At 36.7% G+C, this 116,887-nt stretch overlaps 18 protein-coding genes across 24 annotated transcripts; 8 read left to right on the forward strand and 10 right to left on the reverse strand.

The window, feature by feature from the left end:
* On the forward strand, window positions 10,101-13,941 carry LOC109729037. Its single transcript, XM_020259652.1, has 3 exons — window positions 10,101-12,228; window positions 12,665-12,755; window positions 13,311-13,941. Exons 1-3 carry the CDS (start codon window positions 10,213-10,215, stop codon window positions 13,505-13,507), a joined length of 2,304 nt encoding a protein of 767 aa, XP_020115241.1. The 5' UTR covers window positions 10,101-10,212; the 3' UTR covers window positions 13,508-13,941.
* LOC109729038 (GPN-loop GTPase 3) lies at window positions 14,001-17,642 on the reverse strand. 2 transcript variants are annotated; one of them, XM_020259653.1, is made up of 9 exons: window positions 17,299-17,637; window positions 16,685-16,793; window positions 16,509-16,590; window positions 16,285-16,370; window positions 15,697-15,800; window positions 15,468-15,598; window positions 15,296-15,389; window positions 14,874-14,929; window positions 14,001-14,345 (listed from the first exon to the last, which is right to left on the reverse strand). In XM_020259653.1, exons 1-9 carry the CDS (start codon window positions 17,341-17,343, stop codon window positions 14,252-14,254), a joined length of 801 nt encoding a protein of 266 aa, XP_020115242.1. In that variant the 5' UTR covers window positions 17,344-17,637; the 3' UTR covers window positions 14,001-14,251. The 2 variants fall into 2 exon arrangements, with proteins under 2 accessions (XP_020115242.1, XP_020115244.1); XM_020259655.1 differs by lacking the exon at window positions 14,001-14,345 and adding an exon at window positions 14,356-14,765 and having other exon boundaries at window positions 17,299-17,642.
* Window positions 18,947-21,553, reverse strand: LOC109703630 (tetraspanin-19-like). Its single transcript, XM_020224326.1, has 6 exons — window positions 21,226-21,553; window positions 20,621-20,720; window positions 20,017-20,097; window positions 19,817-19,921; window positions 19,511-19,699; window positions 18,947-19,411 (listed from the first exon to the last, which is right to left on the reverse strand). Exons 1-6 carry the CDS (start codon window positions 21,384-21,386, stop codon window positions 19,400-19,402), a joined length of 648 nt encoding a protein of 215 aa, XP_020079915.1. The 5' UTR covers window positions 21,387-21,553; the 3' UTR covers window positions 18,947-19,399.
* On the forward strand, window positions 29,232-41,081 carry LOC109703725 (endonuclease MutS2-like; the record flags this gene model as incomplete). Its single annotated transcript, XM_020224449.1, is given in 20 exon segments — window positions 29,232-29,321; window positions 29,514-29,607; window positions 29,744-29,864; window positions 30,038-30,111; window positions 30,495-30,571; window positions 30,652-30,688; window positions 30,936-31,021; window positions 31,157-31,216; window positions 31,566-31,717; window positions 32,073-32,199; window positions 32,796-32,951; window positions 33,039-33,149; window positions 33,655-33,765; window positions 34,239-34,337; window positions 34,511-34,636; window positions 35,722-36,395; window positions 36,675-37,566; window positions 37,648-38,172; window positions 38,626-39,090; window positions 39,518-41,081. Coding segments are annotated over 20 exon segments (4,392 nt in total), but the record flags the coding sequence as incomplete, so codon positions are not given.
* On the reverse strand, window positions 42,487-48,368 carry LOC109703648 (choline transporter-like protein 2). Its single transcript, XM_020224350.1, has 10 exons — window positions 48,175-48,368; window positions 46,751-47,109; window positions 46,028-46,173; window positions 45,625-45,808; window positions 45,388-45,461; window positions 45,129-45,242; window positions 44,636-44,992; window positions 43,790-44,050; window positions 43,392-43,619; window positions 42,487-42,952 (listed from the first exon to the last, which is right to left on the reverse strand). Exons 1-10 carry the CDS (start codon window positions 48,366-48,368, stop codon window positions 42,761-42,763), a joined length of 2,109 nt encoding a protein of 702 aa, XP_020079939.1. The 3' UTR covers window positions 42,487-42,760.
* Window positions 53,237-56,810, reverse strand: LOC109728922 (E3 ubiquitin-protein ligase RMA2-like). The gene is made up of 2 exons (XM_020259469.1): window positions 56,681-56,810; window positions 53,237-54,191 (listed from the first exon to the last, which is right to left on the reverse strand). Exon 2 carries the CDS (start codon window positions 54,150-54,152, stop codon window positions 53,421-53,423), a length of 732 nt encoding a protein of 243 aa, XP_020115058.1. The 5' UTR covers window positions 54,153-54,191; window positions 56,681-56,810; the 3' UTR covers window positions 53,237-53,420.
* Window positions 61,571-63,735, forward strand: LOC109703651 (reticulocalbin-2-like). The gene is made up of 6 exons (XM_020224353.1): window positions 61,571-62,053; window positions 62,247-62,349; window positions 62,460-62,525; window positions 62,914-63,084; window positions 63,227-63,323; window positions 63,405-63,735. The coding sequence occupies exons 1-6, from the start codon at window positions 61,627-61,629 to the stop codon at window positions 63,540-63,542; spliced, it is 1,002 nt and encodes a 333-aa protein (XP_020079942.1). The 5' UTR covers window positions 61,571-61,626; the 3' UTR covers window positions 63,543-63,735.
* Window positions 63,855-67,353, reverse strand: LOC109703650 (acyl-CoA-binding domain-containing protein 1-like). Its single transcript, XM_020224352.1, has 6 exons — window positions 66,729-67,353; window positions 65,396-65,501; window positions 65,188-65,291; window positions 64,768-64,859; window positions 64,471-64,568; window positions 63,855-64,291 (listed from the first exon to the last, which is right to left on the reverse strand). The coding sequence occupies exons 1-6, from the start codon at window positions 67,178-67,180 to the stop codon at window positions 64,124-64,126; spliced, it is 1,020 nt and encodes a 339-aa protein (XP_020079941.1). The 5' UTR covers window positions 67,181-67,353; the 3' UTR covers window positions 63,855-64,123.
* On the reverse strand, window positions 68,378-71,031 carry LOC109728953 (glucan endo-1,3-beta-glucosidase-like). The gene is made up of 4 exons (XM_020259522.1): window positions 70,882-71,031; window positions 69,503-70,449; window positions 68,825-69,119; window positions 68,378-68,644 (listed from the first exon to the last, which is right to left on the reverse strand). Exons 1-4 carry the CDS (start codon window positions 70,949-70,951, stop codon window positions 68,616-68,618), a joined length of 1,341 nt encoding a protein of 446 aa, XP_020115111.1. The 5' UTR covers window positions 70,952-71,031; the 3' UTR covers window positions 68,378-68,615.
* Window positions 71,517-76,427, reverse strand: LOC109703592 (cysteine protease ATG4B-like). 3 transcript variants are annotated; one of them, XM_020224263.1, is made up of 9 exons: window positions 76,274-76,427; window positions 75,166-75,631; window positions 74,980-75,065; window positions 74,601-74,651; window positions 74,067-74,452; window positions 73,250-73,388; window positions 72,234-72,289; window positions 72,088-72,158; window positions 71,517-71,970 (listed from the first exon to the last, which is right to left on the reverse strand). In XM_020224263.1, exons 2-9 carry the CDS (start codon window positions 75,623-75,625, stop codon window positions 71,756-71,758), a joined length of 1,464 nt encoding a protein of 487 aa, XP_020079852.1. In that variant the 5' UTR covers window positions 75,626-75,631; window positions 76,274-76,427; the 3' UTR covers window positions 71,517-71,755. The 3 variants fall into 3 exon arrangements, with proteins under 3 accessions (XP_020079852.1, XP_020079853.1, XP_020079851.1); XM_020224264.1 differs by having other exon boundaries at window positions 75,166-75,627; window positions 76,274-76,426; XM_020224262.1 differs by lacking the exon at window positions 76,274-76,427 and adding an exon at window positions 75,830-76,181.
* On the forward strand, window positions 81,335-83,671 carry LOC109729022 (molybdate transporter 1-like). The gene is made up of 3 exons (XM_020259631.1): window positions 81,335-81,963; window positions 82,097-82,466; window positions 82,654-83,671. Exons 1-3 carry the CDS (start codon window positions 81,505-81,507, stop codon window positions 83,208-83,210), a joined length of 1,386 nt encoding a protein of 461 aa, XP_020115220.1. The 5' UTR covers window positions 81,335-81,504; the 3' UTR covers window positions 83,211-83,671.
* On the forward strand, window positions 84,082-84,732 carry LOC109729024. Its single transcript, XM_020259633.1, has one exon. It carries the CDS (start codon window positions 84,097-84,099, stop codon window positions 84,487-84,489), a length of 393 nt encoding a protein of 130 aa, XP_020115222.1. The 5' UTR covers window positions 84,082-84,096; the 3' UTR covers window positions 84,490-84,732.
* LOC109703727 (putative protein TPRXL) lies at window positions 86,969-87,547 on the forward strand. The gene has a single exon (XM_020224450.1). It carries the CDS (start codon window positions 86,969-86,971, stop codon window positions 87,545-87,547), a length of 579 nt encoding a protein of 192 aa, XP_020080039.1.
* On the forward strand, window positions 88,742-90,846 carry LOC109729023 (elicitor-responsive protein 3-like). The gene is made up of 5 exons (XM_020259632.1): window positions 88,742-88,999; window positions 89,441-89,506; window positions 90,033-90,159; window positions 90,268-90,382; window positions 90,565-90,846. The coding sequence occupies exons 1-5, from the start codon at window positions 88,933-88,935 to the stop codon at window positions 90,628-90,630; spliced, it is 441 nt and encodes a 146-aa protein (XP_020115221.1). The 5' UTR covers window positions 88,742-88,932; the 3' UTR covers window positions 90,631-90,846.
* Window positions 92,290-97,653, reverse strand: LOC109729021 (flap endonuclease GEN-like 2). Of its 2 annotated transcripts, none has more exons than XM_020259630.1 (14): window positions 97,216-97,653; window positions 96,958-97,115; window positions 96,668-96,729; window positions 96,412-96,551; window positions 96,006-96,057; window positions 95,862-95,934; window positions 95,614-95,684; window positions 95,228-95,287; window positions 94,542-94,713; window positions 94,353-94,452; window positions 93,720-93,802; window positions 93,456-93,556; window positions 93,232-93,362; window positions 92,290-92,761 (listed from the first exon to the last, which is right to left on the reverse strand). In XM_020259630.1, exons 1-14 carry the CDS (start codon window positions 97,281-97,283, stop codon window positions 92,350-92,352), a joined length of 1,683 nt encoding a protein of 560 aa, XP_020115219.1. In that variant the 5' UTR covers window positions 97,284-97,653; the 3' UTR covers window positions 92,290-92,349. The 2 variants fall into 2 exon arrangements, with proteins under 2 accessions (XP_020115219.1, XP_020115218.1); XM_020259629.1 differs by having other exon boundaries at window positions 95,614-95,687.
* Window positions 99,229-103,109, forward strand: LOC109703686 (phosphomannomutase). The gene is made up of 12 exons (XM_020224401.1): window positions 99,229-99,355; window positions 99,453-99,525; window positions 99,672-99,716; window positions 99,822-99,888; window positions 100,353-100,429; window positions 101,137-101,172; window positions 101,248-101,303; window positions 101,373-101,472; window positions 101,559-101,654; window positions 101,734-101,823; window positions 102,259-102,310; window positions 102,762-103,109. Exons 2-12 carry the CDS (start codon window positions 99,457-99,459, stop codon window positions 102,815-102,817), a joined length of 744 nt encoding a protein of 247 aa, XP_020079990.1. The 5' UTR covers window positions 99,229-99,355; window positions 99,453-99,456; the 3' UTR covers window positions 102,818-103,109.
* On the reverse strand, window positions 103,448-105,992 carry LOC109728894 (V-type proton ATPase subunit F-like). Its single transcript, XM_020259429.1, has 5 exons — window positions 105,837-105,992; window positions 105,607-105,684; window positions 104,481-104,562; window positions 103,947-104,029; window positions 103,448-103,848 (listed from the first exon to the last, which is right to left on the reverse strand). The coding sequence occupies exons 2-5, from the start codon at window positions 105,667-105,669 to the stop codon at window positions 103,684-103,686; spliced, it is 393 nt and encodes a 130-aa protein (XP_020115018.1). The 5' UTR covers window positions 105,670-105,684; window positions 105,837-105,992; the 3' UTR covers window positions 103,448-103,683.
* On the reverse strand, window positions 106,896-113,891 carry LOC109703503 (DNA mismatch repair protein MSH3). 3 transcript variants are annotated; one of them, XM_020224123.1, is made up of 12 exons: window positions 112,940-113,891; window positions 112,046-112,237; window positions 111,650-111,814; window positions 110,921-111,019; window positions 110,472-110,723; window positions 109,915-110,166; window positions 109,710-109,841; window positions 109,256-109,516; window positions 109,091-109,162; window positions 108,832-108,906; window positions 107,852-108,346; window positions 106,896-107,489 (listed from the first exon to the last, which is right to left on the reverse strand). In XM_020224123.1, the coding sequence occupies exons 1-12, from the start codon at window positions 113,879-113,881 to the stop codon at window positions 107,193-107,195; spliced, it is 3,234 nt and encodes a 1,077-aa protein (XP_020079712.1). In that variant the 5' UTR covers window positions 113,882-113,891; the 3' UTR covers window positions 106,896-107,192. The 3 variants fall into 3 exon arrangements, with proteins under 3 accessions (XP_020079712.1, XP_020079711.1, XP_020079713.1); XM_020224122.1 differs by having other exon boundaries at window positions 108,832-108,981; XM_020224124.1 differs by lacking the exon at window positions 110,921-111,019 and having other exon boundaries at window positions 108,832-108,981.

A 116,887-nucleotide genomic window follows, 5' to 3' on the forward strand; every position in this document is an offset into this window, starting at 1 on the left:
AAAATTTGATAACAAAAAAAACGTTTTACTATTAATAGTATTCCAGCATAATTATATATATATATATATATATATATATATTTACTCTGTATATTATTTATATTATATATTTATATAAGCGCGTGGGGTGGGCGAGCGTCGCACGTTGTGAAACGGAGAAAAAGGCGCGAAAAGCAGCCACCTGTGGGACCCACCAAACCCAAAGCCACCAATGGAAATGCTTAGAATTTCTTTGACCAGAATAGTCAAATATGAAGTCAATCTACTATTTAATGAGGCACCTGTCACTTACACACTGATAATTTTTTTTTTAATTCTTATTGTATTTTTGCCATAAAATATTGATATTTATAATGCTATTTTTGGAGGATTAAATTTGATTCTATAAATTTAATTAAATTAAGTTAATAAATAATGATTAGATGCAATGAATTTATTAGTTAGTGTCAAAATCAGTCGCCGATATGTTTATAGCTAGATCGTTGATAAAAAATTTTGATTTATCTTATGCAAAAATATAGAAGTGTCGAATAAGTATCAAATGTGATAATAAGGCATGTATACTATTCTTTTACTTGCAAGTGAAGCCACGAATCAGCTTTACCTTTGAAAGTTTGAAAAGTTGAAAAAAAACTGTAAGAAAATACTTGCGGTGTTCATCCATTGAGATTTCGCCCATCAGAAAAAAAAAAAAAAAAGAAGAAAAGAAAATGATAAGCATGTGTTATATGACCATATGAGAAGGGTTTATTATATTATTACCTTAATCAATATTTTCAATTCAACTATCCAGTACATTGTATACAATATAATTTCTAACTAAAAAAAGTGGTGTAATGTATTTATATAATATTTTTGATAACTTAATTTCTATCAATCAAATTTTACTTTTACCTATAGTCAAATTACTATTTAAACTCATGAACTCAAAATGTCTCTTTCTAGGTAACAAAATAGTAATAAAAAAAGTATTTTACATTTCACGTGCTTTTTTTTTTTGAGTAAACAGGGATTTATCCTATTTGTGTTACAAGTTGAGGGGTGTACAGATGCGACCAAGTTGTCGTGAGGCTTTAAGCCGACAGATACAACGATAAACATGCGACATTTCACGTGCTTTAAAGACGAGTATTTTCTCTCTCTTCCCCATGTGATCATCTAAGAGACACCTCCGCTTTAATTTGAAATATTTGTCAGAGTTTTGAACCATTAATACTGAGAATCTCGAACTACACTGTATGGATGTTATACGAAAAAATCCAAATAGTGCAAGAGTGTGTGACACTCTATAAACAAACATAGCAATATAACAAATTGCTTATCATTCTAATAATAAATCCAAAACGACCTTTGTAGCTCGGCAACCTACCTTAGCAATTATGTCTTGTGAGGTCCCAACATCTTGTGGACGTGAGCGTTTACAGATCCGAAACTCTCGCTAAAGAAAAAGAGATAGAGACCGACCGTCTCCGGAGCAAGTGACAAAAGACTTGGTAATTAATATCCGAGACCCAAATTTGAATCCTCGTTGATTCATATTTTCAGCTAAATTTATTTCTAAATGAAATAAATGAAACGAATAGCGTGCTATCTATCTCTCAAAAAAGAAAAAGAAAAAAAAAAAAGATAGAGGAGACAAAGGGGCGCAAATTTTTTACAGTCTCATGTAAAAGGACTATTTTACTGCTCATTAAAATGTGGAGTGGATCTCAATCAATATATCTACTTTTATGCCAGCTACCGATCTTTATTATTGGTTGAGATCAGAGGGTCGAATTATTTTGTACATAAAAATTTTGTGCACATAAAGATGGGTAAAATTTATGAATAATTACCTATATATCTCTCCAAACTTTACAAATATCTATCATATCTACCACAGTTAAAAAAAATTAAAATATCAATTTTGCCCTTTATTTAAGGGTAAATAAAAAATATTGGTGACGGCAGAGGGGTCTATTTGAAATGACCAAAAGTCAAAATACTATTTGTGCCCCTGACTTAAGGGCAAATAAAAAAAGCCGGTGATTATGGAAGGATATATTTAAAAAGGACAAAATAGTAATTTTATACAGATAACAGAATTTATTAACAGATTTTAACTCTAGAAATATATTTGAAATAGGTTGGAATGTAAAAAAAATATTTTCAATATTAGCCTTATAATAGGAATAAATCAGAAAGTCGAAAATTTTTCAGAAATATATAAGCAATTGCCCCTAAAATTTATGTACCCTATGTATCCTTGCACACTTTTATATACACACAGAAAGAGAGAGAGAAAAATCAACACTACCAAATGAGCTCATCTCTGAGGTGGACAATGAGAATCAGCATATACGTAAATTTTTTATACACGAAATTATAGTAAACTTTTACTGTGTTTTATTTATTTATTTTTTCCCTTTATCAATTGTGGGCCATTCATTTTTTGACTCAGTCACTTAAAGGTGTGCAATATTGTATTCCACAAATTGTCGTGTATACGTTTAGGTAAGATGTTTGATGTGCCATGACTCACAAGAGTTAAAAAAATAGAAAAGCCCTTATGATAATGCCAAACTGTTTGGTATAGACATAAATGAAGCTAGTTAATAATCCAAATTGATTAAGTAGAAAATATGCACAGTGTTCTGAGTTGGCATAAACTGCTCCAGTTGTAGAAAAAGCTTGGAGTGTGTGTGGGAAATTAATTAATGTACATGTTTAAAACAATTAGTTGTTGTTTTCCTATTTATGCATCAGAGGTTACACAAGAAGTTGCTAATTAACCCTGCCTAACTACATATTAAAATAAGTATTTGATGATAATCGTGTGGAGACGAAATTTTGTTGCTGTGATCGTCACGGCCTAAAGCATTTGGTCCTTAATTTTCTCACTAGGCAATGAGATTTGTATTTGAAACCATTCAGTGTCAGATAAGCGAAACAAAACAGTGATGAACGATAGATTGATGATTTTACTATGACACAAGAATGACCCCCGTGATATTTTGTTTCCACTTAGACGATAAATTTTTGGAGACTATTTCAAGATACGATCGTCAAATTCATCGTTCATTTTGTGCAACACAATGTTTCAAAAGCAGTGATGAATGTTGAACCTTGGATGTAGAACTTCATGAAATTTTTATCTCTCTCTCTCCCACCCCCAAGTTGAAGACAATGGTTTCATAATGTTCTTAATTACATACAAGTCAAATTGCCCTATAAAAGGGCCAAACTAAAATGAGCTGGTGACAGTTCTATTTTGTCATGGAGCAATTTAGGCTCTAATGAAAAGACAACCCTCAAACTCTAGCAGGGGTTTGACAACATATATAATACAACTAAAACAATTGACATCATGCATGTGGGGGGCTAAATAATCTCAATGTAGCATAGTTATTCTTAATGTGGGACTAATTGAGGATTGGTATAATTAATCTCCAAAAATAGGAGTGTACCAAATTGTATACTATTATATATGCAGTAGATTAACTAGAGTGAGACTGATATGTTTCTGAAAGTACGGAGTCTTCCGCTTCCAAGTCATTTTCGATGTTGGGATTTTCGAATCGACGATCGACTCCGTTAGATTTGATCTAGAATATTTGAAGTATCTAGAAAATAAATTTTGTGATTTTTCGATATCATTTGCATAGAGATCGAAGGGGCTCAAAATCAATCATTTTAATGATCGTGGTGAGCAGCCGTTTGCAAATTTAATAGTATAGAAATATCTAAATTACGTGAAATTTTGATAGAAATTTTTTTATACTATATAAAACAAGATCTATATCTTTGATCTAAAATTTTAATGCCATATCATCATATTTTGTAAGATTTATATTTTCAGCCGTTGATTTTGAGTCATTTCGATCACTAGGCAAATAATGTCAAAAAATTATGAAATTTATTTTTTAGGTACTTTAAATACTCTAAATTAAGTTTAATAGAGCTGATCATTGATTCGAAAGTCCCAACATTCAAAATGATTTGAAAGCACGGAAGACTCTGTGCTTCTAGAAACATACCAGCGATCACTCGATTAACTAACTATAACCTACTCTCTTGACCATTATCACCAACAGAATCCTAATTAATATTATTAATAAACCAGCAAAAAATGAGCTAATTATGTATGTTACACTAAGAAAGCTTTAGCAAGCACATTTCACTTCGAGTCGAACTCAAGATCATTAAAAATCATAAGGAAATAATGATAATAGCCATCTAAACAAATTGTGTAGTTCTCTTCTGAGCTAAAATGTTTTTTTTTTTTTTTTTTGAGAAATGAACTAAAATGTTTATAAGCTTCTTTTTTTTGGGGTCCATTCCACCTTCAATTTTGGGACCATCATCTTTATCCTTTCCTACTTTATAACGTTCAAATATTTTGTTACTGCGGTCCCCTGTTTAATCTCTAATTGGGAACTGTACACTAATAATTTTTTATCTTTTTCAAAATTATATATCAACAATATCTGAAATAGAAAAAATGAACGCGGTGAAAAAAAATTCTGACCCATATATTATCAATCTCTCATCACCCTCATTAATTCCTCTAACAAAACAGAGCATGGTCTCATTAAGGGGTTGTTTGGTTGCACGTATTTGTAATTGTACTGCAATTACAAATGCATGCAATTTTAATTTCTGTGATTGGTTTAATGCAGTTAAGTCCAATTACTGCAGTTGAGTCTAATTGCTGTTGCAACTACACAAGAAGGTCCAAATGTTGTAGTTGGAACTACATCTAAATTGGCTGCAGTTCCAACTGCAGCAGTTGGTGAGGAATAGCATCACCCACAAATTAAAATAATAAATAATATATACATATATATATATATATGAATAAATAAAAATACTTGTAAATAAACTCATACTAATAAAATTTTTTAGGTGTTTTGTGAAAAACTTTAATTTTTTTTAAATTTATTTTATTCAAAATATAAAAAATAATTTTTTTTCGTAAATTTTTATAGAATATAATTGTGTATGTCAACTTACTAAGTTTTAATTAATTGTAATTATTAAATATGATAAAAAAAAAGAGAGAATCGTTTAAATTTTTAAAGTTTGATTTACATATTAAAATTAAATAAATTTAAATTTTAAATGTGTCGATTAATAAGTTGAAGAATATTATATATATATACTTATTTATTTATAGATAGTAAATTTAAATAATTAATAAAATTATACAATTATTTTATGTATAGTGAAGGTATATAATCTTACCACTCTATCTAAAGTGATGATAAGATTCACAAATACAACTATCAGCTTCAAATTTCCAAACAGAAGAAAAGTAATTGTAATAGTTGCATCTGCACAAAACCAAACAAACTATAGATAATTACAACTGCTGTATTTTCAACCGCATGTTTTTTTTTTTAGAGAGATAAGTAGCACGCTACCTGCTTCGTTTATTTCATTTAGAAATAAACTTAGCTGGAAATGTGAATCAACTAGGATTCGAACTTGGGTCTCGGATACCAACCACCAAGCCTTTCGCCACTTGCTCTATGAACGGTCAGTCGTATATATTTTTAACTACACTGTATTTATAATTACATCCAACCAAACTGCTCCTAAAAGTCGTTAAGAAAGACAGTACATAACACTCACAACATGCAAATGATAATGCGTTTGGTGTGGTAGTTGGGCAACAAGATGTGGCAAAAGAGAGCTAGTGATCCCATGCCACTCTTGTCCTCTTGTCCCTACATTAAACAAATGATATTCATAAAAGTTTAGGAAAAACTAATATGATAATTCTAAATTAAAATTATATAATAACAAAATATTTTATTTTTGTACTTCTAAATGTGACAGGAATATTTCATTAGTTACTTCTTTTTTTAATTATAAGATATCTATCATAGAAATACTTTTTTTAGGATAAAGAGACCCATGGCCACGAGCCCACGAGGAGTGTAACCTAAAAAAAAGAAGCTGGTACAGGGATCTCTCCCATGTGATATTTTCTCAGAGCTGGTACGAATACGATCGCACAGTTGTGCCATTTAAAAGCATGGAGTAAAGATTTAAAAAATAATAAAAATTAAGAAAAAACTTTAAAAAATCTTCTTGTGATTTTATTTTTTTTACTTTAGTATACTGTGATTTAAAATTAGTATCCTGTAGTTTAAAATATATCAAGTTAGTACCCAGTGATTTTGCACTTTATCACTTTAGTACCCTATGATTTTAATTTTGTCTCAAATTAGTATCCTAAAGTTTTTTAAACCATAGGGTACTAAAGTGATAAAGTATGAAACCACAGGGTACTAAAGTAATAAAGTGCAAAACCACAGGGTACTAGCTAACTTGATACAATTTAAACCATAGGGTACTAAAGTGATAAAGTGAGAAACCACAGGGTACTAACTTGATACATTTTAAACCACATGGTACTAAAATAAAAAAGTGTGAAACCAGAGGGGTTTTTGAGGTTTTCCCAAAAATTAATAAAAATAACATGGGGTAATTTTTGGCTGAAATAATGCCAGTAACAAATTTTTGCCTTACGACCTACGCATAATAACAGTAATATTAGGTTAAATATAATTTTTATATTTAAAATATTTGTTATATATATATATATATATTTTCAGAATAGAGTGCCCCACCACCACAAGGTGTGGAACCTCAAATACAACAGATACAGGATCTGCGCCATGAAAAAATATTTAGAATGTACCGGATATATTACTGACGTAGTATTTCTAATCAATAAAATTGTGCTCTTAGATTGATACATCCCATCATAATTAATAGAAAAATATTTTTATTATATTTTTTAAAAAAAATTAGAAAGAAATAATTAACTTATTACTGATGATGTGATATGTAAGTGTAATACAGTAGACTCTCTCTTGCACCATGTGGCTAGTTTCGACGTCCCAATACTACAGTACAGTAGTGCATATATGATCAGCATGGTGCATGGATACGTTTATGCACCAGCAATATATATACGGGGTGCCCACAACAGAAAGGTTTTTGCCTGGACCCGGTCCACCACATTAGTCAGACAAAATCCGGCTTGCGAAATTCAAATTCAACGCCACGGGTCCCACCTCCAGCAGCAAAAGGTCGTGAGTTTGAATCCGAATTTCAAAAGTTCGGCAAAGAATCTAGATTTTGATTCTTACAAAAACATTTCTATATATACATGCATGTGATTGTGCGTCGTGCTTATCTAAAAGGTAGAAATATTAAAAGTGGTATGTTATGGAAATCTATTAATCACCTCCATTTAGATATCAAACTGTTTCCAAAGTCAGTGATATTAAATGGGCAATGGGTTAGATGAGAAATATGTTTTTTAAAACTTATGATTTAAGATCTAAATGAGAGATATTTTTTTTTAAAACTTATGATATATTTAAGATCAAGCATGTAGATGGACTACGATTATTTAAATTTGACAGTTCGTCGAGTCCACCCATGTAGAGGAAATAATTTCTCCGACAACACTGCGTGGGGTGCACGGGACTACACAATCACAAAGATATATATGTACTGCTACCTAATAATTTGTCGCTCTTGTGTCTCTAATGGCATGATTTTGTGTTTGGCTCTTTATACTATTCAATACTTCTAAAATTTGTTCAGGTGACCATATTTAGTATTAACGAGCCAGAAGTTCGATTTCTGTGATAGGAGGTCAGGTTGAATCAAGTCATGTTCGAAATGGTTGGAAGACGGGTTGAGTCGAATCATGTTCGACGTGAGTTAGACTGGTTGAGTCGAGTCACAATCGAGATCTGTAGCCGTTGTGTCTATATGCTATAACTGAATCGGTTGCGTATTTCTAATAACTCGAGCTTTCGAAATTAATGGTTAGCGCCAACGTCCGATATAATGTCGAACTAATTAAATTGTTCAAGGGCTCACTAGGACCAATCCAAAATTTTAAAGTTTGTTAAACAGTGGATAATGAAATTGTGATCAAAACTATACAAAGTCAAGTAATTAAGCTCTTAATTCCCTACAGGAGGTGACCATTTTCCACAACTCTCAAAAAAAAAGATATTTAAGTAGCCACTTTTGACCATTTTACCATCTTTGAATGGATATACCTTTGTTCCCACTCCACTAGCTGGTAAGTAGAAAGCAAATTGAAATTGTTTTCTGAAACCTTTCAAATGCACTTTTTCCACACAGGCAGTTCATTGCTTTCATTTATTTGCTTTTCCAAAGTTTCTACAATCTGACTGAAAGCTACAGCTCTTCCCACCTCCATCAACTAAATATCTAAGAACTGTATTATGTTGTTCAGATGCCATTTCCATCATTATATTTATGCTCTTCTAGGATCTACATGATGCTTTGTTTCACCCACAAAGATAACCATTGTTATCTTTTTGTCAAGTGGCCTCTATTCACTTCTAATTCCCCCGAAAGCGGATTCAGTCGAGACCATGATGACTAATAAAACATCAGAACCTTTCATAATAATGCATCTCTAACATCAGTAAGTTCAGAAGAGCGCGTAATTCAGTAAGGGGCTAAAGAAACATGCATGCTTCCATAACATTACAATTTATTTTGGTACTAACACAACATGTTAAGGATCAGAACATAAGTTATCATTAGTGCCTTTCTTTAGCTTGATACCTGAGACCAATATAGCCGATCATAGAATAGAATCTCCGATATTCGATAAGTAGGTAGTGTGTCAGTTTCCAAGTAGGGATTACTTGCTTTTGCATTTGGAGAAGAGGCAAGGGATGATGCGTAACGAAGTTAACGTAATATAAACATATGAAGAAACACTGTCATTGTCTTTCTTAATCTCTGTAAGACCTCAAAAGAGTGTAGAAAACTAATATTATCCTTAATAATGAGCAGGTCATTTTATACGCCTTTAACACGAATCCTAATCTTATCTTATACCAGTTAGTGAACAAAGAGAGTGCTCTTTTCTTTTTTTAATAAAAAAATAATAGTAAAGAAAGTGAGTGTGCTGATCAGCAATGCCAGTTTTTAGGAACAATAAGGTTAAATGTAACTTCACTCTCCACTTTTGACGACTCTCGGCTTTTTGCCTGTCAATTTCATTAGACATCATAATAAGCTCTGAAGTTGATTGGTATCTGTAATAACGACAGTTTGCAGAAACAGGAACTGCTTCTATCTTTCACTAGATTCATCACCTACTTCTCTTTTCCTCTTTTTTTTTCCTTTTACTATTAATCTCAAGAAGATACTGCAAAAATTATCTTTATCAAGCAAGAACAACAAATGGAAAAGCCAAAAGTTTAGAAGCATATTGATTAGCTCTATGTTACAGAAATTATACATCATATCAAAGACGCATCTGGCGTGAATAATGAATATAACCGTTTCGTTCATTCTGTCAAATAGGAGGACGCGTGTTTATGCCCCAAAAATTTATTTTGTGTTCGATCCATGAATTTCACTTTCCGATGTATTCGATCCAGACATGAAACTATGTGGTGGCATGAAAATAAAGCTAACATTGTCTGAAGTACAAAAAATTCATTGCAGCAAAATTCATTTCTGCATACATCTTGGTCATATTTCAAGCTGCTTTACTCAAAAAATACTTCTACATGAGTTCCACTTTTAACTGGATCTAAGATCATTTCTAGCCCTGTAAAATCCCAATATTTGTTCCTACTCAACATACTTTCAAATTAAAATGGTCAAAAGCATGTTTGAGTAGGATTAAATATAATTCTCAAAACATGAAAAATTTAGTCCCAGAGTCAGGCCAAAAAGGCTTGAATTGTAGAGTTAGACCCAAAGTCGGCCAATAAGGGGTCTCAATCCAAAGGGGAAAAAAAAAAAAAAAAAAAAACGTTGAGGGGGTCATTTCAGAATGCATAATAGTTGAAGGGTTCCCAATTCCCATACATTTTCAGCAGCAGAATAATATGGCTTTTCAGCTCATAGGAAAAGTCGGGGCCGAATGGCTTAGAGCGACTACTTCATACCAAAAGTCGGCGGCGAAAGAGATCAATTTAACGATTTCGCATACTTTGCCGACTCTATTAGCGATACACGTTGCATCGCCGTATTTGCGGCGAGCGGCTTCGTTATTGAAGTCGTCGGTGATATAGATAGCTTTGCCGAATTGTATGTAGTTACTCGCCTCAACCATGCTCCGTGCTCGATTCGGTAATAGCGGAGCAAACGAAGCTCTCCTCCCTTCCTCTTCCCCTTCCTCCGCCTCACCTCATCTCACCTTCTCTCATGGCGATTCCAATCGCAGATAAAACCCTAACCCTCCCGACCTCTCTCATCTCCCCACAACTCCCTCCTCTTCGTCTCAATCCCATCTTCCTCCGGAACCTCACCTTCTCCTCTGCTTCTTCGAGCTGGAATCGGAAGCCCATGGCCATCGCCGTCTCCTCCACAATCTCCACCTCTTCCGACGCAAACCCGTACAATTACGGTGGATGGGATGATGTGGAGCTCGTCGATGGATCTGATAGGTCGGGGAAGGTCGATTCGATTCGGAGCTTCTTGGTTTCCCTCGGCGTTCATGAAGGCAAGCACGGTTTCCTCTTCGTTTTGGGCTTTATCTCTGCTTTTGCGGTTTCTAGGGTTAGGGTTTCTCCTGTGGTGGTCGTACCTATCTCGGTCTTGGTCTTTGTTGCTGGATTCGCAGCGGGATCGACTCAGAAGAGCATTGTTAGTAGGAATGATAGTGAAATTAGGGCATATGATGAGAAACATAGGAACTTGAGAGCTATTTTGAATGAGGTGGAGGTTAAGATAAGTGATTTGAGAAATGGATTGGAAAATATTAGAAATTCAGGTCAGTTAGATTTAAGCAAGATTAAAAATTTAGTGGAGGTTGTTGAACATATAGGAATTAAAGTTGGTTATGGTAGGAAATTTGTAGAGTTTTCAAATCCAGGTGATGTTTTGGATGACAATATGGATATAGAGAGTGAAAGATGGAAGAAATCGAACCAGAAAACAGGTCAGAAGAAAACAAAATTCGAAGCAATTGCTGTTGATCTTGTTCAATATCTCGGTGGTCTTATTAAAGAAAACATAAATGAGTTTAAGCCATCTAAGAGCAAAGATGGGGGCAATAAGCAAGAACTCTCGGATCAGCCGAGCTTAATTAGGGAAAAGAATATAAATTCTGCAGATGCAATGAAAGGAAATGCTATTGCTAATGATAATTCTTCTAATCCATCACTAGTCGAAACTGTGAAAAACAAGTTAGAACAAGATGAAGTATTTTCTGGAAAAACAGAGAGAAAGGCATTGGATAAGTTGAACAGTGGCGAAGAGTTACCTTTTGATACTACTCAAGATGTAATCAACGAGATGAAGAACTCCGAATCCAGAGGTAAAAGGTACAGTAGTGATATGCTCTCATATGATGAGGAGGGTAATGACTTGAATATGAGTTTGCACTTCATGAGCAAGCAAGCGAGTTTTGAGAGAATGGTTATTAAGCATAGGTATGGCCAGATGATAAAAAGTGATATTCACGATCCTGCTGATTATGGTACAAATCCAAGAGCAAGAGAAACTACGAGAAATATGGATTTCTTCAAAAAGTCTGAAGAATTATCACAGGTAGAACAGACCCTGGAAATACGCAACAGCAATAAGTTGAAGGCTGAGCAGATAGGTGGAACCACTTTCAGAAAGGCCAAACCAAAAGCAAATTCTGAGTATCGACTTGAACAAGCACCAAATGCTGATGTTACAGAGAAAGAGGTTGTTTCTTCTTCCCCAACAGTATCAAGTGATGAAGAATTCAATCAAAATGTAAAGAAGGCCACAGAGCTTCTAAAAAGGGCAAGAGGATGCATGGCAAGTAAAGCGGATGAAGAGACAGCTGATGCACTACTATACAAAACTGCAAGACTGCTTTCCACAGCTGTAGCTCTTAAGCCGACAAGCTTACTAGCTGTGGGGCAGTTGGGAAATACTTTTCTCCTCCATGGAGAGCTCAAGTTGAAGGTAAGTCGGGAACTGAGAACTCTTTTATCACGTAGTGATGTCTATCTAAGAAGAGAAAGGCCTAGTATATTGCTCAAGAAGCTGGATAGAAACATTCTAAGCAGAGAGAGTGTTGCGTCTGTTTTGGTTGATGTGTGTGAAGAATGTGAGGGACTCCTTGTTGAGGCAGGAAGAAAGTATAGAATAGCTCTGTCGATTGATGGGACTGATGTCAAAGCGCTCTATAACTGGGGCCTTGCGCTCTCCTTCCGTGCTCAGTTAATTGCAGATATTGGGCCGGTAAGGGTTAACATTTCTTGGATTGACTTTAGTTGTTAGTACTAAATTTTTAAAATTTTCAATTGAAGCATAAGTTGAATAGACCTTTCTCACACCAAAAGAAAACGGAGCAAGAATTGTATCAATTTTAGGGACGTGACATATTTCAACTTTAATTATTACAATTTCGGCCAGGATGCATTCCAAGCTAACCAAGCATAACAACCGAAAAAAAATCACCTGCTAGCTTATCCAATCATATAACCATAGTGCTGTACTGCACTACTGGTAATATTACTTTAAATTTGCATAATGAGATTCTAGCGGACATTATTCACACTCATTGCACATAATTGGTTTAGATTGTTAAAATATTAGATTTATATACGTGTTTTGGAAGTTGGTTATATGGTGATTTTGATGTTGTATTCGTCCCGTTTGCTGAAACTAAATGCAGGAAGCAGCCCTTGATGCTGACAAGGTGTACCTGGCAGCAATTGATAAATTTGATGCTATGTTGTCCAGAGAAAATGCTTATGCACCAGCAGGTATGCCTTGATGATTCAAATTCTCCTAATCTTCTGTTGAATTAATGTAATTATCATTCAGGAACAACATCTTTGTACATAATATGGAAAAGAAATTATGGAAAACCGATAATGTTCTATTTTTGATGAAAACGTTGAAGGAACATCTATCATTGTGTATAGCCAAACATTTAGCAAACTGAAAGGAGCTTCTGCCACAGCAGAAGCCGAAATGAACTTTATGACTGCAAAGTAGAGGCTCCATTTTGAAGCCTGTACTTCCGGTGCAGCAGGAAGCTATTGAGGTGATTTCGGTAAAAGTTGTTTGCGCTTCTTCAAGCTACTTAAATAGCATTTATGTAGAAGCTTCAGTGGAGGCAAGCAGGCCGTAATTGAACCGATCAAGTATTGAAACACTGAAATCCTTTTTTCATGGCTTTTATATTCCTTTCTATGCAACTTATAGATGGTATGAATAATTTAGTGTTCTTTCAGTGCACTACATTGCTTATTTAAGTTACATATCGATAGATGACTTGTTAGCTATTTACTGACCAGAAGTACAAAAATGTGCAGCTCTGTATAGATGGGGCGTAGCACTGCAGCAGAGATCACATTTGAGACACCGCAGTAACAGGGAGAAGGCGAAACTGCTGCAGCAGGCGAAAAGCCTCTTTGAAGATGTGCTGTGTGTAGAAGCCGATAATCGGCTAGTAAGAGAAGCTCTTTCTTCGTGCATATCAGAGCTCAACTACAATGGACAATGGCCGTGAACCAAGTATTGCCAAAATACTAATATTAGATGCGCTCGAGGAAGTTCATATGCACAAATTTTTATCTCCAGAAATAAGCAATTTCGGCTTAGACGGACAATTTATGATCCATAGAGCAATAATAAAGTAAAAGCAGAAGCATGAAATAGGCTTTTCGTACCCATTTGTAAGTGGTCATAGGGATGCCAGAAGCTGGAGGGCAAATTGCACATACTACATTCTGCAGCTATGTAACTCGCTGTAGAAGTTTATTCTTTACCTGAATCCTGACTAATGCAGGACGAAGCTTCATTACGCTTATTGGTCCAGTTCTTTTTTTGGGGTGGGAAGAGCTTGTCGATCCTAAGTTTGTATCCTTGAAATAACTACACTTGTACAAACTTTTATTGATTTGTGACCATGCATTAGTTAATTTGAAAAGTGAGATATATGAATCTAATCTATCAAAATTCCTGAAAATGACTACAGATTTCCATACAATTCTATGCACTCGAGATTAAAATCATTCAGCACTTCATTGGATTGAGCCTCAAATTCCAATACAAAAGAAGCTGTTTACCTCGAAACAATTTAGTTTGATGACAAGCGTTTTGAGTTTACAGGCAAACAGTGTCTGAACTGGAACACATTTCCAAATTACAGAGTTTCTGCTCTTGGTCACTTGCTAGATGAAGTAATTGCAGGTGCAACTCAAAGATTCTTGCACAAAACACTTTCATGGATGAGATTATCCACACAAAATGACTAGTCATCCTCTGGATCGAAATCCTTGATTTTCACATCAGCATCTTCTCCGTACTGGATGCAGTTGTCGATATATGACAGTACGTATTGTATGCTGAAAAAGAATGACGATAATAAGAGGCAATACAATGATCAAATTTTGCACACAATATCAGAAAAATTAGTAGGAAAGTATAAAAGCCACAAGAGTAATATTTCACATTTGTCCTGTTGATGCTGTCACAATTAGCGCAGCTGCATAATCAAACCGATTTAGAAGTTTTTGGTTAATTGCCAGAAATTACTAGCCACATCTTAGAAGCCAACATGCTTTTAGCTAAAAAAAAAGGGCTCCCATTTTATAGGTGTAGGTTTCGAATCTTTCATGTAAGCACATGTGGTATTTAATACATATAACTAAGATTGAGTACTATGAAATGAACATTTGGACGTATATAGAGCTCGTACAGCTGGGAGCAGTTGATAAGGTCGTTTAGGAACAGACACTGGCAGGATGCCATTTTAAGCACTAGCACTGAATGGAACAGCAGATCAAACAATGAATTGAAACTAATCGAATTGGAATCAAATTCACTGAAAAATTCAACTAACAAATGATAGATTTTTACTATATCACACGTACCTGCTCTCTTTTCTCAGGTCAAGAGGAATAAAACTCACCATGCTGTAGTCATCAACCTAAAAAATATAAACCGCAACATAAGATAACAAATAGTACAAAAGAGACATTACGGAACAAAAAAAAGGTTAAAAGTTTATGTGGCAGAGACAATAACTTCGACTAATAAGAAGAATAAAGTTCTAACCGGTGGGTCTATGACTCTGTGACATGTAACACAGCATACCCACACAACTTCAACATACATATACAATATATACATGCTTGAGCTCGTGTGCTTCTAATGAGTAATGCGGTAAGCAGCCAATTATAATGAAAATTACTAACCTGAGAACGAACTCTTAAAACAAAACAGAAAGAAAGACAAAGAACAACAATAATGATTCACTGATTTCTCGCAGCCAACTCCCTCCATTAAAACATACCAGTTCAGCCAAAGCTTTATTTAACTTTGCAAACTGAGGTGCCATATGCTGATTCAACGCTGAGAGTAAAACCCGTGCCTCTGGATTGAGATACCTAACAACAAATAATGGAAGAAACTTAACAAGCAAATATACAAAGAAACCAACTTTAACACAAGGAAACAGAGCCTACTCTTCAACATCCTTTTTGTTAGCAACCAAGTCCATTTTCGAAAGGATGTTAACATGAGGAAGTTCAAGCTGAATCATCGCAGAGAGAGATGCCATGCAACCACTGATGTACTTGGTTACATCAGTCATGAACTGCACAAGAAAGAACAAAATGAGGATCTGATAATTGCAATGATGTTATATGATTTTTAAGGGTTTCGCACATTATACAAAGAAATTGTACAACGAACCTGTGAGTCAAGCAAGTAGACAGCACAAACGTTGAAGTTCTTGCGCTTTAGATGTTCGACAAAATTCCGCAGAACGGGGACATGTGTAAATAGTTCTATCTGACCTGTCCAACAATGACCAAATTATAACTTTCAGTGTACACTTATCAAGTAAAATATCCCAAGTAACAGGTGTCCAATACTTTAAGTCACACCAAATTCTGAGCATCTTACCTTCAAAAAGAGAAATTCATTAAAAAAAATGTAAACATGCTGCAAGAGGAGTACGACAAAGTCCGGGATCCAGAGTCATTTGATGATAAATAACAAAGTATGTCTAATAAAACTGGAAATGATATTAGCCAATGATTGCCAACTCAACGACCAATTAACAAAAAAAAACAGAAATTTGAGTATGACCATAAATCACCTCTATCCAAAAAAAAAGATGCAAAACTACTTGGACTTCCTATAAAATAAAGGGAGAGGGGAGAAGCGAACAAAACAAGAAAGCATCAGTTTAAGAAAGCTCAAGTAGAGGTACTACTAAGTACTGGAATATGCTTAAAAACAAAAATGATAAGATAAATTAGCATAGCAATGCCTTACCTGGACAATCGAAGACAAGGTAGTCGTCATCCAAATAGTTTTCTAGTTCTTCTTCCAACCAGTCATCCAAATTTTCTTCAAGGTGCCTACAACTTGCTTAAGGAAATGCCGCTCAAACACAAGAAAGAAACATTAACAACAACCAACATACGAGAATGAAAAGGTTTTCCGATATCAGATACTTCAATAAAAACAAGCGAGATATAATTCGAATTTCAGGATACTCCATGCAATACATAAGTCCTCCGTTTGGCCCTAACCCAAGCTCCTCCATAACATCATCCAACGATATGAGTTCTCTAATATCTGCAGCGAGGAATAATAATCTTAATCATTCGATTTTGCAACCGTTTAAAAAGTTCAGTAGAATAAGAGATCTTGAAAACGTTACAAAGATTACCCATTGCCACAGGGTAGTCAAAATTCTCGGCAGCAGGATCGAGGTTTACTACATGAATAGTCCGCCTCGTGGTCTCGCAGTGCTGATATAAGCTGGAGCAATAGGTCGACTACACCACAACAAGCAAAAGAATAACTCACCAGCAAACAGCAAATGGGAAAAAACAAAGTATTAATCTACATACTCTTTAAGCTAACAGTTTAAGAAGTAGTAAAAAGCGATCATGTGCTGCTTCAACATTTTGATACGAGTAATTTCCGTTTAGATGAATTAGGGAATCCGCGAAGATTAACAACTCAGTAGGCTAAAAAAGCAGGAACAGCTTTAAATTTTAATAAAACTCACCCCTCATTAACAATAATAATAATAACACCACAATTCATCTGACAAAACAACTTAGATCAAAATAAACAAAAGTTGCGGGAGTGTCTTAGGGATCTGCTTCAACGTGGCCTATAGTTTTGAAGTTTCCACGATATTTTACCGAGATCAGGAACTAACGATATCAAAGAATCGCTCATACACGAGACACGAATATAAATTTTACGGACAATACAAAAACAAAGACGGAAAAAAGGGGGGACAAAGGAGTAAACAACGGATTAAACGCTCACCTTGCCGCTCCCCGCGGGGCCGATGACGAGTTGCGCGTAGCCCATAGGGGATGCCCAAAGAAGAAGAAGAAGAAGAAGAAGAAGAAGAAGAAGCCCCTTTCGCTACTCCTACAGCGGCGCGAGAGCGTGGGATTTAGAGGAAGGTGAGAAGAGCGGTGGTGGCGTACGCTGTGCACCACACGATCGCGGCGAAGAGGATGATGAGGATCGTGTAGTACTCCATTTCTAGGGTTTTGCTTCTGATTGAGAGGAAGAGGAAGAGGAAGAAGAAGAGGAAGGAGGAAGGGGGATCGCAAAGGAAGAGGAGTGCAGAGAGATGAATCACCGTAGACGGAGAGAAACAGGGTCTATAAAGGGTTTCGGTGTCGAGTGGAAACACTTTTAATTTTTATAAATACTTTTTAAGACACTATTTAAATTTTTTAAATTAGTCTAAAAAGAAATTTTGATGAGTAAATGATTACGTACACTTTGTAAAATTAATATTAAAAGAATTAAAAATTAAAATTTAAAACATTTAAGAACCTACAAAAATAAACCCGCCCGGATCATGTGATCCAAACGTGGCCAAAGTTGTCGGGTCAAACCCAACCCAATATGGCTGATCGGGTTGGCTTGAACCCCAGTACAAATTACGATCCTACTTGTGTGTAGCATTCAATTTAAGCCGATTTACATTGTGCTCAGGGGCGTAATCACAATTCTACTTGGCGCATTCAACTTAACAAATAGAAACCATCTCCAACAGGTTCAAAGCTTAATTTTGGCCACAAACCACAGCAACAACTTTAAGGGGCCGTTTAGTTGAATATAGTTATAAAAATAATATAGTTGAAAGTACATATAGTTGTAAATACTACAATTGTAAATGCTCAGTAATAATTGCACCTAATCTGTTTGGTTTTATACCTTTGCAACTACTGTAGTTATATTTTTTTGTTTGGTAGGTTACAGTTGAAATTTCTATTTATAAATTCTATAAATTTTTAGATAAAAAGATAAGATTATCTCTTCTAAACATAGCATAATCATGAGATATTTTAAATATTAATTAAGACTTTTATATATATATATATATATAAAAAATAAAATTATGTATAAATTTAATGAATTTTAAATGCACACATACTATAAGTTTGGTCAAAACAAAAATTAACGCATTATTAAATTAGCAAACTAGAAAAAAAATAAAGTGTATGAAAAAAAATTATTGAATCTTAACACACATTATTAAACCTAGAAGGTTTCATGAATAGGTATTCTTAAAAAATATATATTAAAAAAAAAAGTATAAAAAATTTTTATTAAATCCCAAAAAATATTATTAAAATTCTAGCAAATTTCATGAATAGATACTCTTGGGAAACAAAAAGTTAAAAAAAATATACGAAAAAAAAACCACACTTTATTTATTTTTTTAATTGGTGAGCTCACTCCAGCCTATTGCAAATTGGCTACAGTACCAACTACAGCAGTTGGGCAATTGCAGCAGTTGAATCTAACTACATCAAACCAAACAAAAATTTAACAAAAATTTAATAGATGCATGTATTTCTAGCTGCACTGCAGTTGGACATGCATGCAACCAAACAGCCCCTAAAATATGCAGTTGCCAGTAAGTGGAGAAGCGAATTTAGACGCCTCTATGTTAACACAAAAGGCCAATATAGAATTCATAATGGCGGAATATATAAATATACAAAGTGTGAGGGGCTTGAACCTTCAAGAAAAGGGCCACCGACCTCAAACCTGCCTCATTCATGAAGCTTTCAAATCTTTGAAGATAAATAAAATAAATTCCGCGCAGCACTTCCGATCCAAAACAAGACCAAAGCAACAAAAGAAATTACTGTTTGTCAGAGGCATCATGCTGATACAACGATTTAAGAATCATATAACATGTTAACAGCGAGTATTGCAACTTGATACATGCTACGCTAATATTTGTGCATGCTTTGGCAATTTAAGTGCCATTTACAGTTTGGTATGTTATCCACCATGACTTCTGTGTACCTAAAATAGTTGTAACACAATTATAATCAGGCCCCCTCTTAAAAAACCACATATCCTGAAGAGGGTCTGCTCTAGCGAAGCACCCATTTTACTTGCTAACCTGAGCACAAGAAATATAAATAAATAAGACATTAACTGGGCCACCAAAAAGCCAAACCAACAAAGGAGAAAAAAACCCATTAATACGCAAATGTTTTACCCTGTCGTGAATTCGCACACTCCAATCATTATTGAGAGGTAAATTAGATTCAATAGGTGAGGGCGCACGAAGGGACTGGCTTCTCAGGAGAGGTAGCCTTGCAGGTTCATTATCATCATCACTGTCGTAATAACTTTCGTGATCTGGTCCGAGAGCCCTGAGTACCATGGCCAAGAACATGGACAAAGCCTGAAAATTAAAGGTTAAGGACCGGGTCATAAACATCAAGTATCTAGATGGCATAGAAGTAGGAGAATCAAGTATCTGCTAAGCAGCGGATGCAGCTATCTTCTAAAAGATACTTACCTGTGCAGCCACGACAGATAAGCCTATCCATTTGCACATTTCAAAATTCAACCTCACAAAATTTTTAAATTCATCGAATTTCCCACTTGGATCCTCTGGAAAATCCTATAATGAAAGAGAAAAAAAGGGAGAAAAACAGTTCAGATCATATCTGGAGAGAGAGAGAAAGAGAAAAATCAGATGCCTCGTATAGATGATACCTCTTCCCAGTTTCTGTTCAGAAAAATATCGGCAGTAATTGCAGCCTCCAGTAACACAAGCAAAAACACAAAGGCCATGTACTATAGAACAGTTAAGGCAAACAAAAGAATAAAGAGTATATCACAATGAAACAATAATTAAGACGAGAAAACAAGGCTATCATTACAAAAAGTGAATATACTAGAACCATTACTTGTTGAAGTGACTTAAGAAGATCAAAAACGGGTAATGAAATTTAGTTTCCTGGCCTCAAAATTATTATCTTCAATATGCAGGATATTGCAATCAACCTATTCAGGACGGTACCACCTGTGTTATGAATATAGTTTATGCTCATGTAACAAACTTAAAAGCTGTAAATGAAGCTCTCCTTCGTATCTCACGTCAAGTAAAAGGACTTCGATTTCATCATCTTAAAACTTTCTAGTTTACAGTAGTTAGACTTTTCAAGTTAGCCATTGCCTACAGCAGGATAAAGCTGGCACAAAACCTTTTATCATCTCTGGAAGCACCCATCGCATCTTCAGTACCCGTCAGATTCCAATAAAGCGGAAAATAAATTCAACAAAAGCCTACTAAATTTGATATCTTTAGAAAGGATACACAAGAAAGGCAATGGCCATTTGCAGTCTCGGCAGCGATGTGCCCCGAACAAGTTAGCAAGCACAAGAAGACACCTAGACCGAGAAATGTGTAAATGAACCTGCATCAAAAAGTTAACTGTCTCAGGAACATCTCCATTAAACAAACATAGTTTTTCCAGCACAGTGAAAAACAATCTCAAGTACAAATGTAAAAACAGTTGTTCTTTGAAATAAGCATCGAAGTTGACAACATCTGGGAACAATCTACAACAAAGTTCTTCTCATAGATAGGATTGTATCCCCGATCTAATTCTTGAGTCCCATAATAATCCTCAAAAAGTAATAAAACAACTAAAATACTAGTAAATATTGGTGATCAAAGCAATAAAATAAACGCTAAACTGAAGCCAGAGATTTGTCTTTTAAGCGAGTTTCTTATACGACCCCTTTTTTTTTTGTACTTTCTAAACAAACATCACAGCATCAGTTTCCAAATTCCAAGTCGTCGTAAACCCTAGAATAACTTGCGAATAAGAGATCCATAGAACCGTAACGGAGAAATTAGAGCAAATAACTATGAAAAAAATGGGGAAAATTAGAAAAAGGGGGGAGATCGAAGCGAACCACGGAGGAGAGGAATCGAAACCCCCGCCTCCCCCGATCTGCTTGAACCAAGCCCTAAGCATCCAGAGCGCGTAGAGAATCATCCCCATCCCCGTCAACCCGATCACCGAGTTCACCAGCTTCAGCAGCGATTGCAAGCAACTCCTCAGCATCCTCGCCATGGATTCCTCCGAGCGGAGCGAGCGCGACGAACCCTAGATCACAGAACCGGATCGAGGGAGACGAGATCGAAGAGGAGAGGAGGTGGGAGGGATCGGATCGAAATGCGTACGGGGAGGTTTTGGATTTATCGCGTACTTTGGATTCCTTGCGAATGGGGGCGATAATTAGATTCATAGAGTGGAGAGGTTTTCGAGAGGAAAAGGATGGGGTATCTGATGGGGGTATGTTTATGATTTCTATGACGAGAGTTTGGCTCATTCCACTTTCGATGGTGTGATAACATGGTTAAGTTGAGTATCGCGTACCCCAGAAACTACCACAATAAGTACCCAATAAATAAAGAGATAGCTTATAATTTTTTTATATATTGCTGGTTTGGTTACTAGCAATATTATGAAGTTTTATTTAGTTCACCAATTTTAATTCTAGTTTAATCGTATTAATTAGTAAAATCTTTTATTTTTCTTATTAGAATAAAAATGATAATTGATTTAGTTATATTCTGAAAAATAGCATAGTAGGGACATTATAATTTATTTTTATTGCAAAATTATATTATAATACAAATATCACATTATTTTTAGAATACACCATTATAGTTAAATTAGCAAAACAAAATAAATACTAAATTAGAAAAAAAAAAGATTTTACTAAAAATATCTACTTTTATTCTGAAAAATAGCATAGTAGGGACATTATAATTTATTTTTATTGCAAAATTATATTATAATACAAATATCACATTATTTTTAGAATACACCATTATAGTTAAATTAGCAAAACAAAATAAATACTAAATTAGAAAAAAAAAAAACTCCCTTGTAAATATCTACTTTTTAATTTTTCATCTCCAACTCTCAAAAATTTAAATTCTGCTCCATTAAAATTTCAGAAATATTTTCAGAAGGTTATGGCGTTAATGGAGAGAACAAAATGACCAAATTATCTTTCTTTCTTATATAAAAAAAAACAATTTTTTAATATATTTTTGTAATTGTGAAGAATATTTTTGGTATACATTATAAAAAATGGATAGATGAAACATTGACGAATAACGACTAAATGCAACAATTTAAAATATTGAGGGGATAAAAAATATAGATTAAAGAATATTTATAAAAAAAAATTCTGTAATTTAGCCAAAAATAAAATAAAATTCAACTACTTTTGCATCAAATTATAATCCAATGACTTAAATATAATTTTGGTTAATGATGTAATTTATTTGAAAAAAAAAATGTTATCCGCCGTTGGTGACTGGGGAAGTTGCTTGGTAGGCGTAGCCGAGCAAGTTGAGTAATTACGGTGTAGTCAAAAAACGGGTGGTAGATGAAGAAAATGGGTAGAGAGGAAGACTTTGGATCCTGCGATGGCTGGTCAGATAAAAATTTTGGACTTTTCTCGACCCCTGCATTCGTTTTGTTGTTGTCTTTGGTGGCTGATCCGAAATTTAAATTTAAATTTAAATTTAAACTTGGGAGTTTAGATTTAATTGGAGTTTGGATTTCGGGGTTATCTCCTTCAAATTGGAAATGACTGGAAACTTTGTTATATGCAGCTTACGTGGTTTATTCAAAGTGATCTCTAAAATACAGTCGATTCAACGATTGGAATATATCTGGGCATAGGGGTGGCAATTCAGTTCGCTGTTCGTGAGCCAGCTCGTGTTCGGATGGAAATGAGCTCGAGATCGAATCACTCATTTAGTAAACGAGTCGAACATGAGCTAAATTTTTTAGCTCGTTTAATTAAAGAGGCGAACACTAGCTGGGGTCATCTAGTTCATGTTCGGCTCGATAACAGCTCGAATACATATATTTTATATTTATATAATTTATTTAATTTATATTTTTTATATATAAATATATAATTATATATAATATATATTTTTATTATTTAATTTTTAGCAAAAGAAAATTATAAATGCGAGCTTAATTATAAAAAGACTCATTTGTATGTAAAGTTTCAACTATTAGATTAAAGTCTAATGAATAAAATTTTATAAATTTAATTTTTTTATATATATTCAATCTAATTCTTTTTAACTTATTGTTTGTTGGTCAGCTCGTGAGCCAGTTCGTATTCGGCTCGTTTATTAACGAGTGGAACACGAGCTGAATTTTTGGCTCGATCCTTTAACGAGCCAACTCGTGTTCGGCTCGTTTATTAAACGAGCTGAATATGAGCCGGCCCTAGCTCGCTCGTGTTCGGCTCTTTTACACCCCTACTCCATGCAGGAATACTGGTTTCAGCTCTGCCTTTTCATTATTTTTGGGTCATGCATGTNATAATATAACGAGAGTTTTAGTTTAACTTTAATTCAATTTTTTCGTGACTGCTCGATTCTCGAAGATAAAAGATTGAAAATATTCTGCTTTTTTGCAGATCATGAGAAAGAATCACAAGAAAAAATTGTTGTCTTTAATATTTAGAAAATAAAAAATTATGTCAAAGATACAATTTTAATATTAAATTTAGATTTTCTTGGGTTTATAGTTGAAGTAAATTTCTTCTATTTGTTGTTAGTTATTTATTCAACTCTCTATAATGAATAAAAGAGTGGAATTTTTTTCTCTTTTAGTGGAGGTTTCTTTCATTTTTTGTGAATCTTTATCGGATGGAACAAAATGTTAGAAATAATCGCAGGAACGAATTTTGATCATTATAGAGAGTTGAATAAATAACTAACAACAAATAGAAGAAATTTACTTCAACTATAAACCAACAAAATGTTAGAAATAATCGCAGGAACGAATTTTGATCATTAATTATTAATTTTTTTTAAAAAAAATTGGAGCGAAGTTTTTTTTTTTTTTATCCAACGGTATGCAAGTGCACTGTCGCATTCAAATATTAAAAGGAATTGCGGAATTAAAGTTGAGAGCTACTGTTGGTGTACTTTTTATGGTTCCTTATTTAATATATAATAATTAAAATAATATTTATGTTGTTGGTCACATGTGAATGAGACAAGAAGCAAGGCCCTAATATTGCCTATGGCTATGGATAAGGTATTTATTTTTATAATGAGATAATATTATGTTAAAATAAAATAGGAGTTAGTAAATTTAAAATAAGATATTCATTTTGTCATCCTCTAAAAACTGCAAGCCGTGTTTATTGATGTATACGAAGTATTTGTGGAAGATCCAGGAAAACCAATTAGGCAAAAGATGAAGCATAATAGTATAGTAGCATAATTTTATATATATATATATATATATATAGGTATAGTATTATTATATATAATTGAGCTTTTATGCTTTAAAACTACAAGTTATTGGTGCTTGTAGATTTTTAGCCATTGGATTAAAGATATGCGGTTAGGATGATATGGGCCCCTAGGTTGAATGGGTAGTTGGTTGAATAGTATAATTTAATGGTTGAAAATGATCCGAGAAGTAGATTCTAACGGTAACAACTTACAAACACCAAAGTGCTTGTGCTTTTACAAATACCATAGCTGGACTATATATATATATATATATATATATATATATATATATATAGAGTTGAGCTAGAATACTCTCGATAGTAAACGAGCATTTTACTATGAGTTGTTTTCGATGATAGAGCTTCCAAATTGACGATCGGCTCTGTTAAATATGATTTAAACCATTTAAACTACCTAGAAATCAAATTTCACGCACTTTCGATATTGTTCTTTTATCCATCTAGTGAAACAGAAAAATGAATGGTTGAAAAATAAATTCTTTAAAAAATGATGATAGGAGTCTTGTAATCAAGATCAAAAGTATAGATCTTGTTTTAAATATTAAAGAATTTTCTAACAAAAATCAATTGATTTGGATATCTTTACACCGTTAAACGAGAAAACGTCTCTTATTCTCCATTAAAATTACAAATTTTGAAACCCTTTGATCATTGCAATGATGTCGAAAAAATTTGAAATTTGATTTCTAAACACTTTAAGTGGTATAGATCATGTTCAACGGAGCCGATCGTCAATTTGGAAGCTCTTATCATCGAAACAACTCGATATAAAATGCCCCGTTTACTATCGAAGTATTCTAGCTCAACTCTATATATATATATATTATATATATATATATATATATATAATATATATATAATTATAGTATTCTCCTATACTTTCGAAAGTACGGAGACCTCCGTGCTTGTAAGTTGTTTTCGATGATAGGACATCCGATTCAACGATCGCTCCGTTAAGTCTAATCTACACATATTGAACATCTAGAAACCAATTTTATAATTTTTTGACATCATTTATCAAGCGATCAAAAGGTCTAAAAAATACCTATTTTAACAGCTGATGTGGCATGTTTTTAAGTTCAACAGTGTAAAGTATCCAAATTAATATAAAATTTAATATAAAATCTACTTAATATCAATACAAGATCAATACTTTCGATTTAAATTAAATTTGAGTCATTTACCACTGTTTTTTATGAGATTTTATTTTCGACCGTTCATTTTGAGGCTACTCGTTCAATAGACAAATGAAGTCAAAAATTATGAAATTTGGTTTCTAGATAGGTCCAATACGTAGATCAAGTTTAACAGAATCGCACGCCGATACGGATGTCCATCATCGAAAATAACTTACAAGCACGAAGGCCCTCCGTACTTTCAAAGCATAGGAGAATATATATATATATATATATATATATATATATATATATTAATATATATATATATATATATATGGCCGGGGCTACTATACTCTTATGAGTATAAACCTCTTGTACTTATAATTTTTAACGACGTTGATTGATGGATGTATGATTAGGATGATGGTGGTCCCCATTTAAAATGATAGTGATTTTCTAGAATTGAGTGATAGTTGGTTGAATAATATGATCTAACAGATGAATGATCAGTGGAATAAATCATTTTTTTTTTCACTTGTGACATTCGGAGGAAAAATAAAACATGTTTTATTAAGAGATACTGTAAAAGGTTATATTAATTGATAAGTATTCAAGAATATAAAGTAAATTATTGATAAAAAAGTAAATAGTAATAGTAAAAAATAATATTTTATTTTTTTTGAGAAATAAATAGCACGCTACCCGTTTCATTTATTTTATTTAAAAATAAATTTATTTAAAAATATAAAATAATTAGGTTTTAAATTTAAAATTTTAAATACCAATCATCAAATATTTTACTACTTAAAAAATTAGAGACGTGCAGATGCACCGACGAATCAATAAAAGAACCGTCCTACATTAAACAATTTTAGAGACGCGCAGGTTCGGAGCATCACGTTTCATAACCGAACAAAAATTAGTAAATAGTAAGTGGCTGAGGTGTGGAATGTGGAATCTAATGCATTTCGTGCTTCTTTGTACGTGGCATTGGCCCACACCATGTAATCCCCACTAACTCTCCTGTTTTACTATTATTATTATTTTCTTTCTTTATTTTTTTTTTCCATATCTATATTTGATATTGTGTTGTACGATTAAAAAAAAAAAGTACATACATATGGAATTTTAGCCTAATATTGTAAATAAACTGCTGCATAAAGTACTATAGCTTCGTTTAAGATTGCAGTAAGATTACGTTACGTGTGGTGAAAAAGTTCGATGAAAAAATATCTTATTTGTTTCCGTACGTAATATTATATTTCGTATATCATCATGATGAGCCGATTATGATATGTTTTCTGTGGTCTCGCCGCAGAATGTAAAAGCATATCTCTATATATTTTTATTCCAACTTTATTTTATCTAATAGCGCCGGATAGCCTCAATACCAAATTAAGCCTAAAAAAAAATTGTCATTTAGGTTTAATAGCAAAGTAAATCGCTAGTTTTAATATTCTAAGCCAAATTTTATTTTATCAGTTAAAAATGTAACATTTAAAATTTTTAACTTTTAAAATCATCTAATTTGTAGCCTATAATATTTTGAAAAAATTTACACGCATCTCATTTACACCACTGTTGACTCTTCATGCTTCCAAAAAATCATCTTATTTCATACACAAATAAAAGAAAATCAAATGAAAAGTTTCCAAGTGGTGTTGGCTTGAGCTAGAAAAAATATTTATATTGTATAAAAAAAAAGTTGAGCTGAAATGTTATCAGTAGCACTTAAACGGACTTCGTTGCCATCTATTTATTTTCGATAATGGAGTATCCAAATCGACAATCGGTACTGTTGAACATAATCTATATCATTTGAAGTATTTAGGAACTAAATTTCAAATCTTTTCGACATCATTAGTCTAATAATCAAAGAATTTCAAAAATTATAATTTTAATAGTCTATATAAGACGTTTTCACGTTTTATGGTATAAAGATATTCAAATCAATTGAATTTTGATTAGAAAATTTTTTAAACTATTTAGAACAACATTTATAATCATCACTTTTTAAAGAATATTCATTTCAGCCGTTCATTTTTGTACCCACTTGATAAATAAGAGAATAATATTGAAAAAAAAAATGAAATTCACTTGATGGACAAAAAAATAATATCCAAAAAAACATAAAATTTGGTTTTTAGATATGTCGAGTGGTATAGATCATATTTAACGGTATCGATCGTTAATTTAGAGGCTCTATCATTAAAAAAAAATGAATGATAATGGAGTCTGTCTATTATAGATAGACGAACTTCGTCTATCTATCTATTACTGTATACCAAAGTTTGTGAACTAACGTTACTATACTGTCACGTGTTCCCTGGCCGCCTTCGGTGCACTTGGTGCACTATAGACCACCCTCCCCTCCGCTCTCTCACTATGTGTGTGTAGGGTTTTAAAATTGTATATTATAAAGAAATTTTAAATTCCAAATTTGAAATTTCACAATATTTCTAAATTTTTAATTTCAAAAATTAAAATTTTAAATTCTTATTGTATTTTTTCTCTTGCTTAATTTTTATTTAATTTCATATTCATACATTTTCTCATTTCTTTTCATTTATCATCAAGAAATATATATGCCGCTTTTCTCTTTCTCTTAATTTAATTTTAATTTAATGCTTTTTTTCTCCAAACAAAATATATGAATATTTAAAATAATTTTAAACTTGAATTTAATAATTATATATTTTTAAAAATCTTTAATTTTTATTTTTTTACAGTATAAGTAAAATATACTATATTTTGAAGTACTCTCTCTTTGACTTTAATTTTTCATTTAATATCCTCTTCTCTCTTAAATAATAAATATAAAAAATTAATATTTTTATTTTTATTCTATTAAATAACTTTATCAAATATAATAATAATATAATAATTATGAACTTAGCAGCGGTAACACCTATCCCACAACCTCTCCACAGATGGGCCCACACCCAACCCCAACCTCTCCCTGCTTCCCCTCCCGGCCACGTGGATCCCAACTCGGGATTCGTTATATGTAATATTGTAATGTAATGTAATAGAAGATATTGTAATGTAATGTAATACTAGCGTAGGAACCTGCGCGATGCGACAGGTAGAAATATTTTAGTAAAATTTACAGTTTACAAACTTAACAAACAAATAAAAATATTAAAAATAAAAAAATATTTAAAATATTATGAAGGGTAATAAATAATAAAAGAAAAACTAAAGAAGCTCAAATTCATATTTAATTAATCATATAAAAATATTTATCTATCCTATTATTTTTTTAATTCAAAATAGATTTATCTTAAAATCAATTATTATTGTTTTATCTATAAAATATTCAATTGTCATGTCATCAAAAAATTAATACGAAATGTAAAAAAAAAAAAAAAAAAAAAAAAAAAAAAAAAAAAAAAAAAAAGCTTGCCATGTCATCATTTTTATTGGAGATTCATATAGAGTTCTATAGATATTGTAATGCAATTTAATGATACGGAGAGAGAAGAAGCGAAGAAGAGCATGGACCCCCTCAAATGGCGCCTCCTCCCGATTCTCGTCCTGCTCGTCTCCTTCCTCGTCCTCCTCCTCCAAAACCCTTCCGAGGTGATCACCACCCCTCTCCTCCTTCTCCTCCTCCTCCTCTTACTCCCATTTCCATGGCGACGAGATCTTAATCGTTTGTAAATTTGGACTTCGCAGTCTTATTTGAGATCTTAGATGAGATCATAATCACCCGAACTAGTGTTTATTCGAATCGGATACATGATTTGAATCGAATTGTTGATTCATTTGTAGAGATTGGATAGCGCTTGTAGCCTCCTCCCCTACGATCATTACTGGATTACTAGCAAGCGCATCGTTACCCCTCGAGGTGTTACTCCGGGCGCAGGTATAAATCCGAAAAATATTGAGAGGTAGAAGGATTTTGTGGTAGTGTGGCATTTTGCGTCTTATTTTTGGTTTATGTAGTTCTTAATTTGAAGAATTTCCTATTATTTTATTAAAACCCTTGCTATCGAGGTTAGTGGAGGTGAAAGGAGGGCGGATTAGTGCCGTGACCGAAGGGGATTATCAGCATTGGGTGCTCTCCAGTAACCGTGTCGTCGATTACGGCGAAGCGGTTGTCATGCCCGGTTTGATTGATGTGTAAGATGACTTGTGATTTTCTTTTTTTCCCTTTTTTTCTTACCAATCCATGCTTATCTTGTTATGCAAATAATCATTGAGTATGTCGCGAACTCGCACCATCAGTCACCAGTGAAATAAGAGAGAGAAATCGATTCTTATTTAAGAGAGAATTTTTTTTTTTTTGTTTTCAGGCATGCACATCTCGATGAGCCCGGAAGGGTTGAGTGGGAAGGATTCTCTACTGGCACTAAGGCAGCAGCAGCAGGTATAATGCAATCCTTCTCTGATTGCTAATTTCTCGTTGTCTAACCAGAAAATACAGAAAATACATCATTAGGGATGCTAACTGCTTAATTTGTCTGCCTTCATAATGTGTTCGTCTATTTATACTGTTGTTCTACAATCTTTATAAAGTAGCTTTAAGATATTCAGAAAAATTCGCTATGATAGCTTGTTAAGATTCAAAAATACGTACAGGAAGCTACAATAGCTGCTTCTATGCAGAATGTCTAATGATGGGTATCACGAGAAAAGATTTGTATATACTAGTAAGATAATAAAATTTATAAATCCAAGTTAAAATTATAATGAAGGCAAGCTATATCCTTCATTTCTAGTTCTGTGAATATAATTATTCTTCTATTTCAGGTGGCATAACCACGTTGATCGACATGCCCCTTAATAGTTTTCCTTCGACTGTGTCAGAAGAAACACTCGAGTTAAAGGTCAAGTTGCTTGATGAAATAACTCTATATTTGTTTACTTGTTTCTTTATTGGCTGCTAACAGTTAATCGTCAATAACAGGTCAAGGCAGCTGAGAAGAAAATTTATGTTGATGTGGGTATGATCCTGAACTTGCTGACCTTAAATAGATAATAGTAATAATATCTTTTCAATATCTATCTATGTGGTCATGATTTTTAACTTATTTTTCTCGATCATCGCCTAACTGGCTTCAAATGTATTTTGCCATTTCTTTAGCAGTACCGTACAATTGAAGCCTTTTTATTGCTTTATCCTTTACTAAAATCAGCAGTTCGATGTTTCATTCTCAATAATGCTAGCATCAGAATATTAATTGCACGCAGGATTCTGGGGTGGCCTGGTACCAGACAACGCGTTTGACACAATTGCTTTGGACCGTCTTCTTAGGGCTGGTGCACTTGGTCTAAAGGTATTTAGCTAAATAAACTCTTTGTGAATTCTAGATATGGCATCTTGCCATCTACTGCTAAATTAACTTTATTCTGATGTTTTCCAGTTTGCATTCTAGAATAGAATTTTACTGATTCTATTGTGTGTTTTGAAGTCTTTTATGTGCCCATCAGGTATTAATGATTTTCCGATGACAAATTCAACCCATATAAAGGTGAGTTTACTGTTATCTTCTGAAGTATGTTTTAATCTCAGCCATTTTAGTCTAATTTATAAACGCAGGGTTGCAATGATATTCCTATACTAAGTAGGTGATAAACCATACTAATTAGATGATAAGACACTTCAGTTTATGATGCAGAAAACTTAATTCTAACTCATAGATTATACCAAATTGCTTGGGCTCCAAGAGCGTTGCAGCTCTTAAATAGATGATGATCTGAGAACAAAATATCCTTGCTGTAGTATTTACTCATCGTCACAGAATCTGAAGTTTCTAAGTGAAACCTTCACATGCATTTGTTGATTCAGATTGTATTGTGGAACCTTTGTTTTGTTTGTAGGAGGGGTTGAACGTCTTGGCAAAGTACAAGAGGCCCTTGCTTGTCCATGCTGAGGTTGTCTTGGATTCTGAGAGCAACACTGAACTTACTTCTGTTGATAGTTTGGACCCACGATCCTATGCCACGTATCTTAAGACTAGGCCACCGTCATGGTAATTTACGACAACTACATGTCTACTTGACTTAGGTTATGGAAAGTTATTTTAATTTCATACTTCATAGCTAGTAGCCACTGCTTTTCAATTGATTCCCATTGTTTCTAAGACCTCTAGAGCTGATTTATAAGTCAAAATGCAACTAGAGGAGATATAGAACATGAACAGAGAGCTTTCAAGCAGCAGGCTGTGATCATAGGCAACTTCAGCTCATGTTCACACAATCATACAGCACGAAGAGTTTTTTTTTCCCTTATAGTGAATGATAGAACAATTAGTATACCCCCTATATTTTCCTTTTCTTGTCTAATTTTAATTCCTAGAAACATATAACTCATTAGTTTCTTATCAGGGAGGAAGCAGCCATTAAAGAGTTGCAAGCTGCAATGAAGGAGACAGAGATTGGCGGTCGTGCTGAAGGAGCTCATATCCATATTGTCCACTTGTCAGATGCCGAAACATCTCTAGATCTTATTAAGGTATTAACTTTAAACTTCTTGCACTGAACAATGTTTTTCTGGAACATGGTGTTTCCAAGTTAGTCAACAAAATCTGCTAGATTGCCACTACAAGAAAAGGATAATATGTACTTTGAGAGCAGAGTATACCAACTTATTATGATGAATATATAATTCTGGCATCTAACAGTCGTATTGATCACTTTTTTAAATAGGGATTGTGCTTTTACATATCTCCTTTAGAATAATCATGCAACGGTTGTTTCTGCTTGATACGTGCACAGAACTGTAAATAGTGGATGCAAACTCTCGAATGGTGAAAGTTCTGTTCCCTCTGCTGTATATCTTTTTCAGACAGCTAAAATAGTGGATGCAAACTCTAATGGGAGTCGGTTCTCTAAGTACGAGAAAACTAATCGTAAGGATCACTAGGATTCAGCAAGTTGGTTTCTTATATTATTAATTCCTACATGTTTCTTTACCTTTTCCCTTATACGTGCTACTATGGGCATATTGCATATTTTTAACTACTTAACAATATTCATTCTTTTTGTTTTATTATGATCCTTCTAGTGCAATTCATAACTTACACCGTGATATACTTTTGCAACCTAAAGGATGCAAAAAGCAGAGGTGCTAGTGTAACCGTGGAGACCTGTCCCCATTACCTGGCTTTTGCAGCTGAAGAAATTCCAGATGGGGATACTCGTTTTAAATGTGCTCCACCTATACGCGATGCAGCTAATAGGCAGCAATTATGGGAAGCTTTGCTGGTATTGCTGCTTTTCTAGTGCACTTTTTGTCATTACTCTTTTTTTTTTTTTTTTAAATCCTGTGATATGATGTGTTATATTATTCAGGAGGGGCATATTGATATGTTGAGTTCCGATCATTCACCGTCGGTACCAGATCTAAAACTCTTTGATGAAGGCGACTTTCTGAGAGCGTGGGGTGGCATATCATCTTTGCAGGTGTAGTGTACTGAATTTCAGTATACTTTGCCGAATTTTGGCCAAATTGGGCAAAGTACGGATAAAATGGTGTTTTACGCCTTGGGCGGATAGAAAAAACTCTATCCGTTCGGCGGGTTTGTGCACGCACCCGCAAGGGCTTCTGCTATGGGATAAGGCGGGGCGTGACAGCAGGTCTGTGTGCATATGAAGGGTATGAGAATGGGAATAATACTTTTGCTTGGACAGACTGAAAGTCTTGTCACTTTGAATTCAACTGGCCAGCATTTTCCAAAGATAGATGCCTGAACGTATAGGAGAGTTCGAATTGGATGTCATAATTTACATTTTACAAGTCAAATAAATCCTCCTTGATGCTTATCTTCTGCTCATCTTTTTCCAAGTTACATAGACTAACTGCTATGAGTGATTACATGGCATTCTTACTATCACTGCTGTTGATTATTATTATACACTTTGTTAAGTTTGTATTGAAGGCTTATGGGCTTGAGCTGGATGTTTGCAGTTTGTTCTCCCTGTAACATGGTCTTATGGACAGAAATTTGGAATTACTTTGAGTCAATTAGTTTTGTGGTGGAGCGAAAGGCCAGCTAAACTTGCAGGCCAACAACACAAGGTAGAGTATCCAGAATTAGGATCTCCATTTACACAAATTAGTGCCTTTTTCCATGGACTCAAAACTGTAACTTAAAGTTGCAATCGACTAATAGAGGATTTCTTCGACAATAAGAATGCATCTCGTGGAGCACTTCATTCGCAAAATCTTCAGATACAAATACAGTGCATTGTTGTGTACATACACGACTGTGCTCATACTGTGCTCACATGTGAGAGAGTCCGAAGTATAAAAGATACATTCTTCATATCCATGGCATATTTGAACATTTATCGTTTCTCTATGGAGTGATATGCATTGATATGATTACTGGATGGAAAAGATATGCACGGCAAAATAGGTTGTGGGCATGATATTCTTTAATTTTCTTCTTTCATGCCCTATGGAGTCAAAATATGACCAACCAATGAGAGGTTGGCTACCGTATATTATCTTGCCATCTCTTTCTAATGCCGACTCTCATTCTTTGACAGGGAGCCATCATACCAGGGAACGATGCTGATTTTGTTGTGTGGAAACCTGATGTGGAGTTTGACCTCAACGAAAACCATACTATATACCATAAACATCCAGTTTGTTTTTCATTATTTACATATTTCTCGAAATATGCTCCAAAAAAAGAAAATTGCTTTAAAGTAATCCTTGAAAAGGAAACAGAGTTATGTGGACAATTTATTTGAAAAATTCGTCAGCTTAAATAGTTTACTTTCACATATGCATGAACTCACTCCTGTTCTTGGTACAGAATATTTCTGCATACGTTGGCAAAAGGTTATCTGGAAAGGTGTTGGCAACTTTTGTAAGAGGGAATCTTGTATATACCGAAGGAAAGCATGCCCCAGCAGCATGTGGTGTTCCGATCCTTGCTAAGTGAAAAAACAGATTGGTAAGCCATGCCAATTATTATCTGCATCTATACACTGCAATTCTAAATCTAATAAAAAAAAAAGCGTCAATATCGTCTTTCTTTTCTGATGAGTGCCTGCAGTCACGGTTTTGAATTTGCTGTTTGTAGGTGGTCAGCTCTTGTAAATGAAGCATCCTTTGTCGGCGGGGAACTCTGAACCTATAAATCATTGTGCCGCTTTTCATGGCAGTTTAGTCGCTTGTATTATTCAACTTGCATTCTACCATTTTTCAGTAATATTGTGTGGATTACACTCAGAAAACCTTCAAATAGCCACTAATCTCATGCAAGCATTGCCAAAACATGAAGAAAAGTTTGATAAATATCTATTGTTATTGCCAAAATTATTGATCGATTGATTTGTATCGCAGCGAAGATTCCATGTTTCCAAAAGAATAACGTCTATGTAGTGTTGAAACATGGGATTTTCAAAGGATGCTTTTGCTGTTGTTGACGACACTCTGCAAAGAGAAATGCTGCTGTTACTGCTAATCTTTCTTTCCGTCTCACCTTTTATTTATTTATTTATTTATTTTTTTTGAGAGATAGGTAATATGCTATCCTCTTCGTTTATTTCATTTATAAATAAACTTAGCTGGAAATGTGAATCAATCAGGATTCGAACTTGGGTCTTGGATACCAACTACCAAGCCCAAGCCCAAGCCCTTTGCCGCTTCGTTTATTTTATTTATTTATTATTTTTTCCGACAATGTTTGGAGGACTCTTACGTATTGCAGCTATAGTTTTTTAATCACAAATACTTAAAAGAGGAGCCACCAAATCAAACAAGATCCTTCGAAATCGCCCTGCGAGAGCCGGACCTTGAACATCTCTCTGTGTACCTCATTTACATCCTCCAAAAGAATAATATATCAAATTGCTTTGAAAAAACTACATCCCCATTCCCATTATCGTAACTCACCTTAAAAACCTCTTATTTAATAGTTTTAATTTCTGAACTTTTTAATTTATTTCAATTTTATTCCTAGCTATTAAGTGTAGTAATTTTTTTTTAATATAAATTAATATTTTTTTAGAATTGTGCTAGTCCTACGATACAAGTGGGATATTCGTCTTTCCCTCCAAACGAACGGATAAGGCAACGGTAGCTATTTGTATGTATACAGCAGGAAAAGAGTCCTTCCTCATGGGAGCCTCTCACTGCTTCCTCCTCCCAAGAGGAAAAACCCCGACTCTCCTCTCCTCCATCGACGCCATACCCATCTCCACCTCCCCCGAACCTGGGGTTTCAACCCGCATCGTCCTCTCTAGGGTTAGCTTTTCAAAGCTCTTTCGGGAGAAACCCCGCGCCCTCCGCCTTAAAGCTAGGGCTACTGTGACACGAATCCCGGAGACCGCCGACTCTAGGGTTTCCGAGGAGCTCAGGAGGGAGACGGAGGAGTCCCTGCAATGGCGCTCCGTGTGCTCCCAGGTCGCCGCGTTCGCCTCCACCAGCGCGGGGCGCGCCATGTGCGAGAGCGGGGAGCTCCCGGTCGGAGCAGACCGGGAGGAGAGTGAGAGGCTCTTGGACCAGACGGCTGCCGCCGTGCTGCTTCCGGAGCCGTTGGATTTCTCCGGTGTTGATGATGTGTCGGAGATCGTGAGGTCGGCGGTGGCTGGGGAGTTGCTCACCGTCCGGGAGCTTTGCGCCGTCGAGCGGAGCCTTCGGGCCGCAGGAAGGGTTTTTGAGCAGCTGAAGCAAGTTTCCGGCGATTCCGACAGGTGATGTGCTCGTAATTTGGTTCTTAAAACTCCTTGATTTGAAGCTGCAGTTTGTTTTTTTATGTGAATATATTGAACTGTAACATTTGTAGGCCATAATTTAACTGTATTAGTAGAGACAGAGAAAAAATTATGAGTTTTTTTTTTTCTCTCTCTAAAGGTATCTTAAAAATTGCAAAAAGATTCTCTTTTGATTTGCTTTTATTGTCATACTTTTAGGTTTTGAATACAAGATTGAACCAATTTTATACAAACTTTTGTTAATTCTCATTCTAGCAGGCACTCTCCTCTTCTTTGCATATTTCAAGATTGTTATTTTCTGACAGAACAGGCTCAGAATATAGAATTTTGTGTTGATTGTACTCTCTCTATAGTTCTCGATCGGGCCAGTAAGAAGTTGGCGTCAATAAGGATGGATAGGAAGCTAAACATGGAGAAACTGGATTCTCTATTGAAAGAGGTGTCGATTAGGGTTTTCCAGGCCGGCGGTATCGATAGCCCATTGATCACTAAGCGCCGGTCTAGAATGTGTGTTGGTGTTAAAGCTTCGCACAAATCTCTTCTTCCTGAGGGAATTGTTTTGAGTTCCAGCAGCTCGGGCATGACGTACTTCATGGAGCCAAGAGATGCGGTTGACCTGAACAACATGGAAGTGAAGCTCTTGAGTGATGAGAAAGCTGAGGAGATTGCTATTTTGGGCTTTCTAACCTCACAAATAGCTGGCTCGGAAGGAGAGATTAAGCATTTGATGAACAAGATTGTAGAGTTGGACCTTGCTTCTGCTAGAGGTGCATATTCTTTGTGGATTCATGGTGTGCGGCCGACTTTTACGAGGGAAAATGAGAATTTGTCAGTTGATATTGAAGGTATTCAGCATCCTGTGCTCCTTGAACCTTCCCTCAAAAGGCTGAAAATGGTAAAATCAAGTGAAACAGTGGAAGATTCTTCAGAATTTCCCATTGGGGAACCTCCTGTTCCCCTGGATATAAAAATAGGGCATGCCACAAAGGTGGTCGTCATCTCTGGACCTAATACTGGAGGGAAAACTGCTACTATGAAAACCTTGGGCTTGGCCTCTCTTATGTCAAAGGCTGGACTTTTTTTGCCTGCTAAGTCTACGCCCTCACTTCCATGGTTTGGTCAGGTTCTTGCTGATATTGGTGATCACCAGGTAGTTGTTGCTGATATTCTTTTGTATTTTGGTGATCAAATTTGATTTGTTGATGAAATTCTTCTTTTTTCTTGATTCAAGTCCTTGGAGCATAGCCTCTCTACCTTTAGTGGGCACATTTCACGACTCCGCAAAATAATCAACGTTGTTTCGAAAGAATCGCTTGTTCTGGTTGATGAGATTGGCAGCGGCACAGACCCTTCAGAAGGTGTGGCTCTTTCCACCAGCATTTTGCAGTATCTTTGTGATCGCGTTGGTCTAGCCATTGTGACTACTCATTATGCTGATTTGAGTCGTCTTAAAGCTGTTGATTCTCGGTTTGAGAATGCTGCAATGGAGTTTTGTACGGAAACCTTGCAGCCTACGTATAGAATATTGTGGGGGAGTACTGGTAGTTCTAATGCTCTGAGTGTTGCTAAGTCAATTGGGTTTGATCAGAAAGTGCTTGACCGCGCACAAGAATGGGTTGAGATGCTAATGCCTGATAAACAAAAGGAACGGCAGGGTTTGCTGTATCAGTCTCTGTTGGAAGAAAGGAGCCGCCTAGAATATCAAGCAAAAAAAGCTGCTTCTGTTCTTTCAGATGTTAAGAAACTTTATTTCGAGGTATTCTTTTCAGCACGACGGATCACTGTGTTCGTCACAGCATGCATGTTCATTTCATTGACGTCTCAAGGTCATGTGGTGCTTTCTACATCTGCATTCTCTAAAAATTGAATACAGAACATGATAATGGAACTAATGTCTGGTTTGCTGCATTATTTTTTTCTCTTTAATAATCTCATTATTTTTCAAGATATGTTTATGAGCTAAATACTCGTGCTAGGCATGCCTCTCTACTTAGATAACTAAGATCTGGAGAGCGGTTGCAAAATGAAAATTCCATAATTATGTGCCAGTGAAGCTAGTTATCGTTAGCCCAACTCTTTCATACTATATTTGTTCGAGTTTTGGCTCTTTATTGGCTATAGTTGCCTGTGAATTTTGATATTAATTTCCTAAATTATTTATTTATGGGAATATATTGATTTTATTATCATGCTGTTACTGCTCTGTTAGATTCATTCTGAGGCTGAGGATCTTGATAAGCGGGAGGTGGCCCTAAAGGCGAAAGAAACTCAATTAATACAACAGGAACTAAAGGTTGTGAAGTCTCAAATGGACTCCATAGTAAAGAACTTTGAGAATCGACTCCAGAATGCAACTCCTGATCAATTTAATTCAATAATGAGAGAAGCAGAAGCGGCTATTGCCTCTTTGGTTGCAGCTCGCACTCCAACAGATGATATGTTTGATGAAGGAACAGAGAATCAGAATTCCTATGTCCCTCAAATTGGAGATAAAGTATATGTTAAAGGATTAGGAGGTAAGTTGGCTACAGTCGTTGAAGAACCTGGAGAAGATGGTGTTACTATGGTTCGGTATGGAAAAATAAAGGTTCGTGTGAAGAAAAATGACATGAAATTGTTCCAAAGAACCATGAAGGATATGGCAGTGACTACATCTCGACTTATAAAAGCACAGGTTTGTATACAACAATTTTATATCCATCATCATCTGATTTATTTACCAATTTCCATGCTTCGTGAAGTCTAGTTCAATTTTCTGTGCAACATGTGCGTTATTCCACGCTACTCAACTTGTCTAGCTACCAAGCTACCTACTGCAAATAATCTTCAATAATTGATAAATGGATCTTTTCGAAATTTAGTCACCGTTGGTTTTAGTATCATCATCTGAATTTTGTAAAATTTAGCTTCATTTCAATTTCATTCCTGGAAAAGTTTCAAGTGGAAAGATTTGGTTCTGGTGTTTCCTATATTTATACTCAGCATTTATCTATGTATATGCATTTAGAAGCCAAATACATTTAAATCAGTGATACTGGTTGAGAAGTGTGCCTAATTTGAATATATTGCTTATAATTTCTTCTTACTTTTGCTTGCTTTAGGAGCAAAAGAAGTATCCGAGGAGACCATCCATGGAGGCAAAGGAAAATGAAGAGGAGGCTTCTTTCGGGCCGGCCGTGCGGACATCGAAGAACACAGTCGATCTGCGGGGCATGCGGGTCGAAGAAGCATCACATCACCTTCAAATGGCGATATCGGGGAGCAGATCTCGCCAGGTTCTCTTTGTTGTTCATGGGATGGGTAGCGGCGCCGTGAAGGCGAGTGCCCTAAACATTCTTCGAAATCATCCTCGAGTGGCCAAGTTTGAAGAGGAAAGCCCCATGAACTACGGGTGCACCATTGCTTATATCAAATGATTATTCTTTCATTTGATTTTACTTTTTTCTTTTGTTTCTCAAATCAATACCTACAATGTCAAGATGTGTATTCTAGCCATTTCGATTTTCAGGTGTAAAAAGATTGCAGCTGGAGATTTAGATTTATCTCGTTCAGCAGATCCGGGCCATCATACGATAGAGCATAAAAATTTGCATCTGTGCCTTCTAAGTAGTCCATACCATAATTGCATTTATGCCCTCCAAGTGGGATCATTTTCATAGTAAACATTCAGAGCCTGCTTGTTTCCGTGATTCGTGGTCGTCGATCATGTTCTTCCTAAACTCTCAATTTCTTAGGAAAGATCAAAGCCCCATCATTTTTAGTGCAGTACAACTTTTTTTTTTTTTTTTTCCTTTTGTAAATACAAATGGATGTGGTTTTAGGGGTATAATAGAAACAAAATCTTTCTTATTTATCTGGAAGCTCGTTTTGTTTTGTCAGTTGTAAACGTAAAACCACTTTCTATTCTATCCTATTCTTGAAATTACATTACAGCTGGCGATTATTACATTATATATGATCATAATTCGTCGCCAGTAAAAGATACGACGGTTGCTTCTTTTTCCACTCTGTTTCCACCCAATTCCACCGCGATCTCCACCGCACAAATGCAAACCAAACCCCCCAAATCGCCCGCCACGTGTCCCTTCCGTTTCCCTCTAAATCGCGCCAAAAGCGGGAGACCCCCTCTTAAAAAGGGGCGAACCCCCCCCTCTCTCTCTCTCTCATTTGAAAAGAGGAATCGATCGAAGCGAGGGGAGAGAGAGAGAGAGAGAGAGAGAGAGCGCTTTAGCCCTAACCCTAACCCTAGGGGGAGCTTGGTTAGGGAACGATGGGGGACTTGGAGAAGCAGTTGAAGGAGAAGGCGAAGGAGTTGAAGAAGCTGCTGAAGAAGGGGATGAAGGTGGTGGGCCCGCCGTGCAAGAGGGGGATGAAGGTGGTGGGGGCTTCGTGCAAGAAGGGCTGGTACAAGGTTCGCAAACACCTCAAAGCCTAAAGAGATTTATTTTTATATTTATTCTTATTTTTATTTAGGATTCTCTCTCTCTCATTTGTGTTTCTCTCTCTCTCTCTCTCTCTCTCGCACAAACTCTCAATCTCGATGTATTGATCTCTTTCTCCGATTTGATATACTGGGATTTTTTGTGATGGGTGTTTCTTTGTCGGAGATTGGATCGTGGTTCATTGCTAGTTAATTGGTTTACTAATTTTAGAATCTTATCGACATTATAACTTCTCTGTTATTATGATTTTATTTTTCGGTTAGAAACTTAGAATTAGAGATGTGATGGTTTCTATATTCAAATACAAATATGTTATCTCCTGGATTTTTTTTTTTATTATTATTACTCCATTGTTTTCATGGATTAATTATTGCATGCACCAGGTGCACCAGGTTGGTTGCCCAATACGAGCTGTATCTATAGTTATTGATGTTTGAAAATACACAATTAATACCGACCGCACCCAACTCAGTTTGCTAAGAATTTGATAGACGGTACTTAAAATTTTAAATTTAAAGTTTAATTAGTTTATATTTCTAACTAAGTTTATTTTTTAAAAAATATAAACGAAGCGAATTGATTACTACATTTCTGCAGTAATCAAAGGGTTGAAGATATTAAAAAATTCATAATTTAACATGTTTGAAGATAATGGTTTAGCATGAATCTTCCCGATCCATAAAAGAAATGATACCCAAAAGTTATAATTTTTGTGTATAAGACTATTTGAATACCGTAAATTATATAAGATGATATAAAATGGAGTAGTTTTTTTTTTTTTTATTCCGAGTACTTGAGATTGTGGTTTTAGGGATGCCGTGTATGTGGAAAATAATCTCCCACATTAGTGGCTGTTATGAGTGAGTGGTTGGTGGATTTATCATTGCAAAGGCATCACATTCCCTTCGAATCAAGTTCCCTAAGTGGGTCAAAAGGGGGGGAAAAAAGAGCCAATTATTCATCTATATCTTTTCAACAAAAGGAATCATTCATTCCCATTTCCATTCCGATTCTGGTCTACTTCGAATTCATTTTCTCCTTCTCCCCTGCGGTGAACTAAACATGCCCTAATTGGTGGTTAATTGATTCACGACTACGTGAAGAGATACTGCAAATTCGGTTTAAGACAAGTACAATTATGCAGTAAACTTTTGATCAAGAAAATAGCAAAAGAACCGACCGTCTCTAGAGCAAGTGACAAAGGACAAGGGCTTGGTGGTTGGTACTCGAGGCCCAAGTTCGAATCCTAGTTGATTCACATTTCTAGCTAAGTTTATTTCTAAATAAAATAAACAAAGCAGGTAGCATGCTATCTATCTCTTAAAAAAAAAAAAAAAAAAAAGAAAAGAAAAAAAGATAATAGCAAAGGAGAAGGGGTTCACGTGTGTCACCTCATTTGTATAATAATATTGAGGAAAAATTTTAGAATGCAACGGGTATATTAGTGATGTGGCGTAACAAACCAATCAAATATCTCCTTTTAAGAGTATATGTCCCATCATGATTATAAAAAAATATTTTTATTATACTTTTGTTTGAAAAGAAGAAATGTGATTGACTTGTTATTGATGACGTGGTGCAAGTGTGACAGCATAGAATTCCTCAATATTGAGGCACATCTATTCTCATTTCATGTGTTCATGTTGGAATAACTTATATTGCTGAAGAGCACACACTAGCAGTGTGAGAAAACCAGTGCATCATTAGCTTTTCCTTATCTAATACACAGCATATGGAAGAAAATGCATTAACATACTAAATCCCATCACAAAAAAACTGATAATACTGCTGAAAAAAAGCAAAAACTAAGGGACAAAAAAAAAAAAAAAAAAAAAAATTGAGGCCAAGCACAGGAGGGCGAATAGATTTGGATTGTGATGAGCATCAGAAAAACGAGTCGTCTCACGATCCTTGGGTTAGTCTCTGCATTTCGCCTTGGCTATCCAGTGTTTCCATGAGAAGCGGAGGTGCGTATTGGGCATTTCCTTGATGTTCTTCCGCATCTTGGCAGAAAGAGAGGATGATGGTGTCGATCGACATCTCCACAACCGCGAAGAATAGGGTTGCAACTATGTAACCGAGAGCCCACGATACCTGCACAACCATGGAAAAGAAGTTAGTTTCTGAATGTAAATGAACAACTACTCTTTCTTTTCGTTCCGAGATAATGGACTTTCGGAACTATTCTCTCTTCATATATGCATCATCCAAAATTATATATGGTTTCACTCGCTCAATTAAACGAAACAGAAAAGTCGTTATCATAATTTGAAGCATTTACGTGAAGCGCACGAAACACCAGATGATAGTGCAAAACCTAGCAATGGTTTAGAAAAATGAGTCCATTACGAGTAAACGACAAGCAACGACTAGTCCTCGAATCCAAAGAAAGGTCACCGATTTTGGAGTCCCTTTCAGCAGATGTCGTGTTCTCTTGAGAAACAGGTAGACTAATAATATCCGACAAAGGAGAAAAACAATATACTACTTCGAATATGCGAGAGATTAACTGCAACAGCGTTAAGGAACATACCAGAACAGGAAAGAGAGGAGAAGAGATCTTGTTGTGCGCAGATTTGTATTTGTGAGTGTCCAACATAAGAAACGCGAAGAGCGCACAGAAGAGGCTGACGCACAGCTTCCCAAGAAAGAGAATAACATCCCCGATGACATTCACCTTTCCGATCCGCAAAATATTATTCATTATCAATCCCGTTGCAATTGCAGAAGCTTTGCAGAAACCTTTCCCAGTGATTGCTATCTACAGCACCAAAAGTAATAGAAAAAGAAACAAATTAGCTGTGGATTGTTCAGGACTTCAAATTATCATTTATGGGAAAAATCACTGTAGTTCATTTTTGTTCAAAAGAACAAAAAAAAAAATCAGAAGTTTATGTTACATAATACCCAAAATTATATTCAGATACTTACCATAATATAAGCATTCCGATTCACGGATTTGATGGTCCAATCTATGCACCCTAGGCAACACTGAGAAGAAGAGGACATTGTTCTCCCCATGCAGCTTTCAGAAACAGTATCAACGTGCTTCAACCTGCGGCGAAGAGACTCGAGTATAAACCGCACCCACTCCACAATTGACACCACCAGTGACCCAAGAGCAACGGACCCAAGACTGTATCGCAGGAGACGCTTTACGGAAGAGAATACAGGGAGAAATGGAATCTCCTCCTGTATAGAACATAATTCAAGTCATTCTCCCACAAAGGAAAACAGAGCCTTTGAAAAGGCAAAATGGAAGAGTTGGAATTTTAAAGTTAAGCACGCAACAGCTAAACATTTTAGCAATACCTTTTTCTCTTAAATATTATCTAGAAATGCAAATCAATTAATTGCTTTTAATGTGTTTCAATAGTTGCTTCTGATAAAAAAAATCCTGTGGTTTTGGAGATATATGGATTCACATCTACATACCACTGTACAATTTATTCTCCCCGAACATTGTCAATACAAGCATGAAAAACTAATAGCATAGAATACAGGGAGAAAGACTCTCTGTTAACCTAACTATTGTTGAAACTTGAAAAAAGTAAATATGAAAAGAACAGATAATGGGCTACATCCTGCTAGTCACACACATTGACTTTTTTGTAGATATATAACATTTTGTCTATTTCAGGAAAATGATTGATTTTCATTTGACTAAGCCAAAGCAAGAGAGAGAGAGAGAGAGAGTCAAAGTGTTTTTTAGTCTAAATCTGTAGATATATGAGAATTACAAGGCTCAATTTTGACAAAGGAATTGAAACAACTTACCGATATCTCACCACGGGTCCAGTAGTAAGAAGCAACTGATCCAGCAATTACCGTAGAAGAGCAAGCAATGAAGAATTGTGTCGCCCAATAACACCCAAATAGGTGGAAAAGGATGGAAATGCCAATATGAGGGGTGTAATGAATGCTATAGCCACAGCAACTGTCGCAATTTACCTTGTTGGACTTCAGATCATACGAACAGCAATTACCGTTGCAATCATTTTTGAGTATTTGACCAGAGCTGAAAAGATGGAGTGCAGCAGAAAACCAGAACATGTAGAAGATAGCAAGGATGGCGTAGGGTAGAACCGGGAAAACAATTAGAGCCTGAACTTCCCCGATAACCTTTGCAGCAACCTGCATATACATAGGTTGTAAACAATGTCCCTTAACCCATAGTAATTCTTACAACAAAAATCTTTTTGACTTGAAATAATTCCAAATTTCTCAACTGTATAAATTAATTTTAGAATGATATGTGCTAAGTGCTAACCTTCAGAACAGATGTTGCTATAAGAATACGGCGAATAATGGCTATTGAAGAGAGAACAGCAATAATCATGACAATTGTCATCAGAACCGCTGCAGCACGAAGGTGATTCACTTCCTAAATAAAAGAGAGTATGGTAGGTCAGAAAATGGGGGAAGCAGTACCTCAATAAAGAAGTATTCGCAGATAAGCAACTGCCTTCACACACGCACACACACACAAAAAGAGGAAAGGCCAAAGGAAAAACAAGTCAGGAACTTACTCGGCCACTAATGTTCACATATGGATCACTTTCACCAATGACAACTGATAAGGCATCGTCACCGATCCAGCCAGCTAAAAACATGAAATAGTCGAGAAGTTTATAGCACAAAACATTTAACAAGATGAGATCATGAGGGCTAGCTCAGAAAGTAATGATAACTTAAAAACTTTTTACCATTAGCTAATATATGTATATAATTACTTGCGAAAGATTTTGGGACACAGTATACCCTACCTTTTGTGTAGTAGAACATAGTAACAGATATTATGAGGGCATTGAATAGAAACACAGTTATCCATGTCATGCCAGCAACAAAATGACGAATCATCAATAACCAGATTATAGACAGGAAAAGAGGCAACATTCCTCCACATACAATCAACACGGGCCAGGATTTTCCAATATCAGCAACATATCTCTGCAAACCAGACAAAATTTTAGTACCTAAGTTTGTTCTCTTCTCATAATGAGCTAACTGCATGAAAATATGCATGATTCCATGTCTATCTAGAAACATCGTGTCCAGAGACAAAGCTAAGCACCCAAAAGTTCAAAAATTCAGATTATGTAACTACGAAAGTTGTCAAAGCTCTCATTGCGATAAATATATACATTGTAGTAGATATTGTTCCCAAACCTTCAAGACGGCAGATCGGGAATTAATGGCCTTGTGAATAGTTTTATCTATTAATATGTTTTCATTGATGTTGATGCCGCCCATCTGCTGCCAATGCCTCAAAGAAACATTTGATGCACGTGCAATAAATTGACAGCTCCAAAACACTGAAGCAATAAGAAGAATGCAAAATCAGTTAGATGCCGCTCAAAATAAATATTGAAAAAATTCATACATGACTGGCAGAATTTAGGCATATACATTTGGTGCCTGAAAGGCTAATAAAGGTACAAAAATCTTCGTTAGTATTTGCATTCCTGAGGAAAACTACAATATCTCTAATAGAGGCAGATGAATGGTTACACAAATACTGCAAATGTATATGCTCTTAATATAATATAAACTGTCGCAAAAACGAGATTTTTTTTTCGTTCCAACTAGTTGCTGTAGATGTTAGCCACTTAAGGGGACACTTGTTTGTCCAATCTATTTCATTTTGAGCTGATGTATGATAATCTTGCTGACTCAAGTGGCATGTGGTAATTGGTTAATGAGGAGTATTAAAAGATGCCAACAACGGCATAACATATATGTCTCTAAACCATTGGCATGCCAATAAAGTATATATGAAAAGATGCATCCAAATATCTCGCTCTCACATCCAAACAGAACCCTCAGGAAATATCAAAAATTACTTTGTAAAGCAAGTCCTAATTACTTAACTTTTAGAGGTGCTAGACTTACCATTTACGCTCGGAAATATGACAGGATAGCACGGACCCTGTAACTGAAGAGAGCTATTCCTCATCTCTGGTGTGAGGAACTCAAAATAATCGTAGTCCCTGTCGATCCAGTCGTCAACCGATAGTCGAATATCACCCTCCGGATAGTCACACACAAAATTCACACCATCTTCAGCTGGGACAGGGCATTCCATCAAGCAGATGGTTCTAGCATCGGCAAGATTAAATTGGCTACTCTTTAGACCGCTTTGGTAGACCTGGTTCGGGTTCATCCAGTATCTAACTTCAAGTTCACGCAAATCCGGGTTACCATGCCTGTCGCCACACATATTTCCTTTGTAGTCCAATCCATATGTAAGCCTGCATGAGATCTTTTATTTTACTGATTAATAGACCGATCGTAAATAAAAAGAAAACAAGGAGAAAGGAACTAAAATAAATACATGTAAAGGAGGACAGTGTACTTAAGTGTAGAGAACGTGCATGTGAATATTCATTCTCTGGTTTTATGAGCGATTCATTGTGTAGAGAGAACAGAACAGAAAAAATCGATGGAATTTCATGTCAATTGGAGCCAACAAAATCGATCTTTTGCATAATATGTTCAACTCAAAACCGATCGACGCACTCACTCTAAACACTATAAGTTTGCATAATATGCAGGAGCCTCATTTTAATGCCGAAAACCCTAATAGGCTAAAAATGCCTGATCTCTTTTCCCAAACTAAGTAATAACCACAAAAGGTTGCATTTTTCTTCCAAACTACATGTATAGCATTGAACCACGAAATCGCTAATGTGACATCTATGACGCCCCAATTCCCAAATGGGTCACCCATCTTAGAACTACTCTATCTCTAGCACGCTTAGCCTTCTTAACTTTTTGGGCCTAACGACCACCCAAAATGCTATGGCTAAGCTAAGAAGTGTAAACCTATTCTACCTTATATATAGGATGATTCCAAATCCTGGGGTCTCACAACATCTTTAGCACAAAAAGAACAAACTGAGTACTAACTGAGTTCAAAAACTACTTTTTAAAAATGTAAATTGTGGGTCCTCAAAAGAACAACCATTCAAAACGAATTCTTCATGAACAGTGCTCAACTCATTCACCAAACCAAACTAGCCTTGAGCACATAAGCTCAACAAATCACCCAACCACCCAGAAACAAACCATTCCTTTCCAAATCTCTAACTACAGTAATTAAGCACATGAACCGCATTCAAGAGACCGCATTTCAACAAGGAAGAGGACGCGAGAGGGAATTAAAAAAAAAAAAAAATCCTAAATTGATGAATACCCCAGTTGAGGAATCACAAAGAAGGCTCCAAAAAGACCAATTTTTGCCCCAAAAAAGACCTCCTTTTTTGTTACTTTTGAAAGGAAAAACCCAAAAACAGGGCGTTGGTGGGTTTCATCACCTCAATGGGTTGCCTTGGTTGAATCCGAAGCTGGAGTTGACGATCATGGCGACCCAGAAGGCGATGAAGACGACGAGGAACACCAAATCTCGGCACTTGCGGTTGTGGCGTATGATCCCGCCGTCCATCTGGCCCTCCGGGTCGCTCCCCGCCGTCGGATACCTCCCTATGATCGCCCCCAAAGGACCCCCCATTCCCCCCCTCCCCCCCTCCTCCTCCTCTAACCCTAGTATCTCTCTCTCTCTCTCTCTCNCACACACAGAGGAGAGACAGAGTGAGAAAGAGAGAGAGAGAGAGTGAAGAAGAAGCAGTGCAAGAGAGAGAGAGAGAGAGCAGCGGAGGATTGGTGTGTCTGAATCCGCCTGAAAGGAAAGCAACTGTGTTCTGCTGCTCTCTAGTATTATTTTAAGATAAAAATGTGGAAACACCCTACACTATAATAATAATATATATAATAATAAGATTATTTTGAAGTGCACCCCCGAAACTGGGGAATTTAACAACAATTAATGTCATGATATCACCCTTTTCTGATTCATATTTTATTTAACTTTGGTAATTAATAAATTTTAAATATTGGTAAGTTCTACAATTCTATTTTTTGAAAAGTGTTTAAAACTATTAAACTTAAGAAACTTATCATTAATTTTATTCAAAACTTTTTATTTTTAATGCAAAACTTGTGCGTAAATGGCCAAAAATGGCATGAAAGTTAAGAGGGTCTCCGGCACTTTTCACCTTTTCTATTTTTTTTTTAAATAACATGATGCCTGCTTTACTCAATAAGAAATTAAATTTTGTACTAAAAGGGCGGCAGCCGAGGCTTCACAAAAAAAAAAAAGAGCAGGAATAAAAAAAGTAAAAATATGTTCATGAAAGAGATCAAGAAAGCAGGATTAGCGATAATGCTTAGACTACTGTTCTAAAAAGTGTTGAATGCCTACTGGAACCTACGACGGATTTGTAACGAATTTGTACTTCTATCTCTGAAAATGATATTATTTTTTTCCATTTAATTAGTCCACCAGATTGTTGAAAGCCTAGTAAAAATCTAGTCCACCAGAAGTTCTAGAACAGATGATTACAAGTCTCTGGGTCGCTCGCATGTAGTACACGAATGTGTGCTTTTCTTGGAGTCTCTTTAGATCTCTATTACTTGTACAGAAATTCGAAGGTGAAAAAGCATATAAAGGAGCTGCCCATAATTATTTTTTGGGTCCCCACGAACCCTTCTGATGGAGTAGGTTAGTTAAAGCTATTGAGAGGGTACAGGTAAAAGAGGCAAAAAAAAAAAAGAAAAAAAAAAAGGGGCATATGGGGCGCACAAAGAACGGTTTTGGGGTCTAAGAACAAATTAAGAAATAAGAATGGGGGGTTTTGGATGTATTTATTTAATACAATATAAATAAACATATCGCCGTTTAGATCGCTCTCGAGAATCTTGTTGTTCTTTTTCTCCGCGCTTTGACTCGGCAACTTGACTCGGACCAGTGTCCGAGTTCGAGATCTCCCTCGGCCCAGTTGGACTGGGCCCGGGTCCATTTACGTTTGTAAAATCAACTACTCTTTTAGCTAATTGAAATAGCTACATTATCAAATAAGTACGAACAAATATAATCAATCCTATGGTACCACATTTTTGAGTCAAAACACGTTTCCACTTCCTAATTTAATCACAACAATTGGGCCATTATTCATTCATTGAATTTAAGTAAAGATTAAATAAACATAATACGTTTCTCGTACCAGATATATATACGCTCATCGTCCTTACTGGGGAGCTTTAATTGTTCCTATAAGAGGAGGAGATAGATGTGGTGGTGTTGGTTGGTAAGCAACAAACTTAATTTTACCCACAATGATGATTAATTATTAAGTTGGTCTGAGATGTCAATCTCCTACGTACTTAGTACATAAAGTAGTGCACAAACTATAAATCAAAACCAACCATTCTATTTTTTAAAAAGGAAAATAGTTAACTGCCCCCTTTTCTTATTAATAGCTAAAACGACAAGAATTGAGGGATACTAATCCCTTAAACTTCTTAGATTACAAGATCCTAAAACGTTGCTTAATTATGAGGAAGAGTTATGTGTGTGTGTGTGTAGAACTATGCTAATATACTATTAATAGTATTAAGTTATTGGTGCTACCAAGTTTTTGGCCATTGAATTAAGAGATGTGCGGTTAGGATGATGTGAGCCCTTTAGGGTTGAGTGAGTGGTTGGTTGAATAGTATGATCTAACGAGTGAAAATGATCAAAAGGACAGATCTAGCGGCGGAAAACTTGGTAGCACCAAATGCTTCGTGCTATTAATAGCATAGTAGCCAGACTATATATATATATAGAGTGAGGCTGCTATGCTATCGGAAGCACGGAGCCTTCCGTGCTTCCAGCTCGTTTTTGATGTTGCGACTTTCGAATCGTCGATCGGCTCCGTTAAACTTGATCTAGAATATTTGAAGTACCTAGAAAATAAATTATATAATTTTACGATATCATTTGCCTAGTGAACGAAGGGACTCAAAATCAACGGCTGAAAATAAAAATCTTACAAAATGTAATAATATGACATTAAAATTTTAAATCAAAGATATTGATCTTGTTTTATATAGTATAAAGAATTTTCTATCAAAATTTCACGTGATTTGGATATTTCTACACCGTTAAACTTGCAAACGGCTCACTACGGCCATTGAAATTTGTTGATTTTGAGCCCATTCAATCACTAGGCAAATGATATCTAAAAATAATAAAATTTATTTTCTAGGTACTCAAAATACTCTAGATCAAGTTTAACGGAGCCGATCGACGATTCGAAAGTCGCAACATCGAAAACGAGCTGGAAGTACGAAAGGCTCCGTGCTTCCGATAGCATAGTAGCCTCACTCTATATATATATATATATATATATGATCAAAGAGGAAGCAACACGACCAATGAGAGCATCACACAGAGAGTCAATAATTAAAAAAAAACTACGGTTTAAGGTTTCAACGGTTGTTAAAGGTGGATTACCAAATGTTTGAAATGAACAGTATAGGCTCTATAATTAATGGAGTATATTTTAACTGTACCATTTTAATTAAAGATAATACGTATAATATATATTCTATATTATGATGAGTCCGGCTGCTATGCTATCGATAGCACCAAGCACTTGGTGCTATCAAATTTTCTGCCGATAGATTAACTTTTTGATTATTTTTATCCGTTAGATTATACTATTTAACCAACCACCCACTCAACCCTAGAGGACCCACATCATCCTAACCGCACATTTCTCAATCCAAGGGCTAAAAAACTAATAGCACCAACAACTTAGTGTTATTGATAGTATTCCAGCCTAGTTTATATTGTGATATAATTATTATAAAGTGTTAAGACCAATTTTAGACTATTTACTACAGCATCGATTTTTTGATAATATATATTGTACTAGAGCTAGTCCTAAGCTTCTTCTCCGATAAAGTTTCTTAGTTTGTTTGTGATAAGTATTTATTATTAGCTGAAATAGGAATAACAGAGCCAAGAGACTAATAAGTTAAAGTAATAAAATTATGGTCTATAATAGAGCTAAGAGCAAGATGGCCAACAATAAATTTAACCTTCAGAATGATTGAGTTTGATTGAAATTCGTGAGTATTGTGATTAAACTCTAAAGTGTAATAGATGTGTCATTTCTATCAATACGTGCTTTTGACATAGCTGGCTAGCTCTTGCGATCCACAGTTTGTTACATCTGTTATGCCATGATTCATGTTGTAACTACCATGAATGTAAAGTGAAATGGTAAGACTATTTTGAGACTTTTTTTTTTTTGCATAATTAAGCACTTTTAGAATGGTAACTCGCAAGTCCCTTTCATATGATTTTTAAGCTCCACCAGCATGCTACTAATAAGATGGTATTGTTTACTGTGTACGAACTGGTTACTTTGAGGCAGAGTAGATGCTCTGCGTCTGTAACACTTCAAAATTGACTTCAAAAAGGAGGGGACAAAAATTATATGGGCATTATTTTCAAACTAGAAATTTGGGGAGGATGCGGATGGACACCGCATGGCTGCGCGCCCATCCTTGCCCTCCCCTGGAGGAAAAAAAAAAAAAAATATGGACCTCAATTTTTAGAGAGAGAGAGAGAGAAAGAGAGAGAAAGAAGTTGACGGAGAGAAAAGAAGGGTGAAGATGAATACGCGGGGGTCACGCGGCGCCCATCCGCATCGTCCCAATCTTCTACCTAGGTAGGAAACCATGCCTATACAATTTTTATTCCAAAGTAAGGAAAGAGTCGTTTTCACGAAGAAATTAATCAAAGAAATTGCTGTTGAAGGAGACAGTTGATTGATGATTACGAGTAAAAGCCAAATTAATTGCAGCGATGTGACAAACAGACCAAGTGGAACAAAGGTGTCGCAGGGTACGTACGTCTTCACTCAAACACTAATAATTATCAAACAAAATTATCCACAAAATGTCTAAATGAGATTCTATAAAACAAAGAGCGGTGCATCGTAGAAATAGCACTTATCACTTTATCAGAAAACAATGTTATATATATTTTCTGCGATGTCGGGGATCGCGGCTTTCTATTAAGTCTATCCAGACTCCTTTTATAATTCAGACTCAAAAACTCTCAAAACCTTCACATCTTATCCAAATATTTTTATTATTAGAATACCAGTTGTTCGTCTATTTTTAGCTTCACTAAAATTATCTAAGTTTTATATATATATATATATAATTGAGCTAGAATATTTTTAGAAACATTAACTTCTTAGTGCTTTTAAGTTTCTACCCCTTAGATCTATTCCTTGATTACTAATAGTCTGTGGATCAAACATTATTCCACTTACCACCACCTATCACCATCATCTCAACCCTACATCTCTCCATCCAATGACTAAAAACTCAAAAGTACCACTCGCTTGGTGCTTTTGAGAGAATTCTAGCTCAACTCTCTCTCTCTATATATATATATTTTCTTTTCATGTATTATAATTAAGAATCCCAGTGTCTACATAAATGGTTGGAGAGTCACATGTTCTAAATGAAAAGATAGAACACATAAATAGGAGATGAGATTGAAACTTACAATGTAAGGTTGATTACCCTTGCAAGATAATGTGTACTACTTCACTACATTACATTCTCGACCACTATTTAGAATTTACATGCATATGAGAAATTACAACGACAATAGAAAGAAAAAAAAAATGTATATAATGCTCTTATAATTTCCATCTCAGAAGAGTAGGAGGCACAGTATCCCGCACAGGAAGATGAAGAGCCATAACTGGTGCAACGACCTCTCCACCTCCCTCTCCCACCGCCTCGCCCTCATCCTCCGGCCGACCCCGCGAACCGCAACGCCGTGCGGCGCATCGTAGTCCACCCGATCCGTGTGATCGTTCCCGAACACCAACGGCAGAACTGCCGCCGCGATCCCCCCGATCGTTCCCCCCGCAGTCGAGTAGAACACGGGCGCCGACGTGTACCCGTAACGCAGGCGGAGGCCGTCGTTGGTGCCGACGCCGTAGCGGTGAATCTGCGGCGGCCGTTGGACCGGCGATCGCGGTTGCACCGAAGGCCTGCTAGGAATATTCAGGCTCTGCAGGGGAACCGCTTTGCAGCTTACGCCGTGGCCGTAGAGGGGGACGAGGGAGGCGTCAGAGAGAGGGGACTTGCACACGGGGCACCACAGCGCCGGTGGCGACGATGCAGTTTCGAGCTGGTGCAGCATCCACTGGTAGATGCAGGGCCAGCAGTAGAGGTGGCCGCAGAGGGTGACGACGGGGTCGGCTGCAGAGTCCAAGCAGATGCTGCAGTCGAAGCAATTCGCCGCATCGGCGGTCCCGGATGGTGCTACGGGGGATTCCGCCGCGTGCGGCGACGGCGGGGGCGACGGCGCGTTGTTGGATTGAGGTTTGTCCATGGCGGGGCCTAAGAAGCCGTGGATGGTGGTTTCTGCTTCCATCTAGTCTAGTTATTGAGAATTGGGAGTTTGGTAGGCGATCTGTGTGAGCGAGCCGTACAAAGGCAATGAGTAGGTGATGGGTAGTAAATAGAACAAAAAAGATTTTGTTGGCACACGTTACAAGTGACGCAGCAATCCTATGAACTACTTACGATCGAGGACCACAATAAATATAGCAAAGAAGCATAGACCTTGCTTAAGTAATAAAAACACTAATTTAGAAAAAAAAAAAGTTATTATCGTACAATTTACTTCAGTGTCAAAACAAAAAGTGTTGGACTTAATTTTCACTGTAATAAATACAGTGAAAGCATAGCGGATTCAGAAGAATATTTTTTTTTTTTCAAAGTTCAAAAGTTTAATAATATTTATTAGAAGTTCCTAACGAAGATTTTTTAGGACAGTATAGCTTATCAAGCACATAACTCATGCTCGAGGACAACATATATCTTATCAAGCATATAACTCATGACCCAGTTGTTAATATCTTTGCATACTCTTTTTGTAAATTATCTATAATTCAAATTTGAAGCCAACAAAATATATTCTATAAAATATTTGTATTATCTAAAGAAATTCTAAACTTTTATTAGTGAATTGAGTTATTTCTTAATACGGACAAAATTTGTGTCCAAAAAGCCATGGAAAACAGCTGGCGCTAAAGGCTATAGAAGACATGCTACTTATACGCATAATTCTAACACTTCTTCTATCCGAACTCAATTTTTTCACATTAGTTCGATCTTCTTTTAAATTAAAAATTAAAAAACATATTTTTTTAATATTAAAAATAAAAAAGAGATGTTTTAATATTTGGATGAAGAGATTTTTTGTGCGTACATATATCCAGGGGAAAAAAGACAAAAAGGATTTAGACCTTCCTAGGCATTGAGTATGATCTAACGCTACTAGACCCCGCGCAAGGTATTATTTCTCATCAAATGTAACGTATCAAATTCACTAAGAACGTGTTTGGTTTTCCGAAATAAATTTCAAAAAAATATATTTTTTTGGCTACAAAATTAATAATCATTCATTTATTTTTTTAAAAAAAAAATAAAAACTTCTCAGATTTCATTAATCAATATTTTTGTATTTTTCAAATTTGTTATCCTGAAGAATTAAAACTATAAAATTTATTTTTTATAGTTTTTTTTTAAAAAAAATTAAGAATTTTTTGAGAAACCAAAACCATGAGGAAAGCGCCGTGTAGCTCAAAACATGTGAGACATCGTCAGCCATGTTTGGTCTTATCCATAAAGCATACTACGACCGCATTAATTGGGCTGCACAACCGACAAGGAATATGTTATGCTTTTACCCAAATAAGAAAAAAAAAAGAAATTAGGAATATATATATAAACCGTTTCTTTATGAGGTAAAAAAGAAAAAAAGAAAAAAAAGGAAACGCGGATTTGCACAACGTTTTTTCGAATAAGCTAGGTTAGAATGTTACAGATATTTTCTAAACTCTTAATCTATTTTAAATTTTGACCTTTCGAACTTCTTTTTATTTAATATATATATATTTTTTATTTACTAATTATTTGATTTAACTTTTTTTTTTACTAGCGATTTTAAAATTTTTGATAGAATCAAAATAAATATCCACGAAAGAAACACCTGATCAGCAATTATTTTAGTTTTAAAAAATACCACGTGTATCTCGCATAAGGGTTTGATTCTAATAGAATCTTTAAAATTATTAAAAAAAGGAACTAAATTCGAACAATTAGTAAGTTGAGAAAATGCAAATCAATTAAAAAAAATTCAGAGAGTTAAATTTAAAACTGATAGAATTTAGAAGGAGTTGATACATTTTGACCTTCTAATTAATTATAAGTATTGCCAAATATGTATAGAACAAAACAGAAAAAAAAAAGCTCTAATGCTACAGAAATATTATAATTAAACATTATAATAAAGGAAATGTATAAAACTTTAATTTTTTATTTTATTTACGCAATATATCATATCATTATGAGGAAATCATGACCCATAAAACTCAATAATGTTTTAATAAAACTTTTAACACTCATAAATAAACTACTCTAACATCCAAATAGGTCCCGAAAATCATTGTAAAATGAAAAAAAAAAACAGAAACAAGAGCAAAATTTTTTTGAGAAAGGAAACAAGAGCAAAATTGCAGGGGAAATAAAAGGAAAAACACTAATTCAGTAACATCAAACTCGATGCAAAAAAAAAAAAAAAAATCTAAAACAACGAGAGGATCACAAGATAAATAGACATCCATAGTAATATCAAAAAACGAGTATAATAAATGACCCGTTAAAAACGCAATAAAACGAACAGCGAAAACCCTAGCAACTGTGATCGCCACGGATCATCAAATCGAAGAGAATAGGCGATCACAAATTCCCCCTCCCCTTCTCCACCACCCACCATGCACCCAATTACTAGGGTTTTCGCCCCCGATCGAAGCTCAAGCAAAGAAAACGGGAAAAATCGCCAAATCCGAGCACGCGAAACCAGAATTACAATAAAAAGAGGCTTCGATCACGTACCTGATCGCGGTTTCTCCGTAATTAGGGATCGAATCCGACGATCCAATGACGCGAGAGGGAGAAGAAGAAGAAGAAGAAGAAGAAGAAGAAGAAGAGGGAGTGAGGAAGCGGAGGGATCGCAACGGCGAATCGAGCGAGGAATGAGAGAGCTCGTTTGTAAACTCGGGCTATATATAAAGGGGCCGAGGGTTAGCGTGCTACATCCGTTTCCACCGACACGTGTCCGTCGATTTATGGGGGATAATTTTTTATTTTATTTTATTTTTCTGTGCGTGGAAAATAATTTTTGTTTGGTCCGATAAATGCGTGGGGTACAAAATAGGGAACGGACGCTTCTGATTGGTCGGCGCATGGGAAAAGGACGAGTTACTATTTTACATTTCTGTGGGTCTGGTGACTCTGGTTCAGGAAATTGGTTTTTTGTTTTGGGCTTGAGTGGGGACAACAAATTCGGTTTTAACAATTGCGTGTTCTTACGAGTAGTAAATCAACTTGATGTTATAACAATTGCGTGTTCTTACGAGTAGTAAATCAACTTGATGTTATAACAATTGCGTGTTCTTACGAGTAGTAAATCAACTTTGATGTTTTGATGTTATAACAATTGCGTGTTCTTACGAGTAGTAAATCAACTTTGATGTTATCCACTGGAGATGAAATTCTGATGGTAAATTTTCAGTCAAGTCTATGTATTCGTTTATCAGGACTGAGGGATTCAAAGATGCTGCGACGCCCACCATCTAGAGACTAAAGGTTTCGACAAAAGTCAAAATTTTTTCCTGACTAGCTTTAAAAAAGAGACTGCCTACTCTGGATAACCTACTTAGAAGGGGTTGGATAGGTAACAGTGGGTGTGTCTTGTGTGGCATCGAACAAGAGACAGTAGACCACCTGTTGGTGGGTTGCGTAGTCAGTAAATTCCTTTTTATTTCCATTCTAGACACGTCCTACGTCTACCCCTAATGTGAGGACGCCAAGTTTGTTTGGAAAGAGCTGCTGAGGAGAGGGTCACAGACGAACACTCTAAAGCCTCAAATTTTTGGAGCGACCATCTGGTGGGTGATTTGGTGCGAAAGAAATAACGTTATTTTTCGAAATATACTTATGAATGCTATCTCTACTGCTCACCATATTCGAGGTTTGGCGAAAGAGGGGACCGTTTGTGCAGAGTAGGGTGACGTTGGTTTTGCTACTCCTTTTGGTTGGGACAATTGTTTTTGCTTCTTCTTTTTTACTCTTTTTATTTCTAACACCTTTCTTCTTCGTTTTGTCTTTCAGAGGTTCTAGCTGTCTCACCTTATGTAGCTAAGTTTATTTACCTATTGAATGAAGCAGGTAGCGTGCTACCTTTCTCTCTCAAAAAAAAAAAATAATAATTGCGTGTTCTTGGCCTAGTTTCCCCCCAAAGAGAGTAACTTAAATTAAAAAGAAGGGGAAATTTAAATAAGGGTTTTTTTTTTTGTGTGTGTGCGCGTGTGATTTTGTTGGATTAGTAGATTGTCATTTATTATTTCCAATAAAATATTTGCTAGTGTCTTGAGGACTAAACCGGCCATTAAACAAATAAATAGAGATATTCAAAGGTCAGAGTTCAACAGGATACGAACCAAGCACGAAACTCTGTGAAAAAACTAAATTTTGATTCTTATTTATATAATGAACTAGTTTTAATTTGCCTGAATTGGGTAGTTCGCGGTTCGAACAAGTTTGATCAATTATATTTCAAAGTAGATTCTCATCACTAAACAAAATTAGCCACTTACTACATTGGTTCTTATTCAACCAGGTTCAATCGACTTGTCCACCTTCATTTTCTAAACTATTACAAAAAAAAAGTCTACTGCATCACACTCGTACCACATCATTAATAACAAATCAAGCTAATTTTTTTTAAAAAAAAGTTATAATAAATATTTTTTTTATAATCATGATACGACAGGTAACTCCAAAAAGAGTCATTCGATTAATCGAGAATGTCACGTCACTAATATGACCGGAATATTCTAAAATTTTTCTAGTACTAAGAATGACATGTATGAAAAGGTTGAGAAAGCTCATACACTGTGCTACAGCAGCCGTAATTAAATTTGATTTTCTCACATTCAAAAATTGTCGCAACCACAAATTTTGAAATGAAATATGACTCTACTGTAATTTATTTATATATAATTAAACTAAAATATTACTGATAGTAAATAAATAAATTTTACTATCAACTTTTTAGCTTTAGATCAGTATATAATAGGAGTACTGAAGCCTAAACTGTAGGCATGGCTAAAATTGGTAAAAGAAGAACAGTAAGGGATAGTATCCTTTGTCATTGATATGCATTTTGAAGGTGGAGTGGATAGGCACGAATATACGGAACAAGCAAGCCTGCGTCAGCACCTAAGATAAAGTGAATACACACCAAAAAATAAAAAATAAAAAAAAAGAGAATTTGATGTCGGGACATATTTAATTAATTTGTCCAACATAGGGTTCGTTTTATTTTTGAAAATCTTAGAGATTCTCGAGGCTCTAGCTGTCTCACTTTGCAGTCGAGTTCATCAACATAATAAATGGAACGGTAGCATGCTATTTTTTCTCAAAAAAAAAAATTTCTCTTGTCGTGTCCTTCTGTATCAAAAAAAAAAAAAGCTTAGAGATTGATCTTGTAATTTTTAAAAAAATTACCAATGTTAGTGTTTGCTTCGACATCAAAATTATGAGATAGTATGAACTCTCGCTCTTATTATATGAAGATCAGCTTTTCGAATTTTGTAGGATGAAAAGTAAGGCTGAATTTTACAAAACATATGAATTTCTTCTGCCTCTAAATAGCTCTTTAGAAAAGAAGCAGATTTCAAATTATTTTAGTTGAAGTGTAAAATTATGGAACTTCACTTTTTTTCTTTTCACAAAATTATTAATAATCTATTTATCTAAAATTACTTATCTAAATTCATCTAAATATTTAGAAGATGTTATAATTAAATAACTTACGATAGGAAGAATAGTGAACTTCATAGACCGTCCATATGAGCCAACTATTTTATACTGTATATAAAATGAAGGATTTTGATTGATTTTGATATGTATCTCAAGAAACCACATGATGGCTAGCATATTACTGCACATACTAAGTGAAAGGTCGAAAAACCGATCACCCATTTAGACATTTAAATTTCATAGTTTTAACTGATTAATTAGAAACAAAATTATATAAAATTCACAAGTAATATTTCTTAAATTTGCCTGCTTTGGTCATTTTTAGCGACTAAACTTAAAGTAATCGATCGCTAATAACTAGTCAAATTACTAATTACATTGGAGGTGTAGTTGTGGGTCAAGTATATATGTTGGGGCCTCTAATAATATGCGAAAGCAAACGGGTTCGGTTTTGAATTGGAGTTTTAAAAGTCCTCTATGAATCTGACCCATTATCTTAGTTTTTTGAATTCTTATTTCGGTAGGGGCATCACCAACCTGCAAAAATATTCTCACTCGTTCATACTTAAACTGAAGTATATATATACATATAATCTTGGTGAGATTGTGAAAAAAAGGAATTAAATGGGAGGTAATAAAAAATGTATAAAACCGACCGTCTCTAGCGCAAGTGGAAAATGACTTGATGGTTGATATCCGATGTTTCCTAGTTTAAATCCTAATTGATTCATATTTTTAATTAAATTTATTTTTTAAAAAAATAAACGGAACAGATAGTACATCACCTTTCTCTTAAAAAAAAGAGAGAGTAAGAAATAGTTAAGTACGGAAACATATTTGTTTGAAATTAAAAAAAATTATATTATATCTATATATATATATATATAATACACTACCATACATAATATAATAACCGACGTAGAGGCCTACCTCAAATGGCTAATTCACAAGCAACGGAGCCTTCCGTGCTCCAACTCGTTTCGATGTTGCGAACTTTCAAAATCGTCGATCGCCTTCCGTTAAACTCTGATCTCAGGTATTTGGAGTACCTAGAAAATAAATTTTTATGTATTTTTCGATATCATTTGCCTAAGTCGATGATATGAGCCTCAAAAATCACACAATTTTTAATGGCCGTAGTGAGGCGCCGTTGCAAGTTTAACTGGTGTAGAAATAATCCAAATCAGCACGTGAAACTTTTGATAGAAAATTCTTTATATATATACAACAACCCAAACCAAGATCAATATCTTTAATTTAAAATTTTAATGTCATATTATTACATTTTGTAAGATTTTTATTTTCAGTCGTTGATTTTGAGCCCCTTCGTTCACTAGGCAAATGATATCGAAAATTATAAAATTATTTTCTAAGTACTTCAAATACTCTAGATCAAGTTTAACGGAGCCGATCGACGATTCGAAAGTCACAACATCGAAAACGACCTGGAAGCACGAAAGGCTCCGTGCTTCCAGAAGTATAGTAGCCCCATTCTATATATATATATATATATATATATATATGAAGCCTGAGCTTGAACCTGTTCTGGACTCGTGCTACAAACAAATGAAACAGTTGGCTCGAGAGGTACGGCAATATGGGCCCTCAAGAGGTATGAACTTACACATGCTCGACGATCTCAAATTCAAATTTTGGTCGATATAGATTATAGATATTTGCTTTGGATTCCACCCAAAATTGCATTCCTAAATACAATCAATGCTTTGACATTGCCATATTAAATTTTTAAATTCAGTAGACGGGAGAAATGAATAGAAGAAATAAAGATTGAGATCATGTATACATACAATTTGATAATAAATAATAGATGAAATAATCTCACGTTGGATCCTCTCTGTCAAATTTTCGTGTCCTAATCATAACTGTCATAACGGTTACGAAATGGCGGGGACTTGTCTCTCAACCGCCCAAACCACCAAACTATCCGGCCCACCCCTCAATCCCCCTCCTTCACCACCACCGCCGCCACCGCTGCCGCCATAAAAAAAGACTAAATGTCGAGGCCGGCGGTCTACCTCCTCCTCGCGGCGGCCCTCCTTCTCCTCCTCTCCGCCTCCCGCAACCCCCGCCCTGGCCCCCACCGCCTCGCCCGCACCCGCACCTTCGGGCCCGACGTGCTCGACCTCCCGACCTTTCGAGCGAAGCTCGGAGCCGCATGGGAGAGCCGAAGCACGGGCGAATTTCTCGGCGAGGCCGACGGGAGTGGCGGTGGCGGGCTCTCGAAGGAGTTCTGCGGCGAGGACGGCCGGCTCAACGCGACGAGGCGGCTGGCGTGCCTGTTCCCGCTGCTCGACCGGCTTCCGACCGACGGCGGGATAAGCTTGTACAGCGCGGAGAGGGTGATGAAGACGCATGATAAGGATGGTGATGGGGTCGTCACTCTCCGAGAGTATTTATCCTACCTTTCTGATAAAGAAATAGGTATACATGAATTGTGTTTATATTTCTCTTTTTATATATATATATTTTTTGCTATTCCATTCAGATATAAATAAAAAATTAACCACCATTCGGTAATCTGATTGATAATGCTTATGATTATCCCCATAATTAGGATTAATTACATTTTTTTAAATTTTTTTCTTTCCTTTGTGGTATATATGCTTCGATGCAGATTGGAGCAGCACAGAACATGGCAAACCGGGGTGGTGGAAGGAGAAATTTAATAGTGCTGATAAAGACGGCAATGGATCCCTTGATGTTGCCGAATTTAATGAGTAAGAAAGAACAATATACACTTCTGTTTTTTTCAAAAAAAATTGGGTTTTTGTGAAAAATTCATTAACTATTTATTTATTTCATAAATTTTTTCTCTTGGTTTAATCAGCTTCCTCCACCCTGAAGATAGCAGCAACCCTGAAGTACAACTTTGGCTGCAGAAGGAGAAATTAAGGTAAAGATACTATTTATCGCGTCACAATTATTATTCTTCTGAGTGAGAAAAATTGTAAGATCCTCTGGATCTTGACCTGATTATATTTCGGTATTTCAAATTTAGGAAATTAAGAAGAAATGTATAAGATTCAAATTGATTTCAATTTATCACCACCGTAATTTTTGTGAAACTTTATGATTTTGTTCAAAGTGTTAATTATCAAGAAAACTATTAAAATTTGGGGTCAGATAACTGGTTGAAATGTGTTCAAAGCTCGGGTGAAAGTTCATATGGTTGCTGCAGATTTTTTTCCTTTTTCGTAATTGTTAAGGGATATTGTAGCCAATAACTACTTAATTTTCCATTCGGAAAGAAGTAATTAACTTATTTGATGATTGGGCCACAGAGAATTGGATGATGATAAGGATGGGAGATTAAGTTTCATGGAGTTTCGAGATCAAACTCACGACTTCGACCGGATTTACACCGCGTACGAAACGGAAAAAGATGGCTACTCTCCTCATCATCTCTCGAATGCCGAAAAGAAGTTCCAGGAACTTGATACTAACAGAGACAAGTACGCATTAGTACTAGTGTCCTTGATCAATATATAATAATACTACACTGGTTATGTTAGTTATGATATTGTTTTGAAGTTTACAAAGCAGTATAGTTTGCATGATTGGAATGAATGTTAGAGTTCTGAGATTAGTTTCCAGTTTTTTGACAGCTGAAGAGCTGAAGCCAATTATTCATAGGCTGTACCCAGGGGAGCTTTTTTATGCTACTCATTACACAAAGTACTTGATGAACGAGGTTAGGGTTTATCTTTTGTGATTGTTTCGGCTTTGTAAACGGGGTTTAGTACTGATTTGTGTGGTTTAAACTGTGATCTAGGCTGATGATGATGGAGACGGCAAATTGAGCCTTCAGGAGATGCTGAACCATTATCTTGCTTTCAACAACACAGTTTTTGAGGAGGGTTACTACGACGGTGAGGATGATGACTATGATTACCACGATGAGCTCCGCTAAAACACACATAAACAATCATTTGAGACTTTAGTTTATTAAGGCTTCCTGTATGATTATACATGTCGACAGTAATTACTGAGAACATAACTCCTAGGCAAAATATTTTGTTATTGTACAATTCAAATGAACAGAAGTGTTTCTTCTCAAAATTTGATAAGACAAACAATAAGCAAATTATCAACATGAAGCCTCGCAAATGAATGTATTATAATATGCAAATTGCAACATCTTGCTCATCACTCAAATTCAGAACATGCTTGCAGAGTATCTTTACTATGTTTCGACTATCACATCCAATTTGAGCCAACAATATATTCAAGGATAATGCACTCGATGATAACACATCACTGTAGCATACAAGTTCTATGAAGAACATCAGTTTCCAAATTCAGCAAGAGTATCATCCAACCACGAAGTTGTTATGATATTTGAAACCTAGACCTTCTACACTCACTTTCATAATCAGTTACAAGCTGAAAGAAATTTTGATAATTTTTCATACAAGGCTGCAGGTATATACATATAATTTAAAGCTAAAAACCTGCTCGTATTTCACGGTAAAAAAGAAAAGAAAAATTAGATCAGCTAGCAGTAGTCATAAAAGCCCATTCAGATTGACACAGATCAAGGGGCGTGCTCCCGTCATCATCCTTAATATCGCGATCAGCATGATGTTCTACAAGTAACTGAGCAATCGCTTCTCGGTCGCAAACAGCAGCATAGTGCAGCGGCGTCTGGCCTTCATGGTCCTGAACATTGGCACAATTAATAATACCGAAGGTCAACCGAGAAATAAGATCTCATGTTTATTTATGTGGATATGTGTTAACAAACAAGAAAAGTCAAACTTTTTGTGCAAGATAATATTAGATGTAATCTCTTAAATGCAATATTAGCTTGTATGGTCTAAAGCAAAATAAGTATGTACCTTAGCATTGACATCTGCTTCTCCTTTAAGTAGTACCTCGACAACATCAGGATGGCCACGGTCTACAGCCCAATGCAATGGAGTCCTCCCTTCACTATCTGCAAACAAAGCAATACAAACATGATCAGTAACATGTCGCATTGTCCTTGAAGCATTTTTCCCCATTTAAGTAGATATTAAAAGCACTATATTTCCACGCAGCCAATATCAACAATTATGTGAAATCTATAGAGAAGGAAACAAAGTGTGACAACAGACATGTTTTACAACTAAAAAGAGGAAGATTACAATACAGACCTCTCAAATTCACTGAAACACCGCCATTGATTAGATTGCGAAAATCATCCAGGGCTCCCTCTCTTGCAGCAATGTGTATGGGGTCTAGCTTTCTGAATAGAAATAACAAAACTTAAACAATTTTTTAAGCATTAACTTTTTATAATTAGGCTAAGTACATCTCAGTTGCTGATCAACCACCAAAAAAGAGGGTCCTATGAAGATCACAATTAGTTTAAGCAATTTTTCTACAAGTTATCTGACGAAATGAGCTATTCACATATCTAGTAGACTAGTAGTAATATAAAAAATCCTACAATTAAGCTCTTATAAGTTTCTCTTTAGTCTTTACCACGCAATTAATCTCAAGATTATCATCATAATCCCACAAGTTATACTCTCAGGGGAGGAAAAAAAAAATGGTTATCACTAGAACCTTACAAATCATTCTCCGACTCTTCCTCATGTACAAAGCTGCTAAAAACTGGGCCCATCGATCCTTTGGCAGCTGAGGTAGAAGCGGCAGAATCTTCCTTTTTCCTTTTCTAAGTATTGTGTGAAACATATTAGTTTCTCGTGAAATGAGAGGATTGCAGCACTTAAAGCAGAAAGATCAAACGCATGCAGAAGGAGGGCACTAGTAACTTACAATAGTGGAACCACTTGCCCAGGAAGGATATAGCTCATTCACAATTGAGATGTACTTCAGCATAGCTTCTTCTGGCGGCATAGCACCCAATTTCTGCCATGCATTCCTGGCAGAAGTCAACAGGAAATTTGTATCAGTCAAGTGCCAAAGGAAATGAATATTTCTTTAGCTGATTCTTTTTGTTCTATTTTCATTAATCAACTAAAAGAACATGAAGTCCACAAACTGCCAAAATAAGAAGTTCAAATTCCTAATAAGAAGAGAAGAAAAAGGAAAGCTTACAAAACATGAACTCAGGATTAGGCAACCGGATTCTTTTCAATATTAATAACTATTAGTTTTTTAACTACGAAACTCTAAATGTCTTATAACCAACCCATTCCTTAATGTTCTACTACTACATCACTTTTATTTAGAATGATACAGACAATAAACCGTAACACCTTAATAAAGAAAACTCTTGAAAAGCAGCGTAAAGATGACTCTAAAAGTTTATAGGCTGCAAAAAAAGATTCAACTTAAGTATGCATAACCAAATCCAAGAAGAAAATTCACAAAATCGTGACTTAAAACTCAAAGAAGCAAGTTCTGTTTGTTTTGAACGAAATTGAAGGTAAGCCTTTCTCTCAAAACTGGAATAAAGAATCTGGTCATTTCTAGCATAAAATCCCCATTCAAAAACGGAAATTTTCTCAAACACGAAAAGTAACAAAAAAGGTTCTGAGCAAGAAACAGAGGAATGATCAGAGGAGAAGAAGACAGATCTACCTCATGAAACAAAGCTGTGGCAAATTCAACTGAGAAGTAACTAATTAGTTTTGTTTTTTTTTTTTGGTGTGTTTCTAGTATACACATTGAGAAAATAGAAACAGATGAACCTCATATTGTCAATGTATCTATAAATGAAACATGTAAAATAACATGATCAGTAGCAATTAAAAAAAAAAAACTAACATTAGAATTTATACAAGGAACAAACAAATTACAAAACAATGTTTGATAGAATGATTCATTATTGACCAAAAGAATTAAAAACACAGGGCAGAAGCTGAGTACTATTTTTTTTTTTTTTGAAAAAAAACTCGATCATTAATTAGTGGGGGGAAAAATTCTTGTTCTATAGGGGCTTTATTCACAATGATTAACCAAACTATGAAGTCCTTCAATTAACCCTTCACCTGGCCCTGATTTTTGGGTGAAAGTTAAAATTTCCGTATTAACCAATCTAAAAGTCCACTACTACGATCAATTTTGACGCAAATTGCAATAAATTAATCAGAAAAAAACCTACACAATCAACATATCTACAACAGCAAAGAGTGTTGGGATCTACCACTTGGCTCTCGCCGTCATCTTCAGCGGCGACGGCTGCGGCGCGGTGCAGGGCCCCTCGGTGGCGATCTTGTAGAGCCCGTAGAGCTGCAGCTGCACGTCGTTGGAGACCTTCGCCGACGCCGCCCGATCGGCCGCCGTCGTCGCCACGAAGGTGCTCGCCGCGCTGAACTCCTCGTCGAGCTCCGTGCTCTCAATCCCCTCCCAGTCGCTATCATCGCTCTCCCCTAATAAACTCTCCCCTCTCAACGGGTCCCTCTCCTCCGACGCCGCATCCGCGGCTCCCACGCCCCCGGCCTCGGCGATCTCCGAGGGCACGGAGACGTTCTCGTCGCGGGAGAGCTTGAGGTGGTCCTCCTTGAAGGAGAGGACGATGGAGATGAGCTTGGCGACGAGGAAGGCGAAGATTAGGCCGATGAACACCGCTTGGCCGAGCTCTTGCCAATCGCCCATGGCGCAATCTGGTTCGGGCACAACAAACCCTAGAGAGAGAGAGAGAGAGAGAGAGAGAGAGAGGGGGTTCGACTCGGAGGAGGGGATGAAACCCTAGGTATCGGGGGAGAGCGCCGAGGGTGGGGGATAGAAGAGACGACGCAGCACCGAATTGAGTGGAGGTGAGAGAGAGGAGAAACTTTTACGTGCACTGCGAGTATCCGAGCAACTCGTGCACCGCAGTTAATATTTTATTAATAAAAAAATATTGAAATCTAATTTACCCACATGTTAAATTTGTTTCAAAAAATTATTTTTCAAAAATTCGGTTACTTACCAAATAATATATATAAAAATATGGTTTGTAAAAATAAATTTCTTCTGAACATGATAGAAAATTTTAATATAATTTTAAATTTTAAATTAGAATTTTATAAATGCCAACTGATACGCGGAATGATCCGGTCATTTTTGTCATTTTATGGGAGCCATAAATTATTAGGAGATAATAATAATAATTATAGTAAAATTCTGTTTGAATTAGAATTTGTGTTTTTTTTTTTTTTTTGAGAGATAGGTAGCACGCTACCCGCTTCGTTTATTTTATTTATAAATAAATTTAGCTGAAAATGTGAATCAACTAGGATTCGAATTTGGATTTCGGGTACCAATCACCAAGCCTTTGCCATTTATTTTAGGGATGTTCGGTGAATTAGATTTTGTATTAAGTTAGAATAACGAGGTCTTTGTGAGTTATAATAATATAATATACTGATCTTATGTAGCGTGGTTGGCTAAGAGTTTCATTGTTGATATCTAAAATTTTAATGTTGAAGTCTAGTTGTTTTCAACTTCTTAAATATCATTTTATTGGGAAAATTATGTGTAGTCCAATTTATTAATTGGTGTCCTGCGGGGGTCTATATTCAAAGAAGTAGTGATAATTTTCGATTGAGAAACTATACTTGTAAATCCATAAATGAGATGTAAAGAAGTAGTGATCATTTTCGATTGAGAAACTATACTTGTAAATCCATAAATGAGATGTAAAGCTTACACTTAACCATCTAAAAATTTAGACACTATAAATAATTTTTAACATTCAAAAAATTAATAAGTTTAGTATAAAAATATTGGTCCTTCCATAAATAGGACGTAAAATTTACATTCATCATTATTTGGATGTAAAGATAGTATTGCCCTTTTTAGTTGCATACAAGAAGAAGCATAAAACCCTTGAATAAACAAACATTTATTTGATTCTGAATATTAACAAAGCTTTGGCAAGAAGTGGGGTTAAAAAAAAAAAAATGAAGGCTCACTTGATTCTTGAGAAGTACATTCAAGTATAAGCAGAAGCTTGAGAAGTAAACCATTAGCTATTATTTACTGCGTCACACTAAAGAGTATAACTACTCCATGCAACAATTCCCTTCTATGATGCTTACTCTCTCCTTCACGAGCTATATTTGCAGTTTCCGTAGCCTGTTAAGCAAAACCAGGACTCACAGTTCAGTGTTAGATACTCAAACATATAAACAGGGTGACTTAGAATTTGTTTCGCCCAACCGGAGCTTCTGCGGAAATGTTTACGCGAGTAACTCGCCGTAGAAAGTGTTATTTTAGCAAAATCTATGAAAGAACAAACTATTTTTATGTACTTACTCGGATCCGTCGTCATGACCATTCCGCTCTGTCCGAAATCGCAGTCGAAGGTGTTCCTCCCAGAAGCTTGGTAGTACTCATTCATCGCGTAAGCGGCATGAGCTTGCACTGTGTCAGGGTAGTAGCAGGCTCCACCTGGTTGTATAGGACTGCAGTTGATCCCTTGGCCGCAAGCGTAGTCTAAGTTCTCCTGCAGCACCATTACATCCGCATTCGGCTTCGCAATGCACCATCGCCTCAAATCGGACGCCGTTGGGCTCGTCGGAGTTAGGGCTGAGATTGCCGGTTTCATTCCCTGCTTAAAAGATGAGTATTCGGTCAACTAGACGTAAGTTACATTGATATTCTGTTTAGTGCGACTAGAGCTTCTGCATAGTATTGCTCGAGTAAAGTTTTACTCAAAAATAAAACAGTTTTTTTGAACTCGAATTCCGCTAACAATCTCAAACAGTTGAAGAATTATTATTATATATGCTTTAAAATGAGGTGATTTAATTAATATTCAATGATGCGTAATGAGCGTTTGTTGTCATTAATAAGTTATTCAATAGTATTCATGTCAAGGAACAGATCTTAGCTTTCTATTAAATAATAATACTTTGTTTAAAATGAGCCTATAGGACCAGAACTTAAAAAGCTAAAATTGGAAGGACCAAGGTGAAAATTTAATAAACAAACCTGATCCGGTTTGAGGAGCCCGATATCGTAAACGGGCGTGAAATCGGGGCGAAAGAGCCCGAAGTTCCGGGTGGCGGAGGTGGGCCCGGGCCCGAGATCGTCGTCGTCGAACATGGAGGACACGTAGGTCTCGAAGGTGCGATTGGGCATGAGCGGCGTGCCCACCCCGGACGCCACGTGGCGCACGAGATTCGCGTTGTACTCCCGGGCGAAGTCGACGCCGACTCCGACTCCGACTCCGACTCCGGAAGTGGGCCAACCCGTCTCCCCCACGGCGATCTCCACGTCCCCAAACCCTAGCCTCGTCGCGGCGGCGTACACGGCGTCGAGCTGCGCATCGAGCATGTTCCCGTACACCAGCCCCGTCCCGCGGTCCACGACGCCGGGGTTGATCCTGAAGAGGGCGTAGTCTAGGGTTTCCGGGGTGGCCCCGAGGAAGGGGTACGCGCTCACCATGAACGGCGCGCCCGTGGCCCGCAGGAAGCGGAGCAGCGGCGCGGTGACGGCGCCGTCGTCGGCGAAGCGGCCGGAGGAGGGCGGGGACGAGGAGGCGAGGATGGCGAGGGACTGCGGGGCGCAGACCTTGACGCGGCGGTCGAGGGCGGAGGCGGCGAGGGCGGTGTGGAGGTTCTGCATGGCGGGGACGAGGGCGAGGGCGAGGGTGCGGTTGGGGGAGGAGGCGACGTCGGCGCCGAGGAGGACGCGGGCGACGGGGGCGGGGGAGGCGGCGAGGGGGAGGATTAGGGCTTGGACGAGGCGGCGGGAGAGGGAGAGATCGGTGAGCCGGACGAGGAGGCGGGGACGGGCGAGCGCGAGTGCGAGGCGCGGAAGCGGCCTGACGCGGTCGATGACGGTGCGGTCGGAGAGGAATCGGGCCACCTCGGCCGGCGCCGGGAGGTTCGTCCCCGCCGCGCCGTAGCTCACGCCCACCCCGCCCACCTGAGCACCTGAATCAGTAGAATAGAAGCAAAATGCATGTTCAGCATGATTTGTTCCCTTTGTTCCATTCCTTTTTTTAGCTTTCAAATTTTTTACCAATTTGGGATTTTGCCGCAGTGGAAAGCAGAAGCATAATAATAATAATTTTAATATATCTGGATTTTTCGATTTAACAGCAAAAAAAAAAAAAAAGTCGAAAAAGGGTTAAATATATAGTAATATTTTTATTAGCACTTTTCAAATAGCACTCCATTAGTGAACACTGTATTTGTAGCAGAGCTATGCAGGTTGGTGGAAGCAGATTCTGACACACTGGTTACTAGGTTTACTTGGAGAATGAGAGTATATTAGAGTCGGTTTCCATCAAATTTTCGTTTGCGTATAAACACAACGCAATTAGATGAGAGGAAATGGTAGGAAGAACAAGAGAGAACATATACCTTTGATGATGAACGAAAATAAAAGCATAAAGATGGCGGAGACGATGATAGCCATGGGTGTGATCTTCATCAAGTTACAGTGAGCACACCTACTAGGGAAGAGACTCTTGAGTGAGAGAGAGAGAAAGAGAGATATGAGGGAGTAAGTGTGGTGAAAAATGTTATTGTGGGTGGATTCTTTACTTCGGCTTTAGGTGTGGTTTCGATGCTAAAACATCTAGTGCCTTTGCCAAATTTCAGCTATGGGCTTTACGTTTCTTCTTTTCCTGACCAGCATTGCTGCAAAGGAGAGTGAATATCATAGATCTCCTTAACATAGTTTTGAATATTAAATACAATCATGCATTATGCTGGCTATGTTTGTTACGTAAAGTTACTGGCATAGAACCTCGTAATGCACATTTAGATCTTGGTGAATGAACAGTAAAATTGGGCGCTCATTTTGAGCAGTTGCATGAAAATGAACAATTTTACTATGATGAACAAATAGCGCATTCCACACTACCAATAACAACTTATCTGCTGAACAATAAGATAATAATTCTGCAAAAAGAAGAAGAAGATGAAGAAGAAGAAGATTGATATGACCTTAAATAGCTTCCTTTTAGATGCCTGGAGATAGTTAAATAGCTAGATTTAATAAGCCTATTACCACGAGCTTCATGCTGAGGAACTTAATAATTGGAATACAAGAGTTTAATGGATCTGTTTCAATCGTTAACTGCTGAAATAAGCTTAGTAATTTACATGTACAAGAAGATTACAGCTGCTTCAGCACAAAGAATACTCAGAGAGTAGGAGGAGCTGCAGCCCAGATTTAATTCAGACTTTGACTGTGATTTATGTACAAACGAGCCTGTTGTCTGTCGCTTATTTACAGTATTTGCCACTCATCGTCGCCTGTATGGGTACCACAACTAAAACTTTCCGGACCCGAGTTATCGTTCGCCCCACCTGCACTATCTGTGAAAGGGTCGTGGTGGTATATTGGCTTCGGGGACTGAAGAAACTGGGCAACAGTAAACAGTGGTGCTCCATTTGCCTTCTCTCCAAGCTCAGAAGCATGCGAACAAAAATCATCAAAATCATCTACAAAAATAATAATAATAATAATAATAACAAGAAGTCAAGACGAAACTTCTCACTCGATTAAATTGGAAAAATTAAATGAAATTCGTAAAATTCAAATGAAAAAGATTAATATACCTTTATCCCGGCAATAGAACCCAATGGCCAATGATGAGTCTATCTGGTCCAGTGGAAGATGCCGCACGGTGCTATACGTTGTAGGTTGAGTTAGATAAACAACTGGTATTAGGTAACCTTAAAATATCCACAATGATACAACATACCTGCAGTGATATGAAGAAGTATCAGCCTCCAAATTATCTCGCTCAACGCTGACAGCCTGTTGCACGCAGAGAGCATTATTTCTAAATTCTTCTTCAGTTATGGGAGGAAAAAGGAAAAAGAAAAAAAGAAAAAAAAAGGTCTGCCTCACCACTTCATATGAGCAGAGAAAAGAAGTGAAGCTACAAAGGGATATTTAACTAGCAATCATGCTTGCAACAAATAGCTCACAAAGAAAACCTAGACCTCCGTAAGAAAATCAATGAAGCATAAAGACAAGAACCTATCTATCCTAACTGACTGTGACCTAACCGAGCTGCCGATATCTTTCCTTCCTTATGGCAGGCCTTGGATTCAATTCATGTTAGGAGTATTCTTAAAAAAGAATCTATCATTCTTCTAGCGTGTATATGTTGTAAGAAGAGTGATTCCGCATGATTTCATAGTTTCTGAACTTACATGCACTCTTAAATTGTTAAAAGATTTACCATGCTTGGTAGGCTAAATGTTAGGAAATTAGCAAACAACTTAAAGTGAAATTTCAGTAGTTGGTATTGAGATGGACGACTGGTTTTCTTTTGAAAAATAGGTTAAAGAGATGAATGCATTTCTAGCAAGTTGGGGCAAACACTTGTTTGCAACATTTACGAATTTGAGAAGGTGCAGGCACATTTAAGAAACAAGCAAAAACTGCTCAATTAAGGAGTCGAAGAAAAGAATTCAGCACACTTTATGTTACCAAATATCTAGATCCTAAGTCACCTTTAATATGATTAGATTCTTTGCCTAAATAGAGCCTACAGAAACTCACATGCTAAATCATAGAATAGCAGTAATTTAGAAGACAAATAATGGATGAGGCATTATTAATCCCATTTGTACGTCTATCGTAATGGCCATAGTACCTGGCACTATGTACTGAGTGCTTGACTTTCAGGTCCATAAGCTATGCCCTAATAAGTGCACAAATAAAGATGCAAAAAAGCAACATTAAGATAAAATGTAGTAAACTGTATACCAGTTGCACTTCATGTGGATCCAGATATAATGCCCTGTCATCTTGTATACCGACAATGTAAGTTGAGGCACCAGGCTTCCCACCTAAAATGCCTAAGCTCTGGGGGAATGTGAAAGTTTCCCTTAGCAAAGGGATATACCTGAAAACTAAAAGGCATTAGAAACAGTAAAGACCATGGAATATGTAAACAGAGTAAACCTGAAACATCACTTATTTGTTAATACTTTTGGCCAGGATGCGCAATCTAGATTCAAAAGTTACATACGAACCATTAATTTCATTTGAACATAATGAACATTATCAATAATCACAGGTAGATCATAACTGCAAACCCAATGAATGCAAAATCTTCAGATTTTATTAGCCTATAAGATATCAATGAACCATCTTTGACAGTAGTAATATGCAACGTAATCTTAGTCTTAGACAAGTGAACCATTATAATATGCATGCTACAGGCCTTAAGATCCATCTTATTATCAAAAGAAATAGAGATATCATGTTCGCAGAAAATCAACACTCCACAAATCTCACGTCTGCGCCAAGCCTCGAACCAAATTACATACCACATTGGTTAAAAATATAATACTGTTGTGCACTGTTAAAGTGTAATGGAAAACCTCAAATCAAAAAAAAGAATACATTTTTAGGCAAGCAATTTCTCATGATCACTACACTGATTTTGCCGACTGAATTACTAAATAACAGAAACTGGATCTGACACACAAATGGAGAAGACCAACATACAATAAATGAATGGATAGAAAGTGACAGTAAAAAAAGTAATTGTATGAAGTAGTATCTTTTAATAATTTACCTTGAATTAACTTTTTCAAGTCCAAGAACCAAAGGGACTAATAAAAGAATGGGAGTCCAGTCTGACTTGCCCTTGCTAAAATCAGAACAGAGTCTGGAAGCAACATCAACACAAACAACCGGAGCGCCACCTCGTTCTCCATCTTCATCTCCTGAAACAACATATATAGCCATAGGCATACTTTCTTTTTCTTGGTCACATCCGGTCCGCTCCCTATTTGGACGAACTAGGGTTTCCCAAGTGCGGCACATAGCATATGGACCCAACCATGATCCGGCAGCCAAACCATAACTCTTTCCAGCTTGGATCAGATTGTGTATTGAGAAAGCACAATCCTCGGAATCGCCAAAAAGATGTACAATCTCTATATACTCCGGATTATAAGGCTGCACAGTAACAGGGGACCATCATAAGCAACCCTACATTGCAAATTAAAGAGCTCCATCACCCTCTATAAGTGAACACAGATAAGTGCTCATTTTTCTTCACTTAGGGATGAAAGCTAGCGAAATAATAACTATCCATCCAGCTCACCTTCTGCAAGGGTTTCCTCCAAGATCTTCCAAGATAATGAAAGAGTAATGCCTGAAAAATATGTTAAAGAACAGCATTCACAAGTTAGCACAACAAGGCAATGGGCCTGTTTAGACTAGCTAAACCTTCTGCATTGTGCTGTTCAAGTAGAGGTATCTCAAGAGAAGCAAAAGTTTTAGGCCGGAGCTTCTACTTATAGGACTAAGCTTCTACTTATAGGACCCAGAAGTTTGTTTCAGCTTTCCACTACAACAAAAAATCTAAAGTCTCTATTCATCAATTGTCTGGCTGCTATTTATCTACGTAGAGAAGCACTTCTAGAAGCCAGTCTGGGCAGGCACTAACAAATCTCCATTACTAGAAAAATAGGATGATTTACCTGGGCAACAATCATCTGACTGCTTCTGATCATGCAACCCCAATTAACATCACTAGTATACTTTGAATCACCAATAGCAGAAAAGCCTGTGGGAATTACATACCAATATTTTCAAATGCCCATATCCGTGATTTTTCCTCCCTTTATTAAGCAACGATTAAACCAACTAAGCTTTCAACAACTAACCTTTGCGGTAAGTAATCCAAATTCTCGATGAAAAATCTTCCAGAAAAGCAGAAAATCCAGTGCCAGAATCAGTGCCGTCGGGAGACTCCTCTGAAACTCGGTAGCATCTCCCAAGAAGCCAGATTTCACTGGTCAAACTCAAGGCGTCGGCCCTGCCACTCCCCAGAAGCCGGTCATGTAGCCGCCTCATTGAACCACCTCCCACAAAATTCTTCACAATAGTGGTCCAACCATAGCTTCTGCACTTGGTTGCTTTCTTTTGGCAAGAAGAAGAAGAATCTGAGTGCGATTCAAAGATCGAAAAGGTAGACGCAAGAATGTTTGACAAGAGGGTATTTTTCAAAAACTTGGAGGGATTGTCCTTCTGTTCTGCACTGGAAGTTGCAGTATCTCTTTCTGCAGAATCCGCCGAATTCGCTGCAGGAAATTGTGAATCAACAGCTCGCTCAGGCAAGCTCATCACTACCTACGGAAAAATACACATTTAATACGCTTGGCATGTGATTAAGAACAAAATCGTTATCGTATGAGTAAAAGCAAAAACTAAATATGAACGGTTATACCAACAAAAGAGATTCAGAAACAAAAGGCTCCTGAATCTATGGAGTCGAATTACCATAGCACCAATTTATCAACATATTGATAAAAAATAGTGGCATCATACCATTTCACCAATCGCATTCCGATCAATCATTCGCCATATTAGAAAAAACTTCCTATCCTGATTTCGTACTGGTCATGGAATAAATCAAATAAATCAAAAAATGCACCATTTTGGTAATGAATGAAAATTTATTAAAAAAACAAATTTCTAGATGCTTTTCTTCTGAATCCACATAATAATCCCACCAAATAATTGGTTTAATAAGATCCGCAATTATTCACATAATATTTTACAACAGGATTAAACTACCCAAGTTCCCTTCGCACAGTTGATCGAATTAGTACTTAACTATAGAAGAGATCACTACTTTCTCACTTCTCCATTGATTTCCATGGCAAAATTACTCAAAATTTTCGCGAAAAAAAGTAAATAAAACAAATACTACAAAACAAATCGAATTATAGATTCAGAAAAAAAAGGAAAAAGAGGGGATAAAAGTATTACCGTAGGAAAAAAAAAAAAAAAAAATCAGCAATTGATCGAGAGTTACGACGAGTGATCGTCTCCACCAGATCGATGCAAACCCATGGGTGAGATTGGGGCAAACTATGCGCAAACAATTTTTTTTTTTAAAAAAAAAACCCTAATTAAGTGTGCACGAAAAGTATACAGAGATGGGGAGATTATTTGACGAATCTCGATTTGGTAAAAATGTGTGACGACCCCCTCACCTATTAGATATTTCTAAATAACCTCTAAACTTTTTTTTTATTTTGGATTAACACCCCTCAATGTTTATAATTTTACAACTGAATCATTTTATCAATCAAATTACAGACTATATTAACGTTTAGTATTATTCTATAATTTTTTAGTAATTTTAGTCACTTTTGAGCAATAACTAGAAATAATTAACAGATAATGGCCAGTAGAGTAATAAAATTAAAAAAAAATCAACTTAAGTAACTAAAAAATATAAATTAAAACTTTGAAGTTAAAGAGATATTAAATAAAAAGTATCGCAATGATATTTTAATTGTACAAAATTAAAAAAATTTAGTTTTGATGTATGAGATGTTCGAATTTAAAAATTAAAATTTGATGGATCCATATTAGAATTGTCTATAGTTGAGGGGGCTTCCATACATTTATCGGGATGGATTTGGACCCGGATTTGGAGTGACGTGTGAGGTTGGAAAACATATCCGGCACGGACACACAGCGAGACATCATTTTCTACAAAATAAAAAATAAAAATAAAATAAAATAAAAATATTTTAAATATTTTTATTAAATTTTAAATTTTCTAGTTATTTTATATTTTTTAAAATTAAAATTTATTGACTTAAAGGAGTCAGCATCTAGCTCGTGGCCAAAGCCAGAGTTTGGCGAGAGTGTACGTGATGTTCAAAATAGTAAAAAGTTAGATTAAAACGAATTACAATCGAAATCCGTAGATGCTTTATCTCTATTCAATTTAAGTAAATTAATTATTTCCTTTCTAGTAGTTTGAGTTCGTTAAATTACTGGTTAATTAACACCAGTGATCCAACAAGATTTTCTCGACTTTTGACTTTTCTTTTCTTTTAATTTGAATAGATATACTTACTTAAGTTAACAATTTTGATAAAAACAATGATTTATTCATTACTAGCTTTTAATTGGTCTTAGTATTATATTTTAAAATAATCAAAATTTTAATAAATTTAAGTAACTAATAAATTTGATTAAAATTTTAATTTCTTGAATAAAAAAATCTTAATTGAAAAAAAATAAAGATATTCTTATCTAATCTAATTCCAATGCTATTTTTTTGTTCTAAAAGATAATTCAATTTTTATCTAAATACAAAATCAGTCTAATACTTATTTATTTCAAAATTGTACTTATATAAAAAATAACTAAAAATTATTTATATGTGAACCAAACTCGATAATCACTACCGTTTAATTTGGGGTTAAGAAAAAACTAGTTATTCCAGGGATAAGGTTAAGTTCAGGATTAAAGGTAAGATTAGAGTATTTTTGTATTTGGTTGGGGGTTGGAGTTAGTCCAGGATAGTGAAAAATAGTGTTTGGTTGGAGTAGATGGAATAAGAAGAATAGTGGGTTATTATGAATAGAAAATAGTGTTTGATTGGAATTTGGTCGGGTTAGGTGGAGTTAGCTAATCCGAGATAGCCCATTTGAAATCGGGTTAGCTAATCCCACCTATTTTTTAAAGTATTTGGAGATAATATGGGGTTAAGGAGTTATTCTATCCGTTATCCCCCAACCAAACAAAGAGCATCCAACTGTTTTAAATAGTGATGATAAGGCATCAGTGTTATGCACTATAAACTATTCAAAGTTAGAAATGATTCTAAAGCAAGAGAGTAAAGACACAAATCTAAACCGTAAGATTCCTTTTGGAGAGTAAGAGAAGAAACGGACGGTTGAAAAGAAGTCGGGTGTCCATATTCCAAACCGTACAGATTTGTTGTCGGATCCGACAAGCACTTTGCCTTAACACCATCCAATTTCGGTCAACCCATAATAGCTGCCATCCTTTTTTTCTTTTTTTCTTTTTTTTTTTGTCTCCATCACTCGTGTTAACTGAGTTTAGCGTTTATTTTTTTATTTTGTATTTAAAGAGTGATTTTTTTTATTTATACAGATACCGATTATATAATATCAAATTTAAAATAAAATAAATTAATATTGAAGGAGAAGAAAGATAACTAAATTAATTCTTTATGACTAAAAAATCTCTAATTATATTCTGGACAACACCTCGGTCTTATACGGTCATGTCACTATGGCTGATTCATCTAATTAATTCGGGTCTAACTATATATATAACTTTGAAGTCATAACATATGATAAATATAATTTTTACTTTGAATAATTATAAATCTTACTCTAATTACATAAACTTTAAATATAATCAATGTATAATTTGAATAAATTCAATCTCTAACTAAATTTCAGATTAAGTTTGGATCAATATTTCCAATATTTTGTACACTAAATAAAACAAAAAATATATAATTCTTTGTAATACCTACCTTACATACAATGATCATTTGTGTTCTTTTGCATATCAGGAAATTCAATTTAGTCCCCTGCAACGATGCTGAGAAACTTCAAACTCATGATCCCTTCAATCTGTTCAGAGTTCAAATTGAAATGCAACATCTAGCTATTTTATATGTACAAAATTTTATAATTTTTAAATAACTTTTTTTTTTTTTGAGAGAGAGATAGGTAGCATGTTATCCGGTTCGTTTATTTCATTTAAAAATAAATTTAGCTGGAAATGTGAATCAATTATGATTCAAACTTGGGAGTTTGGATACCAATCACCGAGCCCTTTGCCACTTGCGCTAAGGACGATCGGTAATTTTTAAATAACTTATATCTCAGTATTAAATCATCATTATATATATTAAATGAGATCTGCATGTTTAATTAACTATTGTTTCTCATAATAGGGCAGATATTCCAAAACTGAAATATCTCCTTGGAGGATAAGCATAATTCTTATTCTTTTTGACAAAATTAAAAGAGTTTTGGATAGAAAATATTGCCTAACAAAGTGCTTTTGGTCTATTGCAAATAGGACAAATTTAGATGCATTAATTAAATTAAATTAAATTAAATTATTATTTGTCTCTTTCTTTTCTTCATAGTCAACATTCGTTGCATTACTTTAGAATTTATTCTTAGGATAGGATATGCATGGATGCTTTGTTCCAAGCAACAGCCATAGCTAGGCAGGTTGGATGGTTCAGAAATTATGTTGACATTTAATCACTGAAAATTATTTAATGAATGAAAATTTAAAATGCTTGTCCACTTTCAAAGGTAGTAGAAAATGAATTTTGTATTTAATTTGGTAATGAACTTTTTGAATTATAGTATAAAAAAATTCACGTATATTGCAGGACCAATGTTTTATCGATTATCCAGAATAAAATAGACTAGAAATCAATTAATGTGACAAAAGCAGAACTTGCAAACCTTACCTTCATCTTTTTGTTTCTTTTTTTCTCCAAAATTGGATTCTTCTCACGGCCTATCTCTGGCACAATTGACAATAAAATTAATGGCCGATATCTAAGAACTCAAATGGGAGCTTTGTAGCTTCATATTTTCAGTCAAATTTATTTTTATATTAAAAATAAACAAAAAAGACAGCGGATTTTAAAAATATTTATATACATTCTTGTAGTACTACTTCACGGCCCCAAATGAATAAAAAATATATATATACATTCTTGTAGTACTACTTCACGACCCCAAATAAAGAAAGCTTTAAATGTAATTTAATTTGCCTAGAAAGTACAACTCCATTTAAAATGGTTTTATTACAACTGTGCAGCAGGTGCCATCTGGTGGAGGAATTCTATACTATCACACATACACCACGTCATCAATAACAAGTCAATCATATTTCTTTTTTTCAAACAAAAGTACAATAAAAATATTTTTTTACAATCATAATGGGACATATATCTCTAAAAAGAGACATTAGATTGGTTTGTTACGCCACGTCACCAATATACCTGTTGCATTTTAGAATTTTTCCATCTGGTGAAACTGGTATTATTCTACTCTATTTCTTCATATTAGGTGGTATTATTATCGTATATTATTAGCTGTGAATATGATTATTTTTGTGCTTTAGAATAAAGGATAAATCCTACAAACAGTTTTGTTATAGAATTTAAATGCAAATAGTAGCCCAATTCCTAGGCTAATCTTTCAAATGACCTTCCAGAATCCAAAGGGGCCAATTCCCAGGGCCTCCACCATAATCATTGCACCCCTTCATCTCTCGAAATTTATACAGATTCACTGCGAGGCTATGTATTTAGTTGTACACTTAATTATTATACAGACCAAATATATTGTTGTTCTTTAAATTAATCACAAGTGTATTTATGTAGTGGATTAATTGGAAAATTTTCGACTTTTGTATGTTGCGTGCCTTTCAAAGCATTTAATTCCCTCAACTGGGGAGTCATTGGTGTGCAAAGAGGCGCATAAAAGCATGCTTAATTAATTATCTTGTTACTAACCAGTGGCTACTTTTTTTTTTTTTTATAGAGATAGGTACCTGCTACCCAGTACCCGCTTCGCATATTTCATTTGGAGATAAACTTAATTAAAAATATGAATCAATTAACATTCGAATTTCGGATCTCGAATATTAATCACCAAACTCTTTGCCACTTGCCCTCGTGACAGTCGGTAACCAGTGATTACTTAATTAGAGTTCTTTTTTCATTTTTTGAGAAATTTTTGTTACTTACAATAATTCACAAATAGATTATCGTTTAAGAACTACATCATTTGACAACAATACTAGATACAATGAAGAGGAGTCTTAACCGCAACTCCGTGGGATGTGGAGGTTCATGAGAGTAACACTTATGTCCGTGACTTATTTGTTATAGAATTGCGGATCAAAAATCTCCAATAAGAGGATGAAAAAAATATCTGCAAATTTTATTGTAATCTACGGTCTCTCTCTCTCTCTCTCTCTCTCTCTCTCGCACGGGTGGCGAAAGATGCGGTGACAGATGTAGACTAACAAATTTATGTGTGTTTATTATTATATGCGATGGATTTAATCCGCAAATCGGATTTTAGTCCAAACCCGAAATTAAGTGAGTTGGCCTTAGTAACGAGAAGGGTTTCTTTGCCTTCTATAAAAGCCCCTGCCCTTCGTTAAGACCTTCTCTCAATGCAATGCGCACCTCTCCACATCCAACAATGGCGAGCGCGATCAAACCCCACGATCCCGAGCTCCCCGTCGCCACCTCGCCCGGTGCTCTTCCTCCTCCTCCTCCTCGTTCTCGGTCATCGCCTCGGCCGCCGCTGCTCGCGCGCGCGCGCGGGAACCTGGCGTTCCGGGCGCGGTGGGAATCGGAGCTGAACGGGGCGATGGGCGACCTGGGGACGTACGTGCCCATCGTCCTCGCCCTGGCCCTGGCGAAGGACCTGGACCTCGGCACGACCCTCATATTCACGGGGATCTACAACATCGTCACGGGGCTCATCTACGGCGTCCCCATGCCCGTCCAGCCCATGAAGTCCATCGCCGCCGTCGCCATCTCCTCCCCCTCCTTCTCCGTCCCCGAGATCATGGCCGCCGGCATCTGCACCTCCGCCGTCCTCTTCCTCCTCGGCGCCACCAGGCTCATGGAGGTACCTACCTCTTGTTTGAATTTTGAAATCGAAGCGAATTTTTTGCAAAAAAAAGTTTGTCCAAATTTAAATGAACATATATAGAGAACATGATATCTTAATACTTTATTATTATATATATTATATGCTGCAGGTGGCTTACTGGCTCGTGCCACTCCCAGTGGTGCGCGGGATCCAGCTCGCGCAGGGACTCAGCTTCGCCATGTCGGCGGTGAAGTACGTGAGATACGAGCAGGACCTCGCGAAGGCCAAGTCCCTGAGCCAGAGGCCCTGGACGGGGCTCGACGGGCTCGTGCTCGCCATCGTCGCCACGTGCTTCATAGTGATCGTCAACGGCGCCGGCGACGAAGTAGAAAGGCGCGAAGAAGACGACGACGACGACGCCGCCGCCGCCGACGGACCGGAGTCGGGGGACGGCGGCAGAAGACGGCGGAGTACTTGGAAGAGGCTGCTGAATAAAATGGCTTCCTCAATCCCATCCGCCGTGATCGTCTTCGTCTTAGGTACTGCAAAAGCAACTCTTTTTCTCTCTCTATATACAAAAGCTTTATTACTTATCTATATACTTTCAAACAGTGCTGCTGTATGATTGGAAAGATGTTCAATTCAACACAAAAGAACCTTTTTTTTTCGTAAGGGTGCTTACAATTTGCGGATTTTAATAGAGTTTACAATCAACAAACTGCGCAGGGGTGATCCTCGCGGTGATTCGGAAGCCGAGCGCGGTGAAGGAGCTCCGCGCGGGGCCGTCGCCGATCGAGGTGGTGAGGATCTCGAGGCACGCGTGGAAGGACGGGTTCGTGAAGGGCGCGATCCCGCAGCTCCCGCTGTCGATCCTCAACTCGGTGATCGCGGTGTGCAAGCTCACCAAGGACCTGTTCCCGGAGCGCGCGGAGCCGTCGGCGGCGTCGGTGGCGGTCACGGTCGGGGCCATGAACCTGGTCGGGTGCTGGTTCGGCGCCATGCCCTGCTGCCACGGCGCCGCCAAGCTCGCGCTCGGGCTCGTCCTCGGCGCCTCCATGCTGAGAATTCTCGTCCAGTTCCCCGTGGGCCTCCTCGGCGTGCTCCTCCTCTTCGCCGGGGTCGAGCTCGCCATCGCCGCCCGGGACATGGCCACGCGCGCCGAGGCCTTCGTCGCGCTCGTCTGCGCCGCCGTCTCCCTCGTCGGCTCCAGCGCCGCGCTCGGCTTCGTCTGCGGCATGATCGCCCACGGCCTCGTCCAGCTCCGCAAGCTGATGCTCAAGTGAGCCCGCCGATCTTAATTTAAATTTAAAATTTTTACAATCTCTCTACCTAATCTCACTGTATTAACAAAATATGTATCTAAGTTTAGAACTTTCAATTTTGCTACCTATTGTATATCTGATATATTCTGTTGAGAGCTGCTGCAAGTGTTTTAAAATTAGATAGCAGAATTAAAATTTTCAAAAGCCTAGACATTTATTTTGAGAAAACTATAAGATTGAGTAGGAGATTGAAACTTTTAAATTTTAAATATTTATTTCCAAAATGCTTGTATATTTTTAAAATTTTTTTCCCTTTAATGTTGCTGTGTGGAAAATAACTAATGGCTTTACTCAAAGAAAGTTCAAGAGAGCTTGAGCTGTAGACTGATGGGGGTCTATTGAGTAATTTGCCGAACAGATTGTGGGGATATTGGCGATGTAAAGTGTCGAGAATGTTTATTTGGTGTTGTGAATTTGGATTTTTTTCACTCTTTTTTTTTTCTTCTATTCATTGTGAACTCAAATTTATGATCGGATTTACGCCTCCCGCTTTGTCACAAGCAAACACACCTAAACTTCACACGTAAGTAAAATAGTAAGATGTATGCATAGTCCCTACACTATGCCAACATTGAGAGTTGGCCCTTGTACTTGTATTTTTAAGTTTTTACATATATTTTACTTTCAATTTTAATCAGCAAAAGATTAGTAATTTTCTGTAAAATTACTTAATTCCATTCATAGAATGTTTTATTTCATTAAACCCCAAAACTAAAATTATAACTTCTCGAGTGTTTAAATAGAAAAAAGCATGGGCTAAGTTACAACACCATTATTATATCGATAATTGCTCAATTACCTGTTGTAAAATGACGAGAATACCCTTAATGTCCGTGTATATGCCTATATGGGACGTTTCGTCCATCGTCCTCTTCCTCGGTCTCCGCTAGTAGTCTTTGTCCCACTTCTCGAAACCCTCGTCCCCGAACCCTTCCGACGCGCCCCCCGAAACCCTAATCCTCGGATCGCCATGGATGCCTCCTCCTTCCTACTTCGCGAGAAGCTCGGCTTCGTCGCGAGCTGGGTCGGGGCGAGCGTCTCCTCGGCCTTCTTCGCCTCCCTGGAGCGGTGCTCCTGCATCAACCTCACCACCTCCGACAACGAGGACGACGATGTCGACGGGGAGGAGTCCAAGGATCGCCCACTGATGCTGACGAAACCCTCTTCCTCCGCCGCCTCCGATCTCGCCGCGATCGATTCCCAAAACCCTAATCCCCCCGAGAAACTGCCCCCGGTATGATCTAATACTTGCCCGATCGGCGATGGATTCTTCTTGTAATTGATCTTATACGTGTTGGACATAGTGACGATGGGATATAGAAATCGAATTATCTTTTCTTTCACTTTTTTATATAGATAGTTGATTTTGTGAACAACATGCATTGTAATATAGTTTGACGATTTGTAGACATAATAAAAGTGTTATGTATGATTTGATTGTGGCCAATTAGTAATTTTGGACTATGAGTATCTTATTTTGTAATTTCTAGCACCATAATTTTGGTTCATGATTTTTTAGATACTAATTGCTTGTCGGAAATTAGGAATTTGTAGATCAATTGTATTCAAGGGGATACACTGTTGGAAGGTTCTATATGTGGTGTCCCAATATACATTGTTTGTAATGCAAAGAGTTAAAAAATGTTAGTGTGCATGTGTCATGTACGGTTTGGGACATGTTCTCATGAATCATTTAGTAGTGTTCTTAAAGGAGAATCTTCAGCATGTTTGGAGCTCCTACTTAAACAGAAAACTGAAATGAAGAACTCGAATTTGAAGTGATTGCTATACCAAAGGCCGATGAAGAGATGAAGAGATTCTAACGAAAAAGGTACTTAAGCTTCTTTCAAACAGTTCTCATCAGTAGTTCCTTCGAAGCTTCAGCTTAGCAGAACAAGCTCTTTTGGTATTAGCCTTCTTTCGTTCCCATGTTAGCTTTTGGTTTATATGATAGTATAAAAATTTTTGCGTGGTAAGGAGTAGTGAATAGAGATGGAGGATTCTTTTGCTTCTTTAGACGCTTGAGATTGTTTGGTTTTTGCAAAAGGGAAACTTCAGCCTTAGGGTGCAAGTTTGAAAAGGGAGCCTAGAGTATTGAATGTGCGCCTACGAGTTAAAATCTCGTAAAATGACCAAACAAAATTATATGACATGGCCATCTCCTATTTTCGTGGGATTTTGTATTGTTGGATGCGGCGGCGAATGAACGAATTGAATGCTCTATTGTTGAGAAGTATTATAACTAACCTTAATGACATAAAAAAAAAAAAAATGTCACACTATTGATCTTCTTTTATTCTTCAGGAAGAACTAGTAATATGCTACTACTAATTCTTGTATGTGGAAAACTAAACAAACAAGGCTCCAACTTGTATAGTGGTTGACAGTTTCTTGGAGTACATTGTCTAGTTATCTGTACTTTCTTTTTGTGAGAGTTTTTGATATCAAATCATAGTGATGTGGATTTTGAAACAGTTTATCCCTCCTAACGAAGATTTTAGTTGTCTTTGTGTTCTGCTGATGATCTCGACTCTAGTCGATCAGTCGCATGATAATGAATTGAGCTGGAGTGCTTTCGACTGGGTGCGTCTTATACGACCTGCTGGGTATGTATCAGTTTCTGCATGTATCTGTTTCTAGATGTGTAGTTTGCATTAAAAGAATTCTGTTTCTCCTCATTTCTGCGTTTAGACCTGATTAAACTTGAATTAAATTAGGGAGAATTAAATAAGATGAGAAGCTCAAAAAGAATCAAACCTCGGATTTCCTGAGCTACTATTTAGAAAAGAGTCTTTGTGATGGTAGGGAACAGCTGAGAAGCATGGTTTAAAAACCATTTCTTCTCACCCCGCAAGGAATAATCAGGGCTTTGATGGCACCTGTTTGATTGAGATATGATTTAATAGGTAGATAAACATTGTTCCATGCTTTAATTTATGTTTTGTTATTTGGATGTATAAATATCTTGTTTAATTTATTTTTTAAATTTATTTTAAAAATAAATAATATTTAAAAGATAAGGAGTATGATCTAATATCTAAAAGGAAAATTATATTCGGCCTTTTAAGTTTTTTTTTTTAAATAAAATAAATTACTTCAAAAGTAAAATATGTTATCCTACAAAATTATATATATTAATAAATTTTTAAGAATTTAAAAACAGATTTATAATTTTCAGTCATATAATTTTTATTTGTTTTTCTAATTTCCTCATAAATATGGACCGTGTCAGGTATTTAAAATAAAATAAAAAAAAAACTATCTATACATGTACGAGCAAAGCTCAAACTTTGCAAATATGTATGCACTGGATTCGATTCTCCACCTAAAAAAAATCCCCATGCGAGGTAAGAATCACTAGACTAAGAGACGGTTTTTTAATGTTACATAAACATATTAATGTTACCCAAAAAGAAAAAAATTGAGAAGACTAAGGTAGATAATTACAGACTTTGAATAAATAGCATGTAGGATTCATATATAATGCTACAAATACTTGTAGAAAATAGAAACAGCACTGCTCTGGGATTGGCTTAATTATTTGCGCCGTCACATCCGAGCTCGAATCCTGTCCGTCCGTGCTATTGATCTATGACCATCTCACACTTACGTGCATTAATATAAATACATACATGCATGCGTCGTTTATATGTATATATATTCTGAGCCACCCTCCTCCTCCTCCTCCTCCTCCTTCTTCTTCTTCTTTTGCACTAGCAATGGGCAAGAAAAGCAGGCTCAAGAAGGATCGCGCCGAAATGGCGAAGGCCGACCGCGACACCAGCACTGCTTCGGAAGGGCCCTCATCGGCCGCCACCGCCGCCAGCTCCTCCTCCATACGCAACATCGTCCTCCCCATCTCCCCCTCCTTCGCCTCCGTCCTCGGCCCCTCCTCCTCCTCCTCCTCCTCCGCGCCCGCTCAGGGCGCCGCCTCACCTGACAGGCCCCCGGACTTCTTCATCGGCGTCGACGCGAAGGGCGACCCGAGAGTGATCGTACGGGGATCTGAGGCCTACGAAGTCGTAACAGAGCCGGCGAATCAGGAGCCATCGCCCGACCTGTTCACGGAGCGCGACGATCGCGACGCATCGCCCGACCCCTGCACGAGGCCGCTCAGCTCGTCGCCCCCGCCCTCCCCGCCTTCCACCTCCCTGCCGTCGGGCTCTGCCGGCAGCAGTTCTTCTGTCAGTAAAGGGTCCAAGAAGCAGGCCGCCGGCGGCAGCAGCAGCACCAGCGACGGCAGCTCCTCATCCAAGAAGAGGAGCGGCGGGCAGTCATCGCCGGGCCGACGGACTTAGTTACTGTCAGAATGCTAATCTCTCTCTCTCTCTATAGAGTAGTTTCATATATATCATATGGTTCTTGGTTATTAGTTAGAGTGTTAGTTTAGAGAGAGAGAGAGAGAGAGAGAGAGAGAGAGAGAGAGTAAGAAAAAAAAAAAAAGAAGACCAAGGGAATTTTTTTTGGTTAAGCGAAAATTCTTGTTTTGTAGTGTTTTTCTGATTTTCCGATCAGTGAGAATATTTCTGTGGAATTAATGACCAGCGGAACACTAATAAGAGAGATTTTTCGACTTCTTGTTTTATCAAAAATTACAGAAACAATTTAACAGTTATTATTATTATTAGTATACTTTTTCTTTTTCTTTTTCTTTTTTTTCCTTGCTTTTGATCGAAGAAGAGTTTCTGGAAAGGCGCAAGCAGAAATGGTTTGATAAACCAAATTGTATTTAGAATGTGTAGATCATTGGATTCGGATCAAGATGTGGCGGAATTAATATCATGAACAGGGTGCATGCACCGGATCGAATTAGCTTATATTATTAGCATAAGAAGGGACCGAGCCTATGGATATATATATATATATATAGCTAGTTGGTGCAGTTATGTAATTCTATACTAATTAACCGTTGAGATTTTATTTTTTTTATTGAAGAAGGTAAACATTTATATATGCAAAAATTAATTATGAATGCACCTCAAAAATTGTCGACGATTTGTAAATGGATCCTCCAACTATTCTTTTGCTTAATTTGTTATCACTGCACCCTCAATTTAATTATCATAGCCCATTTTGATGCAGGAAACTAAGATCTAGTTCCATACTAAAGAATTCATCAACTTCCCATCCATCCAACGCAAATACTCTGACACCCACATAATTTGAAATAGTCCTATATAAAAGATATAATATGGCTAAACTTTTTTAACCCGATTACAATATTTTATACTGTGAGTAGGTTCAAAAGATTAAGAGGATTATGCGTGATAGAGTTAGTGTAGTTCTAAAATGGGTGATCCCGTGAGAAACGTCGCGCCTCGCGCCAAACGTACTCATTGTACGATCCCGTCTGCCCTGCCTAACTAAAATTCCATCTTTGTCTCAGGGAAGACTGCCTTTCCCTGTCAGGCTGTCAGCTGCGCCGGCTGCCAAGTCAACGCAGCACTCATCTTATAATTATTATTGTTATTATTGCTATTATTACTATTGTTGGTATTTTTAGTATTGCATTTTTAATACGGCCATCAACACCAAGGGCAGTGGAAAGTGGAAACGCGCCTAATTGTTGTTAGATGCGTTTATTTTATTCTCTGCGCATATACATGACCCCGTTATTGATCAAAAGAGCAAAACAGGGAGGTAGAGAGAAAGAGAGGGAAAAAAAAAGGATTTAGAGAAGGATATGGTGCAGGGGACTCTCGAAGTGCTTCTTGTGGCCGCCAAGGGCCTCGACAACACCGATTTCCTCTGTACGTTTGTTTTAATCCACCATGCAATATCTGTTGTTGTTGTTGTTGTTGTTGTTGTTGTTGTAATTCTCTATGTTTAAAACTTCTAGATTTGTTTCTGCGCGATTGTGAGTGGAAATTCATAAATTGGAATCTGGCTTATGTGAAGAACGCACTAACAAATTAAAGATTGGCTGATCGATCGCTTAATTCGCACTCTGGATCGAGATCTCGTTGATTTGCCACTATTTACAGTAATTTGTGAAATTAATCTTGTCAACTCTGTGCATCTTGTACCTGAGCTGCTGGACGCGTTAAATTCGCGTCTCTTATCTCACCTGTCAATTTCAATTCCATCTGGAAGTCACAGTGAGATCGGTCGCTGCGATTTTCTAAATGCTTGATATTTTGAGATCGAGCATCTTCGATGATTAGTTAATTGGTGCTGTTTTTGTGAAGCAGGTAAAATGGATCCTTATGCTGTCCTGAAATGCCGCACGCAGGAGCAGAAAAGCAGTGTTGCATCAGGTGCATGATGTCTTGCTTATTTGTTGCTGTTATGCCAGTGTGATTTTATGAGAAAACTTTGTTCCGCAGAACTTCGATGAAAAGCTAGAAATATTTGGGGAATGTTTGGTTATGTTCCCTTTTTTTTTATGTATATATACAATGATGAGATTTTATGGTTGTTTGATTGGTTTGGATATCATTTCAGCGAAATTGAGGTTTGTTCAATTGTCACTTGCGCGCAATGCATGGGAAAAGGCAATTAAAGATTATGAATTTTCATTTTGGGGTATCTCAAATGATTTAGATCATAGCTGGTATAATCTTCAATACAAATGCCATCGGAAACAGTAACATGAGTAGAAAATCTTGTGCACAATGAGAGACATTTTTGGTTTAATGATCTGTCAATATGATGGTAAAAATGGTTTTCAATTTTCTTTGCTGAACATTCAGTATCACTAGAATTCTTTTTCTTTTTTTTTCTTTTTTTGTTTAAACTCTTCTAAGGATGTATAGTTTTTACACTCTGTATTGATTGATGCAGGAGCCGGAGACGAACCTGAATGGAATGAGACCTTCGTGTTCACCGTATCTGACGACATTTCAGAAATTACAATCAAGCTTATGGACAAAGATGCTATTACAGCAGACGATTTTGTCGGAGAAGCTACGTGAGTATATGCACGTCCTCTGCATTTGTGACAAGTTTGCGACATATTCGAAACATTCAATACGATTTTTAGCTTCACACTTGCTTTGGTTTTGGGATGCAACATCAGAATACCCCTGAAGCCACTGTTTATGGAAGGTAGCCTCCCACCAACTGTTTACAATGTTGTCAAAGATCAGGAATATCGTGGCGAAATCAAAGTTGGTCTCGCATTCACGCCAACGGTACTCTTCTATATCGTTAGATCTTTATAAACTCATACTTAAAAATGCAAAAATAAGCAGTTGTGCTTTATAAACTCATACTTACATGAACTTATAATGCAATCTGGGTGTTAATGAGTAAATTAGTATTTTGTTAACTTATTGTGTATGAACAATGTTCTTTTCTCTCTTTTTTTTTGCAGAAAAATCATCAGCAGGACGGCGGTGAAGAAGAGAACTATGGCGGGTGGAATGAATCTTCTTCCTGAATTTAGTATCGGAATTTACAATATATTTATTTCAAAGGGATTTCATTGTTGTAGTAATATTATCGGATGGTTTGCTAGGATGTTTTGGAAACTTCCTAGTTCCTAGTCACTCAAAAGGCATTGAAAATAATCCTCTGTATATCTAATTGATGTATCATCAAATTGGAGCTATGCTTGAATGCTAATGTTGAAAGTTTAATCTAGTTCACTCTTTAAGTAGTTGATTTATTTAATAATCTTTGTTTACTGTGATGAGCCGTCCCAAAACCTTCCAACTAGAGTTAATGTTATGAGTTATAAAAAAGTAATAATAATAATAATAATAATAGAACCCAATTTTCTCCTCTGTTCAATATTTTTCAGTAAAGCATGTAGCATTATCCTGCATTTTATTCAAACAAAACATAAAAAGCCTTTTCTCAAAAAAAAAAAAAAAAAAACATAAAAAGCCATAAATATTTGCATTCAGTGCAATACAACATCTAAATTTCCACACATGTCACAAGCAAACAATCAAGCCAATTAAGCACAAACAAGGAAAAGTTAAGGGTCTGAATATTTGCAACATCTCATCTATTTGGGTCAAAAGAAGGAAAAACCACAGCAGTTATGTTACTTACAGATATACAATGGTCTCACTGAATCTGATCAATTGTGAAGTGGGTTTGGACCTTGAGGCACCGCTCGATCGGAAACCCCGTAGATCGCGCTGAGATCCGCGTCGTGTGTTGATTCAGATGGAGATATTCTGAAGAACTGTTTAGAATCTATGGAAGAATGTTCTTCTTCCATACTGCTGATCATCCTCTCCTGTTTTATCATCCTCATTCCTTGAATGAAACTTGATAGTTGTCCCACAAACAGCAATAACAGCAGGAAGTAGGACTTGTATGGCAAAGAGAAGATCTTAAACTTCATTGGTGGAGAGAGAGAGAGAGAGAGAGAGAGAGGAGAGAGAGAGAGAGAGAGAGAGAGATAGTGTTCTTGACAATATTTTCATAAGTGTTATATGTTGGTTGATATCTTCCATTATAATGAGATTCTTGAACACAATTATCAACAGATCTTTGGAAAATGAACATTCAAAGTCTTGCTGAAAAGATGGACATGAGATAGCTTAAGCCTCCTTCCCACCTATGAACAATCACCTTCTAATAATTAATACCTAATAGTGCTCTACAAGAAAGGATAAGAACATTTTGGTAAATACCGCAGCAAGTTCCTATTGATGCACCCCACACATTTTGTCTACTATTTTAGAGGGAAGAGTATACCAGAATCCTCTCACAATTATGCATTGCCATATCACCACACAAACTACCAAGCAATCAGCATCACTCACATGAAAGTGAAATAACAAAAGTGTGCCTAAATCGTCTAAGCATTAAAAATTTCAGAAAAATAGACTCAGGCGCCAAGTGATATTTGTAAGTTTTTTATTTTACCCTGTTGAACGCAAATATAAGCTAGTTCTAATTTTACACAAATACAGATGCAGTTTATGGGAAGTTTCTAAAATTGTAACCCTCTAGAAAACTTTTTTAGATTGTAAACTTCACTTGTAATGTCAATGATATTCATCATAAGACGACGGAATTTAATATAAACAAGTGCTGTTGTCTACCATGTGACAGTTGCATAACCACTCAACTAGTAGGCTTCCATACAATAGAAATGAGCTACAAATCTAATCGGAAATTCCAAAGAGTCAATCATGGTTTAGCGCAAATCATGTCTAATACTGTCTATAAACAATCTCAGTTCTCTCGCCTTCCTTGCATGTTCAGAAGACACCTCACTCTCCCTCTCTGATTCATACACCTCAATTACATCTACATTTTGGCCAGTAGTTTTCTGACACTTGGCAACTTTACAAGCATGGAGAGGTGGTGATGGGCTCGAGAGATCAATGACAATAGGTTTTACAGTATCTACAATAGTTGGCTTGGATCTGTTTGTTATATCAGTAAGTGCATTGCTTTGCGATTCGATGCTGAGCAATAGACCTTTGAGCTGCAAGTCAACCTCAGCAACTGCATTTTTATTTGGTTTTCTTGTCCTTGGTTTCCTCGTCTGCTTCTTTGCTTCATCCTTCTTTTCTATAAACTCAGTTATCTTTTCAGGGCAGGCACTGAAAAAGGCAATAATAACATAATTAGATGTATCCAGAGAAATTAGGTAAATATGCCAAGTATTAGTTAGCTGATAAACTAGATTCCTTTTCTCTTTTCTTGTCCAAAACGATTTGTAGAGAGACCTGAATTTAGGTGTCAAGTATCAACTTTTTTCTTGGGTAAAGAGCTTTTTCGACAACATTACGGGCCTTTTTGGCGCTGGTAAAGCTTCTGTAAAGTGTTGTGTTAGTGGAGTTTCTTGAAGAACTTTTTATTAACATACCCACAAAATTGTGCCGCAGCAAAGGCATCTACTTCAATTTGAAGCTTCCACTTCGGGGCCTAAAACTTGTTTTAGATTCCAGCCACAAGCAAAAACTCTAGACATTGTGTTCGCTAGATTCATTGCTACTGAGAATCATAGTAAAGAAGATGTTCCAAAAGCTGGAGCCAAACAACCATAATGCTGTACCATCAAGCATCATACCTTTCAATCAAATCAGCTGGGATGGTTGAAATGTCGAGCCCATCTACGTGTTGCCATGAGACCTCATAGCATTCTCTTCCCTGAACCTTCCTCTGCTTCACAATAGCAGACACAGGGCATGGAACTGGAATCTGCAGTGTTGGAAAAGGTGAATGAAAAGCAAAGACATATGCAGAATCTCAAGTTCGCAAAACCATGAATGAAGAGGTCAGAAAAAGTAGTACCTCACTGAAAGGAATCCTAACTCCTAAGACTGATGACCTGGAACGGAGATTAGCGAAACGCCTAAGATCTCTCTCAGCGATCTTTGGAAGGATATACTGATCTGGAACAGATTTGGACAATTGATGATAAAGATGATTGTCACTATGAGAATGCAGAATTCTGTGCATGGCAATATCTTCTTAATTTAGTAATTGCCAGTAGAGTCACTATCAAGAAGAGTTATATTGACAAAGTGGTGAAGTGTGTAAACAGTATGCATTTACCAGTCTTTTCAGGGCTCCAACCAAAGAACTGTTCACATATCCGTTGAAGCTCCAATCGAAGAAAAGGATGCTCGGTATATACTCTACAAGAAAGAAGCACCACGACCCAAATGTTATCAACTAGAAAAATTTGTTAGACACTCTTGAGTACGTTATTGGTTATTAGACAAGGTTTTAAATAGAGTAAACTTCAAATACCACCCCTGTGGTTTCGCACTTTCTCACTTTAGTACCCCGTGGTTTAAAGTGTATCAAGTTAGTGTCCTGTGGCTTTATCTTTATCTTTTCATCAGTTTTTCCGTTAATATTTTATTAAATTATATACAAAAAACTTCAGATACCCCACCTAGGTTTATCGAATATTCACTTTAGTACCCCTTAGTTTAACTTTGTCACTGATTTAACGAAAAAAATTAGTAGAATCAATAATAAAAAAAATAAAAAAAAAACCACAGGGCATTAAATTGATACACTTTAAACCACAGGGTGCTAAAGTGAAAAAGTGTGAAACCACTGGGGTGGCATTTAAAGTTTCCCCTTTTAAATATATATAAAATACATCATCAAACTGTTGCATTCTTTCGAGCTGTCAAAATATATAGGAAGGTTGGGGTCTGATAAGTAGCTCTTCACCTCTGCACGGCCTCAGAATCTGGCGAATGACATTTAGGCTTCAGATATGCATTGATGACTTCCAAAAACTGACCATCAGATACCGGTTTATTTCCAGTTTCTATGAAATAATTTTGTTAGGAGGATATAGTAGAGCATACCAATAATCCAAATTGTGAGGAACTTAGACAGATAATTTTTCAAACTCACCACAGAAATTCTGTTTCGGGCATATCTCATTCTCTTTATTCACATCAGTGTTTGCGAGTTTTCCTGGTTTCTTTTTTCCATTGTTCTTTCTAGCGATTGTCAACCCCTCAGACATAATTTGTTGTAAGATAGCATCATCCCCTATTGATTTAACAATTCGGCATGCAGTTTCCTGCAGTACTCAGATGTCAAAAATATTGAGAAAAGCATTTTGTTAGAATCCAGTTCCTATGGAGGGGTAGACTGATTCCCGGATGCAAACACTGAAGTATAAGCCCTCTTTTAACTGCTTACGTTGTTTGGTTTCCAAACTCAAATTCTAGGGAATTGAATCGCCACTGGATAACCATTGTTTGCAATCTATACGCCTAGGAGATTGTTTGGCAACAAAGAACGAAAACGTAGTAACAAGTTTTTCTCACTTTGTTTTATCTAAAGACAACACTTCACAAGATAATCAACGATTACAAGGATGGAGAAATTACATCCGTTACTGCCTTCAATCATATAGAATTTGAATTCAAAAAAGAAGAAGCAAGCAATAACAAATGAGGCTTTAGTTGCATATGTTTATTCTGTAATTGCAGAATGAATGCACATGCATTCTAACAACCAACAAACAACAAGAATACTATTCAAGGAAAAGTTCCTGATATATTCAAAAGATTATTTGTTGTGCTACTTACAGGCCCGAAGCCATAAACTCTGTTAGAATAGTCACCGCCAAGAAGAACAGCCAGAGATATCTGAAGTATCAAACAATTCGAAACAAAGTCAATACAAGTTTTTTTTAGAAACTGAATCATATATTATATATATATATATATATATATCTCATAAAGTCATAGTGACATACAAAACCTTATTCCGTTATTTGCAGGTTTGCAAATAGATAGTTTCATGGCTAAGCTGCAAATTCACTTCACATATTATAAGAATTGAAACTTTGTAATTTCAAAACTCTCAATAACATAATATTACATAAATGGAAAATTGCCAAAAACTTCATTGGTAAGAGAAAACAAAGAAAGGGTGTGTGGCTCCATACAACAAGATGTAGAAGGCACCTTACCAGTGAGTTCCTTCCAAACCCAAGTTTGCGCTCTACATCTACCATCTCATAACAAATAACATATCCACCCTCTCCTAATTCCAAAAAGAAATTTTGTAAATGTAAGATAACTAGCTGGATGAATGGCAAAACAAAAACAAAATCTGGTTTTTTTTTTTAAAAAAAAAAGCAAAATATATGGTTTGAGGAAGCTATGTTATCAGTAAGTATCTTCTTTATTTACTTCGGTTAGAAGTTCAAGAAATTACCTAGAATAATATCTCTATATACTGTCCTTGCTCCGAAAAGGAAAATATCTGAATCTGAAGTGAAGCACCCATCCTGAAAATCGAGATAGTCATTATAGAGGTAAAAGCCAGATTGTTTAAATACAAAAGAATCATTCCACTTACACAAAAGGATGCCGAATTTAGCAATGCACATTGTGCTTCCGCTTCCTCTATCCTGTCAAACAGAAAATTATCTCTTACAAAATAACTGATGTTTAAACATATCAACATATTGCACTTATGTTTTAAACTTTACTGCATGAAATCTCTAATTTCAAAAGAGCATTTGGCGAATTATAGACAAATATTTATCCAAGTTTCTCTAAAGTACAATCCACAAGAGACATAAAAATATAATCCTCAAGAATATGCCAGCCACATAAACATCACAGAAGAGTTAGCAAACAAACCACTGATTTCATAAATCAAGATGCAAAATACAATGTAGCATCGAAGAGGTATATACTACAAAAACTTGGACTATATGGCAACTCAAAATTTCAGAATCAATTGCGTCAAAATCAATTACCCATCTAAGCAAGGGATGCCGAGCGCCTTTCCAAGAACTTTCGCTTCTTTAATCATACAAGAGAATTCCGACCCCATGTTTCTGCGCAGCGAAGGCACTGCTTGCGTCATTGTTTGCGAATTTGCCTCCTCCGGGTTGAGCTGAAGCAAAAAAAAAAAGAAAAAAAAAAGAAAGAAACTTTTAGTAGGTAAATAAAGTAAAAACAATCACTTTGCGTTCCGTATTGATACGAAATCCCATGAAGGGGAAAACTGACCTCAGAACCAGAACCCAGACGCCGCCTATAAGTAGATAATTTAATCGAAGGGATAGATCCATCTACAAAAATGCACTAGTACTATTAGATTTAACAAAAATGCTTAATTTAACCCAGTAGAACAACTCAAATAAAAAATTAGAAGCCGAAGAGTGGGTATTTGTTTTAAAAAAAAGCATTTTTTTTGTTGAAAAAATACAAAGATTTGCTTTAAAGGACGCAATGCATCTAAGATCATTGAATCAAACTAAATACTAGGGAAAAATTAGAGAAAATGCAGGGAAAAGCACCAGTAACTAAAACAAGGCTACAGTTCAAAGCGATTAGGGCTCTAAGACGATGAAACAAGCCCCTGAGGTAGAGCTTCTTCACCACGCACGCGGGGGATCGATTCGCGTTCCGCAATTGGATCAACCAACACGAGAGATCCACGCACAACCTCTTGTTCCTTCAAGATCGAAGCAAAGGGGGAAGAGGAGATCGAGGTGAGAGAGAGAGTAACTTGTGAAAAATATATTAATAGAGAGGGGTGTGATCGAAAAACTTACTGGAGATGGTGAAGTGGGAGGGTTTTTTTGCAAGATTCCAAAATATCCCACAAATTTTTCACTCCCATGGCTCGATCTTTCGAGAGAGAAACGAAGAGTGCGAAAAAAATTTCGAATTAAAAGAGGAGAGAGGGGAAAGGGTTCGTTGGGAAAAGGGAGGTGGAATGACGAAAATGGCCCTGATCGTCGGTTTAATTTTCGCGGGGACCGCGACGAGAAAGGGAGTTAATATCGTGGAAGTGGAGAGGTATTTTGGGAATTTAAATGTGGGCCGTAAAAGGGCCCAGTACTCGCAGCCCAAAGTGACGAGTCAAATTAGATGAGGACCAAGCCCGGCCCAAGTCACCACCGAATGAGCCACGTGTCGGCCTATGAATGGTCTTAAAACGATACATAAATATATTAAAGTCGGCGATTTTTGTAACTCGTCGCCGACGTTGCTTTCGCAAACGAGTTGTATCTCGCCATCGTCTTCTTCCCGAAGGCGCACAAACCACACAAAACCCTAATTAAACCCTAATCCCCTCCTCTTCCTCGGCTCCGTTCCTGCTTCCGATCAATCGCCCCCTCCTCAAATGCCCTCCTACTCCCACCTCCGATCCCTCTCCCCACGCCTCCTCCGTCCCCTCTCGCTCCTCCGCTGCTATTCGCGCTACAAGCTCATATACGAGAAGCTCGTTGCCGAGAAGCAGCACAAGCTCCTCCGCCATGAGAAGCTTCTAGAAGAAGCTCGCCGCCGCTCCAAGACCCGCGACGAAGTCGCCCCTTCGACCGATTCGCCCGAACCCTCCTCTCTCAACGATTTCGAGCCCGCGACGTTGAAGGAGCGCGCCGAGGCCCTAACAGCTCGATTCGTGAGGGACGTGTCCGAGGTGCTCCGGGGCGAGGGCGTGTCCCGGATGCGACCGAGCCGTAGCGATCCTACTTCGCCGCCGCTCGACCTGAGGAAGCTCGTCGGTGACCGCCGTGGGATATCGCGGTGATCGATCTTCGCCGTACGTAATTGGGGGAGAGAATTGGATTGCTTGATCCAGCTAAAAACGGGGCGGGAGGCGGAGCGGATGTGGTGTTGACTGGATGGCTTGATCCGGCCCGTTTGCAGTGATAAAATTCAATTTTTATTATAGACACCATTCTATTTTCAGTGGTTGTACTAGCTCTTCGTCATTACAATTGTAATAACTATTTTTTTCGTTTTTCGCTTGTTCTTCCTAAAATGTCTATTTTGGATTGAAGAGAAGAATCCCGAGAATATGATAGTCGTAACTATATTTTTTAAGAAAAGGTAGCGAGCTACTTACTACATTCATAAAGTGCGATGAATTAAGCGTACAGTATGAAAACAGTTAGGACCTCCGATAAAACAACCAAAAATAAATCGGGTAAAAAAAGCGCGCATTTAGGAAAGTATTTACAGGACCGCGGTACTAGAAAGTCGGTTGTCCAATACCTCTAAAGTGCCGACTTCAATGGCTATTCGGCTTTCATGTTAGGACCGGACCCGGAGGTTCCGGACAAACAATTTCATCATGATTTGGAGGTGATGAGTATAAGACGCTTGTTCCTTGGAGAATGCTTTGGATCCTTGTTTCTTATCTAAAAAATTTATTATATATTATTATTTATGTCTATATATGACATCTCAAACCCTGTAAAATTTTGTACACAAAATTATTCTGCTGTTCGGATCAATCATGCATCCAATGTGTTAGCAGTAGTGCTCTTCGTCTCCAGCAAGCCTCTTATTCGTACATGAGACCCGCATCCGGTTTGAACCCGTACCGTTAGCCATCCAACCCGCAAACCGCGCGGGCCCCACCTTTGTTTGTGTGCCGCTTGGACAGGTGGCGACTTCCTAGTGGCTCCTCCGCTGCACGCTGTTCGGGCGCGCGGGTTCGCATCCGACGTGCGTTTCACGTGGCGGCGCACGACGCGGCACGTTTCAGATGCTGCGCCAATCCGAGCCGAGCAATCAACTGTGTCTTACGTGGCTCGATCTCATCCGTCCATTGACCTAATCCCGTTCCGTACAACGACCCTTCGATTAATACCCTTTTCCCCCTTCACAAGGAAACCACCCTCTAGATCCGCGCCAATTCCATTTCCCCATTCCCCGTTTACTTCGATTCGCCCTCGAAAGGTGCTCGGATCTCTCCCTCCGCCCCTTTAAATCTCCCCTTTCTCCTTAATTTTTTTCTTTGGATTTTGATTCACATTGCTCGGATTTGTCGGATTAGAGCGATGGCGGGGAGAAAACCGGGAGTAATTGCTTTGTTCGACGTCGATGGAACCCTCACGGCTCCGAGAAAGGTGAAAACCGCATCTGATTTGCTCAATTTCATGGATTTTGGACTAGGATTCTCTTACAATTGACTTTTATTTACTAAATTTTGGTTTTTTTTAGGCAGTGTTGACTTATAATTGTGTTTTGTGTACTAAATTTTGGTTATTTTTAGGTTGTAACTGCGCAGATGCTCGAATTCCTGCGAGAGCTTCGGGAGGTGAGCGATCTGATTTTGATTTGTGCTCTCTTTCATTGGCATGTTGTTGCGGAGGAGTTAATTTTGTGTTTGGATGACAAAAAGTGTAGCCTTTGCGCATTGCAGGTGGTTACAGTTGGTGTTGTGGGAGGATCAGATCTTGTTAAGATATCTGAACAGCTTGGGAACACAGGTTTGACCTTTGAATTTTGAATTTTAAATTTTGAATTTTGAATCTAAATCTGCTAAAGGAGGGACCTAAACATGATTCTCGAGTTGATAGTACGTTTTTTTTTTCAAAAACTTTTGATGCTTACATGTATTGTTTTTGCATTTGTTTTTCTAAGCTCGAGTGGAATTTGATGGTTATGTGTGTTCCAATTGGTGTTATTGCGGAAAGCAGAATTTGATTTTTCTATACATATGACCTCGCTGAGCTCAGAAAAAGCTAATTTTGAAGTATATTAGGTTTGGTTATCATCAGAGTAGTCAATGTAAATTGCAATTTCAATGTTTTTTTTCTAGCCATCATGAGTATTTATCTATTTGTTTCATCACTGTTATGTGTTATTTTCCAATTATGTTTTTCCTGTGCATCTTTTAAGCCTTGTAAACATGATTGAGAATAATAAGTAGTATTGTTTTTGTCCAATGCAGTGATTAATGACTATGATTATGTCTTCTCTGAAAATGGCCTTGTAGCTCACAAGAATGGAGAACTCATTGGTGTCCAGGTATGCGTCATTTCTCTTGGTAAAGAATACTCTTTAAGATGATTTTCAGATTCGATCTTTGTTCCATCACTGCTTTGATGTTTTGATTTTATAAATCTGATTTTTAAAGTTTCTTGCTTTTTATGCATTTGTTCCTCCATGTTGTCTGCCAAGCCTGCCTTTTTTCCTTTTGTGACTGTCTTACCTTCGTTCCATCTGATATACATGAAGAATATCTCAAATCAGGGGAGGTGGAAGAGTATTTGGGAAGTATCGGTAATATTTTAAGAGTCTATGTGAATCTAGAAAATGAATTTTTAGCATCTGATCTTGGAGACTGGTGTTCCACAACAACTTGGATTATGCTTCATTTTACTTTGCTTTGCAATAAGTTACTAAGTCGCATAAGAAAAGCATGGCATTGTTCTTTGAAAATCATGTCTCTTTTAGCCTTATATAATAGGATAGCCAAATTAAGTTCATATTTCCCTTTCCTATCGATTTCATTGCCATGAGAAAAACTAGTTTAGAACCTTGGATCTTTTTAGTATAAGCCCCTTTTTTTTTTTAATCTAACAGATCAATGGAAGGAGAAAAACTGCTGCTGTTGATAAAACCTAGAAATTTAAACTTCGCTATATTATTAGTTTATTGTTAATCTTTTTTTTTTTTAACTACGAGCCTATTTTTGTAATCTAACAAAGAGATATTATTTTTCTCTCCATCAGAATTTAAAATCAGCGCTTGGAGATGAGAAGCTAAAGGTGAGTGGTAGGTGCTGCATAAGTATTATTACCTGAGAGATCAGAAGACGGTCTTACACTATGACATTTGTGCAGGAATTTATTAATTTTACACTTCATTATATTGCTGATTTGGATATCCCAGTAAAAAGGTCAGTGGCAAACTTCTTCAGGGAGTCGAATCTCCTGTAGCTTTTCTCTTATTATCATCATTTTTCCAGGGGAACATTCATAGAGTTCCGAAGTGGGATGATTAATGTTTCCCCAATAGGGCGAAATTGTAGCCAAGAAGAACGAGAGGAGTTTGAAAAATATGATAAGGTATTATAATTTTAGCAGAATATAATTACCTTTTAGCCAAAAGGATCTTTTCTATGGGTTGACGTTTAAAGCAAATAATCTACTAGGTACATAATATAAGGCCGAAGATGGTCTCTGTGCTTCGTGAAAGGTTTGCACATTTGAACTTGACATTTTCCATTGGTGGACAGATAAGTTTCGATGTAAGTTTTAGAATTCTATTTTTTTTTCTTGAAGTATTTAGTTTAAGTATTCATTTTGCTTCTTAAACGTGTATCTCAGGTATTTCCACAAGGATGGGACAAGACCTACTGTTTGAGATATCTTGAAGAATTCCAAGAAATCCATTTCTTTGGGGACAAAACATACAAGGTGCTGCATATTCTGGACTGAATTTGAAAATAAGATTTTAACTACTAGACAGTGGAATTTGTTGGCAACTGTAGCATATACCTACAATGGAAGAGGGCAATTTGTTATCTCTTGGAATATTTAGAAAGTTTTATTTTTTTCATTTTTAATTTATGAAATGCTGTTGCCATTTCTATAATCTGATATCTAATTTTAAAAGGTGGATTCATGTTTGTCAACTGTATAAGCCTATAAGATTAATTCTTTGGGTATTATGGCTTAGAAATTTGTCACGCAAGTAGCATAATATTCTGAGTGTTATTTTCTTTTCGATCTTCGCAATATCTTTTTTTTTCCCTTTTTATACTTCAAATCTGAGTTGTAGAGAAATTAATTAGCAGATGCTTCTAAACTTTCTAGGATTTCACGAGACTAAGCTGTCCTTTCCTTGTGCAGGGAGGAAATGATTACGAGATTTTTGAATCTGAAAGAACCGTTGGTCACACAGGTATGCGTATTTTACTAGTATGTAAATCAGAGAATATGCTATTTGGTTAGTCCTTATGACCTGCTGTTCATGCACTCATCAATGTAAGACGATGGTGACTCAGCAAAGTTTTAATACTCTTGGAATATTTGATTGTGTATTATATAGAATTGTGAGACTCGTATTTGAGTTTAGGCATGCTGAAATATATGAAGTGAACAATCGAGTACTTCTCCAATTTTATGAAAAAAAAGAAAAAAAAAGAGAGAGAGAGAGAGAGAATCAATCTGGTCATGTTGTAATAATTCTTTAGTCTCTAAAGAACGATCAACCTCCCTATATTTCTGAGATTACCCTCTAGCACTATCTGCTCTCATGCTAGATATATCTACTTTGTCATTGTCTGCAATTTTTTTTCCTATGCGTTTCTGTAAGTTCTCACTGATTCAAAGTCGCATGTTTTGTCTGACAGTTACCAGTCCAGAGGATACAGCAGAACAGTGCAGATCTCTCTTCTTGTCAAAATAAACTCTGGATGGCCCGAGCAGTGTCGGCATATTGTTCTATTTTATTCATTTTTGAATCAGCAGAGCAAGATCATAGCAAATCAAATAATTTGTCTTTTCATTCGCCTTTCATTGTTGTCGCCCCATTAGCAGTTGAGTCCTTTGTCAGTAATAGGAACTTGGAATAAAAATAGCCCTTTGTGTTAAATTATGACTGCGTATTTCTGTTTACTCGAACCTCTGCTCATAATGTATTGAGGGATCATTTATTATATATTTGAAGCGAATGAATAAAAGAGTTATTTCACAGCCAACAATGGTAAATGCTGATATCATGTTTCATGGTGTGGAGTCAATGCTGATGAAGCAACTCTGGAAGTTGGAAAAGCATACGATAATCTCAAATGACCAGAATTGTCAAATTACATGCTTCTTATTAGTGAAATATCTCCTCCCAACACTGTCCATCTTATAAAAGGAAAAGAGAATGAGAACTGCTGACCAGCATTTAGCCAATTGGATCACATCTATTCTATCAGCAGCAAAAATTAAAAAAAAAAAGCTCGAGCAGTAATGCATCTGCATGCTGGAGATCATAAAACCAAACCACACATTCTGATCCTAGTTGAGCAAACTACTGTCAAAGGAGACATGCTAATAAACTGAGTTGTCCGTATAGAATTCCTCTTATTCAATTTAACCATTAACAACACTGCAGAAAGAAAAGAGAAATACAAAGGAATGAAGCAACACCATCGTGTCTCGGTACTTGCCTCAATTATATAATCAAACTGTCGTCATAAATAGAGAAATGTTTATAATCCCTCCATGGCAAAATGGAGTCTTGCATATAACCAATAAACAAAAACAAATTGCAAACTATTAGTTTCACCGCCTGTCTGACGCCACGGATTCTGCCGAGAACAAGTAGCTCACACGAGAAAGAACTGAATCATGCGCAGGGTCATAGGGGTGTTCCTTGGACGGAATCTCCAATATAGCAGGAACTGGTTTGTTGTAGCTGTCGACTAAAAACCTTATCATGTTGGCAACCTGTAAATACAATTAACAAACGGTTGTTTAGAACAATATCAAGATGTTACTTGAGGCATGAGATACGGTTAACAACATCGAACATCTGTGATACTCACATATTGGCTAATCAACACAATTGCAATGTCTTCTCTTGCAGTGAACTCCTTAAATGCATCTTCAATTGCTTTCACAGTTGTTTCTATGAAATGTCATAACAGAAGAATCAGTTTACCAACAATGGCTACTACAAGGTCATTTGATGTATAAAAATCATCACTTTTAACAGTCCTAGAGCTTGACAACTATGAATTGTAAAAATGCAAGAAGAATTTCAGTGTCTTGCTATTGAACAATCTTTTTTCAAAATTCCGTATCTTTCTTTCCCAAATTATGAATTGAAAAAGAGATTCTTACAAAAATGATCTCATTAATATAAAAAATATGGAGGCATTTTGCATTAAGATAACTATGACTAACTAGCCGAAGTAAGGCTCCCACCATCGCGAGGTCTACAGAGAGTTAGATATATGCTGCTTTATACCAGAAGCTATAATATTACATATGAAATGAAGACTACCAATACAAACTAAATAAAATAAATGTGGAACAAAAACAAGACAAAGGGTGATTTGATGAGTTAATGAAATTACTGTTGTCGACAATAACGAAGTTTGTCTTTCTCCGCAGATCAACATTACCAACTCCAGCCAACAGGAATCCAGTCACAGTGTCCTAAGAGAACCAAATAAAAAAGAACAGAAAATAATCCTCAGATCTTCTATGATTTACAATTTAGTAAAAAAATATAAAATAGCACAAAAACAAATCTGGATGATGCTCATTTCTATATCAATAGCTTGGAAGCGCCATCTCACACATGGCGATATTTTTCTAGTGTTGCATGAAGCAAATTTTAGATGTCATTCAGGGTCATACTACATGACCTGTTGTAAAAACTCATCAGCAATTAAATGACATAAGTATTTCTGAAAGATAACCATGTATAATGCTCTGCAATCTGCAGGAACCATCTATAGTGCATTCCTAGATCCAACTAGTAAATAACTCATGAGCATCTCTCATTTGAATAACAGCGGTAATCACCACAAAATCCAAGAAAAATTAGAATGCCCACATAACGATAATAACTAAATTTATGAAATCTCAAGGAAAGTTGTTCCAAAACTAATCACACAGCTTCAAACAGACCAAAATTTCCCTAAATTCCAAAAAACGCAAATCATAGGTCACATTGGTGATAACTGATAAAGCATAGCGTGCATGGGAAATATTAGAGTCAACCGTATACAAATTGGTAGAAAACTCAATGATAACTAAGCCCCAGTTTTCCAAGGTGAACAACACTAACTAGATCTTGACACATACGCTGTCGCCGTCTTCTAAATGTTCATACAGTAAGCTTAAACTATCAGAAAAAATACAAGATTATGGAAGTAACTAGTCAAAATAACTACTACATGATTCTCGAGAATTTCACCTACTATCATCAGTTTTGGCAAATGAAAATGAGACACACAAACTACCTGTTCAAAAATTTGCCTTTTATACAAGCTAATTTGCTTATTTCCTAATCCGAATATCAAAAACTCTACGACAGTAATCAGATAAATTCCCGTAATGAACAAAAATTAGACCAACAAGCTACCTATTGAAATTTACTCAGTACTATTCTCTAGTCCGAATTCTGAAAACACTTCGACAAAAATCAGATTGTAAAAGAGCCATTTTTCTCGAAGCGAGATGAATAGGACCTACCTCGTCGGCGATCATTGCAATAAGAGCCGAGTTAATCGTCTGGATCGGAGTTCGTCCAGCCATCGCAACCAATAATTACTAAAAAAACAGGTAAATATAAAACCTAATAAAAAACCAACGCAAAAGGGGAAACGATCAATAATAGATAGATCGGAATTAAGATTGCGATTTCTCCGACATCGAAAACCCTAACAATGTCGGGAAAAGGGGAAAAGAGGTGAGGCGATTACCTGCGATCGAAGAAGAAGAAGAAGAAGAAGGGACCCGAAGAAGGAAATGAGTGCGATCACGAAGGTGTTTTCGTCGCGATTCGTGCGGTGGTGTTTGGGATCGTTACGATTATTAATATGAGAACAGGAGATGGTCTTCAGTGTCACGAATCACAGCCACCGTCCAAGGGAGCGTGATCATAATGGACGGTAGAGATTGTAGAGACCGCCCACAACTATAATCCCCCCCTTTTTTTCCCCAAATTTTGGCTATTTGTCTTTCAATTGATATCATTCTCAATTTTTTATTGTTTAATTTTAAAATTTCGTTAAAAATAAATTGTTTTAATTACCAGTATCTAAACCCCGTTGCTTTAAAGTCTCATTTCAGAATTTTGGAGAGCCATATAACACACTAATTTCACCCAAAATTTGTAAAAAAAAAGACAATAAATTATTCCGCAGCCCCAGTTAGAATTTTAATTTGGACAAGGATTGTTCTGTTGGCTTAAATGAGCCTATATTCTGCCTTGTGGTGGAAGATCATATTAGGTCAAGTCATATTCGTAATGGTGTAAGACTCGGTGGGTCAAGTTATATTCGAAGTAGCGTGAGACAAAATTAGACCGAGTGACAATCAAGACTTGTAAACGCTATATATGTACATTTTAAGTAAATTGATTATGTATTTCTAACAACTCGACCTTTTGAAATTAATAGTTGGCGTCAAAGATCCGACAAGTGATATCAGAGTCAGAGATTACGGATTCGATTCTCACATACTGTAAATATTGGGCTAACATCTTGTCATACGGCGAAAGATCATGTTAGACCCAGCCATATTCGAAATGGCGCAGGACTGAATGAGCCAAATCATGTTCGAAGTGACGTAAAACTCATCAAGCTGAGTCACAATCAAGATCCGTAGACGTCATATCTGTACGCTTTAAATGAATTAATTGAGTATTTCTAATCACTCGGAATTTTAGGATTAATGGTTAACGCCAACAAGCCGACATGTTCCACCAATATGTAAAACAATTCTATACTTTTAATAAGTATTTCTCATGAGTCGTGTTACGGCAAAATTCACTGAGTCAGTAAACGCAAGCATCAAAATTTTACAAATCAACCAGCCCAAGCGGTCGAGTAAATATGAGATGATCTTCACAAACAGAAAAATATACCTAAAAATCAAAGTAAAGCTTAAAAACTCTATGCCTTTTCCTCTCTCATAAATAGAGAGTAGGTAACAAAATCTGGCACTAGAAATGCTGGTATCTGCGGCCAACATAATTTAAAGTAACTCTTCTCGTAAGAACTCTGAGATGGCCCTGGGAGCAAAAAATCAAAATTCAAAACATACACGGATAATAATCACTCTTCTAACATCTTTGCTGCAAGGTCCCTCATACTTTTTAGAGAACGCATAACATACAGCGGTTCGGCTTCAGCCAGAGCAGAGCTTATGCTCAACAAAACTTTTTGAAATGTCTCTTCCAATTCTTTGAACTGTCCAGAATATGAAGTTGCCGCAGATTTCGGCAGATTTTCATATTCTCCGTGCTGTGTTGGCATTTCCGCCAGCTTCTGTGTTTTATTTTTCCGTTCACTCAACTCTGCTTCTAGCTCGGAAGCCATCATAGCAGCCCTCGCAATACAGGAAGGTGGAAGCTGTGGAAGTAAAAGGACCACAACTTAATAGCAAGTATTGATATCCATAATTATTTTGTCATTACTTTTGTTATAGATGAAACTTCATGCCCATGGTAAACAAATAAAATTTACATCTTGAACCAACAAATGGCATCACCTCATATTAGAATCAAGCAACACAATCAACAAATAAATGTCTTGCGACTATGGGTGCATGGGAGGAAAGTTAATAATAATTAAAAGAGAGAGAGAGAGGAAAAGAATGCATAGGTAACTAATAGTAGCAGCATTCCAGAATAGAAAAGTGGAAATACAAAATCCAAAATTTCATTTGTTTCTTTTCAATCTGACAAATCAGAAATGTTATAAAGCAAGCTAACCTGTGCAAGCCGAGCAACGTTAAGACCAAAGCTCTTGTCCGATGCTCCTCTAACAACTTTATACAGAAAAGTAACTTCTCCTTGATCCAGTTTCCCTGCACCAGATCCAGTCTCCGAATCTATAGTTTCTGAGGGTTGCTCTGTTGTAAGATAGGACACATGATACGCCCCAACATAGCTTTTGAACTCCATTTGAATATCTAAGATCTTAGGGTAGTGAGTGACAAAAAGAACCATGCTTTTCTTCTCCTTGAGAAGATAATGGAGAGTAGCATAAGCAATGGCAACACCGTCATGAGTGCTCGTGCCGCGACCGAGCTCATCAATGATGACCAAAGAGCGGGATGAGCAGTTGCGCAGTATGTGAGAAGCTTCGCTCAACTCTTCAAAAAATGTGCTCGTCCCTTGCTGGATACTGTCAGAGGCACCCATGCGGGTGTATATTCCATCTAGCACATGCAACCTTGCTGAAGACGCTGGTACAAAGGAACCAACCTAGAGGTATCAGAGGGGCACGTTTTATGAAGCTACTGTCAGAAATCAGGTTCGAAAGAACTAGGAAAGCAACAAAACGCACAATATGTAAGTTATTACTTCTCTCTGTCATATAAGGCACAAAACAATAATGTAAGATAAAAAATAACCAAGAAAATGACTATGATATCAATTTGCATAACATGAAGAAATATTGAAAAAAAACAAAACATCATCTATTAGGGGAAAAAAACATACGCATTAATAGACAGTTAAAAAATAAACCTATACAAGCCCCATAGCATTTCTTTTTTATATATATATATTTTTTAAGCGATGAAATTCGGCACAATAAAACCCAGATCATCAGAACACAAATCTCACGAAAACTTGGAAGATCAATTGGGCTTTTACTATAATAAGTGATAATGAGAGGGAATATGTTACGAAACACATGGGGTATGGCCGTATAAACTTGGTCATGCAAATAGATGATCTATATATACCTGTGCCATTATAGCTATTAGAGCAACTTGGCGAATATAGCAGCTCTTCCCACCCATATTTGGTCCGGTGACTATCTGACAATACTCACTGTCAGCATGCAAGTTGGTATCATTAGGAACAAAACCATCTCCCAAAAGGGACTCAAGAACCTGAGAGGGACAATATGATCAATGCCAGAATATTTTATTAAGTGTGCAAGGCCAAACTGGAAGTAGAAAGGGAGATAAGGTAAAAAATAATATGGATTTACCAACTTACCGGATGACGACCACATTTGATTTGGATTTGACTCGGTTCTTCATCATTAACAAATACCGGTCGCACATAATTCTGCCAATTTATATAGGAGTATAAATGCTAGTCAAGATCAAACGATGGCAGGAGGGAAGAGATTATCTTTGACTAATGGTACCATGAGAGTACCTGATTTCTTGAAAGAGTTGAAAGTGAATGCAAACAGTCCAAAGCAGCTAGAGATTGAACAGCTGCTTGAAACTGAGAGTAGTATTTTCCGAATCCCATTAAAAAACCATCCCACGTGGTCCTGCAGGTAACTGCAAGCTCTTCCTTAGCAAGCACTAACTCATCTAATGCCTTCAATACTTCAGGAGGGTGATATCGGATTGTTTTCTTTGTGCCACTAACTTTTACCCAGTTTAAAGGAACCCTCACATCTGAAGGCAGCTGCACTAGAAATAATAAACCCTGTTAGTAATAACATCAACAATACAAAGAATAATAACTTCAAGAAAAGAGACAGAAATTACAGTAGTAACTTTAGTGCCTAAGACAAAAAGAAACCAAAAGGATGATCTGCTATTGCTAGTTTTCTTACAAACTATTTTATCTTACTTAACGGTTAAGTTGAATGACTTACTTCTATCAAATGTGTTGTCCCAGAAATTGTCTTGAACTCTAAGTTGCGCAAATGGAGCTGCCTTTGGTATTGAGGAAGTAATAAATGCAGCTTCTCTGTTTCCATCTTGACAGCTATATGACCCCTTGCAACCTGTGAATAGAAATACCAATTATTGTGAAATATACAAATAAATTATATCGACGATGAAAATAGCGTTCCTTACCTCAGGAAACTGATCATTTGAAGTAATAAATAAATTCAACATATCTCCTTGATCAGCAGCATCTTTGTTAAGACAAGATAGAAGTTTCACAGCATGAGCAATTATAGTAGATGATGAAGTCGTACAAATTAGTCTTCTCAAAAGGCCAGAATTAACTTTTCTCTGTTGTGATAGTACAACGCCGTCATCTTCAACGTGAAGCACTTGTAGTTGCTTAGCAGATGTCAGGATAGCTTGAATAACCCCAATGAACTGTTAAGGAATGTGGTAATACTGAGTCATAAATTACGGGGACAAAACACACAGAAAGCTTGAGGAAACTATAGCAGAGAAAAAGAGTAAAAGGACAGAAAGTCGAGCATCCGTGGATCCAGAAATGAGAAATGTAATACAACATTACCAAGCACACGGACCGGATAGGAAAAACAAATAAATATATAAGAGGAGAGAAACAAGTATTACAACTTCTTCATATTAAGTAAACATGTTTATTTGGTAAGTTAAGATCACAATATTATAGCCATTAACAAGAGAGAACAAAAAAGTAACCGCATTACCTCCTTTGGTGTGGCTGTACGGTGAAATATTCTTGTTATTCCTCTTTGAACATCAGGTGACCTTCCCAGCATAGTTAAAACTGAAGAAAGAACAGAACCCAACTCAGAGTGCACAACCAAATTACAGGAAGTCTCACTTTCCTGCATGTGCTTGTCGTGTGATTCTCTACATGATCCCATAGATTCCGAAATCTCTGATACCGCATCAAGACGAGCATATATCAAGTTTCTATCACATAAGGGATGCGTCAACTGCAAGATAATGTTGAAATTCAACAAAGAACTGAAACCATATTGATAAGCAGTAACTGCAAACAATTTGATTTCGTTTATGTTATGCCTGCTAAACAAGAAATTCAGACATTTCTATTTACATGTCAATGATACATATCTCATAACCTGTATGCATATGCTTGGCGCATAAAAGCTAATTCTACAGAAAATATTACCCAGTGTTTCAAAAGTCTGGATCCAAATGCTGTACAAGTACTATTCATAATTTGGAGTAACGATCCTTCAGTAGAACCATCAGAATTATTCTTCAATACCTGAAATTTTGGTAAAGATAAATTCTGTGCACAACATCCCAACTAAAACTCGTCTAAAAGAGCAGGTAACAAGTAAAAGGGCACGAAATTTGTAGTAACACTACATGAAGGAAAATGTCCTATATCTGCTCTAACCAAAGTTACAGCCAGAGAAGAAGAGAGAGGTGGTCGGGTGGTGGGGATTCTGCGAAGCCAAATATCATCTTCAAACTGCAATATCCTAACAGGTAGACCACTTAATCATATTTATACATTCTTAATGCCCTCAAAAAGTCATTCCAGGAGAGAGCTACATGACCATTCTACCTGCTCTGCACTTCCAATAACCACAAAGCAACTGGTGTTTCTAGATTTCCACAACTCAAAAATAAACTCAACCAAACAGCTATAGCTTTATCACATATAGCTGTTATGCAAATTTAATCTACTTATGAATAAAAAATTGCACCCTTCATTTCATCTATCTCATTGAGACACCTACTAGGCTACTACTGCACCACTCAGCCAATATTTTCTATGAGCACGATTTCCTTCTCTAGATCCTACATCCTACACAAGCGCTCTGTAGCAAGAAGTTTCATAAAGAACAAACAGAATTCCACCGAAATTTACAAGGCTTTTAAAAATCACCTCAAGCTGCTGAAGTGTGTTTGCAGACAAAGTCATTTCAACTTTGCTCAAAAAGGGCCGGAATGAAGCACCAGAACATATTATTCGTTCAAGGCCAAACTCCTTGAGGTAACGAATGGCCAAAGCCAACGCCTGAATGACTAGCTCGGGCAAGACCATAATTCCCTACAGAAAAAAGGGGGGAAAAGAAAACCCTCAAACTCAAAGACAATGTCAAGCCTATAGTAATATGACAGTATACCAAATGATCACCGACAATTATGGAGATATATAAATGGAGCAGAATGAGGCCAATTATGCATTGTCGAATTAGACACAACTAAATATCATAAAGAAGAGCCAATTAGTAGACACAGAAGAAGAGAATAAAAAGAGAAAACCAAAAACATATGATACCTCGATTCCTTGAAGCTGCTTTTCCTCTCTTAGTGCCTCCATTGTTTGTGTATCATTAACAATCAGAGCATTATCATCTAAGTTCTCATATAAGGCCATCACTTCAGCAAGTGCGCCCCCATCTTTAAAACAGCCTCGCGACGTGCGCTCAACTCGTACATTAGACGAAGGTCCACCATATGCCAATAGCAGCTAGCAATAATTAAAGAAACCTTTAATTTAAGATATAGAATTGGCAATAAATTCAGCACGAATCTCCTACAGAAACTCACAAGCAATGAGGAAAAATGATCACAAAGATGCGTTCTAACTTAGAAGCTCATGACCACAAGAAAGAATTAAATACTTCATTAGCCTTTATACAGTGACCTTGCATGTTCCGTTGAAAAAAAGATAATAATACAAGTCGTTGCCAAGACTAAGTAATTACTCTTACATTTTATTCACATGGAGCCACAGCACCATCTCACATGAATTAACTAAGTCAAACTTTAACTATTTGCTATGAAAAGCGGTAAAAGACTATGCAGAAGTAACTGTCTCGCTTGCACTAAGCATCTTTTGATCAAACAAATAGTACCACAATGCTGCATTAAAAATCTGCACAAAAGAATCTTCTGAGAAATTTAGATATGCATCGGAAGCATATTTGGGTCTTCCTTTATGAGGATAAATCCAAAACTATTTCTTACAAACAAAAATGTGTCGAATTGCCATATAATTTCATGTAAGGAAATGAACGTTATCTGGTAAATTTTTATCTCTCTTCTTCTATCAGAAACCAAACCAGCAATATGCCAAGTGGAAACAGTTCTTAAATCCACAAGAACAACTCCACATCCATTATAACATAACCAATGGTACAAACTTTTTTTTTGGCTCAAATATAACCACCTTCTCTGTCGCAGTCGAGAGAGGCTCTCCCAAAAGAATCTCGGCGGGTGACAAGCTCAAAATCACTGCCTCGAGCCCCGACCTCATAGCATTGTCATTGAACTCCCCATGAATAACATCTCCAGTCGAAACCTCCACCGCAAGAAAACCCACTCTCACATCGAAACCCCCTTCTATCCGACAATCCTTGTTCTCAACCAAAGCATCCTTCTCCACAACGCACACGAGATAATTCCCGCTTTCTGCCTCCATCCCTTCCTCTCCTCTGCCTCCCATATCCTCTGCCGCCTCGATCGTCGCTTTCGTGTACAGAGCCGACAATCCCCGCGAGAACGGCCCGGCCCGGTTCGGGCCGTGTGCCTTGATCCCAGCCGTCTCCGTCTGCTTCACCACCCCGACCTTATACCCGGCGCCAACAAGCCGCCGCACGTGGAATCCCAACCGGAACGTCGGGACACTCGCCGTAAGGAAATTCCGATCAACATGTGCGAAGATCCCCAGAACCCTAGCGGCGATCTCGGCATCGTCCCCGAAGAAACGATACTTGTACCCAACCTCGACCATCAGGAGGACGTCGGGGTACTTGGACTTGAGCTCGAGGACCTGTTGCTCGAGCGGAGTGTATTTAGGGTTTTGGGGTAGCGTTCTGGGGGCGGAGGAGGAGGGGGGGTCGAGGAGCTTGGAGAGGAACTTTTGGTGGAGAGAAGGGTTGGAGATGGGGGGAGGGAGAAGGGTTAGGGCATGGGAGGGGGGAGAGGGTTTGGGCTTCTTCGAGGAAGGGGAAGGGGAGGGTAGGGTTTGGAGGAAGCGCTTGGAGGAAGGGGAGAAGGAGACGGTCGTGGTGATTTTGGGGGACGGTTTGGGGGCAGCGGAGGAGGAGGAGTCGGGAGGGGGTTTCGGGGCGAAGAAGCGGGAAATGACTTGTTGCTTATGCTTTCCCATGAGTGACGGAGACGAGCACAGAGAGATGGCGAGGAGCGAAGTGAGTGAGGTTTTTATAGTACGCCCCGGCGGTTCGGCTTTTTTTTTTTTTTTTTTTTTTTTCAAATTTCGGTGAACCGGGGAGGGTAGATCCCCTGTTCCTGATACAACAGGGCACTGTTTTATCTGATGACGTGGGTGATTCTTATTGGATGGAAGCGTGGGGCCCGATTGAGGTATTGGGCCTTATACAAGATCGGGCACGGCCCAAGAGATTTGGACACGGCCTACGAAGTAGTGATGAGTGTTGCTGTTGTGTTGGGCTAATGTTGGGCCTGGACAAGCCCAATATTGAATTGGGCCGCACTGTGGATTTGGGTTCGAAGTCCAAACCTTGTTTTTTTTTCTTTTTTCTTTTCTTTTGCACACATTCCACGGCTTCCTCGGAATTTGTGTTTGGTTATTTGGGAGAATAGGACGAGATATTCCTAGTCTCACAACGGCCCTTAAAATTATTATCCTCGAAATAAAGTATTTTTTATATCAAATTCCACTCATTTCTTTAATATATTTTACTAGACCAGTAAGAATATCTATCACTATTGCAACTTTATTTCGCAACAAAAAATTGACTGAGAATCCGAATGTCGCAAAGTATAGAAAATTACAGAACCCAAACTCTTATATCAATTGGTGCTTCTCTTGTTGCTTATGCAGTTTACATGCACCAAGCAACAAGTGTTTTTGAGCCGTGCTTAACAATAAATTTCACTTATTGAATACAAATACTATATCATCTGGCGGCCTAATCGGGTTCGGGTCAAAGTTCTCCGACCCGATGGATCACGACATGCATGTAACCTACGCGAGTTTCCCATCATCACCAACCACACAGAGAATAACTCGACTACCCCAAACTTTTTGATGGTTCTTCGTATTACACATGATCAGTATATTGTATGGAGACATGCATATATATTATCATTGAGAAATCCACGGGCATTAATGGTTAGCACCTTTTTTTTTTTTTTTTTTCCTTTTGAAGGTGCAATTAATTGTGTCTCGTGTCAAAGTTAGGTCGCAAAAACGCGACCTATCATGTTATTGTGATTTAGATGAGTCGGAGTCCCCAAAATACTTAAATGCATCTTGTTGGTTTTGTAATGTATGGATAGTGATCATTGTGCACTGTTGGTGAATTTTGCACCATGAATTTGATGCAAATTTGCACCGTGACCAACTTGGACCATTCAAGTCCATTCAAAGAAGAAGCAAATTGCATTAATCAATTTATTAATGTGAAACAAATTAAGAAGGTAAATAAATATTATTTGTATGCATGCATATATATATATATATATATATGATAATATATTGTTGCAAATTTTTTGAAATTATTTGGTATTGTTAATTCTCTCTCCTAATTGGAATATCATATGGTGGTGGGGGGAATTAAGTGTTTGTTCCTTTTGTTGTCAATCGCTTACAAATAAAGTTTAAAATGTAGTAGATTTTTTATTGATTAATAAAAGATGAAAATATTATTTTTAAATGTCTACAATTAATACTTATTTTTTATATATTTTGAAATTTTGAAAATGTGAGGCATATGTATATATATAGCCGTTGCATATATATAACTTGAATAGGTAGTAAGCATCTTTCTAAACATAGATACACAAGGGCCCTACAAATTAATCAACCAGTACTGGGACTACTTCTTAATTTGGCCCCCTCGTTATCCTCTGCTTCAAAATTGGTGCTATATATTCACCTGTTCCCAATAAATACACGTAATACCAACGTATAAATAAATCCCCACGAAATTAAATATAAGTATTTGATGATATATGTGACACAATGAAATAATAGAAAGTAACAGAAAATTATGAGAGCAACTATTTTCCCCTCTTAGATTAAAATATGAGAGAAAAAAAAAAAGAAATGAATCGGAAAAAAATAATCTTTCATGCATGATCCTTTAATATTTTTTTTATTCATTTAATATAATACTTCATGAGAAAAAGTTACTTTTATTTTTTTCCGTTATTTTCACTTCAATCTTTTTTCATCCAGATAAAATATTGCATAAATTTCTTTTTTGTTAAATAATGTGAACATTTTATTTTTCTTTTACAAATTAAGCCATTGTACTCAATAGTAAGTACCCAAAAAATTTAATTTTTCAGAACTAAAATATATAAAAATAGTACTTATAATATGGAACAATATATACTAAACTTTTTTTTATCACTACAACAGAACTAGATCATAAAAACATATTTTTAGGACACTTTTGTGCAAGTATTTTATTTATGCCATTTTTTTTAAAAAAAAATCTATAAAGTCCTAAATATAAAATCCAATCCAACAAAATATAAAAAATTTCTCTACTCAACCAATCCCACCTAGCCCACTTGGCCCCATCTCCCATTTTTCCTCCGACGCTACAGCCAACGAGGTAGGATTCCAGCGGTTGGAGTTCGGCCGCGAGATTCGCCATAAGTTGCTGGAGAAATGGATGCCAAATATCGAGGTGGCCCCACATATAGCGACCCTACGTATACAAACATTTCTAAAAATTAAGTGTCGGTAATTTAGCTAGTAATATTTTTTTTGATCTATACCGATATTTAAAAATATCGTTATACATCATTTTTATTGTAGTGGATCCATATACGCATGCACCACGGTTCACACAATTTCTCTTTGTATTATTATTATTTTTTTTTTGGAAAAATAAAGGTGTATATAAGCGATAAGAACGAGAGGGGCGATAGGTGTACGTTCGCCCACGTTGCTCGCGACACGCCCACCAGATTTAGTTTTTGAGGGCATAATCCATTTATCTAAACCCCACGGGGAATAATTTTAACTTTATTATTATTATTCATGCACCATACTCTACATACATATATACACACATAGATCTCGTGCGCACACACACGAGGAATAATAAATCGAGAGAATAACTATTCCCCCGGGATATATATGCATGCCTAATTATATGTCTAATATTAATATTTT

The sequence above is a fragment of the Ananas comosus genome, linkage group 25 (assembly GCF_001540865.1).
Source record: "Ananas comosus cultivar F153 linkage group 25, ASM154086v1, whole genome shotgun sequence".
NCBI classification, from domain to species: Eukaryota; Viridiplantae; Streptophyta; class Magnoliopsida; order Poales; family Bromeliaceae; genus Ananas; species Ananas comosus.

Bases quoted from the DNA above. Each gene is read 5' to 3' on its own strand.
- LOC109729037 (XM_020259652.1), top strand. From the start codon at position 10,213: ATGGCGATTCCAATCGCAGATAAAACCCTAACCCTCCCGACCTCTCTC. The intron at 12,229-12,664 runs GTAAGGGTTAAC...AACTAAATGCAG, and splicing joins TAATTGCAGATATTGGGCCG to GAAGCAGCCCTTGATGCTGA. The intron at 12,756-13,310 runs GTATGCCTTGAT...AAAAATGTGCAG, and splicing joins AAATGCTTATGCACCAGCAG to CTCTGTATAGATGGGGCGTA.
- LOC109729038 (XM_020259653.1), bottom strand. From the start codon at position 17,343: ATGGGCTACGCGCAACTCGTCATCGGCCCCGCGGGGAGCGGCAAG. The intron at 14,930-15,295 runs GTATGTTTTAAT...TATATTTTTTAG, and splicing joins ATAAAGCTTTGGCTGAACTG to GTTGATGACTACAGCATGGT. The intron at 14,346-14,873 runs GTACGTGTGATA...ATTCTTTTTCAG, and splicing joins GACCTGAGAAAAGAGAGCAG to CATACAATACGTACTGTCAT.
- LOC109703630 (XM_020224326.1), bottom strand. From the start codon at position 21,386: ATGGCGAGGATGCTGAGGAGTTGCTTGCAATCGCTGCTGAAGCTGGTG. The intron at 20,721-21,225 runs GTTCGCTTCGAT...TTTTTGATGCAG, and splicing joins TTCGATTCCTCTCCTCCGTG to GTTCATTTACACATTTCTCG. The intron at 20,098-20,620 runs GTATCCTTTCTA...ACTGTTCTATAG, and splicing joins ATGGCCATTGCCTTTCTTGT to TACATGGCCTTTGTGTTTTT.
- LOC109703648 (XM_020224350.1), bottom strand. From the start codon at position 48,368: ATGGGGGGTCCTTTGGGGGCGATCATAGGGAGGTATCCGACGGCGGGG. The intron at 46,174-46,750 runs GTAAGTCTAGCA...TTATTGCTTCAG, and splicing joins CATATTTCCGAGCGTAAATG to TGTTTTGGAGCTGTCAATTT. The intron at 45,809-46,027 runs GTTTGGGAACAA...TCTGGTTTGCAG, and splicing joins CCCGATCTGCCGTCTTGAAG to AGATATGTTGCTGATATTGG.
- LOC109728922 (XM_020259469.1), bottom strand. From the start codon at position 54,152: ATGGAAGCAGAAACCACCATCCACGGCTTCTTAGGCCCCGCCATGGAC.
- LOC109703651 (XM_020224353.1), top strand. From the start codon at position 61,627: ATGTCGAGGCCGGCGGTCTACCTCCTCCTCGCGGCGGCCCTCCTTCTC. The intron at 62,054-62,246 runs GTATACATGAAT...GCTTCGATGCAG, and splicing joins CCTTTCTGATAAAGAAATAG to ATTGGAGCAGCACAGAACAT. The intron at 62,350-62,459 runs GTAAGAAAGAAC...TGGTTTAATCAG, and splicing joins GATGTTGCCGAATTTAATGA to CTTCCTCCACCCTGAAGATA.
- LOC109703650 (XM_020224352.1), bottom strand. From the start codon at position 67,180: ATGGGCGATTGGCAAGAGCTCGGCCAAGCGGTGTTCATCGGCCTAATC. The intron at 64,860-65,187 runs GTAAGGTTCTAG...ATTTCTATTCAG, and splicing joins GAAGAGTCGGAGAATGATTT to AAAGCTAGACCCCATACACA. The intron at 64,569-64,767 runs GTCTGTATTGTA...CTTTGTTTGCAG, and splicing joins TGTTTCAGTGAATTTGAGAG to ATAGTGAAGGGAGGACTCCA.
- LOC109728953 (XM_020259522.1), bottom strand. From the start codon at position 70,951: ATGAAGATCACACCCATGGCTATCATCGTCTCCGCCATCTTTATGCTT. The intron at 70,450-70,881 runs GTATATGTTCTC...CTACTGATTCAG, and splicing joins ATTTTCGTTCATCATCAAAG to GTGCTCAGGTGGGCGGGGTG. The intron at 69,120-69,502 runs GTTTGTTTATTA...TCTTTTAAGCAG, and splicing joins GGCTCCTCAAACCGGATCAG to GGAATGAAACCGGCAATCTC.
- LOC109703592 (XM_020224262.1), bottom strand. From the start codon at position 75,859: ATGATTGATCGGAATGCGATTGGTGAAATG. The intron at 75,066-75,165 runs GTTAGTTGTTGA...TAATTCCCACAG, and splicing joins TTGGATTACTTACCGCAAAG to GCTTTTCTGCTATTGGTGAT. The intron at 74,652-74,979 runs GTAAATCATCCT...CATATTTTTCAG, and splicing joins GTCAGATGATTGTTGCCCAG to GCATTACTCTTTCATTATCT.
- LOC109729022 (XM_020259631.1), top strand. From the start codon at position 81,505: ATGCGCACCTCTCCACATCCAACAATGGCGAGCGCGATCAAACCCCAC. The intron at 81,964-82,096 runs GTACCTACCTCT...TATATGCTGCAG, and splicing joins GCGCCACCAGGCTCATGGAG to GTGGCTTACTGGCTCGTGCC. The intron at 82,467-82,653 runs GTACTGCAAAAG...CAAACTGCGCAG, and splicing joins CGTGATCGTCTTCGTCTTAG to GGGTGATCCTCGCGGTGATT.
- LOC109729024 (XM_020259633.1), top strand. From the start codon at position 84,097: ATGGGACGTTTCGTCCATCGTCCTCTTCCTCGGTCTCCGCTAGTAGTC.
- LOC109703727 (XM_020224450.1), top strand. From the start codon at position 86,969: ATGGGCAAGAAAAGCAGGCTCAAGAAGGATCGCGCCGAAATGGCGAAG.
- LOC109729023 (XM_020259632.1), top strand. From the start codon at position 88,933: ATGGTGCAGGGGACTCTCGAAGTGCTTCTTGTGGCCGCCAAGGGCCTC. The intron at 89,000-89,440 runs GTACGTTTGTTT...TTTGTGAAGCAG, and splicing joins CGACAACACCGATTTCCTCT to GTAAAATGGATCCTTATGCT. The intron at 89,507-90,032 runs GTGCATGATGTC...TGATTGATGCAG, and splicing joins GAAAAGCAGTGTTGCATCAG to GAGCCGGAGACGAACCTGAA.
- LOC109729021 (XM_020259629.1), bottom strand. From the start codon at position 97,283: ATGGGAGTGAAAAATTTGTGGGATATTTTGGAATCTTGCAAAAAAACC. The intron at 95,688-95,861 runs GTAATTTCTTGA...TTTTGGAATTAG, and splicing joins ATATAGAGATATTATTCTAG to GAGAGGGTGGATATGTTATT. The intron at 95,288-95,613 runs GTAAGGTGCCTT...TTGATACTTCAG, and splicing joins GGTTTGGAAGGAACTCACTG to ATATCTCTGGCTGTTCTTCT.
- LOC109703686 (XM_020224401.1), top strand. From the start codon at position 99,457: ATGGCGGGGAGAAAACCGGGAGTAATTGCTTTGTTCGACGTCGATGGA. The intron at 101,824-102,258 runs GTGCTGCATATT...TTCCTTGTGCAG, and splicing joins TTGGGGACAAAACATACAAG to GGAGGAAATGATTACGAGAT. The intron at 102,311-102,761 runs GTATGCGTATTT...TTTGTCTGACAG, and splicing joins AAGAACCGTTGGTCACACAG to TTACCAGTCCAGAGGATACA.
- LOC109728894 (XM_020259429.1), bottom strand. From the start codon at position 105,669: ATGGCTGGACGAACTCCGATCCAGACGATTAACTCGGCTCTTATTGCA. The intron at 104,563-105,606 runs GTAGGTCCTATT...TGGTTCTCTTAG, and splicing joins TTGCAATGATCGCCGACGAG to GACACTGTGACTGGATTCCT. The intron at 103,849-103,946 runs GTGAGTATCACA...TTGTATTTACAG, and splicing joins TTGTGTTGATTAGCCAATAT to GTTGCCAACATGATAAGGTT.
- LOC109703503 (XM_020224122.1), bottom strand. From the start codon at position 113,881: ATGGGAAAGCATAAGCAACAAGTCATTTCCCGCTTCTTCGCCCCGAAA. The intron at 110,724-110,920 runs GTAATATTTTCT...ATTATCTTGCAG, and splicing joins CCAGACTTTTGAAACACTGG to TTGACGCATCCCTTATGTGA. The intron at 109,163-109,255 runs GTACTCTCATGG...ATAAATTGGCAG, and splicing joins CAACTCTTTCAAGAAATCAG to AATTATGTGCGACCGGTATT.